The following is a 144,179-nucleotide window of genomic DNA, read 5'->3' on the forward strand; positions in this document are numbered from 1 at the left end:
CACCAGCAACTCACTCCCATCAAAGAGATCTGCACTTCATGACACAAGCTCCCTGATATCACTCAACCAGCCTCTACCTCCCTCACTCTTCAGGGTTACAAAGCTTAACCTGTTCCCCAGGTGATTTGATTCCACCTTCTTCACTTGGTTCCCAAATGAGTGGCAGGATCCCGTGGGGCCTTGTTCCTTGTGCCACCCTGCCAAGCTATACAGCCTATATTTTAGCTACCCATCAAGCTCTGCCAGCTGAATGCTGAAGAGGAATTTTCCACAGACAAGAGGATCACCAAGGAAAACATGAGTTTGGAGTATCTACTGCTCAGCTGTGCACGTTTTCTTAAGAAGGCACCTAAACTTTTCTTCTTAAATGACCCATTTATGCTGAATATCATAAAAGGCACCAGAGGAGTCAAGGTGCAGTGTGATAGACAGATGGGTGAAGTTGCCAAAAACAATCTGTTTTTGTTTTTTTGTTTTTTTTTGTTTTTTTTTTTTTAAGATTAATTTTGACAGAATTACAGAGAGAGGTAGAGACAGAGAAAGGACTTCCATCCACTGGTTCACTCCCCAGATGGCCACAACGGCTAGAGCTATGCTGACCCGAAGCCAGGAGCCAGGAGCTTTTTCTGGGTCTCCCACATGGGTGCAGGGGCCCAAGGACTTGGGTCATCTTCTTCTGCTTTCCCAGGCCATAGCACAGAGCTGGATCGGAAGAGGAGCAGCCGGGACAAGAACTGGTGCCCATATGGGACAGCTGCGCTTCAGGCCAGGGCTTTAACCCGCTGTGCCACAGCACCGGCCCCCTCCCCAAATATCATTCATCAGCCATCTTCTTGGCATTTCTGGGCCCCTGAATGCATCACCATCAGACAAACAAGGGAGGGCAATCCTCATGGTGCTATATCACTGAGGAAGCCAGGATAGGCTCCAAGATGTGCCACTTCATCAGCCAGTCCAGTTACTCAATTCTTTGGACTTTCCTTTGACTCAACTTGTTTAAGAATGATGCTATCTACACCTCATTGCACTAATATAATGTATTACTCAGCATGGCACACAACTCATCACAACCGTGAAGAGAATTACTTTCTTCTGTAATCATTTACAATCAAATGGTGTAAGGGATCCCACACATCAGTTTCCTCACCCTAAAGTAAACTTTATCTCCATTCTCTTTCTGGTTAGTTAGTACTCTCCAGATAGCATGCAGTCACAAAGTAATCCAACACCAAGCATTCAAAATTCCACCTTTTAAAAGGAGACAAGAAAAAAGCAAATGCCATCTCAAATGCAGGAGGCTGCTCATACATACTACCATATCCAACTCTTTCTTTAAAACAGGCAAGAATACATGGTTTAACTCGTGCGCAACCTGGTACACCTAGGACTCACCTGATTTCATTATTTAAAAATCTATTGGGACATAATCCACTACTTAGTTGTCACACAGCTAAGCAATGAAGCATCATGCTCCATACCTTGATATGAATCTATACATCCAGAACATATGGGAACAGAGAGAGATGAGTGCCATTACAATCTTTCTCAAACAAAAATACTTTCGGTGCTTAGCTGAGGCTTTCATAAGGTACATTATTTACTGAGAGCGCATGCTGCTTCTGTGACCAATGGAAACAGCAGCCATTTTCCATGAGACACGTTGCATAATTCAACAAGCTCACTTCAAAAACACTGAGCCTTTCTGACACTCCTGGCGATACTTCTGGTGGTGGCATTCTCTTGCCCAAATGGGGGTTGTGGATGTTTACAAAGTTCAGATTCACAATCTTGCATAGGAGCAACATTTATAGAATATTGCTATATGCTCAAAATTACGACCAAAAACACATTTATAAGCTATATAAATCACAGAATATCCTCACAAGAAAAGTACGAACACCATTCACAGTGGAAATCATTATATTCTTGCCACAATATTTCCCACCTTACTAAAAACTGTTCTTCAGAGAAAGGTCTCTCAAAAGAATATTGACAAGTAGGGAGAGACTGGAAAGCAAAAAGCTGAAACATCCCTCATCGTAACTGTTCAGTCCATGTCTGGTCTAGATATGCATCTGAAGCCAGGAGGAAGTCAGCATGCCGTGGGCATAATGAAGAGATCAATTCAGGAAGCAACCCCCTAGCCACTTCAGCCCAAGCCAGAAGAGATCCAAATTCAATGCCACAGTTTCTCACCATCCTGGAGATCTTCCATATAAGGTAAGTCTAAGGCATGCAGTACATTGATTACTTCCTGCTCTCACTCCAGGTTCAGGGTTACCCTCTGGAATGCTTAGTCTTCATTTCCAGGCCTTCACACATGATGCTCTTCATTGTAAAGATTTATTTGTAATACAGAATAACACACAGAGAAAGACATCTTTCATCACTTTGTTTTTTTCCCAAATGGCCACAACAACCAGGGACAGGGCTGGAGATTAGAACTCCACCTGGGTCTCCCACATGCGAGACAAAGGACCCAGGTATTTGGGTCATTTTCTGCTTCCTTCCCGGGCACATTCTGATAAAGCCAGCGAGCTTCATCCGAACTGGGAGAGCCAGGACTCAAGCCAATGCTCTGATGTGGATTGCAGGATGCAGCTTAACCCACTGTACCATGATGCCAGGCCACAAGAAACTTCTCTCTACAGACACATAAGTTTGTGCATGCATTATTTTATGGAGCAAATGCTCAGGGTATCCAGAGGAGACAAAAGTTCTAATGTAGAAGAACCACCACAATCCTCCTGGAAGTGAGATGGGTTCTGACTTTGAACAGTTTCTCTAAGCCTGGTTCTTGGTGAGTACTGGGTCCCTGTACTTATGCACACCTCCTCCCTCATGGAGAACAGCTCTCTGTCATGAATTTTTTTCTCAGGAATGCATGGATGAGCAGAGAGCAGAACCCTGCTGGAAATTAGACTTACCGCACCGGCGCTGCCTTTTAGCCGTGTGCCTGGGCTTCAACACGAACTGGATCCCTCCATCAGACAAGATCTCCAGAACGGGATCCTCCATGCTCAGGGCGGAGGTGGACTTCCCCGGTTCCTGATTATGAAAGGCAGCTCGATGGTAGCTTGCTTGGATAGCATATGGACACTCATGCCCTAGGCAGAGAAAAATCTCAATACACATCAGGCTGATGGTGACAGGTATGATCAAACATGCCTTGTTGTCAGTGTGGGTACAGCACCGGGGACAGCTCAAGTTCTCCTGGGGCTTCTGCAAGGAAGAGAGCTGTGTCTTGGGAGTGAGCATCAGGTGTGCTCTCTCTGGGGAGGCACTGCATAAAGCAGGCACCCAGGCAGAGGACCTTTCCAATGCAAACAGAAGTAGTAGCCCATTGCCTAGCTTAGAAGACCAAGATCCCTCAGTGCACTGCACACTGATGACTTGTTATTTCCGTTGTAAAGTAGAAGGCCTGCTAAAATCTGCCTTGACTCCAACTAGATTTTTAACGTCCTCATATGAGTAAACATGAGTAAACATCAGTGGTCTGCATTTTTTAAATGATTGGGCCATATATGTCATGAGTTGCTGTAATCTAGAATCTCTCTCCCACGATGTTAGATCATGAAAAGAGACTTCATTTCTCTGTCAGTTTTATAGCCTGTGATTCTCAAGAGCACTGGGGCCATGGTCTGCTGTTACACTTCCCTCCTACTTTGGCCCTCTCGGGAGCCCCTCACAGCTCACTAGCTGAGGGAGTGCTGCAGAGTGTTAAAGACAGTCACAGTGCATGCCATTGTTTGGGTCCAAATCATCCTCCAGAAAAAACATTTTACATAAACAAATGCCATCTACTCAATAAATTCATTTACAGTATTTGATTTGCACACTAACTCTACTGCTATCTTTATTTTAATTTTTTTTTATTTTTTGACAGACGGAGTGGACAGTGAGAGAGAGAGAGAGAGACAGAGAGGAAGGTCTTCCTTTTTGCCATTGGTTCACCCTCCAATGGCCGCCGTGGCCAGCGCGCTGCGGCTGGCGCACCACACTGATCCGATGGCAGGAGCCAGGTACTTATCCTGGTCTCCCATGGGGTGCGGGGCCCAAGAACTTGGGCCATCCTCCACTGCACTCCCTGGCCACAGCAGAGAGCTGGCCTGGAAGAGGGGCAACCGGGACAGAATCCGGCGCCCTGACCAGGACTAGAACCCGCTGTGCCGGCGCCGCAAGGCGGAGGATTAGCCTAGTGAGCCATGGCGCCGGCCTCTATTGCTATCTTGTTACAAAGATGTCAAAATTAAGGAGAAACATCATAAAATAGGTGGTTGGCTTTTGTCCTCAGATGTATTTAGCAATTCCTGAATTTTGAGACTGACAAAGTACATTCAGAAAGAACAGAAACTTTATTTTCAAATTTTGTAAGTGACTTGAAAACATTATAAATTACACATTAGTTCCTTTACATGACTGTTGAAAGAAGAATAGGAAGATTGCCCAGGTAAGTAATACTGTTTGATTTTCATAGAAATCACCAGCATTATATTACAAAGTCTATGACAAATAGTATGCCTCCCTTCCTTTCCAGGGCTTGTTTCTGTGAGAGACACTGAAACACATGATGATTCATGAATGGTCTCTTCTTTATATAGGTTAATTCAACAACTATTTTAGGAGAAGTATAATGTTTTTATCAACAACCTCAAGATCAAGTGCTAGAAAATTCAACAAAAAGAATGGCTGAACTGTACATGTTTGTTAATCAAAAAACCTTTTAGGAGTTTGAATGTGATTATCTTAATTTTTAATCATGCTCAAATAACTTCTTGACATAATTTCACAATAAATATATATGTGTTTGCAGATGACATGCATGCATGTATACACACACACACACACACACACATACATTCATAAACACAGGGGAACCAGAAACTCCACTAAAAGACTACTGGAACTCATAAGAGAGCTTGGTAAAGTTGCAGGATATAAAATCAATGCAAAAAAGTAATAGACTTTGTGTACCCAGACAATGCCAAGCCTGACAAAGAACTGGTAAGATCAGTCCCATTCACAATAGCTACAAAAATGTCAACACCTTGAAATAAACTGAACCAAGAAGGTGAAAGATCTCTACAATGAAAATTATTGAGCATTAAAGAAATAGAAAACAGAGAAAAATGGAAAAATCTTCCATGTTCATGGATCAGAAGACTTATCATCATAATGTCCATATGACAGAAAGAAATTTACAGATTCAATGTGATCCAATGAAAATACCAAAGGCATTCTCCTCAGATCTAGAGACTATGATGCTAAAATTCATACAGAAAAACAAGAGAGCCCAACAAGCTCAAACAATACTAAACAACAAAAGCAAAACTGGGAGCATTACAATACTAGATTTAAAAGCATACTACAGGGGCCAGCACTGTGGTGCAGTGGGTTAACACCCTGGCCTAAAGTGCCGGAATCCCATATGGATGCCGGTTCAAGACCCCGCTGCTGCACTTCCAATCCAGCTCTCTGCTATGGCCTGGAGAAGCAGCAGAAGATGGCCCAAGTCCTTGGGCTCCTGCACCCACGTAGGAGACCTGGAAGAAGCTACTGGCTCCTGGCTTTGGATCAGCACAGCGCCGGCCGTTGTGGCCAACTGGGGAGTGAACCATCGGATGGAAGATCTCTCTCTTTCTCTGCCCCTCCTCTCTCTGTGAAACTCTGACTTTCAAATAAGTAAATAAATAAATCTTTTTTTAAAAAAGCATACTACAAGGCATTGATAATCAAAACAGCTTGGATCTGACACTAAAATAAATACATAGATCAATGAAACAGAATAGAATCTTCATAAACCAATCCAACATGTACAACCAACTAATCTTTGGACAAATGAGCTAAAATCAATACCTACAGAATGGTCAGTATCTTCAACAAATGGTGCTGGAAAGTTGTATATACATGTGCAGAAGTATGAGGTAAGAACCCTACCTATATACCTATATACCCTATACAAAAGTCCACTCAAAATGGATCAAGAATCTCAATCTATGACATGATACCATCAAACTGCTAGAGAACATTGGAGAACCTCTGCAAGACACTGGCATAGGCAAACACCTCTTGAAAAAGACCCTGGAAGCAAGGAGATCAAAGCAAAAATACACAAATGGGATTACATCAAAGTAAGAAGCTTCTACAAAGGAAACACTCAACAAAGTGAAGAAGCAACCGACAGAATGGAATAAAACACTGGCAAACTATACAACAGATAAAGGATTAAGATCCAGAATCTATAAAGAGCTCAAGAAACTCAACAACAACAAAACAAGCAACCCAGCTACAAAATGCTCAAAGGACTTGAACAGGCATTTTTCAAAAGAGGACATTCACGTGGCCAAGAGACACAAGAAAAATCCTCAGGATCACTAGCTACCAGAGACATGCAAACAAAACCACCATGAGGTTTCACCTTACCTTAATTAAATTGGCTTTCATGCAGAAATCAACAAACAATAAATGTTGGTGAGGACGTAGGAAAAAGGTACCCTAATACACATCTGTGGAAATGTAGATTAATACAGCCATTATGGAACACAGTATGAAGATTCCTCAAAAACAGGAAAATACACCTATCATGTGACCCAGCCATCCCACACCTGGGAATTTACCAAGGGAAAGGAAATCAGTGCACGAAAGAGTTATCTGTACCCCCATGTTTATTGTCGCTCAATTGCACAATAGCTAGGATATAAAATCAACCCAACTGTCCATCAACCAATGACTGGATAAAGAAAATGTGCTATATACATACTATTCAACCACAAAAAAGAACAACATTCTGTCTTTTGCAAGAAAATGGATGCATCGGAAAACCATTATATTTAGTTAAATAAGCCAGTCCCAAAAAGACAAATATCATATGCTTTCCTTGATCTGTGGTACCAAATAGAGTACAAAAATTTAATGTATATGAGTAAAATTCACATTTTGAGATGTGATTATTGTTTAAAGCCCTTGTCTGTAAATAATAACCTGTTCCTCTACTATTTAGAACAGTGTTGTTGTTCTTTCTTACTACTGGTAAATTTTTTACTTAGTGGAGGGTTAAGCATATGATTTTAAAGTAAACTGAAAGTATGTTATTATAAAACTTAAAAGAAAGAATAAGAAAGGAAGGAGGAGGGAGAGTGGTATACTTGGACATAGACCTGACAGATTTTGCAAGACTTAAAAATAGAGATTACCTATGAGACTAGAAATGGAAAGGGGAATACAAACCAGTATATGGGCATCAATCAAATGTTTGGAGAGATGAAATTCGACCCCATTTTCATTTCATTACAAAAAAAGAAAAAAAAAAGGACTATTCCAAGACAGTTGTGCTATCCACATGGAAAAGCAGAGAATAAAACTTCAGTTTCTTTTCCAACTACAACTTAAATTGCTGTATGAAGATATGTTGTCAGGCACCCAGGGTAGAGTATACACTTGGCAATTCCTTTTATAAATGAGTACTGACTACATGAGGTTGTTTTCTCCCTTGTAAAGATATTTAAGCTTAAGAACAAATAATGCATAGTCTGGAAATTAATAGTTACCATTTTGAAGCAATACATTTCATTTTTTATTTTGCTGGACACTTACCGATGAGCGGGTAAGAGGTCTTTCTCTGGTTTGAATAGACCCACAATTGGTAGTCCATTTCTGAGCCCTTAGAGACAAAAAGAACTAAGTATCACAAGTCTTTGTCAGGGCATACTTCAAGGATGTATTTCTTTTGTTTTTTAGAAAACTTTAATAAATATAAATTTTGAAAGCATTTTCCCCCCATAACCACCCTCCCACTCGCAAACCATCCCATCTCCTACTCCCTCTCCCAACCAACTCTTCAGTAAGATTCATTTTTAATTCTCTTTATATACAGAAGATCAACTTAGTATATACTAAGTAAAGATTTCAACACTTTGTACCCACACAGACATACAAAGCATAAAGTACTGTTTGAAGATAAGTCTTACCATTCATTCACATAGTACAACACATTAAAAACACAGATCCTACATGGGCAGCAAGTGCACAGTGACTCCTATTATTGATTTAACAGTTGACACTCTTATTTATGACGTCAGTAATCACCCGAGGCTCTTGTCATGAGCTGCCAAGGCTATGGAAACCTCTTGGGTTCACAAACTCCGGCCTTATTAGACAAGGCCAGAGTCAAAGTGAAAGTTCTCTCCTCCCTTCAGAGAAAGGTGCCTCCTTCTTTGATGGCCTGTTCTTTCCACTGGGATCTCACTCACAGAGATCTTCCATTTAGGTCATTTTTTTTGCCACAGTGTCTTGGCTTTCCATGCCTGAGAAACTCTCATGGGCTTTTTAGCCAGATCAAGGATGTATTTCTTTAGCATTTCTACATTTCCAAACAAGAAAATAATTGGGACCAGTGCCAATGCTATTCGAGTTAACAGGACTGACTGAAATAACTTCGGTCCCTTTCTGAGCCTCCAAGACTACACCCCAGATTCATGCCATATGACTTTTGACAAGGATCACAATGCTATTATCCCAAGTGACCTAAGGAATAAAGAATCATATTTATGCCACTTCACTAGTAAAGGTAAGTCTAATCCTGATCATTCCACTCTCAGCTATCTCCAGTCTCTTTGAAGAATGCTGTGTTTTACTGGATTTAGCTGGCTTTCTATCATCTACACAAGAGACCTGGATTAAGTTCTCAGCTCCAGGCATCAGCTCTACTGCTGCTGTAGGCACTTGTCGAGTGAAACCATAGACATAAACTCTTCTGTCTGTCTATGTCTCTCAAATAAAACAAGTTTTTAAAAAAGACATGTATGTGGTGTGCACACACATTCCCCGAAGAGCAAGCTTTCATTCAACTCTTATCTTGCTCTTTAATAATTTATTAGAGGCACCAGATATATCATTCCCTGATTCAGCATCTAAGGCATACAGCTTTTATGCAGGTGTTCTTCATGTCCAAATTTATAAGGAGTGAGATTTTAGCATGGTGGTTTGAAGATGCCTGAGACTCACGCCACAATAGCTGGGTTCCAATCCAAGTTCTAGGTCCTGATTCCAGCTCCCTGCTAATGTGCATTCTGGGAAGCAGCTATGAATTCTCAAGTAACTGGGTTCCTGCCACCCACGTGGGGTACCTGAATCGTACTCCTGCATCCAGACCTTAGTTTCAGACCACCCTTAGGTGCTGTGGGCATCCAGAGATTGAACCAACAGAGGCGAGCACCCTCTCTATGTATTTCTGTGTCTTCCTCTCTCTGTGTCTGTCTTCATCCCTCTTGCTATCTCTGTCCTCTCCGACCCTCAAAAATTAAAAAAAAAATTCAACTAGACATGTCTATTAGGTTTGTGTACACTGAGATGATAGGTGTGGGATTGGAGAAACCAGAATATACAGAAATAGCAATCCAACAGACAAGGTTATTAGGAAGCATGTAAGATATTTTTGTGTGTATATATATATATACATTTATATATATACACACAAAAAAAATAAAATACATGACAATAGCAATCTGAAATTATACTCCAATTTCATTAAATTATGGCTTTCAGTTCACATGAAATTTAAAATCGGAACAGAAGAGCAATACCCATACATAGACAAATACATCTCCGACGTTTTCCATTCCCACATGTGCACATGGTTCTGGGGACAAAATATATTGCTGCCTACAATTGGTCTCTTTGCCCGGAACTGTATTTTACAAATATACACTGTAAGCATGTGTGCATGTATCTGGATCAAAGGGAAAATACATTCATCTCAAAAACCAAAGTTGTTATTTAACTCAAAGTATCTTTCAGATTACTTACACTTAATCCTAGCACTGGTAGTGCCATATGGATAACGTCACTCACTGTGTCTAAATTGGTAACTGTTATAATTCCAGACTGTAAAAGGGAAAAGAAGAAAAAACTGCTGATACAGGAGAATGTTAAAGTATATGGTTACATAATTATGAAACTCTTGGTTTCAGGGTAAAGTTTGAGTAATGACAAAGCAAAATACATATGAAGCACCAAACCTTAATGATAACTGATTTTTATTACTTTACGTAACACAAAGCCAGAAGAAAGAATTTCAATTAATTAACATGTTTCTAATAGAGGAGTTATGATACTAAAAATATAACTGCTTAGGCCCAAACAGAAAGAACCTCAATTCAGAAAGAGCCCAACACCCAAAGACTATTTCCATCATGCAGGGAATAGTTCAACAAGGAGTCAGTCTCTCTCCTTCTCTTGATGAGTTGTGTTTTTATGTTTAGATTGATTTCTTTGCATACCATATATTCAGTCCTCGTCAAATGAGAGTAAGAACTGGCTCTCACAGGCATTCTTGCTCCATAAACCACTATGTAGGGAATACCTTCTCCTAGTCAGATCACCCTTTTTAGATTTTCATTGTCAAAATGTATTGAGACCATGAACCCAGAATTCAAGGCTGAAAATTCTAGACATCTGAGTTCTTTTTTGAGATACCCATAGAATTTTAAAACTGTACATGAACACTTTCACAGAATTTTTTAAGGAAAAAAACTCTTTTGAAGGATTACTCATCTTTTTCCAATTTATGTGGTTTGTAACATAATGGATTTTCATGGTATATGGAAATCATTAAATTCAAAATAAGCAGTACAAGGGTATGGGCCTTCTTTTCTGGTCCTGTTCTCTCTATGAACACATAGATGGAGCTGCTTATAAGCATGTAACTTAAACTATTCAATAATTAGAAAATATGGAAATGAGTTTCATTTCTTTTCCATATGAGATGTTACTCCATATATAACGGCCAGGGAAATGTGACCAGATCTCTAAGAGTTTCATATGAAAATTATGCAACAAAAGCAGCTATGTGCTCCAAGACATTAAAACAAATGTGCTGAAAATGAAAAAAAAAAATTAAAAAAAGTAGAGGCTGTCCCAGCACAAAAACAGAAGATATTTCAAAATGGGAACTTTAGCTGTGAAAAATATCTGAAAGAACAATGCAGTGGGTGGACTAAAAAGCACAAGTGAGATGGCAAATTGAAGACAATGAATTTGAAAATACATCAATTGGAAACAGTCAGTCTGAAAAAGGAAGAAAGGTATGATTGAAAAAATTAGAGCTTACTGCCCTAGTCCAGGAGAAGATAGTTTTTAAAAAGTGGAAAGAGTGTAGTCTCAGGGAAGAGTTGGGGAGAAAATGCCAGAGGAAACTCTACCAAAATTAGAGGGACATGGTGGACCTCCTGTGGATGGCACGGATGCCCACAACTTGGGACTCCAATAGCCGAGAGCCTGCCCAGCAGCCAAGAGCCTACGCACTGGCATTGGAAAGTGAGGTGAGACCAGACAGTACTAGCAGTAGTCCAAGGCACTGGCGATTAAGCTGCAAAGAGAGCCTAGAGAAAATTTGGCTTGCAGCCCCAACGAGGAAAGTGTACTTTCCAAACTAGAAGAGAAAAAAAAGTATGGACACAATTTCTCTTTCCCCAATCACTTTACAATGCCATTCTGTAACAAGCCAATAGAGCAGGTGCCATTTTGGACATATGTAACAGCTGTGCCAGCTCGTGTCCATGCCCAGCAACTAGTTGAGTGGAGACCCCTGACTAGTGGGAAGAACTAACAGGGGGATAGGAGCCTGTGACTTTGTGAGGCTTCTCTACTGGGACTGTGAAAAAAACTGAGGGTGTGAGGCAGGATCCACGGTGAGGCTGGGACTTTGGGCACTCACACTGGGAGACTCAGGGCTTCCTGGTTACCTGGTGAGAGACATCGCTGGAGAATCTAAACTTACACTGAGGACTGCACAGATCCTTTGTGTGCTCCCTGCGACAGAGTGGATGAATATTATAGCCACTGGGGCTAGCGCTAAGGCACTGGTCTCCATTAAGGAGAGGAGCTCAGCTGAGCAGAAAAAATTTCCCTTCTGATAAAAAACAGAGAGAGAGATTTACTGTGCCAAACCTGGGTGTATCACCTCAGACATGCCCTTAACCCTGGAGAACTGAACAGAGCTCCCTGATCACACCCACTACAAGCTAGATATTCACTTAAAGTAGACATTCCACTTATCTACAGAGCCACAGTACACAGATAAAATCCACTAGACAAAAAAAAAAAAAAAAAAAAAAAAAAAAAAAAAAGAAGAAGAAGAAGAAGAAGAAGAAGAAAAGGAAGAAACCAACAAGTATCTCCACACATGCCAAACAACAAACCCACCAATTCAAGAAACAAGAATAAGGAACACGACATGACACCCTGAAAAGAGTAAAACCCTTCAACAGTAGATTGTGAATACATTGAGGCAGAAGAAATGTAGGAAATGGAAGTTTAAAAATTGATCGTAAGATTACACAGAAGTTATCGGACACAAATGCACAAACTACTGAAATCTGTACAGGACATGAAATAAAATTTCCTCCATGAAATTGAGACCTTAAAGGGAAATCAAAATGAAATGAAGAATATAATAAAATGAATTAAAAATGCAGTGGGGAGCCTTAACAACATAATCAGTGAAGAAGAAAGAATATGGGCCGGCACCACGGCTCAATAGGATAATCCTCCACCTAGCGGCGCCAGCACACCAGGTTCTAGTCCTGGTCGGGGCACCGGATTCTGTCCCGGTTGCCCCTCTTCCAGGCCAGCTCTCTGCTGTGGCCTGGGAGTGCAGTAGAGGATGGCCCAAGTTCTTGGGCCCTGCACCCCAAGGGAGACCAGGAGAAGCACCTGGCTCCAGCCTTCGGATCGGCGCGGTGCGCTGGCTGCAGCGTGCCGGCCGCAACGGCCATTGGAGGGTGAACCAATGGCAAAGGAAGACCTTTCTCTCTGTCTGTCTCACTGCCCACTCTGCCTGTAGAAAAAAAAAAAAAAAGAAGAAAGAATATAAGACTTAGGAGACAAAGCACAGGAAAGAATACAGTCAAACCAAACACAAGAAGAGGAAATTAGAAACCTAAAAAACACTGTTGGAAATCTACAAGATACTATAAAGTGACCCAACATACAGGTTCTAGAAGTTCCTGAAGGCATGGAAAGAGAGAAAAGATTAGAAGGCCTTTTGAATGAAATAGTAACGGAAAACTTTCCTAATTTGGAGAAAGAAAGGGACATCCAAGTAAGGAAGCACATGAAACTCCTAATAGACATAACCAGAAAATATCCTCATCATGCCACATTGTAATCAAACTCACCACAGTAAAACAGAAGGAGAAGATTCTAAAATGTGCATGTGAGAAATGTCATGGTACTTTTAGAGGATCTCCAGTTAGACTCACAGCAGACATCTCATCAGAAACCCTACAAGCTAGGAGAGAATGGCCAGATATACTCCAAGGCTTAAAAGAAAAAAAAATGTCATCCAACAATATCATACCTGCAAAGATCTCATTTATGAACGAAGGTGAAATAAAGACCTTCCATAACAAACAGAAATTCAAAGAATTTATCACCACCCGTCCAGCCCCACAAAAGATGCTTAAGGATTTGTTGCACACAGAAACATGGTCATCACTACAAAAGAAGGTAAAGGAAGAAAATCCCTCAGTAAAAGTTCAAAGGAAATTCAACGTAAAAAACAGGAATATTTTTGGGAAAATGGCAGGGAAAAGTAGTTACTTATTAATAGTCATCTTCAATCTAAATGCCTTCAAATCCCCCGTTAAAAGACACAGACTGGCTGAATGGATTAACAAACAAAACCCATCTATTTGCTGCCTACAGGAAGGAAAAAATGTTTGCAGTCACTGTGAAATTTCCCCAAATTTGACAAAAATAAAAAGTTACAAATTAGCGGCTGGTGCTGTGGCATAGCGGGTAAGGTCGCTGCCTGTATGCCGGCATCCCATATGGGTGCCAGTTCAAGTCCTGGCTGCTCCACTTCCCATCCAGCTCTCTGCTGTGGCCTGGGAAAGCAGTAGAAGATGGCCCAAGTCCTTGGGCCCCTGTACCCACGTGGGAGACCCGGAGGAAGCTCCTGGCTCCTGGCTTCGGATTGCAGTGCCTCCAGGCGTTGCGGCCATCTGGGGAGTGAACCAGTGGATGGAAGACCTCTCTCTCTCTCCGCGCCTCTCCTTCTCCCTCTGTGTAATTTGACTTTCAAGTAAATAAATAAATCTTTTTTAAAAAGTTACAAATTAAAGGAACTCAGAAAATATCAAACAAAATAGATTCAAAGAAAGCCATGTTTTGGCACATTGTGGTCATATTACTGTAAGTCAGAGAAGGAGCACAGATCCTGAAAGCAGGGACACAAAAATAGGCAAATAAGACAGTCACCATGGATCACTCAAGCTATCAGAAAGCATCGTGACCAGAACACAGTGGAATATCTGCAAGGCGTAGAGAGAGAAATATTAGCTAGGATATTCTTTCCAGGTTCAGCAAAAGTGCCTTTCAAGAGTGAAGCTGAGGGGCTGGCGCTGTGGTGCAGTGGGTGAATGCCCTGGCCTGAAGTACTGGCATCCCATATGGGCGCTGGTTCAAGACTTGGCTGCTCCGCTTCCAGTCCAGCTCTCCTCTGTGGCCTGGGAAAGCAGTGGGATGGCCCAAGTCCCTAGGCCCCTGCACCTGTGTGGGAGACCTGGAAAAAGTTCCTGGCTCCTGGCTTCGGATCCGTGCAGCTCTGGCCATTGCAGCCAATTGGGGGGTGAACCATCGGATGTAAGACCCCTCTCTCTCTCTCTCTCTCTCTCTCTCTCTCTCTGCATTTCCTCTCTCTGTGTAAGTCTGATTTTCAAATAAATAAAATAAATAAATCTTTTTTTTTTAAAGTGAAGCTGAAATCTACACATTTTTGGATGAAAGCAAATTAGAAAATTGGTTGGCACCAGAACTTTACTACAGGAAATGGCAAGTTTCCGTAAGATAAAATCAAGAGAAAATTAGAGAAAACTCAGATTTTCAAGTGTGAATGAATAGCATTAGGTATGATTATTTTATGAAAACCATACATAAATGAAATTGATTTTGAAAAATTCCAGGATGAGCAACCATTTGCCATAACTAAAACCAAAGCAGCTTGAGACAAGGGTGCTCCTCCCTACAGGAGAACTCCACTTCAACTTCTTCAAGCAATTCCTCTGGTTATGGAAAACAGCTCATAAAAGATGCCTGGCTCTGATTAGCTGCTGGGAAATGGCTGTGCTGGACTAGGCTTTTTCCACTGCGAATACCATGTTTTGTGATCTGAAGCTGCTGTAAAGAAAAAAGTCAAATAGCGTATCAGTGTTATCATGGTCACCGTTATGAAGATCTGCGCTAGTGTGTCATGATTTTAGAAATCAAATGTGATCCAACTGAAGATATTCTTCCCTACAACATACAAAAATGAGGAAGACACACACCGATCTCTCCAAAGGTTCACCCCTCCAAGTTTAATTCAATCCTGACAGACTTTGGTGTGGGACGTAACCAGCTCAATGCAACACCTAACTCAGAGAGTGGATTCTGTTCCACAAAGGGAGCATTACTAGAGCAAACAATCAATTGGAACATGAAATGAACAACAGGTGGCAATAGTATTTATACCAATGTTCCATTTCCAGGTGAGGACTGTATGGTGTTTATCTAAACTATATCTTGATCTTGGGAATACACAGGTATTCGAAGATAAAGGCATGCAGCATATGTAACTGCCTTCAGAAAGAAGCATATCCAGACACACATCAAGAGACAGACAGAGAAAATAAATTATGGAACAAAAATAGGACAAGATGTCATCAAATCAGCACATTTGGATGTGATAGTCCTATCACTCTTTCACACATTTCAGGGTTTTAAAATTCCTTCCAAATAAATAAAAATATTTTAACATGAAATAAATATTGAAAAACTGGGAACAAACAAAAACACTGTTTGAAAGTAGTGACAAATGAACAGAAATATTTAATTCCCAGAATGCTGGCTTGGGAAAAACACTTTATGAAAATGTGAAACTCTGTGGATATTTAACACGAAATAGTCTTTCTAAGCATAAGCACTGAGTTATCGTGGATTCCCAATGCTTCATATAACCTAACATTTACTTTTTTATGTACACAAAAAAATTGCATGTGTAGGTGAAGATATATTTCTCCATGTTCCCTTCGGAATACTCTCACTCTCCCATCTCTCTCTGTCACTCCAATCTCACTCTCTCCTCCCTCTTCTTCTCATCCCCTCCTCTCTCCTCTCCTCTGTTCCATTATATTGTTCCTCTTCCCATACTTCTTGATCTCTATCTGTTTCTCTACCTAAAACCTCTATCCCCATTGTCTCTACCTCTCTTTCAGTCAAAGTCAGGAAATTGGAATTTAAAATGTTGAGTCCAAAACACACTTACATAAGGAACGTTGCTAACGGTATCTGACTCTATCTGTAGAACTGTCGTCTGCTTTTGATCTTTCTCTTTCGACTCAGTTATACACCTAATCAAAATCATTAAGAAACAAAAATTAATGAATTAGCTAATGTTTCTCTTCAAATCAATTCATGTGGCAAAATGTTCTATATATTTCTCATCATTGATATGTACCTATATATACACATATACACACACACACACACGAAACTCTTGTTTGAGGTAGCTAATACAAATACTGATACAGAGACATACATATGCATTTCTGTGCACAGATATCTATAGCATACTTACAGGATATAAATATTTATATTCATCTATAAATAACTTTTATATTATTTAGATTTAGATTTGTAGAACTTCTCAGCAAGGTCAAAAGATGAGGAGTGGCATCGCTGTGGCATACGAGGTAACATCACCGCCTGTGGCACCGGCAGCCCATATGGGCACCGGTTCCAGGCCCGGCTGCTCCTCTTCCAATCCAGCTCCTGGCTATGGCCTGCGAAAGCAGTAGAAGATGGCCCAAGGCCTGGGCCCCTGTAGCTCCACAGTAGACCAGGAAAAAGCTCCTGGCTCCTAGCTTCAGATCAGCCCAGCTCTAGCCATTGCGGCCACTTGGGGAGTGAACCAGTGGATGGAAGAGCTTACCCTCCACCTTTCCTTCTTTCTGTAACTCTACCTCTCAAACAGATAAATAAATAAATCTTTAAAAAGCCAAAACAAGAACAACAACAAAACCAGATGAGTAGGAAAATAATTCTGGGAAAGACGGCATGGCCTGGAAAATAACAGGGAGTGTCTTGATGTGTGGTTTGGGCAGCAGATCCACCCCTCAACGTTTTCCTATCTGGACCGCCTTCATGGCTTCAAGTGTAGGAAGCAACAGGTGCTTTCAGACTCACTCAGTAGAGCACTGAGTAGATCCACTCAGCTACTGAGTAGCTCAGTACTAGCTACATTTATAGACATTTAATACATATTGGGAATATTGTTAGCTCTGATCCATAGGCTGTATGGAGGGAAAGATGAAAGATACATCTTGAACTTCTTCAACAGTGAACAGAACATTCATGTGAATGAGGGAACATGACTTACAGCACATGTAGAGAAACCAAGGATTGCAAGATCATCTAAGAGTATTTTCAAGTGGGAAGAGCATTTTTAAGTGGGAATCATGTAGGGGCACTGCTTGCAGAGATTTATGCCTCCTATCACAAACGAAAGATTCAAAATCTGTATGCTAGAGAAATACCTGTCCAGCAGACGTTCCCATTTTTCCATAAATGTCTTCGAACTGCAAGCAGAGAAGTCAGAGAAAATAGTAAGCTACATAAAAGACTAATTCCATCTGATTAAGACTACCATTGCAGACAAACACACCAGCAGGCAAGTGTGGGTGACGGGGACTCAGGCGTAAGTAGTGCCCTCTCACACAAGGGCTCTGGGTGGAGTCTGCTCTTGTACAGCAACATTACAGCGATGGGAAAGAGTTCTTCAAGGGAAGGAGAAGCTGACTTGAAATGAAACCCTGGATTGCAACTATGGGATGCTAGCTCAGTGATCACAGGAGTCACTGAACTGACAGGAGTCTCAGTATCCACCATCGAAAGTGGAGGTCATTAAACCTCAGAGTGCTCCTGTAGCTTGAAGTGCTATTCAAATGGAAAAAGCATTATGATCAGATTATGTCACACTGAAGAGACTGGGCATGTGAATGGAATGCTCTGGGCTCACTTTAGGGGGGAAATCCATACCACTGTACTTCACAGAGGCTGCAGAATTGTCAGATGTCAAATAAATACCTAGAAAATTATTTTAGTGCTATGATGTGCTGAAGGATGTCAAAGCACCTAGTGTTTGGTGACTAATGTTTTATATCCTTTCTGCTACATCATTAATGTATTTGAAATCCAAAGTGAAAAAGATCTGCAGTCGCAAACATACATGGGCTTATAATTTACTAGCATTCAAAACAGCTGGGGAGTGATTGACTACATGGAAAATAAAACTGACCATTTATATGACTGGGTCCTGTGCCGGCAGCACCTGTAATACCTTGCTCATGAATATTTTCATTATCCCGAGAGTAAACCCTAATCTCTAGTAAGCAGCCACACGCTATTCTCCACCACCCCCAGATCCTACACCATGTCATAACTATCCATTCATCAGGTCATGAACATGTAATTTGTTGCTAACTTCTGGCTCTAATGAACAACACTGCTAGGAACATTTGTGCCCAAAAGTCAGAGTTAGGAACAAACAGAGTGTATGTATGTTTACACTTTTCTTGGACCTATATTCCACAGTGGAATTGCTCAGTCCTGCTCAGTCGTCCTACATTGAACTCACGGAAGCAACAGGTTTTTCTGCAGGGGCTGCCACATTTCCTATTTCTACCAGCGAGAGCTCACCCACGCGGCATTTCTATGCCTTCTCAGGACATGCTTCCACAGCAAAGTGGACATTTCCTTGGCTTTCCACCTTCATATGGACTTGAACACCACGGGTTACTTATGCCAATTTGCATAAGAGTGATAACAGCCAACAGCAAATGTACTCGGTGCTGGGCATTGTTGTAAATGTGTTGTATGTGTTTACATAGCTTCACAGCCAATATAGCCTATGTCCACCTCGTGCCCACGCTTCTCCCTCATTCAAAAAACTGTCTAGTGGAACTCCTCATCAAAGGCACCACAAATAGGCAGCTTCCTATCACCTGCAAGATTAAGAAGACATTAAGCAATAGAATCTGAGAACCTAGGGAGAAAATTTGTCATGGCAAAGAAGACATGCAGACAGTGGTACAAGCATGGCTTTGTTCTCAGTCATATTTGCAAGCAGTTCCATCACAGAACTGAGTTGATTAACAGTTTGGATATATCTCCATTGTATCAACTTCAATATGACCTGACAGACCTGGAGGGAGTGAGGAGAGGAGGAGAGCAAAAAAGAGCACCAAGCACCTGAGATGAACTGTCTATGTGGAAAACACACAGGACATTGGGTTTGTGCCTGTTCAGAGCAGCAGGCAGAGGTTGCAAGGTACCTGCGTACACAAAAACAGACACACAAGATGTCTAGGAAATGGAGCCCCGTTTCCTTTCCTCATACCAGCCTCAAAGTGGGCCTTGGAAAACTCACCCACATCGCATGAATCAAATCTTTGTTTCAGGTGGCCGTATCACTGAAGACACCAAATAGCAATTCTAGCAACCCAGGATATAATTTAATTTGTATATCAAGTATTATTTCTTTAGGTCATTACTTTGGGAGAATAAAAGGACTTTTTCAAGCTGAATTGATCTACTCTACTAGTTGAAACACACAAAAGCCTAGACCTAGAGGCTGGAGGATATTGGAGAGGGGCCCCAGAGCCTTGCTCTCTCAAATCTATTTTTATTAATCCAAAATACCCACTCCCCAAGTAGCTCATGGAGCCCTTGGAAAACCATTGCTTCAGACCAAAGCAAATCATTCCAACAGTTCCCATTTCATTCTCTCCACACATATTGGCACATAAAAACCTCTTGGGGAAAATATGTGTCATACAAGTGCCATGGCTGGAAGTCAAAGCATGAGGCAGCAGATTATTATAGGGTCAAATTAAAATGCTTACCAATCCCCCCCCCCCAAAAAAAAACAAGTTTGGAAGAAAATTTAGGTGCATTTCTCTATCTTTGCTAGAAAAGGCAATAAGGGTTATATCCTTCTATATCAAAGTAAAATTACAAGACTCAGCAGTGATACTTACAAGAACTTGGCCCTATAATTCGCCATGGGCCAGCCAATATTCAGGCACCTGGAGGCACTGGTATCACCTTCCTCAACAATGCATTTGGAAATCCATATTTCATTGACAGGGATGACATATTTGTAGTAAATATTTTTGCTGTACCTAAAAAGATCATCAAGCAAGATGTTTTTTTCTTAAATGTACTGAGAGCACATCCTCTCCTGAGCAAACCCCAATCCTCCATGTTCCATAACCAAGAAAAGCTCACATCCATCTATTCCCTCTCAGTGCACAGCACAGGCAAGAGTCAGGTGGACCTGGACAAAATCATGTGCTCAGTGAAGGCTGGCCCACAAGGGGCCCACACACACAAGATTAACGGCAGCCAGTGGCAACAGGTGGACTGGTCTGTTTCTGAATGCTGACTATGGACTTGAGGCCATACTCTGTATTTTAAAGGTGTTACATCTTAAGAGAATCACTCACTCTCTGGTCATGCACATCTGATTGACTTCAACAGAGTGGCTGAGGGGTTGAACAAAGATTAAATCATGGATGAATTATTTATAAAATTTTCTTCTTCACAGAGATAGACTATACATACATAATCTCGGAATAACCTTAGTTTCAGATATTACAAATACCTTTGAATCTTAATTCTTATACAAATTTTGCATCTTGAAAGCTGGGATGGTGAATGTCTGGTCCCTGGGCTGTACAAAGCCTGTGAAGTCACTGAGGCTGGCACTGCCAAGGCAACTAACTGCAAGCTGGATTCAAAATTCAATAAATCCGTAACAGGCTAAATTTTTAAGTTGATGATTTTCTCCAGCCCGTGAAAGGTGCTATAAATATTCAAAATGATCCTGGCGGGGTGGGGGGACCCTCTCCACTCCTTCTCTAAAGACAGCTTCTTTCAAATTTCCTTTTTTTTTTTTTTTTTTTTTTAAAGGCAGAGTTAGACAGTGAGAGAGAGAAAAAGGTCTTCCTTCCGTTGGTTCATCCCCAAAATGGCTGCTATGGCCGGTGCTCTGCCAATCCGAAGCCAGGAGCAGGTGCTTCTTCCTGGTCTCCCATGCGGGTGCAGGGCCCAAGCACCCGGGCCGTCCTCCACTGCCTTCCCGGGCCACAGCAGAGAGCTGGACTGGAAGAGGAGCAACCAGGACAGAATTGGGTGCCCCAACCGGGACTAGAACCCGGGGTGCCGGCGCCGCCAGCGGAGGATTAGCCAGATGAGCCATGACACCAGCTCAAATTTCCTTCTTAAGATTTGGTTCAGATCATCTGCCCCACAGATTCTGGCTTAAAAAAATACTGTGTCCTACAGACTGCAGCCAAAATAAAAGCACAAAACAAAATGTACCTTAGTCCAAGTGCTCAACGTCTTATCCATAAGGGAAGAAAACACCTCCCATTTTTTTCTGCAGAGAGCACAAGGTGACAATATCGCAGCTTCAGCAGTGATATTGCTCAGTACTGGTTTGGTCCACCCCACTTTCGCCCTCTGGCATGCTGCCTTGTTCATTTACAAATCTAACTCTCAGGTGAGTGGTAGACGTGAAGAGCTCTAAGCCTTAAGGAGGATGTTCAGGGATTTGGCCACAGGGCTCCCTATGATTTAAAGCGATTGAAATGAAACTGTCATAAAATCTGCCATGGGATCCAAAAGAATACAAAGTGTTGAGGCAGCTGGGTGAGAGCCGGTACTATAATAAAGAGATCTAGTTTTAAACATGGGCTCACAGGACCAGCGCTGTGGCACAGTGGGTAAAGCCCTGGCCTGCTGAAGCACCGGAATCCCATATGGACGCCAGTTCTACTTCCGGCTGCTACTCTTCCAATCCAGCTCTCTGCTATGGCCTGAGATAGCAGTAGAAGATGGCCCAAGTCCTTGGGCCCCTGCACCCATGTGGGAGACCCGGAAGAAGCTCCTGGCTCCTGGCTTCAGATCGGCACAACTCTGGTTGTTGCGGCCATCTACGGAGTGAACCAATGGAGGGAAGACCTCTCTCTCTGTCTCTACATCTCTCTCTAACTGACTTTCAAATAAATAAAATAAATCTTAAAAAAAAAAAAATCATGGACCCACGACTACTGTGGTGACCTTGAGGCAGCCACTGGGGCTCTCTTAGCATCAGAGCCTGTTGGAAAACAAGAATACAGACCCATCTCAGATAGTGAAAGCAAGGATTAGGCAAGAGGAGGTACAAGATATCCTGAACACACAGATTGCGCTTAACACACCCCTGATCCAACATACCTCATATGATTGTCACTAAGATGAGACTGCATTTTATAAAACTGGGCCTGAGTCTTGCTTCTCTGCTCTAGGACAGGGCAGAACTGGAAGCCAAGGGGAGGGCAGCACTGGCAACTTTTATTTTTCTTTACTCACTTCCTGGTGAGATTTTGTTTGTGGAACTAGTCTTTGTCTTATATAATATTTCATAAATTATGAAAACACAGGTGGAGCAGATAAGCAGATGTCCAGATCAATCTATTCCTGCCTACTCCTTCCCTGCACACGTGTATTAAGCAGTTGCCTTATTCCAGGCTGTGTACTGGTTGCATTTGTGTTCAAGGCTGACAGTGGGAGTGACCACTTGTGTCTATCTCCAACCGGCACACCAAATCTGCCTCCTGTACCTTTTGCTTTCACTGTCCCTCCCAAGTTGGGGCCCTTGGTATCAGTGATCTGGGTTATCATCTCCAGGACATAGTCTCCCTCCTATATTGCTGCCAGCTCTCCAATCCATTATCTCCCAGCAGCCACAATGATATACTACAATATTTACCTGATATGGCCATTTCCATAAGGAAACCCCTTCAAAGGCATTTCTCAACCCCTTACTGGGATCTGTCAAGATCCTCTGTGACCAGAACCCTGAGCACTTATTCAGTCTCACCTCTGACCTGGTCAATTACAATGAGCTCCAGAAACATCAGCCTTGCTGAAGCCCTGCTCCCAAAGGGTCAAGCTGCATACACGATGGCCTGCAGTCCCCTCAGCCAGGCAAATCGGGACACCCAGTCTATAGAACAGGTGGCTGCTTCTCACACCAGAGGAATGGTTTCAATGTTGCATCTCACAGAGGCACCCTAGTGGGACTCTTCTCTGACACTCTCCACATGGCACTGTTTATTTCCTACTATCAGATGCACATTATTACAATCTTCAATTGTCTCTTTCTTAGTTTGATCATCTCTAGGCAAGACTCAAGAAAGAAGAATCCTGGGACCAGCACTGTGGCGTAGCAGGTAGAGCTACTGCCTGCAGTGCCAGCATGCCATGTGGGTGCCAGTTCAAGTCCCGGCTGCTCAACATCCAATACAGCTCTCTGCTATGGCCTGGGAAAGCATTAGAAGATGGCCCAAGTCCTTGGGCGCCTGTACCCATGTGGAAGATCTGGAAGAAGCTCCTGGATCCTGCATCCTGGATCCTGGATCCTGGCTTCAAACTGGTGCAGCTTCGGCATTTGCTGCCATCTGGAGAGTGAACCAGCGGATGGAAGACTGTCTCTGTCTCTCTCTGTGTCTCTTTCTCCCCCGCCCTTCTCTTTCTCTCACTGCCTCTACCTCTCTCTAACTCTTCCTTTAAAATAAATAAATAAATGTTCAAAGAGAGAGAGAGAGAGAGAGAGAGAGGAACCCTGTCTCTCCCATTCTTGATTCCACTGTCTACAGGGGCACAATACAGAATAAAACTTCCATGACTACTTGTTTAATAAGTGAAGAATGAAATCACTGGCAAAAACAAAGTAAAAACATGCTACTTGCTGAGAAAGAGTGCATGAAAATGAATTTTGTTAGAGACAATATATTTCACGATGATCAGGACAGCATGCAGCATATGCACCTACCGAATGTTCGAGATTTTCAGTACGTCCTTGTACAAAAAAGCCTGATGCTTTGTTTTCTTATTACCCGTTCTTAACTTTATCGGACCGTGCACCAGTAGTCTTCGTTCACGTCCCTTTGAAGCACTTGCATCCTCTGAAGTCCCAGCCTCTTGAAAATCATCATCCCTGCTCAACAGCAAACACCAAAGAGTAGCTAGTCAATGGTCACAGACTAGTTTGATGCCGGTCATTAGGAGTGACACATGATAAAACTGTCATCTCAATTCCTCAGACAAGGCTCTCCAACTACAGATGCCAATGGGGTTTCAGGTTTTACAGGTCTCAAAGAGCAGGTGGCACTGAGAGAGTTGGACAGGGAACACATCCAAGGGAGAATCTAGGGCAAGTATCGTCTTACAGGCGTGCCAAAGAAGACAGCCGCTCAGACCAAGAGGTGTCAGGTAAGTGGAGAACTGAGAGGATAACAAGAAGGGAGCCATCGCTCCCATCAAACGCTATGGAAGGTAAGGCAGGTGGTTACTGAGGACTCATCATTGGACTTACTAACACGGAGGTCTTGGTAACCATGGACAACTGCTGGTGGAATGATGGAAGGGATGTTTTCCACAAAGTCTGTGGTACACAGAGGGTTCTAAAACAACCCATCCAAAAGCCGCACACCCTAATGATTGCAGCCTATGACTGTGCTATCTGCAAAAAGAGACTGTGAAGACAGAATGAATGTGATGAACCTTCAAATAGGGAGAGTACATTCCCTAGTTTAGGAGGCCTAAACTAACCCCCAAGAGGTCCCCAAATCAGAGATTATCATCTACACTGACTCAGGACATGGCACAGAAGGGGAAGCCAGAAAGAGTTGAAGGGCAAGGGAGAATGAATCTGTCATATGGGCAGGAGCTACACAGAAACATGAGACTAGATGTAGTCAGCCCCCAGGTGACAGCTGGAGGAGGAAGGTACCTCAACTACAAGTAAGGGGATTCAAACAATGTTCTGAATTAGCTCAGAAGCAGATCCTAGCCCAGAGCAATCTCCCAACATGTGGACCAAGCTTAGAGGACCCTATGAAGTGGACCCAGAGAATCCCAAATAAACCTGTGCCCTACAGGTCCGTAACAAGGAATTCCTGTGGTTTTCAATCTCTCCGTTTCTGGTCATTGTTGTACCTCTATTATTTTAACAAAAAGAATGTTGCTTCCTGAGACTAGGTGCCATTGCCATAAGCATCTAAAAATTGGAATGCGGATTTGCAATCAGCAATAAGCGAAGGCTGCAACACATCTGAGGAGCATGAGAAAGAAAAAGCTGAAATTCTGTGGAATACACAGTTAGCAGAAATGTGCATACGAAAGATTCTGCTGGTGTGCACTTGGCAGTATTGAGGATCAAAAGTCTGTGAGAGCATTTCAGGCATGGAAAGCCAAGACACTGTGGCAAAAACATAGTCTACACGAACGATCTCTGTAGACCCCAGTGGAAAAAAGTGGCAATCAAAGAAGAGTGCACTTATCTCTAAAGGGAAGAGAGAACTTCCACTTTGCTTATGGCCTTGTCCATAGGGGAAAAAAACGCTATAATCCAAAAGTTATCCTTTTGAAATCTGTATTTATGAAATAAACGTTTTCTATTAAAAAAGGCTTCCATAGCCTAGACAGCTCATTTCAAGAGCCTCGGGTGGTCACTGACGTCATCCATGAGAGTGTTCATTGTTAAATTAACAGCAGAATTGGAATCCCCTGGTACGAGTACTCAAACAATATATTTCACTTTGTGTTTTTATGGGGGTGCAAACTGTTGAAATCTTTATTAATGTATACTAAACTGATCCTCTGTAAAAAAAAAAAAAAAAAATTATCAACTCCCAACTTGACTCTCACTGGGATTAAACATGACAATAGGTCTGATCTGATTTCATCATCATTTAAAAAATATCATCTATTATTTTTCACTTTATGTTTCTGTGTGAGAGCAAACTGTTGAAATCCTTACTTAATGTATACTAAGCTGATCTTCTGTATATTAAGATAATCGAAAATGAATCTTGATGTGAATGGAAGGGGAGAGGGAGTGGGAAAGGGGAGGGTAGTGGGTGGGAGGGACGGTATGTGGGGGAAGCCATTGTAATCCATAAATCGTACTTTGGAAATTTATATTCATTAAATAAAAGTTAAAAAAAAATTAACAGCAGAAGTCACTGTGCACTGACTCCCCATGCAGGACCTCTGTCCTCAATGAGTTGTATTGAGAGTTAACTGTAAAACCAGTTTTCAAACAGTTTGTGTATGTGCATATGTGTGCGTGTGTGTATGTGTGAAAATTGTTGACATCTTTCCTTAATATAGAGTTGGTCTTCTATGTACAAAGTTAATTGAAAATGAATCTTAATGGAGAATAGAACTGGGAAGGGGAGAATGAGGGGGATGAGGCATGGGAGTGTGGGTGGGAGGACTGATATAGTGAGAAGAATAACTATACTCCTAAAGTTGCACTTATGAAAATTTGTATCCCTTAATAGATAGATTTTAAGAATAAAAAAAGAAAGTACTGAAGATTATTGAAAATTTCAAAGTCTGACTGTTTCTAACTGGCTGTGTATGAAAGGGAGCATGTATCATAAAAGAGAACATGTAATCTGGAACAATAGTATCAATCTGCCTGGTTTTAGTGCAACTTAAAGTAAAATATCGAAAGCAATCTTCAACTGTGAAGTTCTCCATACATATCTGCTGCTAATTCATTCTAAGTAAAAGCAACAGGCATGTCTTCTGCCTTTTCAAAGGAAAATTAAATCACATACCCCTGATATTCTAAAGCAGTTTACATCTCTAAAGAGTATTTCCATTCAACTACCACACTGCCCTCTGTAAAGAACACTAAGATGGACACCACAGCTGTCACTCACCAAGCTCTTACAACATGGTTTCAGAAGAGGGAACACAAGGCAATTTTCAGCCTATCACATGTAAAACAAAATGACACAGCGATTGGTAAAGAAGTCATTGTAACGTGGTCCCCTGTTAGCATGACAATTTACATAATAGGGATACATTGATTCCCACTTAGTAAAATGATTCCTCTCTTATCTAAATTAGTGTTCAAATTGGGAGGCGAGGGGAGAGAAGTGCTAGACAACATGAAATAATGCTGGACACATCCACAAACATTTCTTAACATCACCCAGGCTTAGATATAACTGGTTGAGTTGGGACCATGTACCAATGGGGCTCTGTGGCCATAATAGGTAAAACCAGTTAGACTGAGCAGAACACAAAACTCTTTCATAAACAGGACAGCCTCTTTCGAGATCTTTTCAGAGAAAACTCTTTGCCATGAAGCCAAGGAAGTGTCTCCCCTGACAGTACAAAGCCTGCTCTTTTGAGCTCAGTAGCACTAAACCAAAGAACAAAAGTAGCTTCTCATGAAACCAGCACCAAAGTCAGGAATTACTTCCTCTGTTTTAAGGAAAACAGGACAGAACTCCTCCTGGGGTGACCAGTCTGCTTAAATGATCACAAGTAGTACAGGAAAAGGCTACCTTGCGCTGGGGACTGGCGGATGACTTCCAGAAGCTCTGACAACATTACTTTCCATGTGTTACAACTCTAGACTCTGTCGACACTATTCAACAGAGACCATGAACAAGTCCCTGAAGACTGTGGGTTCCGCAGTAGTCAAGATCACCCATCATTGTGATGTCAAGGTTCTAAGGCTCATGCCATAACTGACAAACTCTCAAACTGATATAGTGGTTTTCTAGATTTTGGCACCATCATTCAATTCTTCAAAATTAAACTGAGATGATGGTTCATTTGCATGCAGTTGTAAGAAACACAGAGAGATTTCAGCAACCTTCCCTCCAGTTTGCCCAAGCGGCAATATATTTCAAAGCTATAGTGCAATATTATTTCTTTGCATATTTTAGTATAATTATATAATATTTTATACAAAAATAATATGTACAACATTAAAATGAATACATGATTCACCCATTTTCTGTTCTTGTAGCAAAACCCCTTAGGCTAGGTAATGTGTCAAAGAAAGAAGTTTACTTGTCTGACGGTTTTGGAGGTTGAAAAGTCCAAGAGCATGGGGCCCCACTGACTCAGCCTCTTTTCCTGGCTTATAGACAACCATCTTCACACTGTGTCCTTGCATGGCACACAAAGAGAAGGAGGTAAGGGCTTCAACAGGAGAACTGGGTGGGTAGGGGAAGAACTCTGACCATAGCAGTCTATTTTCACTTCTGTCATTGAACACTGACCTTTCGGCCCTACATACCAAATGGAGAGATAGTATCAATGTGATGCTGTGTCAATTATAAGGTTATTTTAACATATCACAAACACAAAATTCTTTTATTCAATTTCCCCCCTTAAGTGTTTAAATGGGTGATCTCTCACATCACACATAAGGGTGTTAATTGTGAAATTAACAACAGGAGTCACTGTGCATTAACTTCCCATGCAGGACCTCTGTCCTCAAATTGTTGGATTATGAGAGTTAATAGTAAAACTTGTTTGCAAAGATTTACTTCATTTTAATGTATTAAGTGGAGGATGTTATCTATGTCTCATAAGCTATAGTAATGTCTAAGTGCTCACAAAGGATGCACTATGCTTGGGTTCTTCAAAGTTGATTTTCTCAAATATATATACATACATACATACATATATAAATTAAACCTCTAAAAAAGTAAATGGTGATGAACTATCTACACAGGAAAGAAGGTTTTGTAGCAACACTGGCAGGAGGGCTGCAACCAAACTAAGTAGTTTTTGAACCCCCCCTCCTTCAGCATTCGCCATGTAGAGGGTGCTGGTAAAAGGAGTTATTCTAGAAGAGTCTCAGTGTCTCCACCTGCACAACAGAGATGATAGTGCACCTCAAAGGATTGCTGCAACTATAAAATGGGATAACAGTATAGAAAATTTAGCAAGCTAACTCACAGAATAATTCTTGCTTAATACCAAGGCTGCTTAGAAAAGACAGGGAGACATTATTTTCCAAAATAGTGAACACTATCATGGATGTTTGTCCATGGCCAAAGAGAAAGGAGGGAGAATATGTCACGCAATCAAATCCACTGAGCAACGACAAAACGTCAAGCTTCTTGCAAGGTAGTTTATATATAGCCTCCCCTTGCCTCAACATCAGCTTCTGGGGTAAAAATTAGTAATTCCATTTGACAGGTGGAGAAACTGAAGCTCAGTGAAGTTGTGTGACTGGGGGCCAGATACCTAACAGTTGGTAAAGTGAGAACTCTCTAAGTCCTAAATCACACAGTGTTTCCATAGCTAAGCAGTACCCCCCACCCCCAAGACAAGGGGAAAATATCCTTGGTATTATATACATATGCATGTATATATATTTTGCAGAATCATCTTCCTGGCATGTACCCGGGGCCTCAGTATCTTCTGCAGCTGGATTTGGTGAGCCCTCACACCCATTCATCCTTCACCCTCACAGGGCTGCTTCTGGACCCCTCGGCCTCTGTGGGCAGCTTGTTGATAACTCACAGGCAGCCAGTCTGTATTAGTGCCCAGATATGCTTTTAGTTGCCTGTTACCTTAGGCAGCCAGCCACACCTTGGCATCAGACAGGCTGGGAATAGCAGTCAATACCAAGAAAAGGTTATAATCAATGACTCTCCAGATGTCTACTTGTGCTGGCAGTTATGAGCCCTTGGGAGAACCCTTACACTCCCCATATGTTCTGGTCTCCCTCCTGAATCCCTGTAATTATCCTTTCTCATGTTGGTCCTCTGAACACCCTCATCTTTGCCTCCACCAAGGGAAACATCCTCAGTAGCTGATATCAAGCACCTGCTCCAGTGTTCCTTGCTGCCCTCTGCTGGCAAGAATAGGAAGTCATATTTTACCTCTCAGGACCATGGCACAGGGCAGGTACTTCATTGAGATGAGTCAATTCTGGAACACCAAATTGGAAGTGCTGTCACAAAACTAAGTCCATAAAATGAATACTATTTGAGAACATTTTTGAACAAATCAAAACCATTGTAAAATATCTAAGTGCACCCTGAAATGCTGCTTCTAGCTGCATCTGTCCTCTATCTTTTCATTCAAGGCAGAGTTCCAACATCACAGTGGAAAATCAGGCTCCCAATATTAATCATCATTCCCATAGTTTATAGAAATGAGCAAAAGAAATCACAAAATGGAGGATAAAGCGATAAAGCATATCCTACTCAGCCTTCCTAAAGAAATGAATAATGGTGATGATAACATACACATTAAATCAGATCTCCTAGTTCCCATGTCTGTTTCTCAAGTTGATTGAAACAGAGTAGAGGGGGATAGGATAATACGGTAAACACAAATTAAACACACTATTTGGCTACAAAAATGCATAAAGGAATGAGAGAAGAAAATCATGATGGAAGAAATGTAGTGATGCTATGACTATAATACCCTGGGCTCATAAACTACTCAAGGCAACGTCTCACGAAAAAGATTTTCTCACAATACTGCCTATTTTTTTTTTTTTTGACAGGCAGAGTGGACAGTGAGAGAGAGAGAGACAGAGAGAAAGGTCTTCCTTTGCCGTTGGTTCACCCTCCAATGGCCGCCGCGGCCAGCGCGCTGCGGCCGGCGCACCGCGCTGATCCGATGGCAGGAGCCAGGAGCCAGGTGCTTTTCCTGGTCTCCCATGCGGGTGCAGGGCCCAAGCACCTGGGCCATCCTCCACTGCACTCCCTGGCCACAGCAGAGGGCTGGCCTGGAAGAGGGGCAACCGGGACAGAATCCGGCGCCCCGACCGGGACTAGAACCCGGTGTGCCGGCGCCGCTAGGCGGAGGATTAGCCTATTGAGCCGCGGCGCCGGCCACAATACTGCCTATTGAAACAGTGCTGAGGGAGCAGGGTGTTAGTTACTCCATTCCTTATGTCTTCATAGAGTAGATTGGCAATTGGATACACAAATATTGTAACTGCCTGGTCTTCACTTCTCCAACTTGGAATGAGATGTACATAGCATTCTATTCTTCTTGCAGCTAAGCTTGTGTGCTGATGCAGGGGACCCTCTCCTGTCACCTCACCTCTGGGAGGCAAGGGCAGATGGTAAAATAGTAGGGTCTTTGGAATTGGGACTGGAGATAGATTATGGATGTTTGAGTTTTGGCAAACTACTTCATATTTCCGCATCTCAGTTCTTATATCTGTAAAAAGAAGATAATGACTTTCAAAGTGTTGTGATGAAGTGTGAGATAAAGCATGGAATAAGATAATTCAATCCCTGATGCCTGCCTGACCCACAAACAGCACTCCAGAAACCCTGGAAGTATTCTCTCAGTGTCTAGATAGGGTTTCTCTGCCGCTCTGCTGGATGGTTCCCCCTCTGGGGCTCGCTGGGTATCAGAAGAGCTGCTTTATCACAAAGAAATACACACCTACCTCTTGGCTTCCAGCAAGTATATCCATATGCAGACAGTTTTCAAGGGTGTTTGAGATAGTATTCTTGCATGGACTTAGATTAGGGGTTGTCCAGTTTATACTTGCAGGGTTTTGGGTACACAGATAATATTCTAAGACAACATAGATTCAGAACGGGTGTTTGGCTCAGCAGTTAAGATGCCAGCATCTTCTACCACAGTGCCAGTATCAAGTCCCAGATCAACTGCCCATTCCACCTTACTACATATACTCCTTCTAGGAGGCAGGACTGCTGGCTCAAGTGCCTGGATCCCTGCCACCAATGTGGGACACCTGAGCTGAGTTCTTTAAACCTGGCATCAGCCTGATCTACCCCCTCACTACTCCAGGAACTTGAGCAAAGAACCAGCAAATGGAAGAACTCTACTTGTTACCCTCTCTGTCTTTCAAACACAGAACATGAATGACAACTGAAAAAAAAGATTTTGATCTGGTTAAGTCCCTTTGTGGAGACAAGTTGCATAGCAAAGGGCACAAATAAACATAGATGAAAATGTATTTCATACAAATAACTGAAAATACACCATGTTTCTCTTATTTAAAAATAGATCCAATGATAGAGGACAAAAATAGGTAACATGGTAACAAAAGTTGACTTGGGTTATCAGAAGGTCAACTCATTTTCCTACCTAGATGGTTTATTATGATCTTATTGCTGGGTCACAAGGTTTTGGCCAGACTGGAACACAATTGTCAACACTCATAGACACAAGGTAGCTTTTCTATGTACACTTTAAAAACAGGCACCAGCAAATACTGCTGGCTTTCAATGATGCAGAATGGAAGGATCCCTACTGTTCCAATTTTACAAAATATAAATAAAAAATCTGAAAGAGAGAGGAGAGTATCCATTCTACAGTTATTCCAACATAAATGCTTATTATGGTGATAGTGAACAAAATTACTTGAAATACAATTTCAGATATTTCACAGATTATTTACAAGTAATCAAAACAGAATTCCTCAAATTCCTCAAGGACTCTCTGGATCTGATGCTCATTTGAATACTTTTCTGAGTAGATAGAAAATTCAGTTTCACACCAGTCACAGATCTTACCTGATGGATTCTTTAAGCAAAGAAAGATTAAGATAAAGGCTTCTGTCTTCTGTTTCCTTCCAATCTTTAGTCAATCATCTAATAGTGGAACACCTGAGGAAAGTGTAAATAGAAATCACACAATCAGACATGGGTAAATTTTGAAAGCATGTGAAGGGAATCTCCTGTGTCCTGGACACTCAATTGCTCAAAGGATGCAAAAGGTGAAAAGAAAATGGTTCAGAAACACTTTATTGGATGTGCTGTTGGGAAGCCACAGGATGAACTTCCTTGGCTGGGGAATGAAGGGAGGGACCATGGAAATGCCAAACTACAGCACAACTGGGACACCCATCGAGCCCACAGTTCAGCTTCCTCAGTAATGCATGACATTAAATGAAATTACTCAAATAAAGAACCTAGAAACAACAAAGCAGTGTGTTACTCAGTGTGTTAATATTCTTGAATTGAGAAATCCCCCATGTGAACTTCCTACTCGAAAAGCTGAATATCACAGTCTTAGTGAGCTTGAAGAAATTCATCTTAATTTAAACCTGGCAGCATTAGTCACACCTGGTTGGGAATTTAGGCGTTACAGCGTAGCATTCTACCACCATTCTGTTCTTTCACATACAAGACATGGGGAAAATATTAAACACTACAATTGAAATGAAATTGCAAATGGAAGCAGAAGGGAAAAATGTCTCTGTGGGAATATGTACCCTATGATGCTAATGGTCTCTGAGCCTATATTTTAAAACAGGGTCGTGATAATGATCAGAAGAAGCTTCACTGCATTCTAATTATAAAGGCAGCTTCCGTTCAGCACGTATGTTTATATAGTGAGAAAATGATTAACAAGACAGGTGTGGAACCCTTGTTCTACTATGAGCCTTTTTATACACTCTAAGCAAAACTACATTTTTAAAAACCTTCCTGCCCAAGTTTTCAGATCAAAATTCTCCCAGATAATACCTCAAAGAAATGGCAAGCTGTGGTTTAGAAAAATATGGAATTGACATAAATTTGGAGAAATCTCCAACGTGAGATGGTATGGATGAAAACAAATCATGATATTTTTCAAGAGAGCTTAAACTTGAAAGAAATCAACAACTCTCTGAGCTGGGGGAGTCTTCAATAGTGGTGCCCAAGAGTAAATTGTGATCTGTTACAAGGCTGGCAAATGACAACTACTGGGTCAAAAACAGGTCAAATACTTAACGTTACCCATGGTCATTCACTCACACAATATTGTCTCTGACAGTTTCAGGCTACAAGGTAAAGTTTCGGCCTACCCAAGTAAAGTGAAAGATAACAACATGTAAAGATTCTTTTTCTTGTCAGTCCTCCCCCCAAAATAGTTAACGATTTACACTGTACTAGATATTATAATGTCATCCAGAGTTGGTCTAGAGTATGCAGGAATATATGACCAGATGAAATGGAAGTAATATACCATTATACATAAGGAATGTGAGTATCTTTGGAATTTATTATCCACAGGTGAGTGCAACCGATCCTCAAGGACCAGAGAGACAACTGTACTCTCTGGCTTGGCCATGAGACATGGCAAATATGGAAACGTTGGCGAAAGGTAGTGTGAATGATTCTGAGTTAATCTTAAGAGTCCAGGGTAGCCACTAGCCCTCCAATGGCAGAATGAGAACTGTGAAAGAGACCCACTCTAGCTATCTACAAATTTGCATGAGAAACAAAACACTCATTGAGTCAGCCTGGTGTCACAGTGGGTTAAGCCACCATTTGTGATGCCCAAGTCAAAATGGTGGTACAAGTCCCAGCTGCTCTGCTTCCAATCCAGCTCCCTGCAAACGTACCTGTGAGACTGATGGATCATGCCCCAAGCTCTTGGGCTCATTGCTACCCATGTGGGAGACCTGGGGGTAGATCCATGATCCTTTTTTTCAGCCTGGCCCAGACCTAGCTGTTGCAGGCATTTGGAGGAGGGAACAGATTTTTGATATCTCTATCTATCTACCTATCTACCTACCTCTCTTTCTCTATCCCCTCCGTGTGTGCATATATGTGTATATGTATGCATATGTGCATCACTCGGACTTTCAAAAAGTAAACAGACAGAACAAAAAATACTTACTGTTGATATTCTCTGTTTGAATGTAGCAAAATCCAAATTTCATGGGTGAGTATACTCTGCTTAAGCTTTCCCATAGAGGCTGGCTTCTCAGATTGACAACACTAGGAAAAGCATCTCACTCAAAGTTCAGGTGTGGTTTAAGTCTCAACTTCTGATGTTGATGGGCTCAACTGCAACAGGTGTTCATTCCTCTACCTATGATAAGAAAAACTGAGTGATAGCTAATCCAGACCAGCGGCCCACCACACTCTTAGAATGCTGCATTTTCTGTGTAGAGCAATGTGTGGATGTCAGCCGTGACTCCTCAGCGTTTGGTTTAAATGTCTTCTACATAAGGGAAGCCTCCCAGCACAGGAGGTTGAGACAAGTTTGCTTGATGTTGCAGTGGATTAGTCCACCACCACTTGTGATGCCACACTCCATATTGGAATGCTGATTTGAGATCCAGCTGCCCTTCTATCTAGCCCCTTACTAGAGAACCTAGAAAAGCAATGGACTATGGTCCAAGGACTTGGGCCCCTAGCTACTTACGTGGGAAGCCCTGCCGTAGTTCTAGGATCTTGATCTGACTTGGTCCAGTGCTGTCTATTGTAGATATTTGGGTAGTGAACCACTGGTTTTGAGGTATACATATCTCTCTCTCTCTCTCTCTCTCTCTCTCTCTCTCTCTCTCCATCCCTCTCTCTCCCTCTGTCCTTAGTCATTCTAAATTTCAACTAAATAAATAAAATAGGACATTGAAAACCCCACAAGAGTGTACAGCAACACATAGATGATATAAAGCTCTAAGAATTTGTGCTAAAGATGCTAGCTGACAGGGAATGAACAAAATGCATGTCAACCTTTAAAAATGTCATTTCACAGAATGCCTAGTGAAACACCTCATGATGTGAAAAGGCATACAGAGCTTTCATTGCCACTTTTCCTGAAATGATCAAGCTCACTAACGTCAATAGCTCCCTTACTTCATAACGATTTTCAGGGTCCACACATTTGCAATGAGAACCCAGAAGCTGCCCTTGCTCTCAGGTTTTCAGCCTTTCCTGTCATTCCTTTTGCTACCTTTCTGAACCCAGTTTGGGCTGTTTTAAAGGTGAATGGCTCAGCTAAAGCAAAACCGGTGCTACAGAAGGAGCTGGAAACAACAGACTGGTTGCCATCTCCTACTACTGAGACCAACATTTCATTCTAGGGCATTACTTTCTGGACTTCACTTCTAGATGCACTACTATAATTAATCAGATATGTAGTAATAATAAGATCATTGCTTTGCCAAATATAGACAGGAAAGACTGACATTTAAAGTGTCATGGAGTGTTTTGGGGAAGATCTCATTATTGCCATTGTTTACCAAATTGACATATAATGTTTCAGGCAGTCTCTGCTTTCTAGAAGAATTTTTTAACATATTTCATAAAAAGACTACCAGAATTTTTATCTCCATGTTTTACTAAAACACCATGCCTGCTTTCCTTCTGAATCCACGTTTCAAGTGTTAGAGGTACTGAACAGCCCTAGAGTTCAACTGAATGTTTCAGTCTTAACAGAGCTCACTGAGGCTATTTGGAAACCTAGATGTCTGACTGCTCCTAATCAACGCTACTTCCATTTGTGTATGAGTAATTCCCTTATCAGCAAACTCCATTTGTTGGGTGATCTGTTCTAGCCCCCTGAAATCCCACTAGGTAATTCCAACAACTCTCAGGTTATGGTGTTTCATAAAAGCATTCCTGTAACCATCATTACATATTGATATCTATTTGTTTAGCACTATGAGATGAAGGAATGCAAGAGATTCCCCTCTATTCTTGAAAAGCACACAATTGGATTAGAACCGTAATCTTGGTTAATACCATAATTATTTGGCTATAATTACGGTTAAACCACAATCTTGCATAATTACAAACAGAAAAAGATGCATAATTAAATGAACCAGTTTGCTTACTGCATGATCCTCAGTCACGTATTTTCCTCTTTTCAGATCTCAAGTTCCAGAGAGGCCAGGACCTTGCTGAATTCGTCCTGGCACTTGGCACACAGTATTCTGCACACTCACAGATGCTCAATAAGTCATTTTTGATGAATGGATGTGCATTTGCTTAATAAAGGTGAAGATTAAATGAGTTACATACATGAAGACCTTAGGACAACATCTATTATTAAGACATTAATATAGTAAAATATTGGCCGGCGCTGTGGCTCAAAAGGCTAATCCTCCGCCTGCGGCGCCGGCACACCAGGTTCTAGTCCCAGTCTGGGCGCTGGATTCTGTCCCGGTTGCTCCTCTTCCAGGCCAGCTCTCTGCTGTGGCCCAGGAAGGCAGTGGAGGATGGCCCGGGTGCTTGGGCCCTGCACCCGCATGGGAGACCAGGAGAAGCACCTGGCTCCTGGCTTCGGATCAGCGCAGTGCAGCGGCCGCAGCAGCCACTGGAGGGTGAACCAACAGTAAAGGAAAACCCTTCTCTCTCTCTCTCTCTCTCCCTCTCACTGTCCACTCTGCCTGTTAAAAAAAAATTGAAAAAATAAAATATAAAAAAAATTATAGTAAAATATTATCAAATGGATAAGATTTAGAATAGAGATTAGAATAGACATTCTAAAATTTATTTTAAAGTGACCTTGGAAAAAATAGGTGATAACAGAAAGAATACACCTTATGACACTATTGATGAAGGCAATGTATTAAGCATGGTGTTTAAATACATAAAGACTAAAGGTGTATAATAGCACTGCAATCCAACATTTGTTAAGCAAAACCCAAATAACATTTTTTATTTCAAAATAATGCATACTTTAAAACTGTTGTTAGGAGAGGAAGGGGGATGTAAATTAACACTTATCTAATCAACTGAAAGTATCTTCGGAGTTATTCAAAGACTCCCGAAGTAACTAAGAGGAATGCTCTGATTTCATAGCAAAGTATGTCTAGAATGATGCTCAACAGTATAATGTTCATAGAAGCATGAGCATTCTCCACCCAGGGTGACTGAGACCTTCAGAAGTTTACACAATATATTGGGAATTTCATACATTTAAATGAAGTATGAGTATCATAACGATACATGTCAATCTAGGAAAGCATCTGCAATCATCCTTTATAGGTAAAAATGTGTCTGAACAATTGATTAAATGGGCCATCTAGTATACCACGCGTATATGAATAGTTAAGTTCAAAATCCAATGCTATAGACTAAAAGCAATTATGTTAAAAGTATCCTACCTAGATAAATAAATGACAGACTCACTAGCCTTTCTAGCCATGATGACTCTCCAGGTGAACTCACCTCAAGCAAAGGAGCTCCTCCATCTCTCTACAGAAATGAACAGGAAATGCAAGAAGCAGCACCTGCTGCAGAGACCCAATTCCCACTTCACGGATGTCAAGTGCCCAGGATGCTGTAAGATAACCACGGACTTTAGCCATGTGCAAATTGTAGTTTTGTGTGTTGGCTGCTGCACTGTCCTCTGCCAGTCTAAAGGAGACAAAGCAATGTTTACAGAAGAAAATTCATATCTCATAAAACATACCTGAGAAACAAATGGTACTTCATATGAATCTAATTCCAAATAATTAGGACTCATGTGGTAATAAAAGGAAATTTAGGAGGAAATTACCAAAGTAGGATACTCTTATTCCTGCCAAACCGTTCATCATCACAGTCTGATCACACTCAATATCAAAGTGCCATCTTTCAAGGACCCCAACCACTTTTTTTTTGGACAGGCAGAGTTAAACAGTCAAAGAGACACAGAGAAAGGTCTTCCTTTACTGTTGGTTCACCCCCCAAATGGCTGCTACGGCTGGTGCGCCGCGTCGATCCGAAGCCAGGATCAGGTGCTTCCTCCTGGTCTCCCACGTGGGTGCAGGGCCCAAGCACTTGGGCCATCCTCCACTGCCTTCCCGGGCCACAGCAGAGAGCTGGACTGGACTGGCGCCCCAACCAGGACTAGAACCCGGGTGCTGGTGCTGCAGGCAGAGGATTAGATAGTGAGCCATGGCACCAGCCTGACCCCAACCACTTTTAATATATGAGGTGACTCCCACCAGTTCCTGAGCCGAATACTTTGATAACCAATCCATAACACACAGCAACATATTCCTTTACATTGTTCAATTATCTCTAATTTTTGAAATCTATAGGGAAAGAAAGTGGTTTTCCATCTGCAGGATCACTCTCCAAATGCCCACAGCAGCTGTGGCTACACTTGGCCAAGTTCAGAAGCCTGGATCTCCAGCCAAGTCTCCTGGGAGGGTGGCAGAGTCCAAGTATTTGAATCAACAATGGATGCCTCTCAGAATGCGCATTAGCAGCAAACTGCATTAGAAGCAGAGGCAGAGGCAGGACTGAACACAGGTACTCTGTGTTCACTCTTCTCATGCCCCACATTCCACCATCAGCACATTTCCACCACTGTTATTTTGTATCTCCTTTCAAAAGCAAGAAAACTTGCCCCATACATGGTCAAGCTCTGGTTTTCACATTCACAGTACTTGGTCTTGGGTTCCAAGATGGCAGAGTAGGGAGGGAGCCTACTGCTCTAGCCCAGGAGAAGATAGCTTTAAAAAAAGTGGACAGAGTATAGTCTCAGAGAAGAGTTAGGGAGAAAACAGCAAAGGAAACACTACCAAAATTAAAGGGACATGGTGGACATACATAGATGGTGTGGGTGCCCAGGCTCAGGTCTCCAGCAGCAGAGCCTACACACCAGCATTGGAAAGGGGGGGGGGGTGAGACAAGACTACAGCAGCCCAAGCCAGTGGCAAAAATAGCTGCAAGAAGAACCTAGAGGGAACCCAGCTTGGAACCCCATGGGGGATAGTGTACCAGCTAAACTAGAGGAGGGAAATGAAAAAGGACAATCACTTTACAATGGCATCCTGTAACAAGCCGATAGAGCAGGTGTCATTTTGGACATATGTAACAGCTGTGCCAGCTCGTGTCCATGCCCAGCAACTAGTTGAGTGCAGACCCTGACTGGTGGGGAGAACTAACAGGGGGATAGGAGCCTGTGACTATGTGAGGCTTCTGTACTGGGACTGTGAAAAAAACTGAGGGAGTGTGGGAGGGAGCATGGCTGGGACTCTGGGCACTCACACTGGGAGACTCCACACGCTCAGGGCTTCCTGGTTACCTGGAGAGAGACATCGCTGGAGAATCTGAACTTACACTGAGGACTGCACAGATCCTTTGTGTGCTCCTTGGGACAGAGTGGATGAATATTATAGCCACTGGGGCTAGCGCTGAGGTACTGGACTCCATTAAGGAGAGGAGCTCAGCTGAGCAGAAAAACTTTCCCTTCTGATAAAAAAGAGAGAGCGAGATTTATCATGCCCAACCTGGGTGTGTCAACATAGGCATGCCCTTAACCCTGGAGAACTGAACAGAGCTCTCAGGCCACATCCACTACAAGCCTCTATAGAGATTCAAAAGCAGACATTCCACTTATCTACACAGTCACAGTACAAATATAAAACACACCAGAGCAAAAAAGGAAAAAAAAAAAAAAGAACAATGAGTATCTCCACAAATGCCAAACAACAAATGCAGCAATTCAAGAAACAAGAAGGAGGAAGACAACATGAAGTCCCCAAAAAAACACAATGCTTCCATGCTAGATTGTGAAGATGATGAGATGGAAGAAATGCAAGAAACGGAGCTCAAAAAATTGATCATAAGATTACACAGAAATAATCAGAAGCAAACGCACAAACTACTGAAATCCATACAGCATATGAAAGGAAATTTCTCCCATGAAATTGAGATCAGAAGGAGAAATCCAAACGAAACGAAGAATTCAACAGAACAAATACAAAAATGCAACTGAGAGCCTTAACAATAGAATTGGTGAAGCAGAAGAAAGACTATAAGACTTAGAAGACAAAGCACAGGAAAGAATACAGTCAAACCAAAGACAAGAAGAGGAAATTAGAAACCTAAAAAACACGGTTGGGAATATACAGGATACTATAAACACACACACACACACACACACACACACACACATTTGGGTTCTAGGAGTTCCTGAAGGCATGGAGAGAGAGAAAGGATTAGAAAGCCTTTTTAGGGAAATATTAACAGAAACCTCCCCAGTCTGGAGAGATAAAAAGACATCCAAGTACAGGGAACATACAGGAAATCTAATAGACATGGCCAAAAAATACCCTCACCACAACACACTGTAATCAAACTCACCACAGTAAAACCTAAAGAGAAGATTCTAAAACATGCATGAGAGAAACGCCAGATTACTTTCAGAGAATCTCCAGTTAGACTCACAGCAGACATCTCATCAGAAACCCTACAAGCTAGGAGAGAATGGTGAAACTTAGTCCAAGTCTTAAGAGAAAAAAACTGTCATCCCAGAATATTATACCCTGCAAAAAGATCTCATTTATGAATGAAAATGAAATAAAGACCTTCCCTAACAAAGAGAAATTAAAACAATCTGTTGCCACCTGTCCAGCCCAACAAAAAATGCTTAAGGATGAGTCGCACACAGAAACACTGTCATCACTATGGAAGAAGGTGAAGGAAGAAAATCAATCAGTGAAAGCTCAAAGAAAATTCAAACTAAAAAATGGGAATATTTTTGGAAAAACGGCAGGAAAAAGTGATTACATATCAATAGTCACCTTGAATATAAATGGCCTCAACTCCCCCATTAAAAGGCACAGACTGGCTGAATGGATTTAAAAAAACATCTATTTGCTGCCTACAAGATTCACATCTCATCAAGAAAGATGCATGCAGACTGAAAGTGTAAGGGTGGAAAAAGATATGCCATGCCAACAGAATCCAAAAGGAGGTAGTGTAGCCATCCTAATATTAGACAAAATAGACTTTAACACAAAAACTGTTGAAAGAGACAAAGGATAGCCTTGGTGCTGTGGCACAGTGGGTTAACGCCCTGGTCTGAAGCGCCAGCATCCCATATGGACACCGGTTTGAAACCTCGCTGCTCCACTTCCAATCCAGCTCTCTGCTATGGCCTGGGAAAGCAGGAGAAAGGTGGCCCAAGTCCATCAGCACAGCTCCAGTCATTGTAGCCAATTGGGGAGTGAACCAGCAGATGGAAGACTGACTGACCACTCTCTCCCGATCTCTCTCTCTCTCCCGATCTCTCTCTCTCTGCCTCTGCCATCTCTATGTAACTCTTTCAAATAAATCAATCTTCTTTTTTCTTTTTTAAAAACTTTTATTTTTAAATATAAATATAAATTCTGAAAGCACAACTTTTGGATTATAGCGGCTTTCCCCCCCATAACCTTCCTCCCATCTCCCACTCCCTCTCCTATCCCATTCTTCATCAAGATTCATTTTCAATTATTTTTATGTACAGAAGGTCAACTTGGTATATACTAAGATTTCAACAGTTTGCACCTACACAGATACACAATGTATATAGTACTGTTTGAAGATTAGTTTTACCATTAATTTGCATAGTACAACATATTAGGGACAGAGATCCTACATGGGGAGCAAGTGTACAGTGACTCCTGTTGTTGATATAACAATTGACACTCTTATTTATGACACTAGTCTTGTTTATGTGGTCCCTTTGACATTTAATCCTATCTTTTTGATCAATTATGAACTGAAACTGATCACTTTGGCTAGTAAGATGGCATTGGTACATGCCACCTTGATGGGACTGATTTGGAATCCCATGGAACATTTCTAGCTCTACCATTGGGGTAAGTCCGAGAGAACATGTGCCAAACTATACATCTCTTCCCTCTCTTATTCCCACTCTTATATTTAACAGGGATCACTTTTCAGTTAAATTTAAACACCTAAGAATATTTGTGTGTAAATGAAAGAGTTCAACCAATAGTATTAAGTAGAAAAAAAAATACTAAAGGGAATAAAACAGTAAGTTTTTCCTTGACAGTCAGGACAAGCACTGATCGAGTCATTGTTTCTCATAGTGTCCATTTCACTTCTACAGATTTCCTTTTAGATGCTAAGTTAGTTGTCACTGATCAGGGAGAACATATGATATTTGTCCCTTTGGGACTGGCTTATTTCACTATGTATGGTGTTTTCTAGATTCCTCCATTCTGTTTCAAATGACCAAATTTCATTTTTTACTGCTGTATAGTATTCTATAGAGTACATATTCCATATTTCTTTAGCCAGTCTACTGTTGATGGGCATTTAGGATGATTCCATGTTTTAGCTATTGTGAATTGAGCTGCAATAAACACTGAAGTGCAGACAGATCTTTTATCAAATAAATAAATCTTTAAGAGGGGGGGCACTATGTAATGATTAGGGGATCAATTCAACAGGAACATGTAACTACTATAAATATATATGCACCTAATCACAGGGCAACTGGCTATTTAAAAGAAATGTTAAAGGATTTAAAGGGAGACTTAGACTCCAGTGCAATAGTAATGGGGAACTTCACTACTCCACTTTAAGCAATGGACAGATCAACCAGAAAGAACATCAACAGGAGAAGAGCAGATTTAATCGACGCTATACACCAAATGGACCTAACAGAGATCTAGAAAACTTTTCGCCCTACAGTCGCAGAATACACATTCTTATCAGCAGTGCATGAAACTTTCTCTAGGACTGACCACATATGAGGCCATAAAGGAAGTTTTAGCAAATTCCAAAAAAATCAAAATCATACCATGCGTCTTCTAAGACCACAATGGAATGAAGCTGGAAATCAGCAACTCAGGAATCTCTAGAGCATATACAAACATGGAGACTGAACAACATGCTCCCGAATGAACAGTGGGTCAAACAACAAGTCAACAGAGAAATCAAAAAATTTCTGGAAACAAAGGAAGACAACAACATACCATATCAAAACTTATGGGATATAGCAAAGCAGTGTTAAAAACAAAGTTTATAGCAATAGCTGCCGAAATCACAAAACTGGAAAAGCACCAAATAAATGAGCTACGTGCATCTCAAGGATCTGGAAAAAACAACAGTAAACCAAACCCAAAACTAGTAGGAAACAAGAAAAAAATTAGAGGAGAAATCAACAAAATTGAATTAAAAAATTTAAAAGATCAGCAAAACGAAGAGCTAATTTTTTTAAAAAAATAAACAAAACTGACACACCATTGCCCAACTAACCAAAAAAAAAAGACCCAATTCAATAAAATTAGAGATGAAAAAGGAAATGGACAACACACACCACAGAAATAAAACAAAATCATCAGAAATGACTACAAAGAGCTGTATACCAACAAACTGGGAAATGTAGAAGAAATTCCTAGACACATATAAGCTACCTAAATTGAGGCATGAAGACATAGGAAACTTAAACAGACTCGTAACCAAGACAGAAGTTGAATCATTAATAAAGGCCCTCCCCACAAAGAAAAGCCCAGGACTGGATGGCTGCACTGCTGAATTCTACCACACATTTAAAGAAGAATTAACTGCAATTCTTCTGAAGCTATTCAAAACAGTTGAGAGGGAATCCTCCCAAATTCATTCTACAAAACCAGCACCACCTTAATTCCTAAACCTGAAAAAGATGCAACAGAGAAAGAGAATTACAGGCCAATTTCCCTGAAAAACATACATGCAAAAATCCTCAACAACTTCTAGCCAATTGAATCCAACATCAGAAAGATCACTCACCCAGACCAACTGGGATTCATCCCTGGTATGCAGGGATGGCTTAACATTCACAAATCAATCCATGTGATACATCACATTAGAAAAATGCTGACAAAAACCATATGACTATCTCAATAGATGCAGAGAAAGCATCTGATAAAATACAACAGCCATTCATGACGAAAACTCTAAGCAAATTGGGCAAAACTTGGAAGCATTCCCACTGAGATACAGTACCAGACAGGGATGGCCACTCTCACCACTGCTACTCAATATAGTCCTGGAAGTTTCAGCCAGAGCCTTAAGGCAAGAAAAAGAAATCAAACGGATACCAATTAGAAAAGAGGAAATCAAAATTTCCTAGCTACAGATGACATCATTCTATACGTAGGGGATTCAAAAAAATGCCACCAAGACTCTACCGGAACTTATAGGAGAGTTTGGTAAAGTAGCAGGATATAAATTCAACACACAAAAATCAACAGCATTTGTATACACAAACAATTCCAGCTGAGAAAGAACTTCTAAGATCGAACCCATTCATAATAGCTACAAAAAGTCAAATACTTTGGAATAAATATAAGCAAGGATGTCACAGATCTCTCCAATGAGAATAACAAAACATTACAGAAAGAAATAGAAGAAGATACCAAAAAATGGAAAAACCTTCCATGTTCATGGTTTGGTAGAGGCAATATCATCAAAATGTCCATTCTTCTGAAATCAATTTAAAAATTCAATGCAATACTGATCAAAACACCAAAGACAATCTTCTCAGATCTAGAAAAATGATGCTGAAATGCATATGAAGACACAGGAGACCTCAAATAGCTCAAGTCAGCTTATACAACAAAAATAAAGCCAGAGGCATCACAATACCAGTTTTCCAGACATACTCCAAGGCAGTTATAATCAAAATAGTCTGGTACTGGTACAAAAACAGATGGATAGAACAATGAAACACACAGACTAGACACACCAGAAATCAATCTACACATCTACACCCAATTTATATTTGATTAAGGAGCCAAAAAACCGATCCCAGGAGCAAGGACAGTCTCTTCCTGAAATGGTGCTGGAAAAACTCGACTTCCATACACAGAAGTATGAAGCAAGGCCCCTACCTTATCCCCTTACTCAAAAATCCACTCAACATGGATTGGAGATGTAAATCTATGACGCAACACCATCAAATTATTAGAGAACAGTGGAAAAACCCTGCAAGACATTGGCACAAGCAAAGAGTACTTGGAAAATACCCCAGAGGTGCATGCAGTCAAAGCCAAAATTAAACATGAGATTACTTCAAATTGAGAACTTTCTGTATGGCGAAAGAAACAGTCAGGAAAGTGTAGAGGCAACCAAAGGAATGGGAGAAATTATTTGCAAACTATATGACTTAAGAAGGATTAATAACCAGAATCTACAAAGAGATCAAGAAACTCCATAACAACAAAAAACAACCCAGTTAAGAGATGGGCCAAGGACTTAAACAAACATTTTGCAAAAGAGGAAATCCAAATGGCTAACAGACACATGAAAAAATGTTTAGGATCACTAACCATCAGGGAACTGCAAATCAAAACCACAATGAGGTTTTGCCTCACCCCGGTTAGAATGGCTCACATACAGAAATCAGCAAACAAGAAATGCTGGTGAGGATGTAGGGGAAAAGGTACCCTAATCCACTGTTGGTGGGAATGCAAACTGGTGAAAACCACTATAGAAGACACTTTGGAGAAACCTCAGAAGTCTGAATATATTCCTACCATATGACCCAGCCATCCCACTCCTTGTAAGTTACCAAAGAGAAATGAAATCATCACACAAAAGAGCTATCTGTATCTCCATGTTTATTGCAGCTCAATTCACAATAGCTAAGACATGGAATTAACCTAAATGCCAATCAATGGAAAACTGCATAGAGAAATTAACGGATATGTACTCTATGGAATACTACATTGCAGTAAAAAAAAAAATCCCATCATTTGAAACAAAATGGAGGAATCTTGAAAACACCATACTTAGTGAAATAAGCCAGTCCCAAAGGGACAAATATCACTTTCTCCCTGATCTGTGACAACTAACAGGACACCTAAAAGGAAACCTCTAGAAGTGAAATTGACACTAAGAGAAGCAATGACTTGAACAGCCCTTGTCTTGACTGTCGAGAAATAGTTTATGCTTTTATTGTTTTCACTATGCTCTTTTTTCTACTTAATGCCACTGGTTGAGCTCTTTACTTAACATAGAATTAATCATAGATGTTTAAATCCATTTGAAAATAGATCCCAGTTAAAAAAAATAAGAAATGGAATAAGAAAGAGAAGAGATGTACAGTTCAGCAAAAAGTTCCCATGGACTTACCCCTAAGGGTAAAGCTAAAAACTTGCCATGGGACTCCAAATCACATGAAGCTGGGTGGTACTAATGCCACCTTACTAATCAAAGTGATCATATTAGGTGTGTAACTGATCATATAGATAGGATGAAGTGTCAAAGGAATCACATAAACAAGACCAAGTGTCTGCTAATGACAATAGAGAGAATTAAAAAGGAGAGAATGATCCAACATGGAAAGTAGTCCACACAGCAGACTCACATAATGACAAATGCCCTAAACAGCACTCTGACCTCAGAATCAGCCCTTAAGGCATTTGGATCTGACTGAAAGGCCCATGAGAGCATTTCAGGCATGGAAAACCAAGATACTGTGGCAAAAAAAAAAAAAAATGATCACCATGAAGGATGTCTGTGAATGAGGTTCCAGGGTAAAGAAGAGGCCATCAAAGAAGGATGAGCTTTTCTTTGAAGGGAGGAGAGAACTTCCACTTTGCTTATGGCCTTGTCTAAATACTGACAGAGTTTATGGACTCAAAATGCCTCCATAGCCTTGGCAGCTCATGTCAAGAGCCTCGGGTGATTACTGATGTCATCAATACGAGTGTCAACTGTTAAATCAACATTACAGGAGTCACTGTGCACTTACTCCCCATGTAGGACCTCTGTCCTTAATGAGTTGTACTATGAGAATTAACTGTAAAACTTGTCTTCAAACAGTACTTTATACTTCGTGTGTGTGCATTAGGGTAAACTGTTGAAATCTTTACTTAATATAGAGTTGGGCTTCTGTATATAAAGATAAGTAAAAGTTAGTATTAATGAAGAATGGCATGGGCGAAGGAGCAGGAGGTGGGATGAGACTGGGGGGTGGGAGGGTGGGTATGGGGGCAAGAACTGCTATATTCCTAAAGATGTACCTATGAAATTTGTATTCATTAAACAAAATCTTTCTTAAAAAACTCACAGTGTTCATACCACACAAAATACTGGATGACGGGTGCATTATGAACACCCTGATGCTAGAGAAGAGCACCGGAGATGGTTATTCATGCAATCACCCCACTAAAAATGTAAAACTGTAACTGTGACAGCTGCTATGAAAGGGGAACTGGGCCTGGCTTTGTGGTGTAGGGAGTTAAGCTGCCACTTGCAGCACTGGCACCCCATATGAGTGCTGGTTCGAGTAGCAGTTGTTCCACTTCTGATCCAGCTCCTTCCTAATGTGCCTTGGAAAGCAGAAAAGAATGGCCCAGATTTTTTGGCCCCTATGCCCACCATGTGGGAGACCAGGAAGAAACATTACTATGCTCCTAAGTCTGCATATATATTAAATACATGACATTTGTTCACTTAACATTTTCATTAGATTTCATTTAAGGTAAACAAAATTCATGTATTTCACACATACAAATTTAGGAACATAGTGATACCTCCCACCCTACCCTTCTTCCCATCCACTCTCCCACCCATTCTCCTCCTTCCTCTATTATTCCCAAGAACTGTATCTATGAACTATATTGAATCTGTTAAGACTAACTGAAAATAAAATAAAACCCTTAAAATAAAAAAAGGAAAGGTCAGCTGAATCACAAGAAGGATTTCAAAAACAAAAAGGGGACCCAGCTTATAAACAAAAAAACTACAATGGCTGTTCTGTTGTTCAGTGATGATTTGTTTTCCTTCTTTGACGTTCAGTTTCCTAGTTAAACCTAATTTTATTTTCCTGAGGTAAACATACTTTTTTTAATTTCTGGAGCACCTAGTGTGTACATCATGGCATTATACTTTAAATTACTTCCACCTTAAAAAAAAAAAAACTTAAAAATAATTCTACAGATGAGACATCTGAAATTCAGGGAGATAGAGAATCTCCCCTGAGTCCTATGCTATTTATCATCTCAATGATCTGGGGAGTGTAAATAGAAAGAGAAGTCAGAGAAGAGAAGGACGGGTGCCCGCCCGAAGGATTCCAGAATCCAGGTGCAGAGGGGCAGTCTCCAGCATCCAAGGAAGTCCATTGACAGGCTGAAATTTATATGAGACTGTATTCATTTGACTTAAATTCCCAATTTATGAATTTTTAATGGTTCAGTTTGAAATATATGAAGAAACATTTATTGAATGAATACAAAACTAGACCATGCAACTTATTCTTATCCATACAGAAGGAATTTCACATTGTTCTATCTATACAGAAAGGTTTACTGTCATTGGAAGCAATTTTTTTTTGGGGGGGGGGGGAGATTTATTTAGTTAATTGAGAGAGTTATAGACAAAGAGTGGGAAAGACAGAGAGAAAGGTTTTAAATCCACTGCTTCCCTCCCCAAATGGCCACAACTGCCAAAGGTGGGCCGAATTGAATCCAGGATCCAGGAGCTTCCTCCAGGTCTCCCACATGGGTGCAGGGGCTCAAGCACTTGGGCCATCTTCTACTGCTTTCCCAGGCCATAGCAGAGAGCTCGATTGGAATAGGAGTAGGAAGGACATGCACTGGTACCCATATGGGATGTCAATGCTGCACGTGGAGGTTTAGCCTACTACACCACGGTGCCAGTCCCTGGAATTAGGTTTTGAATATTTTCTTTAGTATAGTCTGTCACTCTGTGGCCTAGGGAAAATGTTTTGGATTTTCTGGGATTGAAAAAGCATGGGTAGTGATTTCAAGCTTTCTTATTTCAACCACTTTCTAGGCTGTGAGTCTTTGCAAACGTGATGAATGCAACAATGCATCAAAAAGATACCATATATATATATACACACACACACACACACACGTATGATATATATATATACACATATGTATGATATATACATATATACACATATGTATGATATATGCATATATACAAACACACACACAACATGTAATATGAAGAAGTATGTTTTATCACAGGAATGCAAGTGTGGTTTAGCATCTATAAAAAAAAAATCAATGAAATCACATCAGCAGAACGAACAACAAAAAATAAATGAACATCTCAACAGATTCAGGGAATGCTCCCGTCACAAGATTCAAAATCCCTTAATGATAAAAAAAAATTCTACTAACAAGGTACAGGAGAAATATAGCTCAAAATTATCAAAGCTAAATGATAAACAATAGCCAATATCATACTGAATGGGAAAAAGCTGAAAATATTTCATCAGAGTTTTGGAGCAAGATAAGAACTCCACATAGACCATTCTTAGTCAATACAGTATCTCAAGTACTCACCAGAGTACTCAGGTAAAGTAAAGAAATAAAGGATGAAAATTGGGAAGGAGGAAATCAAAATACCTGTTTTTTCAGAAGACCTGATTTTAGACGGAAAAACTTAAAACACCGCAGTCAAAATATGTTGGAAGTGATAAACCAATAAGTCACAGGATACCAAATCAATGTTAAAAAAAAAAAAAAGTTGCATTCTTACACACCAATAATGATCCTCTGAAAAGGTTAGTTTAAGATCTTTGTAAAAAGTAAGCATGGGAAGAGGAGAGGGAAAAGGAAGGAGGGTGGAGGTGGGATGGAGAGTTGAATGGAAAGTATCACCATCTTCCTGAACCTCTATATATGAAGTATATGAAATTTGTATATTTTAAATAAAAAATAGGAAACAGGAAAAAAGAAACCTAAATTTATAACAGCTACAAAAATTAAATATTTAGTAATAAATACAACCAAATAAGTGAAAGATCACAATAAAATTATAAAGCACTGCTGAAATAAATCGTCAGACACATGAAAATGTAAAGACATCCCCTGTTCATGAATTAGAAGAATTAACATTTAAATCTTCATATTCCCTAGGAAATCTACAGATTCAATGCAAGTCCTATCCAAATACCAATGACATTCTTTAAACCGTCAGAAAAAAAGCTTCTAACATTCATATGGAACCAGAGAAGGCCCAGAGAAGTCAAAGTGATCCTATACACACCTGGGGGCATAACAATACCTGATTTCACAAAGTTATAGTAACTAAAATAGGATGAAACTGGCATGAAAATAGATACAAAGATCAATGAAAAGAGAAAAAAATATATAAATACAAACATACATAAATAACAGCTACCTGATTTTTTGATGAAAATCCCGAAGTCTTTTCAATAAGTGGTGCTGACAATACTAGATAGACATATATAGAAGAATGAAATTAAATGCCTGTCTTTCACAACATATAAAAATCAACTCAGATGGATCAAAGACCCGAAAATACGAAATTGCTGGAATACAACATAGGGAGACACCTCTTAAAAGAGGCAGAGGCAATGACTTTTTGTTTAAAACCCCAGAAGTTCAGGTAGCAAAAGTAAAACTAGATCAAACTCTGAAGCTTCTGTACAGCAAAGAAAACAGTAACAGAGTGAATAAACCACCAATGGGAAGGGATAAAATACTTGCAAACTACTTACTTATCCAACAAAGGATTAATAGCCAGAATATCAGGAACTCGACAAATTCAAAATCAAGCATCCAATACAGTTAAGAAATGGGCACAAGGGGCCTAAAAAGACAATTCTCAAAAGAAAAAAAAAAAAAAGGAAATGACCAACAAATATATGAAAAAAACTATTACGAGCCATCAGAGAAATGAAAATAGGGGCCCACACTGCAGCATTCTAGGCTAAGCCTACGCCCACAGGGCTGGCGTTCCATGTGGGCACTGGTTCATGTCCTGGCTGTTCTTCTGATCCAGCTCTCTGCATATGGCCTGGGAAAGCAGTGGAAGATGGCCAAAGTGCTTGGGTCCCTGCAACCACCTGGGAAGAAGCTCCTGGCTCCTGGTTTTGGATGGGCTCAGCTCTCACCAATGTGGCCATCTGGGGACTGAACCAGTGTATGGAAGACCTTTGTGTGCCTACCTCTCTGTCTGTAACTCTGCCTCTCAAGTAAATCTTTTTTTTTTTTAAAAGAAGAAATGCAAATCAAAACCCCAAAAAGATATCACCTCATAACGCTAGAATGCCTATCAAAAAGAAAAAGTAAAAAATTCTAGCAAGGATATGGAGAAAGGAGAACTCTCCTATACTGAGTGTGGGAATCCAAATGAGTACAAGCACTGAGGAAAACACCGTGGAGATCTCTTAAAAACTAAGAATAGCACTGCCATATGACTCGACAATCTCAATACTCTGTATACATCCAAAAGACATGAAATCACTGGATCTAAGAGACACCTGCTCCACCATGATTACTGCAGCACTGTTAACAACGGCCAAATTATGGAATCAACCAACGAATCCATCATCTGATAAAGAGATCAAGAATTTGTTGTGTATCTACCAAATGGAATACTATTCAGCCATTTAAAAATGAAATCCTGTCCTTTGCAGCAAAATGTATGCAACTGGAGGATATCATGTTAAGTGAAAAAGGCCAGACACAGAAAGACAAGTAACACGTGCACGGCTTCACATACGCAAGCTAAGAACCTGACTGCATAATGATGAATAAAGGATGGCAGGCACTGCGGCGGATGAAGGGAGTTTCGATGAGGGGCACAATATCAGAGTCGGATCAATGGAATAAGTTCCTATCGTTACACAGCACAGTGAGGAGACTAGCTCACAATAACCTAGTATATGTTACATGAACACACAAAAGAAATTCCAGGCCTTCTGTCATAAAATAGTGACAAAGAAAGGGAAATGCTGATTATCCCATTTTTCAACAGGACACAGTGCAGACATGCACCGAGACATCATCCTGTAGACCCTAGGTATGTGAAATTATTGCTAATGTCAAAATTTTCAGAAAACAGAACCATACCGTGCACCAGCAACACCACCACTGGGTACATGTCCCACAGAAAGGAACTAAGTGTAAGTAGTTCTGTGTATCTATAGCTCCGTGTCTGAAGCACCAGGGAGCAGTTCATACATCTACAGTCCCATGTCTGAAGCACATTTTCAGCCATGAAGGAAAAAGCAAGGAGCATCTGGTGTGCCCATCAACAACGATAATCACTTGCCTCTTGAAACAGCAGACCAATAAAACCCACCTGCCAAACGGCATGTGAGAGTAACCACTTCTCCAAATGCCACCGTGGGAGAAAAAGGAATGATTTAAGTTTTGTCTGCAAAGCAGACATTCCTGGGGGACTTTTCCAACTGGGTTGGATGGAATAGGAAAACCACAATCAGAAATCCAAATTGACAGGCAGAAGATGTCCCCAAATCAGATATGCTCGGGAGCAGAAACTCATTCTCATACCACAGTCCCCACTAGGAGGGCAAGCATGCAGATAAAGTAGACTGCATTTCTGTCTCACTAAAAGGGAATAGTATCTTGGCAAACAAAATGAGCGGAGAGTTCATCAGACTAAGTGGTCAGGAGTTTGTTGTATATATGCAAAATGGAATACTATCCAGCCATTTGAAAAGAATGAAGTCCTGTCACTTGAAGCAAGAAGTATGGAACTGGAAGTAAGTGAAAACAATCCAGACACAGAAAGACAAATACTGTACCCACTCCCTCACAAACACAAGCTAAAAACAATCGGGGGCCAGTGCTGTGGCATGGTAGGTTAAGGCTCTGCCTGTGGTGCCAGAATCCCATGTGGGCACTGGTTCTTACCCCTGCTGCTCCTCTTCTGAACCAGCTCTCTGGTTATGGGTTGAGAAAGCAATGGAAGGTGGCCCTAGTGCTTGGGCCCCTACATCCACTTTGGGAGACCCACAAAAAGCTCCTGGCTCCTGGCTTTGAATTTGCTCTGCTGCAGCTGTTGCAGCCATTTGGGTAGTGAAGGAGCAGAAGGAAAACATCTCTCTGTCTCTCCCTCTCTCTGCAGCTCTGCCTTTCAAATAAAAATAAATAAATCTTTAAAATACACCAATCTGAATATATAATAATTAATAAAGGATGTAAGAGGTTGGAGGGAAAATGCAAGGAGTTTGGATGATGGGTACCAAGTCAGAGTAAGATCAAAGAAATAACTTCCTAATGTTACACAGAATAATGGAGAGGATAGCTCACGATAACGGAGTATGTGTTGTATGAACATACAGAAGAAATCCCAAGACTTCAATCATAAGTACTGACAAACAAAGGGAAATACTGATCACCCCATTTTTAATCAGGACACATTACAGACATGTACCAAAACATCATACAGCAGCCCTTAAGTAGGTACAATTATTGTTAACTTCAAAATTAAAAAAAAAAAAAAACATAACCTTCACATGAACTAGAAACTCCATCGCTGTGTATACACCAAATGGACAGGAACTAAGTATTTCAGATACTTTTGGTCCCATGTGTAATGCACCAGGGATGACGTACTTAGACTCTGATGACATTTTCAGCCATGAAGAAAGAAGCAAGGAGAAGTCTGGTGTTGGCTTACATAACAGGAAGCACGTGCCATTTGCTACAGCAGGTCAATAAAATCCACTGGCCAGGTAGCATGTGAATAATCACCACTCCAAGTGCAACCGTGCAACAAAGAGGAATGACAGTTTTGTCTACACAGCAGGCATTCCTTGGGGACTTCCACAACTGACTTGGATACAATAGGAAAGCTACAAGCTGAAATCCAAGTCGACAGGCCTATGATGTCCCAAATAATATAAGCCAGGGAGACTCCACTATGAAAGCAAGGATGCAGATAATACATAGTGCGGTTTTGCTACATTAAAAGGCAGTAGAATTTTGGCAATCAAAATAGCTGAGAGTTGGTCAGTGAGGTTAGGCCCGTAGCACAGATATCAACAGTGTCCCACCAAAGGGGGTACTCCAATGTAAGGGTATGGACTATCCAGTTTGAGGCCACACAAAGGCCACTAGCAATTGGTGATGTCCCAAGAATTGGTGGACATGTGAATTTCAAGATGGCCTTGAGTAAGGGTGGGCTGCTCAAGGACCAGTAGGATGATCACACGTTCTGCCCACTTCCATCTAACTTGAGATTCCCAGTGGCTGGAGGCCAGGACACAGCTCATAATGCTGAATGAGGTAGTCCAAACTCTCTGTGAGTCAAACAGTAGTGTCACTAAAAGCTCACAGCTAAGTTCAAGTCCTTTACCCATGTGAGCCTCAGAACCACAAACTATCCGCCAAGATGCAGCCTTGTGGGTGACTGGTGAGATAGGTGGGTCTTAGGGTTCACCAGAGGTGAGGATGTTGGTGTTATCACAAAGTGAAAATGTGCTGGGCTTCCTTGGTTGAAACGGAGTCACTGAGGAGAAGGAGTTATATGGGGATTTGCTGAGGAATTTTTCTGAATTCCTTTTTCAAAACGTACACCAAAAATTTGAGGTTGCAAGCTCTCACCTCCTATGGGACTAAGGTCCACACCGACTGGCACAAGTCGTCAGATGCTGATGTTTGAGGCCCATTTTTCCTCCTCCTCTTGATTATCAGTTGAAACAATGTCCTCAACATGGATGCTAGATGACAACTGAAGGCCAGCCAGAGCCTGTTAACACAGACCACGAGCCCTGGGGGACCAGAGGCAGCCCACAGAAGTCTCAGAAAGGTGCAGTGTTGGCCTTCAAGTTAAAAAGTAAATGGCCCCAAATCTCCACCGGACACAATAAAATGCTTGCCACACCAATAATGGCAAAATTCTCAGGGGCAGCCTGGTAATGTCAAGTAAGGCGAATTCAAAGCGAGGCATGACCTTCTTGAGGTCGTGGTAATCTGCAGGATGCCTCCAATCCTATCCTCCAGCTTTGAGAAGGTGCTTGATGAGTGGGTTAATAGATGACTCAGCGTATTTCAGACAATACTTCTACTACATCAGGGACAGCTATGCTAATTCCCCACTTGTCTTGCCTGAGTGGCTATTTTAGGGTGCTGACAATATAGGGAGGTGTGTGGTAAATGTCCAGGCTCTAGGCAAGCATGCCACATCAGTACAAAAGACTTGGGCTTGATCTAGGTGAAGAACAGAAGTGTTAGGCTGTCCATACCAAGGAACAGAAATGACAGCCGAGCAGTGGGCAGAAGCAACACAAGGACTCATGGGAAGAGGTTGGGTCCTGTCTTAATGATGGCCATGGCAGTCGACCCAAGGGCATGTCCTCTCCATAGTCTGTCAATGAATATTGCTGGGCAGATGCACTCTACTGGGAAAGATCACAATGCCGTAGGAGTTAGTGCCCAATGATCCACAAGGCTCTATAATGTGACCCTACTACACGGTGGTTGCCATCCATAAAGTTGCCTGGTGATGACAGCTTACCTTCGTGTGCAGAAGAAGCCTACCATTGTTGAATCTCTGGTGGTCTTCTGTCTAGAAGGCATCCGTGGTGTCCAGAGGGTCTGGAGAAACTCATGAGACTTGCCTGAAGTGAGCCAGTAGGCAGCAGTGCAGCCTGCAAAGCCATTGGCTTTGTTGTTGATGCTCAGAATAGGTCCCATCATGTACACAATGGATCAGAGCAAGTCAGAGAGCACCACATTCGATTACATAGCACTGGACTGCAGGGAGATGTTGAACGAAACTCTGGCTGTGAACACTCTACGTGTCCACCTTGCTATTTCCCAGGGTGCGTAGCGTTTGCATAGCTTGATTAACTTCTGAAGTGGACGCCAACAGGGCCAGAAATTTTGCTTGGTCCTGTGGTGGGACCGCTCTTACAAATACCGACGGGAATGCTGACGTTGTGGAACTGCAGGTAAGGCGTCAGCTAACAAAGCTTCCATTTCATATTGTAGTGCTGGGTCATGCCCCAGCTGCTATGCTTCCACTCCAGCTTCCTCCTAAGGTGCAAGGAAAGACAGTGGATCCTGTCTGAAGATCTCAGGCCTCTGCAACCCATGTAGGAGAAGAAGATGGAGTTCCTGCTCCTGGCTTCACCTTGGCTAATCTGTAGCTGACGCAGCCATTTGGAGAGCGAGGTAGTGGATTGGACAATATCCCGATATCTCTCCCTCCGTAATGTTTTTTTTTTTTTCCAAATAAAAAATCATTACAATATAACAATAGCCAAGGAACTGAGACAGAGTTGTTAAGATGCCATTTGGGTTATCAACGCCCCATATCAGAGTGCCTGGATTTCCGTACAATCTTCTTGCAGTCCAGTTTCCTGCTAATATACACTCTGATGGGTAGCAGGCATTGGGTCAGATACTTAGGTCTCTTCCACCCCCGTGAGAGAAGTGGATGGAGTTCTTGGCTTCCGACTTTGGCCTAGCCCTTCCATAATGTTTGCAGGCTCCGGGGTTGAGGCCAACAGATGGAAACATTTTTCTCTATCTCACACTGCCATTCTAATAAATTAGAATATAAACGCATCAATACATTGTATTTGGCATGGCAATTAAAGACATCATCTTTGGTGCCAGCATCCCATTACAGAGTAATTACAGAGGATCAACACCTGGTCGTGCATTCAAATCCAGGTTCCTGCTTATGCATACCCTGGGAAACAACAGAGGATGGCTCAGATATTTGGGCCCTTGCCACTCAAGTGGAGTGATCCAGCCAATGGGAAATTTGTCTTCTTGTCTTTCAATGAAACAATGAATAACGCTTAAGCAAGTGAATGAATAATTCCACTGGGTCCAAGGTACCTTGTATGGGACTGTCCTACGGGCAGCTTTGCCATTCAGGAGTGGGGGCTGCACATAGTCGCTGAAGAATGCCTAACAGCCTCAGTAGCTCTCTTTTTTTCTTAATTATACGCCATACACGGAAATATAGAGGCTCCTTCTGTAGTGTGGTGTTTAACATGCTCTGGACACCCACTGCAGTAGAAAAAGGGACAGTTTATGGTCACCCTCTGTGCAAACATGACGCCATCTGTTTGTGCTTTCCAGACAAGTCGGACAGGATCTTGATGTAGTTCCGTGAGAGCTGCCAGCTGCCAACTCTGTTGCCCGGTGATTTATAGACTACTTCCTGTCAGGAACACGGCAAGGTTGCCCTTCTCAATGCGTCCCTGTCCAGTCTTTGAGCAGGCTTTGTGTCTCCATCCACAGCAAGGTGTGTACCTCTATGTGGACTTCCTTGGTGTCTGAGATACGGCACTTCACCATCTGAGACAGTTGCAGAGGAGGCAACTACTTTCTTACATGTCCTGGGTGGTGCCTGGCAGCATGTGAGGGGCAGCCGGCAGTCATCTGGTGCATCCAGACTCACCATCTCACAGCACACAAGACTCTGCATCACCCAGGTGCAGGTACAAATGTCTGAAATGATCCCATGAGATCATGTTACTTATATGCTGCGGACAGCAACACTCAGCACACAACCTTGTAAGAAGCCTCACTGTCTCACTGGGAGTCGGGGGGGGGGGGCACAGAAAGCAGTGATAAACCAATGGGTGAACCCATGCACTTCATCAGCAATGTCAGTCCACAAGTCTGCCAGGTACTACTCTAATTCCCCCATGGCAAACAACAGAGAAATTTTCCACAGGTAAACTTTTAAGCCTCTATGACATGCTCTTATATTCATAACATGAAATATTCCTCAACACAACTATTAACAATAACTGAATTCAACAACATTGTAGAATACATGATGTTGTGCATGGAAAAATCTAAACACTCCACCAAAAAATGCTTCAAGATGAAAAACCAATTCAGTAAAGTCACAGGTTACATAATCAACATACAAAATACAGTAGCTTCTTTATATTCTAATAACCAACTTGCCAAAAATGAAATTTAAACATTAATCCCATACATAATAGGGACAAAAATAAAACATTTAGGAATAAATGTACCCAAATAAGTAAAAAGATATCTACAATGAAAATTCTAAAACATTGAAGAAATAAATCATCAAGGACTCCCAAAATGGAAAAAAATAGAACTTGCTCATGGATTGCAAGAATTAGTATAATTAAAATACCTATAAAGCAACCTACAAGTTAAATGAAATTCCTATCAAACACCAATGACATTTTTTTTACAGAATGAGAAAATAATCCTAAATTCCATAAGAAATCACAAAATATCAATAACAGCCAAAATGATCCTTAGCAAAATAAAAAAATCAACTTGGACACGTCAGAATACCAGACTTCAAAGCTTACTACAAAGCTATAGCAATCAAAGCAGCATGATCATGGAAAATTAATTAATTAATTAATCCACACAGGGAGAGCCAACTGATTTTTCATGAAAGTGCCCAGACTATACATTGGAAAAAAGTACAATCTATTCAGTAAATGGTGCTGGCAAAACTGGATGCATATATGTAGAACTGAATATTGCAGAACCATAAAAAAATTAAAACGCTGTTATTTCTATCAAAATCATTGCAACTGAAGGACTTCACGCTCAGTGAAATTATCCAGACACAGAAAGACAAATATTAGATGTTCTCCTTTATATATGGGAGCTAAAATTTTCTTTTAAAAAATGAGAAAACAACAAAAAATACAAAAAAGAAAATAATGCCTGTGTGTATCAGTATTGCTGCAAATACAGTTTTGTCACACTTTCTTTCATATCTTTGTCAAACAAATTCTTAAGAATGATATGCTGGCCGGTGCCGTGGCTCAATAGGCTAATCCTCCACCTGAGGCGCCAGCACACCATGGGTTCTAGTCCCGGTCCAGGCGCCGGATTCTGTCCCGGTTGCCCCTCTTCCAGGCCAGCTCTCTGCTATGGCCCAGGAGTGCAGTGGAGGATGGCCCGGGTGCTTGGGCCCTGCACCTGCATGGGAGACCAGGAGAAGCACCTGGCTCCTGGCTTTGGATCAGCGTGATGCACCGGCCACAGCGCGCCGGCAGTGGCGGCCATTGGAGGGTGAACCAACAGCAAAAAGGAAGACCTTTCTCTCTCCTCTCTCTCTATCCACTCTGCCTGTCAAAAAAAAAAAAAAAGAGAGAGAGAGAGAGACAGAAAAGAATGATATGCTACTATAATTTTAATAATTCATGATCATTTTAAAATTTACTGTGTATGAGTGTAGTTGACATTTTTATACAAACCTCTGATTTAATAAATATAAATCTCGTAAGGACACCTTTTGGATTATAGTCATTCTTCCCCCCATACCCTCCCTCCCACCCACAAACCATCCCAACTCCTACTCCCTCTTCCATCCCATTCTTCATTGAGATTCATTTTTAATTATCTTTACATACAGAAGATCAACTCTATACAAAGTAAAGATTTCAACAGACTGCACCCACACAGACACACAAAGTTGAAAGTACTGTTTGAGGACTAGTTTTACCGTTAATTCTCATAGTACAACACTTTAAGGACACAGGTCCTACATGGGGAGCACGTACACAGCGACACCTGTTGTTGATGTAACAACTGACACTCTTATATTTGACATCAGTGAGCACCCTAGGCTCTTGGTCATGAGCTGCCAAGGCTATGGAAGCCTCTTGAGTCCACAAACTCCAACATGATTTAGACAAGGCCATAATCAAAGTGCAAGTTCTCTCCTTCCTTCAGAGATAGGTACTGACCTCTCTGACAGCCCTTCCTTTCCCCTGGGATCTTACTCCCAGAGATCTTTCATGTGGGTGACTTTTTGCCACAGTGTCTCAGCTTTCCATGCCTGGAATGCTCTCATGGGCTTTTTAGCCAGATCTGAATGCCTTAACGGCTGACTCTGAGCTAGAGTGCTGTTCAGGGTATTTGTCATTCTATGAGTCTGCTGTGTGGCCTGCTTCCCATGTTGGATCATTCTCTCCTTTTTAATTCTATTACTAGTAGCAGACACTTGGTCTTATTTATGTGATCCCTTTGACACTTAATGCCATCTTACTAGTTAAAGTGATCAATTCGAGTATACAACTGATCCTAAAGATGGGACTTCGTCTGTTTGATAATTTTTATGGCCCTTGCCTATATTCTTCCTTACTAGCTGAACTCTTTATGAGTGAAATATAAAGCTCTTAGGAGGCAAGTTAAAAAAAATACACTATTTCAAAAATAATAAAAGATTTAAAGAGAATGACAAGCCCTTACTTTCTAAATTTTTGGTTTGTTAAGAATAGTATACAAACTGAAATGTCTCTGTAGTGATTCTCAAAATCCAATAAAATCTCAATTATGAAAAAAAGCTTATCTCGTATTCATTGTATTGCTCTGATGCTATCCAATTTCACATACACGTGAAAACATACTACCATTTTCTTAATTAAAGGAAACAATCTAAAATAAATATGCATCACCAACTTAAAATGCAGCATAATAGCCTTTTGACTGAGCACGTCAAGAAAGAACCATTCAGTCATTTACAGGCTATGTTTTTGTATTAATTAACCATTTTCAAATACCATAATATTAGTTGTGACATTAATCATTTAAAACCCCTTAACCTTATACACCAAGTAACATGTTGGTATTTTTACTTACATTTAATCCACAAGAGTTGTACATATGTATGGGCTAGTGTGACATTTCAATACTTATATAAAATTTGTACTGATCAAATCTACATTTCTTTTTGGACATTATTTTACGCTTAGAGCCTTGAGCTCGTGTACTTGGTTTGCTAATAAAAGATCTAACAGAGATTACTGTGAGCTACACACAGCCCACTGTGTGACTTTAGGAAATGACTCAATGATCTACTGCCACTAGGATACAGCATCATCCATAAACCATTTTTTCCACCTCGTTTTAATATCGCAACTGGTTTCAAAAGCAAAACACAGAGAAACAATAAAGGGGAGAGGGGGAGAGACAAAGAGAGAAAGATACCCACCCGTCTAGCAGTTCATTACCCAAATGCCCACAAGGGCTGATGTGACCCAGGCTGAGCTGGGAGATGGTCTCCAATGTGGTAGCAAGAATCCCACTACTTAAACGATCACTGCTGCCACTGGTATCCTGAGCATTGTCTTTCCCACTAGGCCAAACATCCATCCTTCAAAAAACTCTGACATAGCCTCATATAGCCCTGGCTTCCAGAGGAGGAGGCCACAGTCCCCTGTCTTGACCCCATCACTGCATGGTCTCCTACTCCCCAATCACCACACATGCCCCCATGTGTGCCTCCCACAACCTCCCTAACTTCAACCAGCCCACTGTCTTCTCTGGCATAAGGGCCACATCATAATACAGCTTCAGATATCTGTATGTGGATATTCAGTTTGGTTCTGCCTGAGATATGGGTACCTGGGTCTGCTGAGTGTACACTTAACAACCCCAGTGTGCAATGAGGCCCAGTGTCACCTGGGGACCTAGTACCACAGATAGAACAGAACATCAGAGCACTGAAGCTAGGATGGAGGCATGGGACTCGGACCACGAGCCAGCAGTAAGGGCCAACCTGGCTTCTGCCAGCTTCTGCCAAGCTCCTGCTCAACTCCAGCCACAGCATCTGGTTAAACGGATCCAACGGAAGACACTGGGAACCCTGGCCCACCAGGGCTGCCAAACATGCAGTCACTGGACGTAAGGGCCCACATCTGAGGCAGAAGCAACCTAGCTATCCACATGTACAAAACTGAAACTGTGGCACGGCACTGTCACACCACATATTAAAATCAACTCAAAATGAACTGAGAGTCCACACAGAAGATCTGAACCCTTACAACTTATAAAATAGAAAAATCCTTGACATTAGCCTCAAGAGTGGTTGCTCATGTGTTAACAATTAAGCACATGAGCAAATATAAGGAAATGAAACTACAACAAACTAGTAAAGCAAGGATCAATGAAATGAAAAGGCAAACCAATGAATAGGAGAGAATGTTAGCAAACCAGATGTGCGATCAAGGGAGTAATACAAGGAATGTGCACCACTAAGAAGCAAAGAATACAATTAAAAAGGGACAAAGGACTGAATCAATGTTTTCCAGCAAAGACATACAATGTACCCAGTGGGTATGTGAAAAAGTTCTGAACATTGCTAACATCAGCAAAATGCAAACCAAGATGACAATGGTTATTATCTCCTATCTGTTAAATGGCTACTGTTAAAAAGCTAAAAGATAACAAGTATTGGGCACAACATAGAGAAAACGAACACACATTATTGGAGGGAATGTACACTGTACCGTCCATTATGAAAAACAATATGGAAGTTCCTCAAATACAATTTAAAAAGGAACAACCTTTATTGACCATGAATCCAAAAGAAAATCACCATCTCAATGAACTGTCCGCATCCCCACATCACTTCAGCATCATTCACAATTCCACGATATGGAAATAATCCAAATGTTTGTTGATGGACCCATAAGGAAAAATGGGATACACACACAGTGGCATCCTCGCCAAACCTTAAAAAGAAAGGAAATATTACTACTTGTCACAGATGGATCTAAAAGTATGGAACTATAGGACATGACCATGAGGGAAACAAGACACACAGAAATAAGCACTACGACACGATCACACTTCCATGTGGAATATACAAAGTCCAACTAACACAGTCAGAGAGCAGGATGGTGTCTGTGATGAACTGGGAGCATGAAACTGAAGAGAGGGCAGTCAAACGATACAAACATATGGTGATGGGGCTGGAGCTGGGGTGTAAAAAAAAGCCTGAGCCTCCACCGGCACTGCCAGCATCGCGTGTAAGCACCAGACCAGGTCCCAAGTGCTCCACTTACCATTCCCCTCCCCGCTAACGTGCCTGGGAAAGCACTAGAAGATGACCCAAGGACGTGGGCCCCAGTGCCAAAGTGGGAGACCTGGGGCAGAGCCCTGCCACTGAGGACATCTGAGGAGGGAAATAATGCATGAGATGAGATATCCCTCATCCTCTCGCTCACCCTGTCTGTCTCTGCCTTACTCTCTTTATCCCTCTCTCCTCTTTTCTCTGTTTCCTGCCTTTCAAAAGAAATGTACAGGGGTCGGCACCGTGGCTCACTAGGTTAATCCTCCACCTGCGACGCCCGGCATCCCATATGGGCACCGGTTCTAGTCCCGGTTGCCCCTCTTCCAGTCCAGCTCTCTGCTGTGGCCAGGGAGTGCAGTGGAGGATGGCCCAAGTGCTTGGGCCCTGCACCCCACGGGAGACCAGGAGAAGTACCTGGCTCCTGCCATTGGATCAGCGCAGCACGCCAGCCGCGGCGGCCATTGGAGGGTGAACCAACGGCAAAAGGAAGACCTTTCTCTCTCTCTCTCTCTCTCTGTCACTGTCCACTCTGCCTGTCAAAAAAAAAAAAAGCATAGGAGTGTCAATGAGAGGGCAGGTACGGTAGAAGAATTACTGCTACCAATAAATACAGCTGCTAAAGCTGCAATTATTGAATGCATAAAGTATGTATACCTTAAATAAAAGTTGTCTGGGAAAATACATAAAGAAATAAAATTTGAAAAAGTTACAAAACACGGTAAAAGTGATAAATTTGTTAAGTGGCCTCATTGTACTAATCCTTTCATAGTGTACTGTAAGTACCAGGAGAGTCGAACGGTTTGTGTGAAAATGCAATATGCAGATCAGACTCACATCGAAACACAGAGAACGTGCCTTGAATAGATAGAATTTTTGTTTCTCAGTTACACTGTGAAAAGGCTGGAAAAAATAAAGCATTCAAAAATAGGTTCCTATACTTAAAATGCATCATAAAAGTTAAGGAACTTAGGTTAATATTGTGGGGTTTTCGTAGGCTTCATGGGACAGAAATGATGCTAAAACATTCATGATTGGGGCTGGCACTGTGGCATAGCGGGTGAGGCCACCAAATGCAGTGCTGGCATCCTACACGGGCACCAGTTCAAGTCCCGGCTGCTCCACTTCCAATCCAGCTCTCTGCTATGGCCTGGGAAAGCAGTGAAAGACGGCCCAAGTCCTTGGGCCCCTGAACCCACGTGGGAGACCCAGAAGAGGTTCCTGGCTCCTGGCTTCACACTGGCACAGTTCCGGCCCTTGCAGCCAACTGGGGAGTGAACCAGCAGGTGGAAGACCTCTCTCTCTCTCTGCCTCTCCTTCTATCTCTGTGGAAGTCTGACTTTCAAATACATAAATCCTTAAAAAGAACATTCACAACTTGACTAAACTAAATTTCAGGAGATTTATATCTTGAAAATAAAGATTCGGGAATTCCATCAAGAGAATATTTAAGACAATATCCAAGTAACATAATGCATTGTCGCCCCACCCCACCTCCCTCAAACTGAAAACTCAGAAATACAACATGAAAGGAAATGTATCTGAAGGAAACCAGGAAAGTGAAAAGTGAAACGAGAATCCTAAATTACTATGTGCTATTCTCCCACCAATGTGTGCACATTCCTATGTGCATTTAACATAGCTACTATTATAGGCAGGTTGTGAATTAGCCCAATTAAACTATGGAATGGAAAATGCAGGGCCTGCTTCATCAGTAGGAGACCAGTGACACTGCAAGAAAATGTTAACATAATTTAAATGTCTTTAAAGTAGCACTCTGAAAACCACAGATATACCAATTCATTGAAGGATTTCCTGGACTCCATGCCTGTTCTCTCACTACAGAACTCCCAAATATTTGCAACATTGAACTGCAAGTCAGTTTTAGTTTTCCCATTCATAATTACTGAGGTGTACATAACTCACAAACAAAACAAAGGCATTGTGTGAGGTGAACACTCCATCTAGTTTCCCCCCCCCCATAGATACGATTCTAGTCAAACACAGGGAAAGCATCTTAAGACGTTTGGCGTAAACCACTTTAATTTTGGAACTTCCCCAGAAAGTTTCTAAATTTTAACTTCCTGTTAGTAGTACACTAGTAGTTGCTAGCCTAGGGAGAGGCTAGGCTTATGGGAGATGATAAAGTTTTATGGTGGTCACAGGAGCAGAGGTGTGGAAAAGGTGACGGAATTGAGACACAAAAGCGAAAAGCCAAAGAATCACATATTCATGTGGCTTCCAGAAGGGTGTGGGGACCAGCCAGCCTTTGAGATGCCTGGTGAATGTTATCAGAGAACATGTGTGGACTGGGAGCATGAGAAAACAAGAGAACAGATTTTTCCTGGTTTGTTGTGTGTGAGGGAAAAGAATTATGGAATCAAGGAATCAAGTTTGAAAATAACCAAAATGAGAAAACCGTGGGCAACATAAACAGGTCTAGCTAATGATGGGAGAAAAAGCCAAGACCCTCCTGAAACACGGTACAGAGATGAGGCTGTCTAGGATGAGAAGACCAGTGAGAACAAACACTTAGACTGAACATGGGGTCATTTCAACATCTGGATTTGAATAATCAGGACTAAGAGGAACACCAAGAGTGGATAATGAGGAAACTGGAACATCCATGATGACTCGCCTCAAGGGGTTGTTACCGATTAGTCCCTGCTCAGCATCTCCTAAAATGAAAATCAAGGAATGATCCTTGGATGTCAACACTAGTGAATGCTAACCAGCAGGAAGGAAGACTCGATTCTCCACATACTATAAGAACCAAACCACAAAACACAATACCTAGGGATTCTGAAATTCTGTGTTGTTTAAACACACGGACTAACAGGGATTTCATTTCGTCAACCAAAGTTTCACAACCAATGGCATGGCAACCATTGTGGATACTGTGCAGAAACAATACCCCTCTCCTCTCCGACCGAAAAATATCATAATCCAAGTGATTTCAATATTTCAAAATCTAACTTAGAAATAAAAAGAACCAGTATTGAGTTATTCAGAACCTTATAGTTTTATACCTGCAACAAATATACTTAGGGAATAATGCTTCCTTCTCAAACTTTCGGTGCCATCCTCTGATCTACTTGCCTCTGATGATAAACAGAGTCCCCACAGTCCTAGCTAATGTAATAATATGACTGGGATATGTGAAGTTTACATCGTATGTCTCCCCATATAGCCGCATTCGTTAAGACAATCTAACAATATCTTGCTAAAGAACTTTTTCATAAAATTAGGGCAACACTGGATATCACAGAGGCAGAATTAGAATTCAGTGGGGCAATGACATCGATATACAACCATTTTGGGGGGTTTCCCAGTCAATGCTATCACTGCTGTGTTGCAGAACCTTCCATGTAAACTGAGATAAACTAGCTTAGCAAATTAGGAAAAACAGGAGTCAAAGCCTGTGAGCAGGAACTTCCTTTCTGGATGACTAGATCCGTTTTCTCAGCTCCTATCCACCAAGCAGAACTATAAATCCAGAAAATAACACAAGAAACCTGGAAATTAACGCAGTCGCTGGGCATCGTAAGTGCCCACCCGACAGAAGATGACTCACCTGCTGGTTCACCCATCCTGGCATGACAATTCAGCCAGGTAGGCCCATTCCTTCTGGAACCGTATGTGATACCTCCGAGCACATACACATTTTACGATATACAATGTAAAGCCTATTTAGAACATGTGACATGAAATTTATAATATATAATACAAATTGAATATACAGCATTCAATTTATAACATACAATATAATACACAATTTATCCTTCCTTTCCCCTGGCTCCTGAAGGCCCGAGTGTCCCCTGCCTGTGGCCAGGGCCGGCATATGATACGCACAAACATTTCAAGAAGACTCACCAGGCGAGGAGGGACAAACCTGAGGGTCCTGTTGAACCTACTGCCACTCCTCCGACACCAGCAGCCCGGCCCTTCCTGCAGGTGTTGCTCTTGGCTGCTCACCTCCTTGTTCGAAGGCTTGGCGCCAGTGCTCAGCACATGTTCCAACAAAGAACTCCACGACGCTGGATGCTAAGAAGAGAAAAGGGAAACAGCAACACTGAGCACCCTTTTTATAAACTCGGTATTCGACAGCATGCGTCAATTCTGATTGGATTCCCTTCAGGCACCAACCAATCAGAAAACAAAGACCAAGCCCACACAGGCTTGCACACGGGATGTGGCTCCAGGCTTCTCCGGAGCTCCTGCTGTCTGTACCAAGTAGACAGCGAGGCCAGGCTCCAGTGCGGTGGGGCCGCGGGTCAGCTGTTTGCTTCACTTTTGCCATGGAATTTATTCCACCATTCGATTTAAAATTTGACAGTTTTTCTCTTTAGGTACAGTACATACTCCTCTGATTTTCTCCCTAGAGTGTTCAAATAAAGTGAAACTGCTTTTATAGGACTCATGCATTGGGAGTGGTTTTGTTTTTCAACGACTGGATTACAGAAAGAAAACAAGTATGGGATGCTGGCATTACGGGTGGTGGCTTGACCCACTGCACAACACTAGCCCCTACCCACAGGAATTTAGAAGCCCAATGATTTAGAAAAAGACTGTCTCACATGTGGAAGGAATGCAAATGTATAGTTTCGGTAAGTCTGAATGACTTTTATTGCAGAAAACAAGAAAACACAAAGATATTTCAACTAGGTGATGAGGAGTCTGATATACAACAAATAATTCATTTAGCAGTACCATTACCACTGCGGGATCTTTTCCTCTAACTACTGGTTTAAACACTTGATTTGAATTTGTGGCCAGCCTTGGAAAGCTGGAAATCTTGATGCCAAGCAGAAGCGAGATGAAATTTGAAACAGAGGCATACCAGCTAGAACCACAGCCTAGACCTAATTCTAGTGTTTACCCTTGGCAAGAGTTGGAAATCACAAACTCTGAAGTAAGAAAACACCATCTCCACCTCCAGATTCCACGTTAAGCACCATGTGCGCTGACCAACAATGCTTTCCTCCCTCCTACTTAATAAAAATATAATAAAAATAAGTCTATGATTGCTGCACTAATTGTAAGATACCTCTGCTTAAAGATACACCATGAAATAAAATATTTCAAGGATTTATAATAACTCTAAGAGGTTTCTAACTCAGAGAAAGTTCCAGGAGGCAAGGGTAGGTCTGTTCTAGTCTCCAGAACAGTGGGCAATCAATCCCCCAGGGCCCCAACTGTTCCCCTCCGAGGTGACTCAAAAACGCGTGCTTGAGCAATTTTGAAAAGTCACAAGTTGAGGGGCTGTGTACTAACAGAACCCTACCAGCCATCCAAATGAAGGGAGAACCATCATGCAGACATTGTGCAGACACCACACCACCTGTGGGTAAGGCCTCCCCAGTGTGCACAGCACTAGCCCTGGAAATGCCAATCACAGGGCGTAACGATGCCCACGGGGGCTGTGCAGTGTGACGACTCTGCCAGTAATAACATCTCTACCCAACAGCTCTCGAGTAGCTCAGGAGCGTAGCAGTTACATCTTGTAAAACTAGCAGACGTGACTTTTACACAGGCCAAGAATATCTACTAGCTCACTTCACACAAGTCAGTATGTGTCATTTCTGATGATCATCAGAAATTATAATCATCAGAAATTATAAATATCAGCAAACTTCAACAAGAATTTCAGGCAAGATTTTAGGTCAGTGAGTACTGTGGGTCTGCAAGATTCTTCTTCTTTCTACTTGAGGCTTTCTTTGAATGGTTAAAGGTTCTTTTTAAAAAAAAAAAAAAAAACATTTTATTTATTTTAAAGGCACAGTTACAGAAAGAGAGGGAGAGAAAGAGAAAGAGAAAAGAGAAAGAGAGAGGTCTTCCATACACTAGTTCACTCCCCAGATGGCCACAATGGCCAGGAGCCTCTTCTGGCTTTCCCACGTGGGTGCAGGAGCCCAAGCACTGGGGCTATCTTGTGCTGCCCTCCCAAGTGCATTAGCAGAGAGCTGGATTGGAAGTGGATCTGGGAATCTGAATCAGCGTCCATATGGGACGCTGGTATCATGGGGGGCGGCTTTACCAGCTAAGCCAAAACACTGGCAGCAAAAGTTCTTATCTTCTACTTTAAGATTTACAAAACCCCTCAGAAATCTAGAAATTTTATGACACAGCTAACAACTCGGAAAGGACAAGAGTTATTAATGGGTGGAGTAGGGCATCTGGTACAGTGCTTAAGGAGAAACAACCTGGGCCTGGTGAGTGGACAGTGCTGTCTGTGACTGTCCACCAACCTACTTTATTTTCAGCTGTGAGTCCTAGAGGTTTGAGAGCACATTTAATAATGTACAAAGCAAAGAGGCAGAAAGAAGGGCAGTCAGGCACAAGAGGGCACTGCTCTAGTCTTTTCCACACTGCAGGTGCGGAGATCTGTTCAACACCTGTGTAAATTTCAACGCGGTCAGCCTTGTGCTAGGGAGAGAGCTGGCCTGCAATGCCATTGCCTACTGCAGAATGCTAGCAAAGACCTAGTGATTCTGAACTAACACAAGTCATCAAAACAGTTCCAGGAATGCTCTGGTATGGATAATCCACGTTGCTCCCTGCAGCATTGCTTTAATGGTGAAATATCAGAATTATCATACAAAATAGCAACCGCTTATGTTGGAATACAATGTAATCTTATACAGTCACAGCCAATGGGTTATACTCAGCAGCCAAGGCCAACCTCACGGGCGCAGCCTACATGGTCACAAAGGAGCCATCACACAGCGCTGGTACTCAGAAGGGCCTTCACTGGGTGTAAACCTCTGCTGGTGGTGACTCAAAATCCTCAAAATTTTATCTTTGAATTTGCGGTTTGTAAGCGAGTCCAAAGAACATGAGGCTGAGCCAAGGAGGTATGCGGGAGAAAGGAAAGAGCTTTATGACTTAGTACCTTTAGTGGCACTTTATCCCTGCCTTAGGAACAAGGCGCTCACAAAATTATGCAGCAGGTCCTGTTAGCAGTGGTGATGCAAACCCCTCCCAAGCAGCCAGCCACCCTGTGAAGGAGGGAACGGAAGACTAATCAAGGAATGGCTTCTGGTATAGTGGCTAAGCCACTGCTGGAATCCCCACAGCCCATGTTAGAGTGCCCAGGATCAAGTCCTGGCTGAAGTCCTGATTCCAGCTTCCTGCTAATCCACCCTGGGAGGCAGCAGGTGAAGGCTCAAGTACTTACATCCCTGCCACTCACATAGGAGACTTGGATTGAGTTCCCAGGCCCTGGCTTCAGATACAGTTCCAGCTGTTGTGGGCACTAGGGAAGGAAACTAAGGGATGAAATATTTCTCTCTTCCTTTGAAATAAAGAAATAAGAAACAAAGACTAATCGCCAGGGACCTTGTGGACCCCTCAAACCCTCTGGTCTTAACCCTACCAGCAAATCTCCTTTCATACCTAAGGGTCCCTCTCAAAAGTCAGTTCCAGTCCCCGGGTGGCAAGATGCCCACCTCAGACTCCTCCGATAGCTCAAAGAAAGATGACCACTGGTGGGAACCAGGACACAGGACCTATATTAACAAATCACAGCATGAGGCCACAGAGTTATTAAGAAGGGTCCTTAGTAACATAGGACAAGTCCCTGTGGTTCTGCTCCATACAAAGACAAGCCCAAAAGAAAAGTACCACTGGTTTTTATGAGCTACACCTCTCTGATACGCCACCTCTAGAACTACTGGAACCTGGGGTTCCAACACCAGGAGGGACACAGCAGAGCAGGTTTTAAACTGGGGCTTTACTGTTTTTGATATATGGCCTAGGGCAGGTCCCCACCTCCTTTAGCCTCCTATTTCAAAGGGGATCAGCAGTGCCTTCCTCACAGAGCTTTGAAGAGGATTAAACAGTACAATGTGGTATAATTAAATAAAACTCTTGCTTTCCCTCCTTGTGCTGTTATTTAGAAATGAGACGATGGTACACTAAGAACCCTGACAAGTGAAAGTGCTTCAAGAATGCTGATTCTGTTGCTGTCCCCTTCCTTGGCCCTCGTGCCCTTGTTCTTGAGACCAGACCCTTCATAAACCATCAGTTCCTGTCCCAACACCCACCAGTGAGTGTATTGTTAGTCCTGCATAGGCTGAATACCAACTGTGTACCAGGGACTACAGGAATGAAAGCAGAGAGAAAAGGCCTGCCCTGGACAAGCTCACAGTCTTCTATGAGATACAGGTATTTAGCAAATACATGCTGATAAAATGGGTTAAGCGCTTTACGAAGATAAGCAGTGTGTTATGCAAGTTCTGGAAACGTATCCCTGCCTGGGAGGATGAGAGAAAAGTATCACAGAGAAGGAAGACCCTTGAGTTGGATATTTTGAAACATGGCTACGACTTTCTCAAGCTGAAAATACTGAGGAACATCAAGTAGTGGCTGCCTATCTGCAGAGCAGTGGCAAGTCTGGCATGACAGAAGCAGGGGCTGTGCAGCTTGGAAAAGGAAGCTGTGAACAGACCTGAGAACAAGGCCTTGGAATGCCCCCCTAAGGGATTAGGGCTTTTGAAAGTATGCAAGAGGAGATGAGAAAAGATCAGACAGTCCCCTGTGCTTTCTAGGGAAATGCAGGTGGTATGCAGGCCTGAAGCAGAAAAGCCTGGAAGAAAGAATCCGGAGAGCAATGAGACTTGGCAGCAGGCAGCCTCGGCCTGAGGGCTTGTGTAGGACCTGAGCCACCACTGACATAGATTCGGTGACTACTAGGAGACAGATGCTGGTAAAGAGGGTGCTGCCAAGCTTGCCAACTTGGAAGGCAAGTCAGATGGAGCCGCCAATACAGAGATCAGTGCAATGTGTGGAGCAGGTTTGAATGGAACAGGAAGTCTGCGGTACCTGCAGGACACTCAAGTGTGTGTCTAAGAGGCAATGCAAACGGAGATGTAGATCCCACGGTAGAGGCTGAGGATGGAGACACTGCTTTGGCAGGTAGTCTCATAGAGACGTCGGTTCAAGCCACAGCAGTATGATCACCTCGAGTTGATTCGAGTGCCCCAGGCCAGTGTTCCCGCACACACATTACGGTTCAGAACCACCCAGAGAAGAGAGGCCGGGAGTCAAGGCCGCTTCTCACGGACGCGGCCAAGACTGATTCCGGCCAGGGCCAGGAAACCCCCAAAACGGAACCCGGGCCGTGGGAAAAGTTCTTCCTCTCCCAACCCCCGCCTCCACCCGCCCACCAGCACTCCTGTCACACTCGCCCTCCCTCAACGCTGCCCCACACGCCTTCCTTCCCCTTCCTTCCACGCCACCCCACCTTCACGCCACCTTTTCCTTCTCCCCCCTTCCTCTCTCCTCCCGAATCTCCCTTGGCCGCCTCTCTCCTCCTCCTCTCCCCTCCACCCCTCACATGCACACCCCTTGCCTGCTATCTGCACCCCAGGCCCCACCTACCCCGTGACGACAGCAAGGCCATCGCGCCCAACTCACCAAAGAGCGTTTCTGCTCCTCTGGAACAGGAGCCGAGGCCCGAGGGGTAGACTTCCGGAAGCTGCCGAAGAAGAGGACCGCGCCTACACATTTCCAGAAGGGCAAGGTAACTGATGCGGCTGTCCCGGGCTGCAGTGTCTCTGATTCAGGCCTGACCCCGGAGGCACTGGGTCTCACTCAGGCTCCGCAAGCAGCATCGAGGACGGCTCCTCAAGACTTGAACAGGCTTTTGGGCAGGAACAGATGAGGAGCAGACTTCCATCTGAGGATGGCTGAGCAGGAGATGTACCTACGGGTACAATTCCTGGTCACAGCGCAGGGCGCAAATTCACTCCCCACAGGCAGCTGCCATGGCGCCATGGGACACATCTGCATGCTGCTACGTCCAGTGTGGGGTGCCCAAGAGCCGATTCCAATCCCGCTACTCCAGGTTGGGAACCAGGGAGGCAGCCGCTGATGGCCCAGGTACTTGGATCCTGCCTCCTTCCCTCCTGGGAGTCCTGAATGGAGTCCTTGCCTCCTGGCTTCTGCCTGGCCCGGCGCTGGCCTTTGAAGCCGCCTGGGGAGAGAAGCAGTGCATGGGGCATCGCAAGCACTCTTGCTCTCTCTCAGTGATTGCCCATCTGGTGGTTCGCCCCCCTCCCAGGTGGCTACAAAGGCCAGGGCTGGGCCAGGCTGAAACAGAAGCCAGGGACTTTATCTGGTGCCCCATTCTGAGAACCTGCCACCAGGCCCCTGGCTCCTGAATACTGGCTCCGGATCTGCTCAGCCCCAATCATTGAGCCAATTTGCAGAGGACCAGCAGATGGAAGACTTACTTTCTCTTTCTCTCTCTCTCACTCTGCATATAACTCTGAATTTCAAATAAACAAATAAGAACTTTATATAAAAAAAAGGGGGGGAAGACATAGCTATAAATAAAATACTACATCACGGCCAACTACTAGAGTTTATATCGAACTTGATACTATATGCATCACCTGGCCTATTAACACAGAACTCCTGTGGGAAGGATAGTTAAAACCCGTGATTTGCAAACCCTTCCAAAAAGGAGACGAAGGGGAAAAATCTTCCATCTCATCCCTTCGGACCAACATTTTCCCAACATCCAAAACAAATGCATCATAAAGAACACGGCACATACGTATCTGTCATGACTGCGCTGTCACATTCCTTAACAAAATATTACCAAACGCGCTCCTGAAGCACAACCAAAGCTTAGCACGCTGGGTGCAACTCCAGGAATGCAAGGATGGCTACCATACACAATCAATATATCACAGAACAGAATAAACATGGGGAAAGCCCACAAAGTATCCCTATAGACACAGAAAACCTATTTCACAAAAACTCCCACCGCTTTGGCGATATTAAAAAAAAAAAAAAAAAAAAAAGGAATCATCAAATCAGGAACAGAAGGTAAACCTCGGCTTGACAATGGCCTCTCACTGAAAACCCACAGAGCGCTAACATCACACCAAATGCCAGTTAACCGGAAACTGTCCTCCTAGACCAGGAAACAGACGAGCATTTTCGCTCTTATTCCTCCCCGTCAGCAGTCTCGGGGGTCTCGAGCAGGGCGGCTGGGCCATCAAAACGCAAACAGACGGGAACGCGGGGCCGCTCCAGGAGGAGACGGAGCCCCTCTGCTCTGGCACAGCTGCTCGCACACTGGGGAAAGTTGCAGACCGACCGTCCGCACAGCAAGACCACGACTCCACCCGCGCCTTCGGGACCCGAGAGCAACAGGCACGCCGGCAGCGAAGACTCGCAGCGGGAAACCCCAACAGCCCCCGCATCACTCACCGCCAAGGGGGCCCGGTCTGCTGGCGGCACAGGGGCCCGCGAAGGCCGCTGCTTCCACGAAGGGCCGAAGAAGAGAACCGCGCCCGGGAAACGGCGCGGCAGCCTCGGGCCGCAGCCTCTCTGAGCCCGGCCTGACCCCGGGGGGCGCTGGGTCTCCCGCAGGCTCCGCCGGCAGCGTCCAGGACGGCTCCCGGCTCCCGACGGCTCGCGCGGGCTCTCCGGCAGCAGCGGACGGGACCCGCGAGGACTCCTACCTGAGCGCCGCGGGCCACGAGGGGCCACTTCCGGGGCACAAGGGGCCACTTCCGGGTCACAGCGCCGGGCGCAGGCGCACTCCCCATGGGCGGCCGCCATGGCACCGCGGGACGCACCTCCGCGCTGCCTGCCGCGTCCAGCGTCCGAAGCCCCAGGGCTGCAGGCGGGGCGGCCTCTCCAGGCTGTGACCCAGGGACCACGCCTCCCGGCCTCCTGGGCGCCCTGAATGGAGGTCAAGCCTCCTGGCTTCTGCCTGGCCCGGCGCTGGCCGTTGGAGCCGCTTGGGGAGAGAAGCAGAGCACCGGGCATCGCGAGCCCTCTTGCCTCTTGCTCTCTCTCACGGATCGTCCCTCTGGGGGTTCAACCCCCAGGTGGCTACTAAGGCCGGGACCGGGCCAGGCCGAAGCAGAAGCCCGGGACTGTATCCGGTGCTCCACTCTGGGTTCAGGGGCCTGATTCCTTGGGCCGTCTCCCTCTGCTTTCCCAGGCATGGCAGCAGACAGCTGGATCCCACGGGGAAAGGCTCCCAGGAGGGGCCGGCGCTGTGGGGGAGCGGGTAAAGCCACCGCCCGCAGCGCCTGCATCCACATGGGCGCCGGTTCGAGTCCCGGCTGCTCCACTTCCGGTGCAGCTCTCTGCAGAAGAGGGCCCAAATCCTTGGGCCCCTGCACCCATGCAGTACACCCCGGGGAGGCTCCTGGCTCCTGGCTTCAGATCCGCTCAGGCCTGCCCATTGCAGCCAATTGGGTAGCAGACCAGCAGATGGAAGACCTCTCGATAGCGATTTTCTCTCTCTCTCTCTCTCTCTCCCCCTCTCTCTCCCTCCCTCCAGCCCTCCCTGAATTTCATATAAATAAGATCTTCAAAAAAAATAAAAAAATTAAGAAAAGGAAGACATAGCTTTAAATAAAATACTACATCAAGGCCAACTATTACAGTTCATTACAATTTGATATTATATACATTACCTACCCTATTAACATAGAATTTGAAAAGGAATTTAACTCACTCTTAGAAAAGGTGTTGGTGGCAGGCAACGCAGCTCACTAGGCTAATCCTCCACCTAGTGGCGCCAGCACACCAGGTTCTAGTCCCGGTCGGGGTGCCGGATTCTGTCCCGGTTGCTCCCTCTTCCAGGCCAGCTCTCTGCTATGGCCCAGGAGTGCAGTAGAGGATGGCCCGAGTCCTTGGGCCCTGTACCCGCATGGGAGACCAGGATAAGTACCTGGCTCCTGCCTTTGGATCAGCGGCGGCCACTGGAGGGTGAACCAATGGCAAAGGAAGACCTTTCTCTCTGTCTCTCTCTCTCACTGTCCACTCTGCCTGTCAAAAAAAAAAAAAAAAAAGGTGTTGGTACCCATTCTTTCTCTTCTACCTTAGAAACGTTCCGTGTGGTATTATCTATGACTTACGCATGAGGAAATCAATGTAGTTTATTTATTCAGACACTTGGGTACCCACTCGCACAGGGACTTGAGACACCTGTGATCTACAGAGTTCTCCACTGAACACAGGTCTGCTCCCCAACCTCCGCCCTCCACAGTCTAGGCCTGCATTTAATGGATGGAGCATGCTTGAACTAGGACAAACCGTGTCTTCCACAAAGCACCATAGAATACGTAAATGTAGCGTCTGAGGTCCCTCTTGGCATTTTCTACGTGCACGTTATCACGTTGGTACTTTTTCTCTCCTTTCTCAACGTTAGATACAAATTGGGAGGGAGGAAGTCAAACTATCACTATTGGCAGAGGACATGATTCCATACAGAGGAGATCCACACGACTCCACTGAGAGACTATCGAAACTCAGAGTAGAGTTTGGTAAAGTGGCAGGATAGAAAATCAACAGCCTTTGTATACGCAGACAGTGCCGTGGCTCAGAAAGAACGTCTAGGACCAATCCCGTCCACATAGCTACAAAGAAAATACAGGCTCTGGGGACCATTTCAACCAAGGATGTCCACTATCTGAGAATCACAACAGATTAAAGAAAGGAATAGAAGAGGACAAAAAGCAAAAAACCAAATTGAGAAGCTTCTGCACTGCAAGCAAAACACTCGGCAAAGCGCAGAGGCAACTAACAGAATGGGAGAAATTATCTGCAAAGTATGCAGCTGGTAAAGGATTCACTACCAGAGGTTTTCAAGAAACTCAACAGCAGCAAAACAAACCACCCACTCAAGAAACGGGCCAAGGACTTCCGCAGGCATGGTTCAAGAAAGGAAATCCAAATGGCCAACAAACACATGCAAAAATGCTCAGGGTCACTAGCCATCATGGAAATGCACAGCAATACTACAACAGCCTTGAGGATGTCAGGGGGGGAAAGGCGGCCTGCTCCGCTGTTGGTGGGAATGTAAACTGGTATAGCCACTGTGGGAGACAGTATGAGAAACCTCAGAAACCTGAATATAGACAAACCAGCCGTTCCACCCCGGGGAATATACGCAAGGGAAAGGAAATCAGCATATGGAAGAGTCATATTTACTGCAGCTCATTTCACAACAGCAAAGATAGGCAATCAACCAAAATGCCGCTCTCCTGAAGACTGAAGAAAGAAATTACGGGCCATGTACACCACACATACATATACAGACCGCAGGGGAGAGGAAAGGCCATCATTTTGAAATAGCCCTGCCTATATGTTCTCCACTTGAGAACAAGGAGACCACTCTACCTTAGAGCCTAATCGACCTTGGGGAAGGGCAATTAACCAACTCCTGCCCCTGGAAGACTTGCTGTCTTACACAGGGGATAAAAGAGCAAAGAAAAAGGCTAGAAAAGTATTGTGAAAGCTACAGGCTAGGGGTGTAGGCCAATGAAACCAAATATTCAATCCTAAGATTATACATGCTTTCTTCCTTCAATACTTTAGCACATCACCCGGGCTCCAGATCTATACCAGACACAGGTTCTATTTAAGAAGGAATTTCTAGGGAAACCCCAAAAAAGAGTGTGAGACACCAAAATAAAGGCCCCAAAGGAAAATGAAACCTCTGATACCTACAGCAAAGCAAACATTAAATAGCCTAACTCCCACCCAGAGGAACATAAACCTCACACTAAGTGACCTGCTTACTTTGCTTTCTATTACCTGATACACTGTGTCCAGCTTTCAGAAAAAAAAAAAAAGTTAAAGCAAGAAAAATGCAGTCTGAAGAGACAAAGCAAGCATCAAAACCAGGCCCTACCATGGCAAAGATTCTGGAGCTGTCTGACTGGGTTATTAAAACAACTGTAATAGAAAAATTGGACGATATACAAGACCACATGAATAATGCAAACAGATAGATGGAAACTCTCAAAGAATCAAAAGGGGCCGCCAGATCAAAACAACCACTGAGACAGAAACGAAGAATGTCTTGGAGGGGCTCATTATCAGACTAGACACTAGAGAGAAGACAATCTGTGAGCGGGTGTGTATCAATAAAAACTTCCTCAACTAAAAGCCAAAGAAAGAAATGGGGAAAACGCTAATGGAATGCCTAAGATTATGGGACAATTACAAAGGTATGACACACACAAAGCAGGAATACTAGAAGAAAGGAAGGAACAGGGGCAATATTGGAAGTAATGACGGCCGAAAACGTTCCAAAAGCTGAAGGTAAAAACGATAGAGGTTGAGGGGCTGGAGCTGTGGCGTAGCAGATACAGCTGCCACCTGCAGCATCGGCATCCCATATGGGTGCCGGTTCGAATCCCATATGCCCCACTTCCGATCCAGCTCTCTACTGTGGCCTGGGAAAGCAGCAAAAGATGGCTCAAGTCCTTGGTCCCCTGCACCCACATGGGAGACCCAGAAGGTCCTGGCTCCCGCCTTTGAATCGGCATAGCTCTGACCATTGTGGCCATCTGGGGAGTGAACCAGCAGATGGAAGACCTCTCTGTCTGCCTCTGCCTCTCTGTAATTCTGCCTTTCACATGAATAAATAAATACATCTTAAAAAAAAAAAAAAGGTTGAATATCACTGGTAGAAAATGTTTGGTGATAGAAATATCTCAGATGAGAAACAATGACTTGATCAGCCCTTGTCCTGACTGTCCAGGAACACCTTACTACTTTATTCCTTTTAGTAGTAGTTTGTTCTACTTATTACCATTGGCTGAACTCTTTAATTTACACACAATTATTCTTAGGTGTTTAAATTCAACTGAAAAGTGATCCCTGTTAAATATAAGAGTGGGAATAAGAGAGGGAGGAGATGTACAGTTCGGCACATGCTCACTCAGACTTACCCTTAATGGTAGAGCTAGAAACGTGCCAGGGGATTCCAATTCAATCCCATCAATGTGGCATGTACCAATGCCATCTTACTAGTCTAAAGTGATCAGTTTCAGTTCATAATTGATCATAATGAGAGGATTAAATGTCATAGGGATCACATAAACAAGTCTAGTGTCTGCTTCTACTAACTGATAGAATTAAAAAGGAGAAAACAATCCAACATGGGAAGCAGGATACACAGCAGACTCATAGAATGGCCAAAGCCCTAAACAGCACTCTGGCCTCCGAATCAGCCCCTAAGGCATTCGGATCTGGCTAAAAAGCCCATGAGAGTATTTCAGGCATGGGAAGTCAAGACACTCTGGCAAAAGAAAAAAATGACCTAAATTTAAGAACGCTGTGAGTGAGATCCCAGAGGAAAGAACAGGCCAGCAAAGAAGGAGGTACTTTTCTCTGAAGGGAGGAGAGAACTTCCACTTTGACTCTGGCCTTGTCTAAATAAGATCAGAGTTGGTGAACTCCAGAGGAACTTCCATAGCCTTGGCAGCTCATGACAAGAACCTCTGGTGATTACTGACGTCATCAATAAGAGTGTCCATTGTTAAATCAACAACAGGAGTCACTGTGCACTTACTCCCCATGTAACATCTCTGTCCTTAATGTGTTGTACTCTGTGAATGAATGCTAAAACTACTACTCAAACAGTACTCTATACTTTGTGTGTCTGTGTGGGTGCAGTCTGTTGGAATCTTTACTTAGTATATACTAATTTGATCTTCTATACATGAAGAGAATTGCAAATGAATTTTGATGAAGAATGGGATGGGAGAAGGAGTGGGGGATGGGATGGTTGCGGGTGGGATGGATGTTACTGGGGGAAAAGCCGCTATAATCCAAACATTGTGCTTTGGAAATTTATAGTTATTAAATAGAAGTTGAAAAACTAAAGTATGTGTGTATGTTGGTACAGTAGAGCATATGTGTAGTTTCTCAAATGGTAGCATCAACAGGAATAGAACAAAATTTTTCAAGTTAAAAGAGAGGTCAAAAAATCTATTAAAAAAGAAAAAGGAAAATAAATGTATTTAAAACTATTTTGGAAAATAAGAAAACAAGTATTCAAAATAAATCCCACGAAAACCCCTTTTGATGCCAGCTTGCCAACAGAAGACGTATATGCTCATATAATCACAGGCTCAACTAAGAGGTGATCCTTAACACTTTATAAGCATTTACCCACCTACTTAAAAACTTTTCATAACAAAAGAAATAGCTTTCGGGGCTGCCGTTGTGGGTGGGTGGGTTAATCCTCTGCCTGCAGCGCCTGCATCCCATGTGGGCGCCGGTTCTAGTCCCAGCTGCTCCTCTTCCAATCCAGCTCTCTGCTATGGCCTGGGAAAGCAGGGGAAGATGGCTCAAGTCCTTGGGCCCCTGCAGTCATGCCGGAGACAGGAAGAAGCTCCTGGCTCCTGGCTTCGGATCGGCACAGCTCCAGCCGTTGTGGCCATTTGGGGAGTGAACCACCAGACGGAAGGCCTTTCTCCCTGTCTCTCCCTCTCACTGTCTGTAACTCTGCCTCTCAAATACATACATACCTACTTACATCCATACAATCTTAAAAAACTAAATAGCTTTCTAACATTTTACTCTATGGATGCAGCAGAATTTGCTACTTACTTATATATTATTCTTTTCCATGTATATATTATTCCTAACTTCATTTTTCCTCCCTCATCAGAAAGGAAGACATGCTCAGTTTTGAAAAACTGTAAATCACAATCATTCAAAAAGGAGAGGATAAAAGCCACCACAACCCCTTCACTAGAATGACCATGCTAACATGGAGGATTACCTTCTGTGCATTTATCCCATTCTTCATTACAACTAAGGTGACTTTAAACATCTTTGCACGTGAATGTTTGTTTGCATTTTTATTTCTTTAGAGTAGAAGATTGCAGAACAAGTGGATCATAAAGCACTAACTGTTTTGTGATCCTAGAATGCAATATCTAATTTCCTTTGGGAGCATTTCTTTCAATGCTGTTTTTCTCAATGCAACCCCAGATTACTAAGTCTGAAGCTAAAGCAGCAACTCTTAAGGTTCCAAAGCAATCATACACACATCTGAAATCCTAGGAGCAGTGAGTCTCCCTTTCCATGCTCACAGCCCAGGCAGGCTGCCAGGTGTCTTCCCTGCGAGAGCCCACAGGCGGAAAACTCCACACCTCCTGGGCTGAGCTCACTCACTCCCTTCTTCCTTCTCCTGACAGGCCGGCACCACTAATCACCAAGCATTAGAACTAAGAGTTATCCTGAACCACCAATGTTACCTAAGTTCAATTGGTTAAGTTGTACCAGTAGCTACAACTGAACTGTCACTAAGGCCAACTGGTCCTATTTCACACAGACCTTGCACATCCTCCCCCTGCACAGCCACTGTCCCAGTTCAGAGTCTCATCGTGTCACCTACATAACTGCAATAGCTGCTCCCAGAAATTCACTCTGGATTTAAATCTATCCCAATCGTCTAAAATAAAAAGTCATACCATTCCATCAACATCTGTCCTTACACAACCACAACCACACACACAGGAAACTCAATGTATCAAAACCAAACTGCTGATTTCCCCATGAAACCTCTTGCTCTGGCCCCCTATCTTCCCCTGCAATAACTGACCCACCATTTCACCAGCAGCTCAAGTCAAACCCTAGCATCATTCTCACGCCTTCATTTCCATCAAGCCATCAGTGCCACCTGTAAACTTTCTCCACTTCTCTCCATTTTCAGCCTGAGCAGATTTGAAGCAGGAGCCTGCAGCTTCCTCCAGGATTCCCAAACAGTTGCAGGAGACCAAGGACTTGGGTACTCTTCTACTGCTGGGCCGGGCCACAGCAGAGCTGGAATGGAAGCGGAGGTGCTGGGACGGAAGTGGAGGTGCTGGGACTTGAACCACCACCCATATGGGATGCTGCTACTTCAGGCAGCAGCTTCATCCACTCTGCCACGGCTCGGCCCGCCCCCACCCCCAAATGCCCAGGTTGTTGCACTCGTGATCCAGCTGGCTGCTAACAAGCCCAGGAAAGCAGAGCAAGAGGCCCAAGGACTTGGGCACCCGAACCCACACTGGAGTCCTGGATAAAGTACCTGGCTTCTGCTTCAGCCTGGCGCAGCCCCAGGACATGGTAGCCACCTGGGGTGTGAACCCATACACTGACTCTCTCTCCACCACTGCCTCATCAGTAACTCTGCCTTTCACACCAGTCTTTAAAAAGAAAAAACAATCCAGTACTTACCATGAGGTGTCAGAACCTTGGACAGGCTGGAACAGAGCACAAAGGGATTCCTGGGGTTTCTCTAAGCTTCTGCTGTCTAGTCCTTGTGTGCGGTCTGTGAAAATTCACCGGATTACGTGCAAGTTAATTCGAGTGCCCCAGGCCAGTTTTCCCGCACACACATTACAGTTCAGAACCACCCAGAGAAGAGAGGCCGGGAGTCAAGGCCGCTTCTCACGGACGTGGCCAAGACTGATTCCAGCCAGGGCCAGGAAACCTCCAAAATGGAACCCGGGCCGTGGGAAAAGTTCTTCCTCTCCCAACCCCCGCCTCCACCCGCCCACCAGCACTCCTGTCACACTCGCCCTCCCTCGACGCTGCCCCACACGCCTTCCTTCCCCTTCCTTCCACGCCACCCCACCTTCACGCCACCTTTTCCTTCTCCCCCCTTCCTCTCTCCTCCCGAATCTCCCTTGGCCGCCTCTCTCCTCCTCCTCTCCCCTCCACCCCTCACATGCACACCCCTTGCCTGCTATCTGCACCCCAGGCCCCACCTACCCCGTGACGACAGCAAGGCCATCGCGCCCAACTCACCAAAGAGCGTTTCTGCTCCTCTGGAACAGGAGCCGAGGCCCGAGGGGTAGACTTCCGGAAGCTGCCCAAGAAGAGGACCGCGCCTACACATTTCCAGAAGGGCAAGGTAACTGATGCGGCTGTCCCGGGCTGCAGTGTCTCTGATTCAGGCCTGACCCCGGAGGCACTGGGTCTCACTCAGGCTCCGCCAGCAGCATCGAGGACGGCTCCTCAAGACTTGAACAGGCTTTTGGGCAGGAACAGATGAGGAGCAGACTTCCATCTGAGGATGGCTGAGCAGGAGATGTACCTACGGGTACAATTCCTGGTCACAGCGCAGGGCGCAAATTCACTCCCCACAGGCAGCTGCCATGGCGCCATGGGACACATCTGCATGCTGCTACGTCCAGTGTGGGGCGCCCAAGAGCCGATTCCAGTCCCGCTACTCCAGGTTGGGAACCAGGGAGGCAGCCGCTGATGGCCCAGGTACTTGGATCCTGCCTCCTTCCCTCCTGGGAGTCCTGAATGGAGTCCTTGCCTCCTGGCTTCTGCCTGGCCCGGCGCTGGCCTTTGAAGCCGCCTGGGGAGAGAAGCAGTGCATGGGGCATCACGAGCACTCTTGCTCTCTCTCAGTGATTGCCCATCTGGTGGTTCGCCCCCCTCCCAGGTGGCTACAAAGGCCAGGGCTGGGCCAGGCTGAAACAGAAGCCAGGGACTTTATCTGGTGCCCCATTCTGAGAACCTGCCACCAGGCCCCTGGCTCCTGAATACTGGCTCCGGATCTGCTCAGCCCCAATCATTGAGCCAATTTGCAGAGGACCAGCAGATGGAAGACTTACTTTCTCTTTCTCTCTCTCTCACTCTGCATATAACTCTGAATTTCAAATAAACAAATAAGAACTTTATATAAAAAAAAGGGGGGGAAGACATAGCTATAAATAAAATACTACATCACGGCCAACTACTAGAGTTTATATCGAACTTGATACTATATGCATCACCTGGCCTATTAACACAGAACTCCTGTGGGAAGGATAGTTAAAACCCGTGATTTGCAAACCCTTCCAAAAAGGAGACGAAGGGGAAAAATCTTCCATCTCATCCCTTCGGACCAACATTTTCCCAACATCCAAAACAAATGCATCATAAAGAACACGGCACATACGTATCTGTCATGACTGCGCTGTCACATTCCTTAACAAAATATTACCAAACGCGCTCCTGAAGCACAACCAAAGCTTAGCACGCTGGGTGCAACTCCAGGAATGCAAGGATGGCTACCATACACAATCAATATATCACAGAACAGAATAAACATGGGGAAAGCCCACAAAGTATCCCTATAGACACAGAAAACCTATTTCACAAAAACTCCCACCGCTTTGGCGATATTAAAAAAAAAAAAAAAAAAAAAGGAATCATCAAATCAGGAACAGAAGGTAAACCTCGGCTTGACAATGGCCTCTCACTGAAAACCCACAGAGCGCTAACATCACACCAAATGCCAGTTAACCGGAAACTGTCCTCCTAGACCAGGAAACAGACGAGCATTTTCGCTCTTATTCCTCCCCGTCAGCAGTCTCGGGGGTCTCGAGCAGGGCGGCTGGGCCATCAAAACGCAAACAGACGGGAACGCGGGGCCGCTCCAGGAGGAGACGGAGCCCCTCTGCTCTGGCACAGCTGCTCGCACACTGGGGAAAGTTGCAGACCGACCGTCCGCACAGCAAGACCACGACTCCACCCGCGCCTTCGGGACCCGAGAGCAACAGGCACGCCGGCAGCGAAGACTCGCAGCGGGAAACCCCAACAGCCCCCGCATCACTCACCGCCAAGGGGGCCCGGTCTGCTGGCGGCACAGGGGCCCGCGAAGGCCGCTGCTTCCACGAAGGGCCGAAGAAGAGAACCGCGCCCGGGAAACGGCGCGGCAGCCTCGGGCCGCAGCCTCTCTGAGCCCGGCCTGACCCCGGGGGGCGCTGGGTCTCCCGCAGGCTCCGCCGGCAGCGTCCAGGACGGCTCCCGGCTCCCGACGGCTCGCGCGGGCTCTCCGGCAGCAGCGGACGGGACCCGCGAGGACTCCTACCTGAGCGCCGCGGGCCACGAGGGGCCACTTCCGGGGCACAAGGGGCCACTTCCGGGTCACAGCGCCGGGCGCAGGCGCACTCCCCATGGGCGGCCGCCATGGCACCGCGGGACGCACCTCCGCGCTGCCTGCCGCGTCCAGCGTCCGAAGCCCCAGGGCTGCAGGCGGGGCGGCCTCTCCAGGCTGTGACCCAGGGACCACGCCTCCCGGCCTCCTGGGCGCCCTGAATGGAGGTCAAGCCTCCTGGCTTCTGCCTGGCCCGGCGCTGGCCGTTGGAGCCGCTTGGGGAGAGAAGCAGAGCACCGGGCATCGCGAGCCCTCTTGCCTCTTGCTCTCTCTCACGGATCGTCCCTCTGGGGGTTCAACCCCCAGGTGGCTACTAAGGCCGGGGCCAGGCCGGGCCCAAGCAGAAGCCGGGGACTGTATCCGGTGCTGCACTCTGGGTTCAGGGGCCTGAGTCCAACAAACACACAAATATGCTCAGGATCACTAGCCATCAGGGAAACGCAAATCAAAACCACAATGAGGTTTCACCTCACCCCAGCTGGAATGACTATCATACAAAATCAAAAAATAACAAATACTGGTGAGGATATATGAAAAAGGTACCCTAATACACTGTTGGAGGGAATCAAAGGAGATGAAATCAGCATATGAAAGAGCTGTCTATACCCCTATGTTTATAGCAGCAGCTGATTACTGAATAACAAAAATGTGGTATATATACATGATGGAATTCTACTCAGTCATAAAAAAGAATGAAATCCTGCCTTTTGTAACAAAATGGTTGCAACTGGAAGCCTGTCCCCAAAAGACAAATATATATTTTCCCTGACTTATGGTTACTAATACACAGAATACAAAAGAAGTGATGTATATAGCAAAAGTGACATTTTGAGATTTGATTATTGTTTATAGTGCCTGTCTATACTATTTGAATAACAGTGGTTTCTCTATTTACTCTTTGTTGAATTTTTTATTTAATGTAGTAGTAAACTTCTAATTATGAAGTAAATTGAAAGTAAGTCATTGTCAGTATGGAGATACCTTAGAAATCTGAATACAGACCTACCATATGACCCAGACATCCCTCTCCTGGGAATATGCCCAAAGGAAATGAAACCAGCATATGAAGGAGATCTCTGTACATCCATGTTTACTGCAGCTCAATTCACAATAGCTAAGGTACAGAATCAACCCAGATACCTGTCAACTTAAGACTGGATAAAGAAATTATGGTATATGTAAGCCATGGAATTATACACAGTGCTTAAAAAAATGAAATCCTGTCATTTACAATAACATGGATCCAACTGAAAACATTATACTTAGTGAAATAAGCCAGTCCCCAAAATGCAATGTTCTCCCTGATTTGTGGTAATTAATAAATATATGTTTATTATGTTCTCCCTGATTTGTGGTAATTAATAAACAACCTAAAAGGCAATTTAGAGAAGTGAAATTGACACGTTGAGATGCAATGACTTTGAACAGCCCTAGTCTCAACTGTTGAGGAACAGTTTTTTTTTTTTTCATACTATTCATTGAACTCTTTACTTAGTATAGGGTTTATCTTAGTGGATAAAGTTAATCGAAAGTGAATTGTAGCAGATAGTAAGAATGGGAATAGGAGAGGGAGGAGGAAGAAGGGTGGCAGTGGGGTGGGAGAGAGGGTAGGGTGGGAAGAATCACTATGTTCCTAAATTTGTATATCTGAAATGCATGAAGTTTATATACTTTAAATAAAAGGTTTCTAGGTAAAAAAAAAAAAAAAAAAAAAAAAAAAGCTATATAGATTCCAAAAGTTTTTCTGCACCAAAATAAGATTCATTATTTTATTCAAAAAAAAGGAAAGAAAGTAGGTCATTGTAAAACTTAAATGAAAAACAAGAAAGGAAAGAGTGAGAGAGGGAGTTTAGGGTGGGAATAGTCATTACACTCTTAAAAATGAAAATTAAAACTGAAAATTTTAAAATTTTATGAAAAACATGAAATTTGTTCCCTATAGAAATAAAGATAAAAATGTTTTTGAAAAAATGAATTCAATGTTAAAGCAGCAAATTGGGGGCCATTTACTGCAGCTCAATTCACAATAGCTAAGGTACAGAATCAACCCAGATACCTGTCAACTTAAGACTGGATAAAGAAATTATGGTATATGTAAGCCATGGAATTATACACAGTGCTTAAAAAAATGAAATCCTGTCATTTACAACAACATGGATCCAACTGAAAACATTATACTTAGTGAAATAAGCCAGTCCCCAAAATGCAATGTTCTCCCTGATTTGTGGTAATTAATAAACATATGTTTGACTCTCACAGCGAGTTAAGACATTAACCTGCAGTATCAAAATCTCATCTAGGTGCCAGTTCAATTGTTGGTTGCTCTATTTTCAATATAGCTCTCTGCCAATGGTCTGGAAAAAGCAACAGAAGATGGCCCAGCTGTTTGGACCCTTGCATCCACCTGGGAAAGCGGGGTGAAGCTCCTGGCTCCTAACTCCTGGCTTCAGCTTGGCCCAGCCTTGCCTGTTGTGACCATTTAGGGAGTGAATCAGTACGTGGAAGATCTCTCTCTCTCTCTCTCTCTCTGTAATTCTGCCTTTCAAATAAACAAATCTTTAAAAAAAAGAAATAAAATATTTCTCTTTTTAATAATAGCTTCCACATTAGAACTGTTTTTGAAATGTAAGTAAACATCAAATGCATTTCTATATATATATGCTTATGAATTACATAACCTAATTGTGGTTGAGATTTTTAATGTTATTCAAGCATAATTTCCTAAATATTTTCTTTTCTAGAATATATTAACACTTTCTGCAACCAAGACAAAAAATGTGTGACTCATAGTTTTTCATTCAGTCCTATAAGGAATCTGGGAGACAACAGAAACAATTTTTTCTATCTGATTTTAAAATAAGGGAGCAAAGAAAGGTAAATAAATAAAGAATGGGCTTCCTACATTTGGGCATGGCTTTCTGAAAAGGTGTTGCCTGGAGCTACAGTAGCCATTTGTAACCATGAAGACAAAATTATAAGTGACAATCTTGCTGAGGATGTCAAGTGGAGATCAAGGAAAACTGTATATCCTTGATAAAATTCCTGAGTCAAAGTAGCCAATCTTGGGGGTTGACATAGTGGTGCAGTGGGTTAAGCCACCACTTTCAATTCCATCATCCCACACTGGAGAGCCAGTTTGCTCCACTTCCCACCCAACTTCTTACTACGCCTCGGAAGGCAGCAGATGGTGGCCCAAGTGCTTGAGACCCTCCACCCACATGGGGGACCTGGTTGAAGTTCTGGCTGCTGGCTTTGGCCTTGACAAACCCTGGCTGTTGTGACTATTTGGGGAGTGAACCAACAGATAGAAGATAGAGAAGATGGATCTCTCCCTACCGCCTGCCTCTCTCTTCTCTCTCCCTCTTTCTCCTACCATCTTCCTTTCTGTCATTTTGCCTATCAAATAAACAAATAAATATTTTTAATAACTGATCATGTCATAGCTCTCCTTGTTTCAGCTAAAAAAAGGTTCTTACAGTATACACCACTTTCAATTACATCACTTGGTGTTTTCAGTATAAAAAATTCTAAATTGGGGCTGGCACTGTGGCATAGCGGGTAAAGCCGCCATCTGCACTGTGGGCATCCCACATGGTTTGGAGTTCCAGCTGCTCTGCTTCCTACTTCCCATCCAGCTACCTGCAAATGCACCTGGGAAAGCAGCCACAGATGGTTCAAGTGCTTTGGCACCTGAACCTATAGGGGAGACCTGGACAGAGTTTTTGCTCCTGGCCTCAGCCTGGCCCAGCTCCAGCTGTTGTAGCCATCTGGAGAGCAAACCACTGGATGGAGGATCTCTGTATCTCCTTTTCTCCTTTCTCTCTCTGTAACTCTGACTTTCAAATAAATAAATCTTTTTTTTTTTCAAAGAAACTATTCTAAATGATGCACTAACATTTTAGGCAAACATCTTTGTCTAAGACTTCTAAACTACATTCTGACATTCCTATAGCAGAAACTACTTGTTTTCAACTAATATCCATTTTTCATTTGTGTTAGCAACAGAACTTCTGATTTTAGCTGTAGAGACACATACATCTCCCTGCCCCTCTGAGTGAATGCATGCCAAGAAATCCTTGCCAAACAGGTACCAGTGAGATTGGTGTGTAGGATTTCCCCAATGGAACCAGGCCTAGAGAGAAATCCTGCCCTCCACTGTCCCTCCCTCCCCTTCCCAGGAGCTGGAATCCAGATGTGCTGGCAGAGTTACAACAACCATCTGGAGCCACGAAGTAGAACAGAGCAAGAAAGAAAGGCATGACTCCTGCGTTCTGTGCTGCAACTGTCCTTGGTTGACTATGCTTGAACTGTTATATGATAGAGAATTCATCTTTGAAAAATTTTGTCACTGTTATTTTTGAGAGTTTTTTTATTTTAATATTAGCTTAGCCTTTACCCTAATGAAAAAATTTACCCATGATCTCTCTATCTCTTTCTGTGTCTCTTTTTCTCCCTCTCTGTGAATCTGCTATTCAAATAAACAAATCTTGAAAGAAAAATGTTCCCCAATAGGGAAAATGATTTATTTCAGTTTAGATGAGTTTAAATGCTGTAGAAGAACTTCTTGATTTTTCAATTTGTTCAAGGTAATTACCCATCAAAAATTTACATTAATTACATATGATTCTAGAAAGCTTTTTATGAAATTTATATTTTTGATTGACACCCTGTAATTGTACATACCATGAAGTAGAAGGTGATGTTTTGATTCATGTATGTATATCTGGATTAGACTAAGCCAGAGTAATTAGCACACTTATTATGGAAAGACTTTTTAGAAGTATGTTTACATGTGTCACATATGCAGATTGAATGTATAAATCATTAATAGATAAAAGTATCTGCAAACAATTTAATGTATTATTTTTATCACAATACATAATAACATAAAATAATAAATTACTATGTTGTTTAAAGCGTTCATCAATGAGAAGGAGATGTAGCTATTCTTCAACAAATAGACATGCATGGAGTGCTGGCAGTGACACAATGGATGAGTGTTGCATTGAGTCCTAGCTGCTCTACTTACAATCCACCTCCCTGCTATGCACCTGGGAAGCAACAGAAGGTGGCCTCCAAGTACTAGGGCCCTTGCCACCTGTGTGGGACACCAGGATGGAGTTATGGCTTTCTACCTTCAGCCAGGCCCTGGCTGCTGTGGCCATTTGGGGAATAAGCCAGAGGATAGATCTCTATCTCATATTCATTCATATTCTGTCTCTCCTTCTCTCACTCTCTTTCTCTTCCTTTCAAGTAAATAAGCATATACATACATAAAATATTATATAAACTGAACATAGTAAGAAGCTTAAAATTCAAACATTTTTATGAACAAATACCAACTTTCTCTTTTGAGTCACAATTTCTTTTGTTTTGTCCTTGTGTTTGATTTCTTGGTGGGTTTTTTAGTCTAACAAGCAAGCTGTATGACTAAAAATTATCAAATTTAAATAACTGGGAGGCCAGCTGTCATTGTGCAAATATTTCATGGATTTCGTGTTCAAGCTGTTTTATTTGTCTGATATAAAACTACACAAGAATGCATGGGTAATAAGGCTCAGCAGATTTGTTGATTTACTATTTATACTTGTATAGTAATTTATTTACAACTTCAAACAATCAACTTCTACTCTCTCAAAAGAAGTTAAGAACTGTAAACATTTAAATACTGATATCATCAAATTCATAGCATTGTGAAAGGGTTGTAGAAATGTATGTTAACAGAACACTGACCTTCTAATAAAGACTATAAAATTAATGTAGGAAATACCTTTAAAATAATATTTTCTAACTACTATACCATATAGTATGTAAAATCACGCAGCTATACATAATTTTTAAATGTCAAAGTTAAGTATTTTAATCAATGATGAGCATAATGTAAAACCTTATTGAGTACTCTATTATTCTATACAAACCCACTGGAGTGCTGTCTAAAATATTTATTTTAACATGTTATTTTAAATGTTGTGAAGCATACTACACATGTTCTGAGTAATGGTTAACATAAAAGTAAATGTATTCCTACAGTTAATTGTAAATTTTAGATTATTCATATTTTAATTATCCAACAAAAATTAAATTCCAAATTGCCTCTAGCAAAATTGGGTCATGCTGCTTTCATTCTGTGTGTGCCCAAGAATTGAAAACCCATTCAGGAAGGAAGCCTGATTTGTGAATGGCCTCCCAAGCTTTCCTACTTCCAAGCTCTTATTCAGGGCTCCCTAGGACTCAACACTTCTCTACTCCCCAGTTGCTAAGCTTTGGCAAATACTTATTCCTCAATACTCGCTTCAAGGAATCCTCTTCTATGAGAAATTTCCTGACCCAGGGTAAAAAAAAAAAGGTAGGATTCTTGAGGTATTTGTCTTTGAATAACCACTGCCTGGCACAGTGAGGGAGAACAATGAAGGGGCAGTTTCAAAGAGATCGGTTGATTCATAAGTGGAATGAAAATGTCCAACCAACCAAAACTAAGGAAACATTTTTTTTTTCAATTCTTGCAGTTTGTTATTTATAGTTCTTTGTCTCTATGAGGTACAACAAGAAATGTAGGTGTTGTCTTTTAGAGCTATCATTTCACTCCAAATGGTACTAGACTCTGGTCATTTACTTTTAGGATCTGTAGACTTGAAAATCCATCCTGATTTGAGTTATCAGTGAAGAACATGAGTAAGAAGTTGGGCTTCAGAGTGAAACAGGACATCTCTCAGAACTACTGGTTAAGTCATCTTGGGCAAATAAATTCTCATACTTACTGGTATTTATATATTTTTTCTTTTTTTTAAATCTTATACATTTTTTAATCAAGTACATTTTTGGCAATGCAAGCATGTATTTACACGTAGCAGTAGCAACTGAGTGAGATTCAATATTTTCTTAGTTTTTTAAAATTTATTTTCATTTTATTTGAAAGGCAAAGAAACAGATGGAGAAAGATCGTCCATCCACTGTTTCATTCTCCAAATGCACACAACAGCCAGAGCTTGGCCAGGCCGGAACAAGGAGCCTGGAACTCAGTTAAGGTCTCCCATGCAGATGGCAAGGATCCAATTACTTGAATCATCACCCACTGCCTCCTAGCATGTGCATTGGCAGGAAGCTGGGTTGGAAGCAGAGCAGCCAGGACTGTAGCCAGGCACCCCAATAAGGGATGTGGACAGCAAAATCGGCAACTTAACAACGGCTGTGCCAAATGCCTGCCTGCCTCCAATTTAACATTCTGTTTATACAAGTAGGTCTTTCTGAAAATACAAGAAAAATTTCTTCTAAATTTAACACACTTCTATCTATTAAAATTAAGTGATTATTTTTTATTTATATATTGACAGAAAATTCTCCTTTCCCAGAGAGGCTATAACTAAAAAGATTCAAAGTATTCTAGCAAGGAAAACATCACAATCTTATTGTCAAACTCAATAGTCTGCACATTATATTAGTTTGCAATAATTCCTTTCAAAAATTAAATATGCTAGTTAACTATTTATTTGTATTCTGCATATAGACTACTAGAAGTTAACTTTCTCCTTTAACATTTTAATATACAGATGAAACTGGATGAGTGAAAGCGCTATACAGGTGTCCTAATCACTGTCTCACTTCCCATAAAACAGCACAGTCACAGCTGAAGCCAGAAGAAGGTCAGCACTTTAGTTTCAATAACCGAAGAGGAAGGTGAAGCAGCTAGTGTTGACAGCATGCCTCTCAGACTGGGGAACACACATCAGATGACAAGCCATGGAAAGTTCATGTCCCCGGAAAAGTAGCAGTATCTTCTAAACTTCCAACTCATCAGTTCTCCATGTACTGTTTGAAAATATAACTTTTACATAGAAGCAGACAGTTTTATTATGCTTAATCTGGGTCTGATGGATGAGTAGACTTTGCATTTGTACAAAAGGCTTATGAATTTTAAAGAAAAATGATATTTCCAAGATACTGCACAGTGCACACACTGAAAAGTTTTGCAATCTTAAGTATAGAAATTAATCTTGTTATCTCTTTTTGGATGCTAGCAGGAACACTCTCACGTCTTTACAAGTCCTTATGTTCAAAATACCCCAGTGTTCTTGCAGATTTCCTGTTAATGCTATCTGGATTAAGACATCATTCCAGTCCTCATTCTCTCCCTTAAGTAGACAGAGTACAAAATGTGAATGTGTTCCCAAGTCATTACTTGGGAAACCAATCATTTAGAAACAAATGGCCTGAGATGGCACATTAACTGAGAAGTCTAGCAAACTAAAAACCCCCAAACAGTTTTTAAAAAAGAAAACAGGGAGGTGGTGTTGTGGCACACTGGATAAAGTCACCACCTATGATGCCAATATCCCACAGAGGCACCAGTTCATGTCCCAGCTGTTCCTCTTCTGATCCAGCTGCCTGCTAATGGCCTGGGAGAGCAGTGGAAGATGGCCCAAGTGCTTGGGCCCCTGCCGCCCATGTGGGAGACTTGGATGAAGCTGCTGACTTTGGTCTGATCTGCCAACTAGGAAGTGAAGCAGTGGATGGAAGATAGCTTTCTCTGCTTCTCCCTTTGTAAGTGGATCTTTTTTTAAAAGAAGAAAACAAAAATTATAGAGATTTTTAGACTTTCTATACTTTGGAAGAATCAAAGCAAAGCAGACATCATGGTGGAGGGAGACAGAACTTTGCTGAAATCCCTCATAGGAGTTTCACACTCTTATTTTTATTTCATATTGCATATGGAGCAGTGGAGCAGGAATCACAAGCTGTTCTGAACGGGAGAGCCTCCTCTGATTTCATGGACATCCATCAAAATTATTCGGGCAGCTGTCATGAGCGGTAATCCTAAGAACCTTTCACTGTTTACAAAGGACAATCTGCTTAGCAGGTTGTAGCCTTCAAATGAGAGCATCAGGATGCCCTCCCATTCCAGACCTTATACTTTACAGTCCCATCTCCCATGAGTCCCTATCATCTAATCTTCATTTATGCCACACTTAATTTCTGTACAGCTATTCAACACGCCGTGTCCTTGCACACTTCTCTTACCTTCACACATGGAAATCCCTCTCAGGTTTGCTTTCTTCCAGTTGTCCAAACAGCACACTCTACTCATCCATCAAAACTCAGATTAAGTGTCATGGACTCTGCCAGGCCTTCCCTGAATCACCTCCCCCTGCAGATGTAATTTGCATGTACTTATCTGCTTCCCTTGTCACATTGCAGTCTCATCATTCGTCATCATGTCAACCTTTACAACTATTCCAAGGATTCTTCAGAGAGAAGATGGTATGTCTTGGGCAAAGGTAATAAATAGTGCATGTGATTAAGATAAAACATCATTTATCCTTCATTTTGATATGTATTTTAGTGAAAATGATTACTATAGATTTTATAAATAGAAATGTTTGTATTTAGCAAAGAGATCAGATTTATAAACAAATGAACATCTGTTTTTGAAAAGATACAATATTTTAACAATTTATCTTCCAGTTTTCAGGTACATCTAATCATCTGAAGTTTATAATAATTCTCTCATTTTTATTTTATTTTATTTTTGACAAGCAGAGTTAGACAGTGAGAGAGAGTCAGAGAGAAAGGTCTTCCTTCCATTGGTTCACCCCCCAAATGGCCTCTCATTTTTAGAAAGAACAAGTATTGTTCTCTTTTAATGGCTAAATAACTGAGTATTATAGTTATGTAATTATCTCCCAAGCAAATAGGTTAGTAAAGAATGCTTCTTTTAGTCGGCGGCGCGGCTCACTAGGCTAATCCTCCGCCTAGCGGCGCCAGCACACCGGGTTCCAGGCACCTCCATGGGAGACCAGGAGGAAGCCCCTGGCTCCTGGCTTCGGATCAGTGCAGGGCACTGGCTGCAGCGCGCCGGCCATGCCGGCCATTGGAGGGTGAACCAACAGCAAAGGAAGACCTTTCTCTCTGTCTCTCTCTCTCACTGTCCACTCTGCCTGTCAAAAAAAAATAAAAATAAAAAAGAATGTTTTTTTTAGATATATTTACTTTAACTTAACATCTGATCATACTTCTCAGTCATTGAATATATACTTCTAATGTATTAAAAAAAATTCCAGATCTTCAAATTTCAGACAACATGCTTAATCTAAGTTTGGTTTAGTTGTCAAAAAAACAATTATTTTTGTAAAAGGTCAACAGATTATAAATCAAAATAATAAGTTATGGGTAATGATCTGAACAAAATATTATTAACATATATTATACACTTAATATATGACAACATGAACTAGGAACGTCATATGTACTAAGACATCACACTCCTGCATACTAGGACGGGGGTGTTAACATCATCTCCCTTTTACAAAGTCAGACAATTAGGACAGACTATAACTCACCCAGGTTCATTCAGCAGTATCTCTTCAGTGTTCAAACTCAGGAGGTCTTACACCAAGATAATATAACACCATAAAAGCCATTCTTTATAGCATCCAGATCTAAGCTCCCAATATTCAACAGAAGATTACAGTGTATTGAACCAAATAAATGACATCTCACTATGTTTATGAACTGTAATAGGGTTCCTTGCTGTTACTGTGTGTTGAAGCGTTTTCTGGTTTTACTTGGGCTGACGGAATCCAGCGCAGCAGTCAATCAGATCAATAACTTCAGGCTTTGACTTTCTTAAGATGCTAATGATGCAGAACTTAAAAAAGAACTTTCAAAACCAGGCACCTATCTCTTCAGGAATAACGGATTCTAAGAATCTCCAAAAAAAACCAGATTCATTCATGTTTGATCAGTATCTCAGAAAATAGTACAAACTGTAAAACTGCTGCTTCTTAGAAATTATTATGTTTCTCTTTCTAAAACTATATGAAAAGAAGGTTTTTCTTACGTAAGCATTATTTGTAGCTCAGGAGCTAAAGAGCCATGCCAGGCCTCACATATAACCCCTCCAATAATGAAGACACCATACTTTGATGCTTAGCATCTCTTCGTCTGATGTGGATAATGATCTTAGGAAATGAGACCAATTCTATCTTTAATTTTTAATTAAATTAATTTTAAATCATGTTTCTCTAAATAAATGTAAATATTTGTTCATCTAATCTAATGAGCCAACCACTAATATTGTCTTAGATTTTTGTCAAAGACCAAGTATACGCTCTGCATTTTGAGACTGCTTTGAATGGATTTTTAATGGACCACTAATGAATAGAGGTTTAACACTAAGTCTTAACAAGCAACTTAGTACAGTCAATCAAATCAGCTTTTCATACAGTTAAGATAGATTAAATGCTCTGTCTTCTGTAAAGCGTATTAGGATTGTTCTTATCTTTATAATTATTTATTGACAGTTTGCAGAAAACAAAACAAACAAAAAACCATATTGTCTATCTAACATTTAAAAAACATATTTCATTTTAAAAATGACCTTTATAAAATTATGAAATACGCACATTAAAATGTAATAAATATAATCCTTTTCATTTTGACAACAGGCAATAGCATACTTGGACTCAGTGGTTTAATTAAACAACTTTCTCATGCTAGGCTATGCAGATCATTCTGTAACACAGAGACTTCAACATATAGTTTCATTACTATTTACAGGTTCTTAAAGCTGCCACACAATAGCCAATATAAACACACTTACTCTAGTATCAGACTAATCTACAACCACCATTTTCTGTTACTCTGCCTTCTTTGTTAAGCAATGACAATGATACTACATTACAGCATTTTTAAAAACTGGTGATGCACAACAAAAGCAAGTTCAAAGTGTTTTCTGCTCCTTTTCTAGGCACTATAATCTGAGTAATCCTTATTTCCAGTTTTTACTAAAGCTGTTATTTTGTTTATCTAACTTAAAATAAAGCTAGACAGTCTACTACCTCTTAACTATGGATATATAACTGTATTAAAGCAGCTTTAACCATCTCAACTTAAACTAATCATTCTTCTCTCCCAATTGCTTCCACAAAGAGCAACCATTGCCTAGAAAACTATTTGATGTAAATCAGTCAACAACCAAAGGACTCCTTTCTTCACGCAACAGATCACAGTATAAAATAGCAAACTCTCTCAAGTCAAAATCCATCTAGAGTCATTTCAAAACTGATAAAACACCTTTTTCCCATTTGTTTACATAAACTCATTAGAAATCTTTAGAGTAATAGAAATCTTGAGAAACTCAAGATATTTAATGACACGAGTAACTTATTTTTAAGACATGTGACAACATGCAACACAAATTAAAACACAGAGCATTAGCCCAGATAAATCCAAGAACCATCTTAAAATGCTTGGTTTGGCTATCACCACTGCCTACAAGCAATGATGCCGCAGCCTAATCTATACCTGAGCATTTTCAGCTGTTCTAGAACAACCACTTCAGTGCTCTCAGCGGCACGCACTTCAGTCACTCAGGTGTTTGCATAGATGGCCTGGCGTCAGTCTGTGCTCACTGATGGCAAAGTAAGTAGTGATGCTGCTCCCACAGGTCTCAGCTCCTTGCTCGGGAAATAGTGCTGTCCTCCTATAGTGGTTTAAAATATACTCAGCCACTAAAACATGACAATACTTTAGTTTACCCTTGACATAAAATTCACTGTTTGGGGGCAAATGTTGTGGCATAGTAGTAGGTAAAGATGCCACCTGGGACTCTGGCATCCCATGGGGACACTGGTTCACGTCCAGATGCTCCACTTCCGATCTAGCTCCCTGCTAATGTGCCTGAAAAAGCAGCAGAAGATGGGCCAGTGTTTGGGTCTTCCGCCCACATGGAATACCTGGAAGAAACCCGAGGCCCCTGGCTTTTCCCTGGCTCAACCCTGGCCATTGTGGGCATCTGGGGAGTGAACCAGTGGATGGATGGTTTCTCTGTCTGTCTCTCCATTTCTCTCTATAATTCTGACTTTCAAATAAATAATAAATCTTTTTTAAAAAAATCAGTTTACAACTTAGATTTATTACTGCATTTGTGAAATTAATTAAATGCAGTTCTGTGTTATACGGAGTCATTGTCATAAAGACCTACCATAATTTATTCAAGCATTGTAATTATGTTAATAAAATTTTCTGTCATTTATATGAGGATATTAAATATTTATTCTGTTTCATTCATGTTCATTAAAGGTAGGCTGTGAAAAAAAATTCTAAGTTACACTATTAAATAACTCTCTCAAAAACATAGAAACATTAAATATTAAGCAGAACATCTCTATTTTATTGTGACTTTTTTATAGTATCAGTTGATACTAAGTGTTGAACAAAAAAACGGAGCTGTAGTTTGAAATGCAAACACTATTGCCAGAAATATTTATTTAAGCATAATGAAAGAACAGAAATCTCGTTTTCCTCATGATCAATTTCAGTAACAATCAAAACATAACTGCTTTCATATAACTAAATTCAGCTACCTTACATTATTAAGGTCAGATTCGTAAATCATAAGAAATGATGCATTTAATTCTTGAATCTTTGAAGTACTACAAAAGAGCAGTAAGTATAAAATGTCATATGACAATGTTCATAAGCAGTCACTGTAAAAATTGGTAAACTTCAAGGTAGCATTCCATGGTAGATTTGGTCATCTTCTGCATTGTAACAAGATGGTATGATTTAAATATCTTAATTTTTCACTATGATGAAAATTGAAACACTCTAATCTTACACTTGTAAAATGCTATGGTAAAATTCAAGCAATTGGAGTATATGATTTGATCTCAAATTATGTTCTCAAAGGCCTCATTTCTGCTTTTGATTTTATGAGTATAGATGTACCGTCCATTAAATTGGCTAAGGCTCCCTTCCAAGAAGTAACTTTAGAAAATGTCTTAAGAAATAGAAAGTATAACAGGATGAAATCATCCAATATATAGCAGATTTCTGGTATTGTATTTGTTGTTCCTACTGCATTATACAGTTGAATAAAATGTCAACAAATAGTAGTTGTCATTACCCTTTAAAAATAAGTTCAGTCCATATCATGGATTATAAGTCCATCTGTCTGACTCTAGTACTCCAAGTTCTCCAAACTGAGTGTATAACAATATAAGATTACAAGGAAAAAAGAAGAAAAAGGTTTTGTGGCGAATTATGAATTCAATGGCATTTGTAGTAATCAAAACCTGTATTTTGCTTAATTCATATGGTAAAACTTCAAGCTATGTAATATATCTCGGATAAACTGTGTCTTTATTGAAAGATTTTATTTATTTTATTTGAGAGGTAGAGTTACAGTGAGAGGGAAGGACAGAGAGAAAGGTCTTCCTTCCTTTGGTTCACTCCCCAAATGGCTGCAATGGCTGGAGCTGTGCCAACCGAAAGCCAGGAGCCAGGTGCTTCTTTCCAGTCTCCCACATGGGCGCAGGGACCCAAGGACTTGGACCATATTCTGCTGCTTTCCCAGGCCACAACAGGGAGCTGGATTTGAAGTGGAGCAGCTGGGATTAGAACCGGCACCCATATGGGATGCCTGCACTCCAGACGGAGGATTAACCTACTGCGCCACTACGCTGGCCCCAAACTGTGTCTTTTTAATAGGTGTTTCCCAAATGATTATTCTTGACATTAAATATGTTTTATTATGAAATCAAGTTAAAGAGTTACCTTTCAGCAGATCATCTTTCAGAAAGTCTATAAATTTCATTTTTCTCTAATATTATCAGAGAATAAATAAATCATTTTTGAGTTTTAACAGTAGGTCATCAATGGTGCTTCTTACTTAAGACTCTCATTTTTAGAAAGTTTGAAGGTAGAAGAAGACAGGCAGTGACAACCCTTTCTCTGCCTGTGAAAGATTGCCTGGGGGTGGCTAATGTCTGTGATGACTTGTGGCAGAAATCCAGCAGCCTACCGTTGACATTTTTATAGTAATTATAGATCAGGAGTTGGCTGCTTGGAAGAGCAAAAATGTGTCACATATGACATGGCAAATTTTTGTTAATATTTTTTCTTTTATATTAACCCCACAGTACAGTTCAAACTTGGTGGCAAAAGAAACAATGTTCTTGTATATTAGCTGAGCATTTAATTGCAAAATCAGGTATCTCAGAAAGATGGTCTGAAATTGGAAATGAACATATGTTCCTTAACTGACAGGCTCAATGAAAACCCTAAGGGAAAATAAGATTAAATGTTGTGCAATCAGCTAATAGTGTTAACCAGAGTTTTGATATCTCTGTCAACACCAGGGATAGACATTTGGCTTGGTGGTTTAGATGCTGCTTGCGTAGCCTTCATCCCACACTGGAGGGCCTCTGTTTCCCAATTCCAGTTCCCTGCTCATGTGCACTTTGGGAGACAACAGGTGATGGCTCAAGTACTGGGATCCCTGTACCCACCTGAAAAACTCAGACTGAGTTCTAGGCTCCTGCCTTCCACCTGACACAACCCTAGCTGATGTGGGCATTTGGGGAGTCAAGCAGTGTGTGTGTGTGTGTGTGTGTGTGAGTCTGTCTCTTCCTCCCTCCTCCAGCATTCAAATAAAATGAAAATAAGCAACAGGAAAATTATGCCACATGTAATCAGAAAAGAACCAGTCACATCCCTGTTCACTCATCTGTACATGAACTTGCTTGGTAGGTGTTCCTGCTGCACTCAGACGCTAGAAACAACTCAGTAACCCCAGAACATATGCAAACACATGGAGACTGAACTACATGCTCCTGAATGAACAGTGCATTATAGAAGAAATCAAAAGAGAAAACAAAAAATTACTGGAAACAAATGAAGATGACAATATAACATATCAAAACTTACAGGATACAGCAAAAGCAGTAATAAGAGGGAAGTTTATAGAAACTGGTGCCTACATCAAGAAATCGGAAAGGTACCCAAATAAATAAGCTATCAATGCATCTCAAGGACCTAGAAAAACAACAGAAAACCAAACCTATAACTAGTAGGAGAAAATAAATAATTAAATTAGAGAAGAAATAAACAAAATTGAAACAAAAAAATACAAAACATCAGCCAAATGAATAGCTATTTTTTTGAAAAAATAAACAAATTGACACACCATTGTCCCAACTAACCAAAAAAAGAGGGTAAAGACCCAAATCAATAAAATTAAAGATGAAAAAGGAAATGTAACAACAGACACCACAGAAATAAAAAGAATCATTAGAAATTACTACAAAGAGCTGCATGCTACAAATCAGGAAACCTAGAAGAAATAGATAGATTCCCAGACACATACAACGCACCTAAATTGAGTCATGAAGACAAAGAAAACCAAAACAGATCAATAACAAAGACAGAAATTGAATCAGTAATAAAGACCCTCCTAGCAAAGAAAAGTCCAGGACCAGATGGCCTCACCATCCCAATTCTTCTCAAGTTATTCAAAACAATTGAAAGGGAGGGAATACTTAGATGCAATACATAGATGCAAAAGCCCTTAACAAAATACTAGCCAATCGAATCCAGCAACATATCAGAAAGATCATTTACCTGGACCAAGTTGGATTTATCTCTGGTATGCAAGAGATGGTTCAGCATTCAAAACTCAATCAATATGATACATCACATGAACTAACTAAGGAACAAAAAAATGTATTATCATCCCAATAGATGCAGAGAAAGCATTTGACAAAATACAATACCCTTTCATGATGAAAACTCTAAGCAAATTGGGTATAGAAGGAACAATCCTAAATAGAATCAAGGCAATTTATGATAAACCCACAGCCAGAGTCCTATTGAATGGGGAAAAGTTGGAGCATCCCCACTGACTTCTGGAATCAGACAAAGATGCCCACTCTTACCACTGCTACTCAATATAGTCCTGGAAATTTTAGCCAGAGCCGTTAGGCAAGAAAAGAAATCAAAGGGATACAAATTGGAAAGGAGGAAGCCAAACTATCCCTATTTGCTGGTAACATGATTCTATATATAGGGGATCCAAAAGACACCACAAATACCATATGCTCCCCCTCATCTGTGATAACTAATAATGCACCTTAAAGATAATCTATAGAAGTGAAATTAACACTTCAAGATGCAAATGTCTTGACAATTGAGGAATAGCTTTTTTTCCATAAAATTTGTTGAACTCTTTACTTAGTATAGAGTTAATCATATGTGTATAAAGTTAATTGAAAATAGGTTTTATTAAAAAATAAGAATGGGAATAGCAGAGGGAAGAGGAAGAGGGCTGGGAGTATGGGTGGAAGGGCAGGTATGGTGGTAACATCCATTCAATTCCTAATGTTACATTATGAAAAGCATGAAGTGTATTCTGTAGATAAAAGATTTCTTGGGGAAAAGAAAGAAGATGAAGAAAAAAAGGAGCATAATCCTCTGAGCAAACACAAATGTTTCAAAAAAGCTTCAGGGGTTCAAGGAAAAGAAATGTTGCATTTGACCATGGAAATCATGGCAGGAGTCTTGGGAAAAAAAGAATATGAAATGGGCCATCAAAAATGAGAAATATTAGGGAAGTTATAAATAGTAGGGCCTTGGTCTCTTCCCTTCTGGATGAAGGGCTCATAGTGAGTAAGCCACACACAGAAAGCAGAAAATGTAGCAAAAATACAGGTAAGAATTCAATTTGATTGGCAAAGAATGCAGGACAGAGGGAAGTAAATATGGTTTGGAGGAGGTAGATAAGGGGTTTTGGATTTGAGGACAGGAAAACCGAATGCTATTTGGTGCTGACATTTGAACAGAAATCTCCTGGAGATCTCTGTCTGCACCAGAAAGATCCTGGCTACCAACCAAGGAGCTCACACCGTGGCGTTACCTTGATAAATTTACCACCACCTAGGACCTGGCCTCCGGCCCCGAAGCCTGAGGAAGAAACCTGGTTCTGACAGCAGAAACAGCATGTCAGAAAGCCCGGTGCATGATCTCCCCGAGTCTGAGCTACATGGAAATCAGATGTTTGCTGCATGAACACAGACTCGGAGACAGGGATTTTTTTTCTTCTACATGTTACAGAGCACTAGACCAAACTTGGAAGGAATTATTCTCCTTCCGGGGCACCATCAGAGTTTTCTGAGAACTATTTTCTCTGACTCATTTCAGACTCCTCTGACAGCCCTCCTCCCAGTAGGTGTTACAATATCCTTGGGGCTTACACTAACTCTAACATATTTAGGAGAATATAATCTCCCTCCAGTATGCCTATACAAAATATAAGAACAGTCCCACTATGTGCAGGTTACAATTTATCCCACTCAAGGCAATTCTACTCTGGAATTTTTGGATGGCAGCTTACAGTAGCAATGGGATCAGTACTACTCCGTAATAAATTAAATGCTGAATGGGAAGCCTTGAACAGAGGAGCAACACAGGAGAGCTACACTGTAGGAGAACGTACTTGATCAATAAGCACTATAGATCTCACTGGCAGGTAAAAGTCTGAAAGCACGACGCTCACAGAAAAACGGGAAGATCGTCTAGAAACATGAAGGTCACCAGGAGCATGAGGGTAACTTCTCACAGTCTAAGTGAGCGGCTCGGAAGAGCAAAGGGTCTTGCTTTGAAACATACTGCAGAGAAGATCCTGACAAGACTGGCAAGGGCCTGGACTGGGAACAATGGAGGCATGCACGGCTCTAAGACAACTTCCATTAGAAATTTCCTAAAATCCCAAGAGCATCAAAAAATCCCCACAGCTCCAAGCTACAGCCTCTGTTCCACAGTGATCGCTGCCTTGCAGAGGCACCTATATCCATGTTTCAGATTATCACAGCGAAGCAATGAGTCATCTGAATGTGTTTTTTTTTTTTTAAGATTTATTTATTTTATTTGAAAGGCAGAGTTACAGAGGCAGAGAGAGAGAGAGAGGTCTTCCTTCCACTAGTTCACTCCCCCAAATGGCTGCCAGTAGCCTAGAGTGTCCTCCAGGTCTCCCACAGGGGAGCAGGGACCCAAGAAGCTGGACCATCTTCCACTGCTTTCCCACGCCATAGCAGAAAGCTGGATGGGAAGTGAAGATGCAGGCATTGCAGGTGACGGCTTTTCCCGCTTTGCCACAGCGCCGGCCTTGAGTCACCTGAATTTTAAAACATGTTTTGTGTATCTAAACATTTTCTGGATAAAGTGATCGTAGCTGTCCTTGAGTTCTGAGTTTCTGTACCCCACAATGTTAAAGACTTTTGGCTCAGAAGATTAGCTTTGGAAAAGAGTCAGTTTTATAAATATAGAAACTTTTTTATTAATTATATTGCAGAAGTTAATACTCCTGATTGAATGACAACATTAGGGGTAACTTAAAAGTAAATTTAAATAGGATCAGAGAGTAGAAATAAACATTTTGTCAAACTAAACATACACATACAAATTGCCTTACTCCAGTGTCGGTATTTTTAAAACTTGACTAAACAATGTAAGATGAAATTAATGTTGGTTTTTATTTGCACTGTATTAATGCATTTGAATTCCAAAAAGAAAATAAAATTTTTTAAAGAGACTATTTGAGGCCGGCGCCGCGGCTCACTAGGCTAATCCTCCACCTGCGGCGCTGGCACACCGGGTCCTAGTCCCAGTCGGGCACCGGATTCTGTCCCAGTTGCCCCTATTCCAGGCCAGCTCTCTGCTATGGCCTGGGAGTGCAGTGGAGGATGGCCCAAGTGCTTGGGCTCTGCACCCCATGGAAGACCAGGAAAAGCACCTGGCTCCTGGCTTTGGATCAGCACGATGCGCCAGCCGTGGCAGCCATTGGAGGGTGAACCAACGGTAAAGGAAGACCTTTCTCTCTGTCTCTTTCTCTCTCTGTCCACTCTGCCTGTCAAAAAAAAAAAAAAAAAAAAAAAAAAAGAGAGAGACTATTTGAAACTTCTAAACTAGCCATTCCTTTAATTTACAAAGCTATTTCAGAAAAATTGTAATATATTAAAATATTACAAAATTTGGAAAACATGCTATTTCAAATTTGCATAATACACATTCTATTAGCATATGTTCTTTACACAGTTTATTTTGACTTCTAAGTGCTTAGCCAATGTTTATTTAAGAAAGGATGTGGGAATGAAGATAATTTAAGCCCAGTTCAGAAGCCTGTCCTAAATAGGTATTTTCACATACTCCAGACCTATAATGTGATACAAATATTGCTGTATTTCTGGAAAAGTGAGATGCTGAGATTTTTATTGCACTATCTAGGAGAAAGGTATTTATACAACTTTGTTTAAGTAAAATAAAAAGTGCAGCACAGAAGTTAAAATGAAATGATTTCATCCAAGACCAATAATTAAAAGCAATTTTAAGTACATTTAGAAATCATAAACTACTTACCACGTATTAAGAGCACTGTACACAAAAAACCTATTGTGAGAATTCAAGACTAGAGTTCAAAGGACACTCGAAAGTCATTCAGGAGCCCAGAGCAGAGGAAGCTGAGATCAAGGGACCGCTGTTAGCTCAAAAATGATCCTGTGTTCAAGGCCAAATACACGCAACCTTCAGTGCAGTTCTGACACTTTATGCTACTTTCCTTGCAGGACCAGAGCAGTAGCCACACAAGACACCTGGGCCATGGGTGCTTTTGTCACCACTGAGGCTGATGCAAATCTTTTTCCTGAGCCAAACATCAGTGCACACAGTGCATGTAAATAAACGGGCCTCCTTCCAAGAACAAATGCAAGACTTCCGGCAGCAAAAGCCAGGCGGCTTCCAGATACTCAGAGCAAACAAAACAGTTCTCAATTAGATTTCCAGATCTCATTCATTGCCCTATAAACTACTTGTGGTTGTCAGTCACTTTAAAGATTTGAAGCACTGTATGCATCCAATAACTTCTTTTTCTCAAATACATTTTAATCTCCAAAGACTAGGTGGGATGTCTTCTCCTACAATATTGATATGCTGTGTAAGTTAAATATGTCATTCTCTATTGGCATTTTTCACATGTTTTCAAAACTTTTACATAGGAAATGCGTAGATTAAAAAGAGAACTCTTTTGATTCTGATTATAAATAACAATAACACTAACAAGTAGGATTAGCATTTTTGCTTATTCATTTTCATCTTATTTGAAATGCAGAGGGCCTGGCACTGTGGCATAGAAGGTAAAGACACCACCTGTAGTGCCTGCATCCCATATCGGCACCAGTTCAAGACCCAGCTGCTCCACTTCCGACCCAGCTCTCTACTGTGGCCTGGAAAGGCAGTGGAAAATGGCCCAAGTCCTTGGGCCCCTGCACCTGTGTGGGAGACCTGGAGGAAGCTCCTGGCTCCTGGCCTCGGATCGGTGCAGCTCAGGCCATTGTGGCCAATTGTGAAGTGAACAGTGGATGGAAGACCTCTCTTTATCTGCCTTTCCTCTCTCTGTGTAACTCTGACTTTCAAATAAATCAATCTTTAAAAAAAATGCAAAGAAACAGATTTCCCTGGTTCAGTCCCCAAATGTCTGGGCTCAGCCAGGGCTGAGCCAGGAACCAGGACCTACATCTGGGGCTAACATATGGATGACAGAGATCCAAATACTTTGAGACATCATCTGCTGCCTCCCAGGGCACACATTAGCTGGAAACTGGATGGGAAGCAGAGTAGCTGGGACACAAACCCGACACTCCACAATGGGATGTAGGCGTCCCAAGAGGTGACTTCACTGCTACACCAAACTCCAGTCCTGGGTTAGCATTTTCATCAACATGGAGTTCTGGGGACAAAATGCCCAATGTATTGATCTACAAACAAATGTGTACCTTTGCCTAGGACTGCTTTCAAATTTTACATCTTCCAAATGAACCTTCCCAAGTTATCAGCATGGAGTGGGCTTTTAATTCACTCAATTTCAGTAAATACAATAGTTCTTCAAAAACAATAAAGAGTATAAGATCTCAGCCCTATATTTTTATGTCCAAGAAAGGTTTCTCAGGTAACACTAGGTGAATGCTGTTGAAACAATGTTCTAGAAAGCTTTGCCTCAGGGAATGTTCACTTTAGATGACTCTGGCTGCCTGAGGGACATTTGAGGAGAATATCAGATGTTGCCAAGGGCACCTCAGACAGCCTTGCTAAAGACTAGAAGGTTTCCTATAATTCCCTACTCTATGCCATGAAAGGACTATAAATATTCTCCTGATATTCCAAAACGGATCCTTCAGCAGATGCTAATACCATGTGCCAAGGCAATTAGCGAGCTCATATTTCAGAATACCCTGCCTAGAGCACCCTGTGTAAATATTTTGAAAGTCACAAAGTAGCTTGGTGATCGGAAAATAAAAGTGAGCTATGATTAAGGCGCCATCAAATTACTATTTTTAGGAGTTCTCTATAGTAAGTATATCACCATATTCAGGAAGACATGCCCAGTAACGTTTTATGTATTTGCAGAAAATGAGATTAAGTTGTTACATTTTTGCTCCCTCTTCTTTCAGTCCAGCTAAATAAGTTTGTCCTTATGCTGAGAATCAACTCACAAAATTCATCTGGAACGCTCAATATAAATGCTGGTTTTCATTTTTGTCAGAGAATATTTCATATACCCACTTATTTCATATCGCACTTAGTTTAAAATTTAGCATTAAAAAGTTCAAAATGATTTAGCTTCACTAAGAATAAAATATAGAAATCATTGAATTTTAATTTATTCTGTGTTTTCCTTAGTCTGGCAGCTAATTAGTTTTGCTCTTTTGCTACAAAACTCCAAAGCAGTGAATCCATGTTCAATGATTATGCTATTTAATCTCTTAAATGAAATTCTGAATAGAAAGGCCTTCCAAATATAAAACATTAGCTATATTCCAACCTACTTTATATATGACAGGGCTTCATTTTTCTAAGTCAATAGCATTATATCATGCTTTGATATTCAACATGAAAGAGTAAGTGATCTGCTAGATACAGACTGGAAGACTCTCAGAACCCATTCCACATGGATTTCACTTACATTACAGGTGCATGTGATTCTATACAATAATAATTTATGAATTCCTAATGTTTATTTGAAGCAAATAATTTCTTTTCCATTTCCAGGTTTTACATGCTTTGAAAATATGTGTGCACATGTGAGTTGGGGCGGGGGTGGAAGGGGCTTAATCTATCAAGAAAAAAAAAAAAGAAAAGAAATCAACCACAACTGTAGATGGGCACACTGACACCTGACCAAACAATAGCTAGTGTAAGGATATTTTAACATTCCTTCTAACAGCCATTCCTGCCCAACTAAGATATTTAGCACTGTGCTGAGATGTCACAGAAAGCTCACTAGTATAAATAGCAGTAACATGCTATTACCAGTAGTGGTGTCCCTACAACAACAAACATTACCCTTTGAGCAGAGTGTGCCTCGTGACTACTGGCCAGTAAGGCAGTCAACCAGGACAGTCAACTGGAGGCCTTTTATTCTGACTTCAAGATAAACTCATCAAATTACTGGGATTCTGTATTAAAGACAATAAATCCTAATAAACATCCCAAAGCATTATCCACCTCTTGGTCTCAAAAATAACAAAGACAGTCAAAGTGATGATTTTGAAAGACCAAATGTCACATTTCAAAAGATAGAAAACCGTTCTGAGTGGCCAGTAATGACTAACCTAACAGCTGTTAATGACTAACCTAACAGCTGTTAATGAGTAAGAAAACACAAATGGGCCGGCACCTCGGCTCATTAGTAAAGTTTTGACACGTATGAAGGAGGAAGGAATCAAGGATCTCTCCAAAACAACAAGAGTCAACCAGTGTCATCCCCCAGCGCTGCCTGGGATCCAGGCCAGAGACTCGGCATTCAAGCTGCCATCCGTCTCTGATGTCAAGAAACAAACAGAAAGCACAAGGGCCACTCAGCAAGTCTAACTGCCCCAGAGATGGGACTGCTAAACAGACTGTTTGCTTTGCTTCCATACCAGGAGCTGCATGAACCTGGCAATGGCATGATCTCTAGCAATATTTCAGTGAATGGGAATTGGCACATTTGTCCCTTTTCCTTTTCTCAGAGGAAGTACAACCTGGGCTGCAAGACAGCATCCTGTCCCTTCACCTCAGGGAAGTAAAAAGTAAATTCTACTTCCCCCCGACGCATCACTACTGACACACAAGGGCATTCGGAAACTCTGACCCCCACATTGAAAGCTGAAAAAACTTTCACAGAAGATACGCTAAATGCTTTCCCTGGAGGAAAACAGGGCTGGTCAGCAGAGGCAGGCTCTCTCCTGTGATAACCTGTTGGATACCTCTGGGTTCTGACCAACACTTCCTCTTAGAAACCAGCACACCACCACTTGCACCCATACTGAACCCCTAGACTCACCCCCTTAGGTACCAGGCACTCCAATTTTATGCAGGCTGCCTGCCTGTTCAGCCTCTCTCATGGGCTGAGGACAGAGGGCTCACATGAAATTAAGAGGAAAAAACTGAAGGCAAGGCAATTTGCTGACTACAAAAAATTTTATCAGTAGGCACAGGATGGAGGTTGAGAACATCTTCAAGAGATATTTAGATGACTGATGGAGCACGATCAAATATGACAGAACTTTAAAATGTGTGTAGAAAACTGAATTAAAGGATAAATTCATTTTGATACAAAATTTTGAAATCTATATGCACAAGGCGGTCTTCAGAAAGTCTTTGGGAAATATGTATTATCAAAAAAAATTTTCATGGATGTCAAAAACAATTTGCACAAAAATTTTCTTTTAATTCCATTTTTCTGCAAATGTTTTAAAGTTCCCCTGTAAAGTAGTAGTTGTCTACTACATTATAGTTCTCTATATTCTCTCTCTCTATATATAATATACAATATAATATATTCTTTATATTTCTTTCCCAGTACCAGGTATTGACTTCTTTCTTTAGAAATTAATCCTTCTCCACCAGGGATTAAATTTTGTTATTTCCCCTTGTGGTTAAGTGTAGACATGGAACTAAATTGAGGACTGGGGGATACAAGTAGAAGTCCTGTGTGACCAGTTCAAGGGCACTTGTAGGGTGAGCTGCCTGCTCCGGACTTTCTCTTAAATGTTTCTTGTTCATAGAAAGGCCATATAGGCACAACCCTGCTGAGGGAGTCATTCAAAGCCCAGGCCTGGACAGCCATCTCTTGTCGGTTGCATGGTTGGGAAATGACCTCTATCTTAACGAAGGCACTCTGGTTCAAGGCCTCCCTTTTGCAGGATCTTCCTCTATCTCTAATATATTGACAACAGGAGAGGCAGCACTGAATATCACGTTCCTTCATTTAATACATATATTTTCATTTTTTAAAATGATTTATTTTATTTATTTGAAAGAGTTACAGAGAGAGATAGAGACAGAGAGGTCTTCCATCCACTGGATCACTCCCCAAATGGCCACAACAGCCGGAGTTGCATCGATCCGAAGCCAGGAGCCAGAAGCTTCTTCCAGGTCTCCCATGCGGGTGCAGGGGCCCAAGGACTTCTACTGCTTTCCCATGCCATAGCAGAGAGCTGGGTCAGAAGAGGAGCAGCCAGGTCTCGAACCGGCACTCATATGGGATGGATGACAGCACTTCAGGTCAGTGCTTTAATCTGCTGCGCCACAGCACCGGCCCCTATTTTCTAATACAAGTTCCCAGCTAGTTATTGTGCTAATGCTAGCTAAACTGTCGTATGGAGCAAAGGGAGACCACAACCTATAGCCAACCTATAGCCAACCTATAGCTGTAGCGAGCTCACAGTTGCATGGGGGTCTCCAACTCTAAAAACCGGCAGACAGAAAGATGAAAGGAATTTCATAAACAGGAAAAGACATGTAAATACTATAGGAACTCAGAAGGGTCAGATGGTATGTGTTGAAGATTCAATGATGAGCCTATAAAAATAAGTACACACAATACAGTTCTGACCCAGAGTATGCAATCATGAAAAAATAAGAGGTAAAATGTCACTCCGAGTCAGAACCATGAGATCTAAAAGCTTCCAACCCAGTAGTCTTACCCAGCAGTCAGAGTAGGAACATAAATGCTTTACCACAGTACACAGTGTTCCTTTTGAACATCCAACTGCAAAGTTTAAGGATATAATCCAATCCCAGACAAGCTGATTTCCTGTAAGAAGCAGGAAAGCACACAGGCCACACTCACAGAAAGTAGGATGCAGAAAACCCAACGAGGGATGCGGGAGGGAACCCTAACACATCATAACGTTCTAGGTGATGGTGCGGCACTTGCTTTCTACTTAGTATATTAAGTCTAATAACTATAATACACATAGGAGCATATTACAAGGGCGGTACTTTCGAAAGTTGATGCAAAATCTTTATCATTTTTGGTCAGATTTTTCACACCCCTTTTGAAGCCCCTGGTATATAGTATCTTTAGTATAACATATGCATGTCTTGATATTCAGATTATTTCACCTGTTAGCTATTGGAAGACACACACATGTATACAAGCATACTTCAGAATGTTCATGGAAAATGAATTGAAAAGTTTATTTTGGTGCAAAAACTTCTAAAACACAGGCATCTATGGGATCTTCAAGAAGTTCATGGAAATTGCCTACTATGAAAAACCTATATGTTGATCTCAATTTCTTTCTACCAAAATAAACTTATCTTTCCTGAATTTCAAAATATCCCCATGCAAATACATTTATGCATACACCTACAAATACAGAAATGTACATATATATGACATAAACATGCAGAGAATAATTTATTTCTCAATATACTTTGTTAGGAAACTGGCGCAGTTGTAGCCAGGTGCCGCATGGCCCAGCTACCTGAGCCAGGCTCCACCCCCATCCTAATGGGATTTGCTGCTCCTGCTTCCCTGCCCGCCCTCAGGCAAAGTTTAAAAGGGTCTGTTCCTGCACACGGGATCTCTTGACTCTTCTCTCTGGGTTCCTCTCTCTAGCCTCCTCCTCTGGTCTCTAGGCTCTTGGTTCTTCTCTCTTGGCTCTGCTCTCCTCTCTCCTCTTCTCTGCTCTATCTTCTCTCCTTGCTAGCTCCTCTCCTCTCTGTTTCTCTCTTATATTCTCTTTCTTTTTCCTTTGCTGCCCCTTCACTCTGGTCTGTAGGGTATTCCCCAATAAACCCTTTCCCTTACTCCGGTGTCTGGTGTGTTTTGCGACGGCTAACATTAATATATAACATACTTCACTGCACTTTTCTACTAATTCACTAGAAGTTATGAGAGCTGGGGAGTTAAAAAGATTGTCTACTTCCCTATCATTTCAGTGATACTGAGCCCACAGCAAATTTCCTACACTTTGTATTCAGTTCAAACACCCTAGTGGAGTCTCATAATGTGATACCACCACTTTCAAGGTTCCCTCTCCAGAAACGATCAAATAAGGGTACATCCTCTGACCTGGCTTCCTTTGTGATGTGATACCTGACGTGACAAAGCCAATCTTCACTCTGACAAGTGAGCATGGCAGTGGTGACAATGGCAGCGTAAAGAAATAGGAATGCAGAAGTTATATGGCAATCAGAGCTAAAGTAGGACCCAGACAACAAGGTATGCTTCAGGTTGCTGCAAATGGCTAGCCCTTGGCACTGTGGGTACTCACTGGTCCCACAACTGTCAGACTATTACTTGAGTTCAGAAGTCAACTGTCTCTCACTTGATTAAATGTCCTGATTTAAACAATATGAATAGCAGTCCCATATAAATGCTATTTCATTCTATATTCTCACTTGCTGTGACCTGCAAATACAAACAGTATCAAGGACTTTCAATTATTCAGGTAAAATGAATATTAAGAAAATGGTATGCATGGATTTCAATTTTTGCACAAAAATCAATGTATCTTCTAATTCTTTTTTCCATGAATTTTTTGAAGCACCTTGGGATAGTCAACAGCTTGTTAAGTACTAGGCACATGGTATATTATCATCAACGAAGCAAAAGAGGAATAGGCATTTGCCCTAGCACCTAGACACAGGCAGCCCACATCAGAGTGTCTGGGTTTAATTCCAGGCTCTGGCTCCCAACTCCAGCTTCCTGTCATTTCGGATCCTGGCAGGCAGATGACAGCTCAAATAACTGGCTTCCTATCAACCACAGAGGAGACCTGGATTCAGTTGGTGGCTACTACCTTCAACCTCAGCTCAGCCCCAGCCCTTGTGGGTATCTGAAAACTGAACCAGCAGATGGGAGCTCCCTGTTTCACAAATAAATAAAGCAACAGAAAGAAAGAAAAACACTGATGTTAAGGCAGTGAATTAAATATTAAGAATTTACAAGAAAAGCCTATGATCTCAACTATGATAAAACATAATTACGACGGTTAGCAAAGTTCCATGACAAGAAACGCTGATAGTGTGCATTTTCTTAAGAATCGAGTATCCATTATTAGGATTAGAAAATAGAAACTGCTATAGAAAATAGCAGTTACTTTGTTAAACTTATCCAAATTATTAATAATCCTCTAATTTTATATTTGGCACATATTCTTTGCAAAGTAGAAGAGTGAACTGTGCTGCCACCTGTTGAGGTAGCGTAAGGGAGAATTCTACAGTGCTCAGGGTATGCCTACTACTCAAGAAACATGATCAGGCTGCATCATCAACCTTAAACAATACTGAGGACATTCTTTGAAGATTCTCCTGGTTTGAATTTTAATGTCTTAGGAAGCAGTAGAGTGCTGTCCTTGCAGTAGGCATGGAAACCAATTGTTTTATTTACTTTCCAACAACAGTAAAAGTTAATAGACTCTCAGCAGCCTTCAGCCCTCTGTGGAGTGACGGGTAATGTCCCTCTCTATCAGCCATTATTATCCCTTAAATGACCTGTACCCTCAGGAACCTGAATTCAGATGAAAACAGCACAGAGAACGAAAAAAGGAAGTTAAGAAAGGTTTACTTCTATTCAATTCAGTTTAAAAAAGGTTTACTCACTACTGCTCAAATCAAGGATTTTTGAAAAGGCCTCTAGTAACTTGACTTTCTCTGAGACACGCCAACCAGTATTTTTTCAGTTTTACAATGTTATACACATTCTTTAGCTTACATTAAGGTTAAATTTTGCAAGTTAAATTGTAGGGCTTTATTAGTGCTTTCAATATATCTAAAGAGCACTAAAAATCACTTAGGGAATAAATGTAAATTGAAGCTGATTGCGGGTTTTGCAACAATAATGGCAACCATTTTTTAAAACCAAGTTCAAATGAGCGCCAGGTACTTTAATTGAAAAAAAAAAATCTAATGCAGAACTACTTGAATTTCAACTTACTGCCACAATCCTGATTTTATTACATGATTTATTAAAAATAAGCCTGACCATCATCGCTCCTTTTGCTAGCATTTTATGTGACAGTATTGCTTCCAACACACAGTGTTTAAGGGTGTCTCCTGTTCTACTTATTCTGCTACTCTTAATTACTACTTGTACCTCAGGAAAGTAAAAAATATATAAGAATAAGACTGATGACAGCATTACATCAGACAGTGCCAATTAATTCACTGACTTCCAAATTTTCTACTCATTTATTACATGATAAAGGACATGGTTTAATAGATTTTATAAAATATAAATGTTGGAAATATGTAATATATGAGCCGTCTGAGGTAATGATCAGGTTCCTCAAAATGATGATGGTTTCCAATTCTAAGACGTATGCAGGAATGTGACGAGACAGTCCTTCACTCCTATCCTTGGAGAAGGCGGTAGTACTCTCATACTTCTCCCACTGAGGAATCACAAATTCTTGGTTTTAAGACAACTTAACAAGAGCTAGAATCATTGAAAGTAGCACACAACGAGTGTTATCTGCTCAACAGATCCCAATTGTTGACAAGGCTTTTTTGGATTTATCTTAAAAATCATATCTTTATAGCTTGAAAATACCATGCTGGTTCTACCTCCTGCACTTCTTTTTCAATGTGCTGATTTCTCTATATTTTTAGATTAAGTCAAATTCTATTAAAACATGGAGATTAAAATCTCAACTAGAATTTGGGAGATGAAAAGCTTTACTACAATCTTTACACAAATAACCAAGAATGTTAGTAATTTTCCTAAGGATAAAAACTATGTCTATGTAATATATATAGTTATACACTGTGCATTTTGAAGAAAAACTAAAGTTAACTTTTTATTCAAGGAACGGTTCTAGTATGGAGTGGTGAAAATTGTTTGAAGTTTCTTCTATGTCAACACTTATTGTAGACTTGTGTTTGATTTTACTATTTCTCTGTGATTTGTTCTGAGGAAACTGAAGAAATAAGACATTAGCAGCAGTAATTTCTAAATCCACCATGTCTCACCTAACACTTTCTATCTTTGTTCCTAAAGATTTCTTATAAATAAACAGATTTATATATCTATATCACATATAAATTATACCATATTTTTAAAAATCATTCTATCAAAATAAGAATGAGTTGCATTAACAAGTAACATTCAAGAGACTTTTCAAATAGAATTCAGAAGAAGGGACAACTCAAACTTGCATGTAATCAAAAAACAAAAGGTAAGTACTAATTTCAGAATTAATTATGCTGAAGCATCTTCCGAAGCTTTTATTGCTAAATGAAAGTAGCTATTCTTTTTTAATGGAACAAGACCAAGCAAAAGTACTTCAGCTAAACTGTTTCTCAGAGAGGTTCAGATTTCCTTGTTTCTTTGCCTTTATACAGACGGAGTACATAAATCCATTATTTTAGGTAAATGCTCAGGTTTAACATTTCAAGGTAGTTTCACAGGCAATGCAGTCTATTTTCAATCATTTGGTTTGATCTAAAAAGGAACTAAAAGATAAACAACATCCTGGAAGGTACACAAAAAATTATGAAGCTAATGACTCTGGGATAGATTCTGTATCAATTACTCGGTGTTGGTATTTGAGAAGCCAGGCTCTCAGCATGCCTTCTATCATATTAATAATAAGCAACAGGTGGCTCAAGGGGGAAAATGATAGCACTTCATTTCTCCACCACCTCCAAAGTCATCTTCATAAAAATGAAATTGTCTTACTGAAACGGCAACGCTGAGAACCGAGATAAGCGTTTCAGATAAATCATTTTTATAGTCACATATATTGCAGATATTTCAAAACGTATTTGCTTCAAGTATCTCCTAAGTCCTTTATTTACATTTGCATACCATTTTCCCCAGAGATCACTTAAGAAGATCTGAAAATATGAGTGCTGTAACAACCCACTAGTCTGTCTCTATACAGTTTGGCTGCACAAACTGTAGAGTACTAAGTTCTGCAGTAAACAACTCAACTTTTCTCAATACTTTAAACCAAACAAATTCACAAACTGCCCAAGTGTGGACCGGTCACTCTTAATAATTCAACAAAGTAACTGAAGCAACGTAAGAGAACACTAACACATTAAAATCTTAAAGTATGTTTTCAAGATGAAAGCCCAAAGTTCCCTTTTAAAAAACATTTCAACAGCCAAGAAATAAAAAAAAAACTTGAAATTTGAAATATTGTTCTAATACTGACAAAATTTTCAATGTTCCCCCCACTGAGAGCATGCTGAACACATTCTCTCCAGGTTTATACATATCTCACTCTCTAGCTTTTTTGTAAATATATACATATATCTAATATATATATTAATATACATTCAAAACAAACGCCTAAGAGTTTTTTTCTTTATAAGAGCATCCAGTTAGCAATAAAACTAGGCTCTGCTTTGTTTCTAAGACAGAGCCCTCATTCAGTATTTCATCATTGTTCCTCCTGGGTGCCCACGCACCAACCAGCTGCACCTACACTTAAAGTCAAAATGACCATTTTCTGCGGATTCCCTCTCCCAGGCTGGGCTCGTCGGCTACTTCCTGGCCCAGTGCAGGGCTGGGGGGCCGGGGGACCCCAAGTCGCGGGGGAGCCGGGGCGGAGGAGAGAAGTTAAGGCGCGCGGGGCTCCGCAGCGGGACCCCGCGGGAGACCCCCGCCAGTGCCCAGTGCCGCGGCGCGGGCCGACTCCGGGTCGGGCCTGCGGGTGTCCCTCGGAGGGGCTGGGACCTCGGAGCCGGGCGCGTCCAGGGGACCCGCGCCGCCCGCCCCGGCCGCCAGGCTCCAAGCTGAGGGGCAGACCGAGGGGCTGCGACGTCGCGGTCTCGGGTTCGCACCGCGGGCCTCCCGGAGGGGTCCGCACAACCTCGGACGGACGGAGCGCCCCGGTGCTGGGGCTGGGGGGGGGGAGCCCACCGTTTAACCCTTTCCTGGCCGACCCCCGCCCCACCTGCCAGCTTCCCCTTCGGAATGAGCCCGGGTTCCAGAGCCTGGCGAACGGGTTCTGGATGACACTCGGACCGGATCGGCGATTTTTACGGCGTGAGGGGGCAGTTCAACTTCTGCCGACCGACCGGTGCGGACTGACCACCTTCCCACCCCCGGGGAGCCGGGCGTCCGTCAACCCCTACATCTGTCCCTCTCCCAGCGGATTCCTCACTGAACCACTCAGTGCACGGCGGGGATGGACCCCGGTGACTTTCGGCGCATCCGCTGCATTTGCCGGGCCCCGGAATCGCACTCAAAAGTTGGGAAGGTGCAGCCCGCACTTTGCAAGCCTCGGGGGGCTGCGGGGGCGCTGGGCGCCCACCCACCCTCCCAGCCGGCCCGGCCCGGCCCGGCGCCGCCAAGTTCTCCCCGGCGGGGCGGCGGAGAGCGGCCCCGCTCCGCCCGAGCCCACTCCCCCACCCCAGCCGTGCCCGGGGACGGGGGTCGTGGCGGTGGGGTGAGGGGGGCGCGCAGCACTCACGTCTCGGAATTTGTTCCACTGTCCGACTTCCTTGTCATACTGAGAGATGGTGGTGAGCCATTGTTTATCATCCAGAAAATTACCGCCGTCCGAACGCCCCCCGGCCGCAGCCTGACTGCACCAAGCCGCTGCACACACGCACAGCACGGCGGACACCTTGAGCATCTGGGAGAGGAGACACAACCGGGGGCGGGGGCCGGGGTCAGCGGAGGGGTGCGGGCGCCGCGGCGGAGGAGACGAGCGGGGTCTGGGGGTGAGCGGGGGGCATGGGGGGCTCCCTCCCCGCAGACCGCACACCCACGCGCGAGCACGCAGGGGTCGGGGGGCAGCAGCCCCGCGCCGGCAGGCGGCCGCCTCCCCGCACCTCACCTTGCGGAGAGCCGGGACTGCGCTCGCAGCCTCCCGCTGGAAATGCAGGCGGGCGCTGCTGCCGGAGCCGCCTCACGCGCCGCCGTCTCCTGCCGGCCACTCCGCGCCCTGCGCCCCGCGCGCTCCGCAGCCGCCTCCCCCCGCGCGCCGCGCTCGCGCGCGCCGACTCCCCGCGCTTCCCCCCGCGCCCTCCCCCGCCTCCCCGCCCGCCCGCAGCAGCCCCGGCCTCCGGGCGGGCGGGCGGCGCCGGGCGCGCGCGGGTGCGGGAGCTCCCGCTCCGGAGTCCTCGGCGGCGCCCCGAGCGCGCCCCGTCGCCCCATGGTTGCCCCTACCGTGCAGGTGCGAGCGAGGAAAGGCAGGGAGTGGGAAAGCGGAGGCGAACTTGGCATCGCCGAGCCAGGATCCCCGCGACTCGCTCTCCTGCCAGCCTGGGCAGACTCTGCCCCTGAAAGCTAGGCCACATGTAGGCGCTTGGGAGCCCTGCTTCATTTCAGGAAATACAAAGTTGGCCGTGAACTTCTAGCTGGCTGAGCACGAGCCTAGACGGTTGGAGGGATTTTAGGGTTTGGCTGTTTTTTCTTGTTCCTTGGCGAGTGCGTTGGACGTTCTAGAACCTGACTCAAGGCTGAACAAGCCTCCCGTGTCCCCCCTGGGAGAGGTAAGCAGACCATTTGCAGCCCTTGAACGCGCATTTGACACGACACGACCCCCCACCACCACCACCATCTTTGACAACATATTAGTTTTCCCTGCCTTCTCTACATCTCCCAGTAAGCCAGAAGGAAACCAGTCATCAGTTCCCTGCAAGGGGAGCGCGACCAAGACTCTCCCGGTACTTAGAGTTTTAGGGCAAAGTGAATAGCCCATGTAAATCCAGAGGTTTCTGGAAGCTGAAACACTGCAATAATGTTATGAATCTCGAGTGGACTTAATAGGTTTTTCAGGCAAAACTACATCTCCCAAAGCTAAGAACCGCACAGGTTTCCTGTAGCTTCCCAACTTCAGGAGCTACTTGGATGGCACCAATACCATCTACTCCCGTGTTCTGTGAGGTGACATTTGTCAAAATATGTTAAAATAGCAAACACAATGAGTAATAGTAATTTCAAGTTTCGCATCCAGGATGTTTAAAAATGTAGCATACATGATAGGAAAGAAATGGCTATTCAACTCAGAAAAGAAGTGTTTTCCTCAACTTTCCTATTTCTCTTCTGATGAATTAGAGAAAGAAAAACACACACACACACACACACACACACACAATCTATAGCAGAAACCCACAGAATCCCTGGTTGATAGAAATACACACAAGATAACTGTCAGGACACTAATGTGTAAATTCTCCAAGGACATTTATATTAGCTTGGTCACAGAGCTGTGCTGTGTATGTTAGCATCTTTGAGATCTTGCTTTGTGCCTCATTAAGATAATAATAGGTTCATCCTCCACCATCACTGCTACTGCTGCCCTGGCCCTACCTGTTTAGCCCACTCTTGCTTCTCCACCCCAATATTTGACAAAGTCCTTTGTTCTCAATTCAATAAGAATAGTTCGTTGTATTTTAAAATCTTATTATTTTATCATTTGAAGCCAACATGGAAAACGTAGACATTGTTCCTTAGGTGAAGCCCTACTGCATGGAGGAAGTCAGTACTTCTTCAATTAAAAATAAGCCTCTACCTTGTATAACCTACCTTTCGAGAAGAGGTATGCTATTTGCCATGAAATATTTGATGAGGAACGATGCTTTCACACACACCCTCTTCAGCATCCATTATGTATTTTAGCATAAATATATGATGCCATCTAAGACTAACATTCACTTTGAGAATTATGGAAGCACATATATTTATGTTTATATTCTCCTCCACCAAATCGTTGATGTGCTTACTTCCAAAATTTATGGAAAATGCAAATTATTTGGAGGCAGAATTTTTTGGAAGGATGCATAGTTTTTCCATTATGCACTTTCCATAAGCTTTTAGAAGACCCTTCTTATTTCATTGCTTTCTCTGAATCTTTTCACATCTGACTTTCGCTAACAACTTCCAACAAGGCAGCTCCATGAGGACTGCTGATAAGTGTAAAAACTTGTTTTTGAAGAACAAATAACAATTATTTTCTGAATCTTGTGGGGGTGGGGAAGCATCTCATAGAGCATTAAACTCCAGATCTGGTAGTAGATAAGATGTACAAGCAAATCACAAATATGAAATTCTGAAGCAATAAGAGGTAGGCTGGGCCTATTTCCTTCGAGTTTTTGTGGCTCTGGGATGGTCCAGGTCATCCTCCACTGATCCTCAGGCCTCTCCTACCAAAGCCATTGCCGCTGTCTAGGCAAAGTGACTGGGAATGTGGGTAGAGAGTGAAAGTCTGAAGTGTAGTGTTGGGATGCTACTGATCATGGGGAAATCTTCTCTGCATGTTTCTCTGTGTGACCTAATGGGTCTTCAAAGACCCCGTCTTGAACATTTAAATGGTGCTCAGATAATGGACACTTGGGATAGTTAACACCTTGGTTATGAGTTAACACTTCTGTGGGAATCGATTGAAAGCTTACTAGCAGCAAAACACAGCAAGGCACAATAGGAGGAGAGGAATAACATGAGAGGTAGAACTTGGCAGGGTTAGAAATGTTATCTCTGTAGGTGCTTCCCAGTTGTACTTGCAGCCTATAGGAAACTGGAGATGTAAAAAATGTAAAAAGAAAAGAAATAGTAAGAAAAAAAGTCCCAGAAAGTAGAATGTGGTATGTCAGGGGAAGGGGGTAGATTAAGATCCTGACACCATAAAAGTAAGTGGCGGGTCTAGACCTTGATCTTGTGTACCTGTCATGCTTAGCAAAATTAGAACTCACCGCAGGACACAAGTCTTCAGGTTCCCAGCCCCGTCTCTGTCACTTCTATCATCTTATGCAGAAATCATGGTTTGTATACATTTTAACTAGTGGATACTGGGGCCACTGTGAGCTTGAACTCTACCTCTGTATTTATTTCTTTATCCTTTTAACTCTTAATCTGGTAAACATTTAGGCAGTCCATAACTATCTATTCTTGAATATGTGCAAGTCACTTTTGGTAGGAACTTTTTAATTAAGTCCATTTCTTCTCTAGATTTTTTGCTCTTCATCTCTTCATTTTCAGATTTGCCACAATTCTTTTTTTTTTTTTTCTTTTGACAGGTAGAATTATAGACAGTAAGAGAGACAAAGAGAAAGGTCTTACTTCCGTTGGTTCACTCGTCAAATGGCCGCCATGGCCGGTGTTGCACTGATCCGAAGTCAGGAGCCAGGAGACTCTTCCTGGTCTCTCATATGGGTGCAGAGGCCCAAGGACTTGGGCCATCCTCCACTGCCTTCCCGGGCCACAGCAGAGAGCTGGACTGGAAGAGGAGCAACTGGGACTAGAACCTGCGCACAAATGGGATGCCGGTGCCGCAGGCCGAGGATCAACCAAGCGAGCCTTGGCGCCGGGCCCAGACTTGCCACAATTCTAAAAAGAGAAATACTAAGCATATAATGGCATGGGGTCCATTTATAATTCCCTTGAGATTGGATTTATGAAGATTTTAATAGAATTTCATTTCTTTAAATTCATATGTGCACATGCACACACACATACACACACTTAGCTGTTTTTCCCAGATTACCTTCTCCACCAGTGTAAAAGCATACTAGTCTTGTGTTTCCCGGCTCCCAGGAGGATATGTAGGAAAAACCCAGGTGGTTCTGCAGCTCCTATGGACCAGCGCAGAGCTGGGATCTTTGCACACAGGGCCTATTTTAGTCTCCACCATGATCCCATGGCTGGTAAGAGTACAGGGGTGGCTTTGAGTCTCTGTAGGGTTCTTGAGAATGACCATACCACACTGCTTCTTGATTTTCCCTCTCTCTCACCCTGTAAGCTGTGGATCAATCCCTGCTTACATTCTTCAGTTCTGCTGTTCTTGTATCTTTCTTTCCTCACCTGTTGCATGTTTATTTGTCTTTATTTCAGTAAAGGCTAGAACCATTCTATGATTAAAATCAGGAAAAGAGCAAGTGGGCAATTCAGGGAGCTTCCTAAGCTACAACAGAAGTCACTCCACTTCCACGCTGAGCAGTTTAGTCCCTGTCTCAACTGATGATCCTGTCCCCTAGGCCCTTCCAGGTCAGCAGAAGCAAGCCAGGAGCCCTGTGAGAAGGGAATTGACTAAAGCTGCCTCATTCTCATGCAAAAATGTTTGCTAGTTAAGCAAATGTCCATCTTCCCATTTCATCCAGCTCCTGGAAGGTAAAGGGAGGTGGACAGTAAGGGGCTTCCAGAGAGTCTGACATCACCACAAGCTGTGGTTTAATACTAAATAAGGGGTCCTAACATCACTACTTGATAAATAAGCTTTATTAATAACACTACTTGAAACATTTTGTTATAAGGCTAGACTTACATTATCTGATCTGTAAAAGTCAATTATCCAGAGTGTTGTCTTACACAGACTCCATCTATGAGCTTAAATTAAGCATATGAAACAAAGGGAAAAATAAAGCAAAATACCAAGTATTAAAAATCCAGGATCAAATTAAAGATTTGCTAGTCCCATCATAAAAACCTATCAAGAAGGAACATTCTGTGTCCTCATTTGGAAATTTAATTTGCTGAAATCATTTAAGTTTTTTTTTTTTTTTTTTAAAGATTTATTTATTTAAGGGCCGGTGCTGTGGTGTAGCGGGTAAAGCTGCCGCCTGCAGTGCCAGCATCTCATATGGGCACCCGCTTGAGTCCTGGCTGCTCTACTTTAATCCACCTCTCTGCTATGGCCTGGGAAAGCAGTAGAAAATGACCCAAGTTCTTGGGCTCCTACACCCACAGCTATGCAGCTCTGGCCTTTGCAGCCAACTGGGGAGTGAACCAGCAGATGAAAGCCCTCTCTCTCGCTCTCCCTCTTTCTCTCTCTCTCTGCCTCTCCTCTCTCTCTGTGTAACCCTGCCTTTCAAATAAAATATTTATTTATTTACTTATTTGAAAGGCAAGGTTACACAGAGAGAGCATAATGGATGCTGGCACTGCAGGTGGCGGCTTTAACGCTATGTAACAATGCTGTCCCCCATTTAAGTTTTACAGGTCATCTGTTCTTAACTTAGTAGAAAGCAGCAGTAATCACTAAGACTTATGTTGGGAGAATTTAAAAACATACAAACGAAAAACCGTACAGGAATCACTGGAATAGGATGTTAACATGCTTTTGTTTGTGGTGTTAATGTATCTTTGATTTTTACAAATGACCCCACTTAAACTCAAAAGATGTTAAATACCTAATTTGATTTAGCCTTCCTGTGATTTAGCTTCATCAAAAGCATCCAGTTGGTAAACAGACTCTAAAAGCTGTAGGAAATATGAGAATTTCATCAATGAGTTCAATTACTGTAATTCTTAACATTTAAACCAGAGGGCTAATTAATTGTTACTAAGAAATAGTGGACAGTGGCCAATAAGCAAATTAATTTTTTTAAATTGAGATATTTTTAAGGAAAATCTTTTTAATATAATGAGCATCAATTATAACTATGCAGATTTTCTTGAGGAGTGAAAAGTACTGATTAGAAAAAGGCAAAAAAATTGAAGAATATTTTAAAAATAATTTTATTCAGAGATATACAAACTTTTACTAAGGTTATTTAATGTAAAAGTGTTAAAAGAGACAAAGAAGGGCACTATGTAATTATTAAGGGAACAATTAAACAGGAAAATGTGATTATAGTAAATATATATGCACCTACTGTGAGGGTGCCTGGCTATTTAAAAGAAATGTTAATGGACCTAAAATAAGACATAGATTCCAATATAGTAATGGGGGACTTCATCAACCACTTTTATCAATGGACAGATCAACCAGAAAGAAAATCAACAAAGAAACAACAGAGCTAGTCAACGCTATGGGCCAAATGGACCCAACTGATATCTACAGAACTTTTCACCTCACAGTTGCAGAATACACACTATTTCCATCAGTGCATGGAACTTTCTCTAAGATAGACCATATGCTAGGCCATAAAGCAAATCTCATCAAATTAAAAAAAAATCAAAATCACACTACACGTCTTTTATGATATAATCAACAAGTCAAGAATCTCTAGAACACGTGCAAACACATAGAGACTGAACAACAAGCTCCTGAATGAACAGTGGGTCATTGAAGAAACCAAAAGAGAAATAAAAAAATTTCTGGAAGTGAATGAGGATGACAATACAAAAAAAAATTATGGGACACAGCAAAGGCAGTATTAAGAAGGAAGTTTATAGCAACTGTTGCCTACGCAGTTAGGGTCAGGGTTAGGGTTAAGGTTAGGGTTAGGGTTAGTTCTCAAGCTATTGAAGACAATTAAAATGGCAGGAATCCTCACAAACTCTTTCTATGAGGACAGTATTACCTTAATTCCTAAACCAGAAAAAGATACAACAGAGAAAGACAACTATAGATCAATGTCCTTGATGAACATAGATGCAAAAACCCTCAATGAAATACTAGCTAATCCAATCAGACAACACATCAGAAAGATAATTTACCTGCAACAAAGTAGAGATTATCCCTGGTATATATGTATGTTTCAACATTCGCCAGTCAGTCCATGTGATACATCACATTAACAAACTAAAGAATAAAAATCATATGATTATCTCAATAGATGCACAGAAAGCATTTGATAAAATGTATCCTTCCATGATGAAAACTTTAAGCAAATTGAATATAGAAGGAACATTCCTCAACACAATCAAAGCAATTTATGACAAATCTACAACCAACATTTTATTGAGTGGGGAAAAGTTGGAAGCATTCTCACTAGTATCTGGAACTAGACAAGGATGCCCTTTTTCACCATTGCTATTTAATATAGACCTGGAAGTTTTACCAGAACATTAGGCAAGAAAAAGAAATCAAAGGGGTACAGATTAGAAAGGAAAAAAATCAAAATATTCCTATATGCATGTGACAAGATTCTATAAATTGGGAAACCAAAACACTCCACTAAGAGACTACTGAAACTCATAAAAGAGTTTGATAAAGTGGCAGGATATAAAATTAACACACAAAAATCACTAGACTTTGTGTAGACAGACAATACCATGGTGGAGAAATAACTTCTAAGATCAATACCATTCACAATAACTACAAAATTGAAATTCCCTGGAATAAATTTAATGAAGGAGGTGAATGATCTCTACAATGAAATTTATAAAACATTAAAGAAAGAGAAGACACAAAAAATGAAAACACCTTCCATGTTCATGGATTGGAAGAGTTGATATCAAAAAACTATTGAAAAAATCTGCATATTAAAATGGCTTTTTAAATACCAGAGGGGTTTTCCATAATCTCATAAAGTTTACTCCTCACTCCTCCTTCTGTTAAGAATGTGTGTGGAATGAGTTTATTCTTCTACTCAGAATGCTGGTTGGCATGGTTATGTTCTAAAATGGCAATAGAGTTTCCAAATCAAGATCTACAGAGAAATTTTTGTTTATCTCTGAAAATTGTTATTTGCTTATTTTTGTCTGAGTCCCCAGACTTCATGTGAGGTTCTCTATGAAATTATGAAATGTTGTTTTTCAGTGGGCAAAAGCTATCCCAAGTGACACTGAAATTTTTTCTCTGACTTCTATACTCCTGGGTAATGTGGAGCTTCTTACACATGAGGCAGTTGCAGTCAGAAAGAAGCATTCTTGCATTTCTTATTATTTTAAACATTTAAACTATTTTACTTATCTGTCCTTTAATTGATTATATTATGGGGCACTGTGTGACATTTCAATACAAATGTATATAACGTGCACTGATCAAATCAGAGTAACTGACATTTGTTTCTGTCAATTCTATAAATTAATAATTAAAATACAATGAATGAAGGTGAAATCATATGGAGCAAGCTTCTTCATGAACCAATGCAAGAACATTAAAATGTAAGTTGACATATGTAAACTAAAAGTTGACCTCAGACAAAAACCTCAAACAAAGCTGAGGGATGTCTCCATCATGAGCCCATTTAGTCAGTTTTTTATTTCATTAAAATAAATGTATTTTTAATCCATTTTTACCACAATTTTAAAAACATTTAAGATACAAAGAGAGAACCCTTGTGCCAACCTACTCCCCAAACACCCATGAATCCTGTCCTAAGGCAGGAGCCAGGAACTGAATTCTGGTCTCCCATGTTGGGGTGGCAACCCAACTAGTTGAATCATCAGTATTGCCTTCCAGGGTCTGCTCCAAGGGGAAGCTGGAATCGGGAACAAGAGGTGGGCTTTGAACCCAGGAGCTCTTATATGGGACACAGCTGTCTCCATCTGTGTCCTAACCACTGGGCCAAACACTTGGCCAACTCAAAGAGTTTTACAACATGAAGCTCCACCCCAGGAAGTCCATGAGCTGTTGTGCCTGAAACAATGCCCCGGCACTCACAGATCTCACATCCAGGAACAGACAGGGATTCTTTTCTTATCACACACCCCCCAAGAAAAAGGGGATTTCCTCTGCCCTAGAAGCTCCAGCTGTTCTGTTGCTGAAGCGCACTGGTTTTAATGTGGTTGTAGCCCCAGTCTTTCATAAATAAGCAGACAGTGATAACCCAACACTGCAGCTCTGATGGCAGCAGCCCCGATCAAATCTTTGGATTTGATATGGGGGAGGAACTTGCTTCCCGAAGGACAGAAGCTCAGAGCCTTGTTTTACCCTTGGCAAATGAAAGAGATTCCCACCAAACACAGGCAGCAGAATCTGTATGAACAAAGGAATAGGTCATTAAAGAGACATGGCCTGTGGCCCTTGAAGAATTATTAACCAGGGAAGTATAAAGAATGTGGTAGGGGTAGCATGTCTTGTAGAGGGAAGAGCATAGATGTGATGTGAAAGCTGTGAAATAAAGTGTTGTTCAAATATTTTTAAATGGCTTTATTATATTAATTTGTTAAAGGCAGAGCAACAGATAGACCTTTCATCTGTTGTTTTGCTCCCCAGATGCTTGCAGTAGCAAGGGTTGGGTCAGACTGAAGCCAGGAGCCCAGCATTCTATCTGGGGCTCCCACACGGTTGGCAGGGATCCAAGTTGTTGAGCTATCACCTGCTGTCTCCCAGAGTATGCATTAGCAGGCAGCAGGAACTGGGAGCTGATCTGGGATGCAGAGATCCCAAAAGATATTTTCACCACTACACCACATTGCCCTTCCTACACATAATGTAGCTATTTTCTGTCATCCAGACTTCACCAATATGGAGACATAAATAAAGTGAACAATGGTATCAGGGGGAAAAATAAGACACATTTCTCTTAAAACATACTCTTCTTTTTAAAAAGATTTATTTTAATTATTTGAAAGGTAGAGTTACAGAGAGAAAGGGGAGAAAGAGAGACAGAGAGATCTTCCATCCACTGGTTCACTCCCCAGATGGTCATAATGGCAGGAGTTGGGCCCATCCAAAGGGAGGAGCCAGGAGCTTCTTCAGGGTCTCTCACATTAGGCCAACTTCTACTGCTTTCCCAGGTGTTTGAGCAAGGAGCTGGATTGGAAGTGGAGCAGTTGGGATTCCAACCGGCACCCATATGTGTTGCCAACATCATAGGCACGGGCTTAACCTGTTATGCCAAGACACTGGCCCCTTAAAATCTATTTTTAGCATAGTTCAACCTAACATGCCTCACTCTTCTCTGTAAAATGTTTTCCAGGGCTCGCTTTCCCCTGTAAATCAAGCAGACTCTTTCTCAACTTTTAGAACGTAAAGACATAAAGGGTAACACAGATTAATAATGAAAACTTTTTTTTTTTTTGGTATAGAGACTACTTTTGCTCTTTTTAAATGAGCCACAGTAATTTAAAAGATTTACTGTACTAATCAAGTGCTAGTTGCAATCAACATTGAAAGCTCACTTTAACTCAGATTCTACTCTGAATTCAGATTCTTTTTAAACATTTTTTTGAGAGGGTTGAGGTTTGTAAGAACAAATTTAATTTCTTTACTTGATATAGGACTACTCAGGAAGTATATTTCATCTTGGTTGAGTATTGGCAGTTGGTGGTTTTCAAGGAATTGATTCATGTATTCTAAGTTTTTACTCCTGAGTGTGGAGTTAATTGTTATACTCCCTTATTATCCTCTGAGTGGCTGCAGGATCCACAGTAACAGCTCCTGTTTTATTCCTGATGCTGCTGATTTGTATCTTCTCTGCATGTTTGTCAGTCCAAATGTTTGGACATTTTCCTACATTTTTCTGTTACTAATTTTGATCTTATTCCATATGGCCAGGGCATATACTCTTGATGATTTCAGATCCTTTTAGTTTTTTGAGCTTTATCTTATGACCAAAGATATGATCTATTTTTCTTGCTTTAGATACCAAAATAAACACACTTAGTCTATTAATGCTGAAGCTCTCTCTTTGAGCAACATGTGGTTATGTTACTTCCACTTAGGTTCATTATAAAAATAATGTCTTAAATATTTCCTCTGTCTAATGTGGCACCAAGTTAAATGATGTTATAATTTTTGTTTCAATTGTTGAATGTGATTTAAGAAATTCATGAGAATATTTTATTTTTTATATCCTTCTCCTTTCACATTCTGATGTTCTTATTTCATTTCTGAAGTTCCAAGATTTCTTTTTCTATCATTTGCTTTATCTTTAGAAAACCTTCCCTTAGTCAGATTTCAAAGGCAAGTTGGCCAGTGATCTTTGCTTTTTTAGCTTCCCTTAGAATGCCTTTATTTCTTTTTCATTCTAAAGGGCCATTTAGCAGATGTATAATTTGTTGTTGACAGCCAATTTAGTAGCTGAAAACTGATGTACTCTTTCTTTGTGTCCTGCATGGCTTCAGATATGAAATCCATTGCCATGGATGTGGCTTCTACCTGGTTAAGTTGAAGATTTTTTTGTTGTTGTTGTTCTTTGTACTTTTCTGAAGTTTAGAATGTGTATAGGGTGGATTTCTTTGGATACAGTCTGTCTGATGTCAGTTCAGTCTCTGACTTCTGGGGGAGTGTTTTCTTTTCACCTTATTTGGGAAGTTTTCATCCCTTATTCTCTTCAGCTGTCAGCATGTTCTTTTTAGTTCTTCTTTTGATTCCAATAATATGAACATAAACTCTTCAATTTATCTTCTCTCTGTAATTCTTAGTTTCACTGAACCTACCCTCTGCCATCTTCACTTTACTCCTGGACCCATCCAGTGAATTTTAAATAATTATTATTTAAGTTCTTATGTTTTTGGGATTTATAATATTCACATTTTCATCTAATTCTTTTGACAACCCCTATTTCTTTGCTAAGATGTTATATTTTTCCTTTTATTTCAAGAGAATTTGTAACTGCTTGTTGAAATATTTTAATGCTTTTAATTATTTCTGTCAGCTCATTAAAACAACCACTTTATTTTGGTATTGATGTGGGTTGCATTTCTCATTCTGTATTTGACTGGTTCCTATTTAGTCTTCTTTTTCTTCTTTTCTTAAGTAGGCCCCTCATTGAATTATCTATAATGCCAAGTGTATGAGTTCAACTTCCCAAGTTGGTATTGCCAACCCCTTGCTGGCAAAAGTGGAGCATTTATTTATGCATATACTTATGCTCCTTCGTTTATGATGGTATTACTTCTAGGTATATCATAATAAACTGAGAATATTGTAATTCAAAAATTCACCTAATAATACACTTAACCAACCAAACATTTATTAGTTATTTATCTGTGTGCTTACCTGGCTGACTGGAGCCATAGTTCACTGCTGCTGCCCAGTACTAAAGGAGAGTATTATATGGCAAATCACTAGCCTGAGAAAAGAGTAAAATTTAAAGTATGGCTTTTACTGGATGCCTCTGACTTTTATGTCATCCTAAACCTGTCACAGTAAATCAAGCCATCATAATTTGAAAATTATCTGCACTACCTTAACGAAGACTGTAGAGATCTAAGTTCAGCTACTGCTAACAACTATCTTGCAAACACAGCAGCTAAGCTCTTCTGTGGCATCTAGGGGAAGGGAGAAATGGAAGGCTGATTACAATCCTTTGTTGCTGAATCCTATGGAGAAAGTTTAGATACCCTAAAGATCTCTGAAACAAGGGAGGAGGTGGAGACAGCAGTGGTACCTAGCTTCTCCCCGCAGTATCCCAGTCATCTTTGTTAATGCCCGGTCACTGGACTCCACTTTTACCAGGGATGGAGAGAAACTGGAGTGCTGATTCATCCAGACTCACACCCCTTGTTCAATCTCCTGATGTCTGGTGGAGCGGAGGTTCAGATTTACATTGGAAGAGACAATTGGTTGCACATTATCCACTGCTGGACTGGAGTATGGTGTTTTTGGCTAAAACATGTTCCGTTGTTAAGGCATTTTTTTTTTTTTTTTTTCCTAGACCGTTTTTCTAGATCTTCTGGATGGAAAGAACAAGATGCAGTTTAGGGACTTTTACCTGTTCCTGATAACACTGCTGGTTGGACTCTTCTGCAATGCCCTTTCTGAGATATATAAGCAATGCTTGGGAGCCCAGGAAACTCACCTTCATGTTGATTTTCAAGGGTTAAGGGTCCAAGAGGGTTTAGCTCCTTCTCTCTGTGTTTCTGAGTCTTCATATGCTTATTTTTAAAATTAGATTTAGAGTTTTTTCAGTCTTAAGAGGGAGAAATAAGAAGGAATGGGCCTACTCCAAGTTTACCAAAACCGAAAGAACCTTGACTGATTTTAAGAATTAACTAATTATGTCTTGGAAGAGGATGCTGAGTGCCTAACCTAAAATCCTCTTTTGCCATCCCCATCTGAAATAGAACTACCAAGTTTAAGCTGGGTATATTTTCACAAGTAATACAAGACATTATTTCTCAGCCTCCTGTGTAGCTAAGGGGACAACATGGGTCTAACCAGTGAAGTTTAAATAGAAGCATTCACTGAGACTTCCTTGAAATTTGTCTAAAAGCCAAGGGGCATACAATTCCACCAAGTATCTTCCTCTCTGCTGTGGGGATAAAGGCCTCCAAGGCTCGAGCTCCAGCAGCCCCTGTGATCTGCACAGCAAGACAGCAACCTGAGTCCCTGATGACATTGTACACTTGTTTCCCTTAGAAAGAAATAAACTTATATAAGAGGGATGGTTTTAAAATATACCTGCAAATGCTTTGGATTGAGTGACTCATGTCTTATAAATAGAATATGGCGGGAATAAAGCTACGTGACTTCCGAGGCTGGAGAATAAAAAGCAGTGCTCCCACCTGGCGCTCTGGCTCCTGTCGACTTTCCCTTTCCTTCTTGTCAGATGTCTTGCTCCAGACCGCTTGTCATGGTGTCATAAGAACACTTGGGAAACATACATAGAAAAGAACAGCAGTCCCGCTTTTGTCCTTTACAGAGGCTCTTTTCCCAGTATTTTTTTTTTTTTTTTGACAGGCAGAGTGGACAGTGAGAGAGAGAGACAGGGAGAAAGGTCTTCCTTTACCGTTGGTTCACCCTCCAATGGCCGCTGTGGCTGGTGCACTGTGCTGATCCGAAGCCAGGAGCCAGGTGCTTCTCCTGGTCTCCCATGCGGGTAGCAAACAACAGGTTCCGACAAAAGTGAGATTGAAAAGGACAGAACTTTATTTAAACATTTTAGAGAATGAGCAAGTATCCAGAAGAGCCAGAAAATCTACCTTAAATGCTCAGCTTCCCAAAACATAGATCCACCCAGGACTGCCCTGTGAGGTTTGATCACTCTTGTCACATTTATTTTCCTTATCCGAAAAACACACTCGGAGTCTTTCATGGTGCGTGACATTGTGGAAGTAGACCTGTCTGACAGGGAAAGTCAAGTTCAAGGAGGCTAGAAAGTGTGCCTCTGGCTTCTGTTTTGGATAGACAGGGCTCCCAAGAAAGTCCCTCCAACAGAAGTTTGTTCAAAAGATGCCACAGGGGGCCAGTGCTGTGGCTCGGCAGGTAAAGCTGCCGCCTGCAATGCCAGTATCCCATGTGGGTGCCAGTTCAAGTCCCTGCTGCTCCAGTTCTAATCCAGCTCCCTGCTAATGCACCTGTTTTTCATTTTGTCTCTTTCTGCCTTTTTAAAATTTTGCTTCTCACTTCCATGTCTCTACATTATATGTCTGTCACTACTTTTTATCTCCCAGCAGTGGGTATTTCTTATAGATTCCCTTTGCTTTCTGCTCTTTTTTTGTGTGTGTCCTGCCTCCACTCTCCGTCTTCTCTTACCACACTCCCATTATGCCAGCTTAAGTATCTTAAGTATGCAGCTTAAGTTGCAAACCTCATGGCTTCCTTTTTCTTACCGTGTTTGGTGGAATACACCATCCTGTAGCTTTCCTGATGAGTGTGCAGAGGAAGTAAACAATCTTCAGTATTTCCTGAGCGACTTCTCGCTCTTCCTTCATTCTTTCTAGAACTGCTCATTTGTGTCTGTAACATCCTGAGCCTTTTTAAAGTCTTTGGACAGTTTGTATTGGTCTCTGCATCTTTACGCTATTCCCAGAGGAAGCAATTCCTTTTCTTTCTGAGAAGTCGATGTTCAAGCATTATGTTGACATTTTCCTTTTGGCTATACTCACATAGTTTTCAAGAACTCTCTGTTTCTTCTTACAGTCCCAAACTGTATTATACCCTGTTCTGGACTGATGCTTTTGCAATATTTTCCCCTATATATCCAAGGATGCTAGTTATAGTTTTGGAATTTTTTGTGTATTTGCACAGACTTTGTTAGCCCCTGTTAGCTTTCTTCTGTCTATTTTTCTTACTCTTGACCTTTCACATTGGATGCTTTGTCATGTGTCAGGTGACACTTTTTGTTCACATGCTAGCTGAGCATTCTGAGTGTGTATCCTGGGCTTACCTATCCCCTCCTCTGTCCAGAGGGATCACATTTGACTTGGACATTTACTGTGTGATCGTCTTTGGGACTTCCTCTGCAAATGCTCAGACTCTGATGAGGGTGTTTGCCCAGGAAGCACGGAAAGTGAAAGCCTTATTTGCCGCACTGGGAGAGGGACTGTGGTGGCAGGCAAGGTGTTAGCTCTGTAGGCACACATTTCTGTGGGACCGTGGATGTGCAAGGCAACCTTGTCCTCATCTATGATGGGTGATGTCTCCTCCAGAGAGCACCTGTTTTATCCTCTCCAGAAAACAGAACACTGCCTCTTGCAGGAGTGAGAGGTGAGTAATTGTAATAGAGGAAAGACTGTATCCAGTTTGCTGATTCTTAGTAGATTTTCAGCCAGTTCTGTTTTAATTTTCTTCTCTTGACCTACACATGAAGTCATAACTGGTACCAATCATTTCAGAGTCTTCTGGAGACTTTTAAAAATGTGATTATGGTTAATTTCTCTTTCCTATTTACCTTCTTTGGTTTCTATATTCTTGAGAGTCATATTCCTTTCCCTAACAGTCTTTCATCATTAGTATTTGTAGCTGAGGTCATCCATCCTGGTCTTCCTGTGCTGGTTGATGTATCATTAAAAATCCCTTTATCTTTATCGTGGTTTCAAGATAAGGTGAAAATTCCTTTGTGTATCCCATGTATAATCTTTTCTGAAATTTTCTCTTAATATAAAATTTTCTCTTTATCTAATAAGATAAATCAGTAGGAGAGTTTTGGGTTTGGACCTCATCTCTATTTTTAGGTTAGTTTCCAAACATGCATTTGCTTATGAGAAGAAGATGTATCAATTCTTTACAAATACTTCTCATATGATTGGTATTTCAAATTGTCAACACTGAAAATGTAATCTCAAGTTTGCGTTTAAAAATTAGAGTCTGGCAGTGCTGCAGCTCAGTAGGCTTAATCCTCTGCCTGTGGCACCGGCACACGGGGTTCTAGTCCTGGTTGGGGTGCCAGATTCTGTCCCGGTTGCCCCTCTTCCAGGCCAGCTCTCTGCTGTGGCCCGAGAGTGCAGTGGAGGATGGCCCAGGTCCTTGGACCCTGCACCCACATGGGAGACCAGGAGGAAGCACCTGGCTCCTGCCTTCGGATCAGCATGGTGCACCGGCCACAGCGGCCATGGGAGCGGCCAATGGTAAAGGAAGACCTTTCTCCCTGTCTCTCTCTCTCTCTCACTGTCCACTCTGCCTGTCAAAAAAAAAAAAAATTAGGGTCAATGCACTTCCACCACAATGTGGGAGGAAGGCAAGACCACCATAGTCCATCAGGGCCAATTGAGCAAGACAAACTCTTTTTATTACTATTTCAGTGGTAAAACAAGTCTTCCCAAAACATGTAATGGAAAAATCTGTTCCTATTAAGGAGAATCATCTCCTTTGAAATTCGTTGTACAACTCCTTATACCTTACTATGACATGTTGAAAAGATGAATGATCAATTAACATTGAATAGCATTATAACTATAAGGTAAGGAAATAGAAAAGTTCCCTTTGTGAGACCTCAGGGCAGATATTGTTTCCTACTGATACTGTCTGGTGAGCTCTGTAATATTTTTGTCATTCTCACAAATAACTCTTCTGCTCTTTGTCATTGTGGCATTGTGATTCTTTCCTACAATGGTCTAGAAAGCAATTAAATCCAGGGAGTCCTTTGAGTTCACACATGTTGGTCAAGAAAACAAAATAGTTCATTAAATTAAAACAAGGAGTGGGCATTTGGGGCAGTGATTAAAATACCTCTTGAATGCTCACATCTCACATCCAAGTGCTAGGGTTTGGGTCCTGTCTCAAACAGGGTACACCAACTTCCTGTTAACAAGCACCCTGGGAGGCAGCAACTTATGGGTCAGTTAGTTGAATCACTGTCACCAACATGGGAGACCTGAATCGACTTCTTGGCTTCTGGCTTCTGGCCTGCCCAGCCCTGGATGTTATGGTCTTTTGAAGAGTGAACCAGAAAATGGAAGATCCATTTTTGTCTGTCTCTGTCTCTCTCACTCTGTGTCTCTCTTCCCTAAACATCAAAACAAAACAAAAGAAAGTCTCAGTATCCACAGGGGTTGGTTCTAGGACCTCCCATGGACACCAGACTTATTCCTGAGGTTGCTTACATAAAATAGTATTTTCATATAACTCATGCATATACTCCTGTATTTTTTGACTCATCTCCAGATTGCTTACAAAATCTAATACAATATGAATTCTATGTGAACAGTTGTTGTATGGTATTGTTCAAGGATAATGTGAAGAAAAAAAAAACAAACTCTGTACCTTCTGTACCTGCTCAGTACAGACCAAGCCATCCTCAGTATAACCAGAATACACAAATGAGATGCAAAGCAGACAGTGCTGAAGTGGCAAGTGCTGGAGACAGAATAAGGGCCTGCACAGGGGCACGATTGCACTCTGGTGTGCCTACCCAGCACTTCATTGATGTAGATTCTGTGTACCACTCAGCGGGAGACACATTCAATTGCTGCTTTTCAGAAATTTCTGGAATTTGGAGAAGAATATTTTTTATGTGCAGTTGGCTGCATCAGCATATGCTGGACTCATGGAAGAAGAGGGCAAATTACATTTGTTGCTTGGAATAAAAGGAGTAGAAGAACAATCAGCAATGACTTTGGCAGCTGTATATACACAATTATATTTCCAAAGCCAGAACAACACATACAAGTTACATAAGAATTTATAATAAGTGAAGAAAATGTAAAATATTTTACATATTCAAATGGTGAAGTGAATATTACTTAACCAATTAGTAGATTCAGATGGAAGGCCTCTATGATGGTAGGGGTTTGGGATTTTGTGCTTCTGATACAGAGAGACCATGTGACTTTCATGGTCATTTTATTAGTGATCACAGTTACAGTGAATATGCTGACATAATCTCAATATTTATGAGTGGAGGAAGCTTTGGAACATATTCAACATCTCTCCAAATATTTCATCATAATTGTATTTTTCTGTGGTGGTTTTTAAAATTTAGACTTGACCCTAATTGTGGGGTCAGAGGCAGATGAACCCACATATCACATATGTAAACATTTCAGAATTTTATTTATTTAATTTCTTTCAAAAGCAGCAAGTGAATGCTCAAGTACTTGGCCCCTGCCACCCATGTGGAAGACCTGAATTGAATTCCAGGCTCCTGGATTTGGGTTGGCACAGCTCTGGCTTTTGTGGGCATGTAGGGGAGCAAACCAGTATTTGGGAGACCTCTCTCTCTCTTTCTCTCTCTCTCCCCTTCCCTTACTCCCTTACTCCCGGTCATTCCCTGCATAACATCAAGACTGAGAGAGTCACGCATAGTTTTAAGCCCCTATCCCTCATTCCTACCTCAGTAGTGACGTCAGTTGCATCAGGGTGTGTCTGGATCCTGACACACCTGTCCTGACTGTGACTGTCTCATCTGAACTGTAGGAGGACAACTGAACCTGCTGACTGCAAAATTCAAAATGGGATTTTCTTTATATCATTACTTAGAAACGGAATGAAGAATCCAGTAAGTTTTGAAAATAAAACAATATATTACTGAAATTATATAACATGTCAAGTAAATTGGATACAAAATAAAATACTTGTAAATTGAATCAACTCATCTTTGAACATATCTTCAGATTTGAGCAATAAATTAGACCAAATTATCAACTCTTTCAAAAAGAAAGAGATTCAAAAAGGTTGAAATTAAAATGTGAACTAAGACTGGGTAAACCCAAAGAGAAGAAAGCATGAAATACGAATATCAAATAAGATTAAATTCAATGGGGTGTTTGCTTTTAACATTTACATAAAGCTAAAAGTGTTCACATATCAAGATGATGGCAATATTTAATATTATCAAAATTATTTCCATAAATATATGCATGATCTTATCAAATCATATAATATTGAAATAGCTTGTAAACTAAATAGTAAAGTCGGTATATAGGAGATTAGTACTATTTTAATAATATTCAAGTATTAGCTCATATTTCTTGGCTGATGGTGAATCAAGGAGGTCAAATAAAGAATCTGAAACAGTTCAAAAACAAAAGTTAAAACAATTGACTAAGCATACATCAATGTTAGCATATATCAATATACATCAATGTAACAGCATCTTTTTCTAACTGGTTTAATAGTACATAATAGATACCAGATATACTCATGTCTGTTAAGGAGGTCCTTATAAATCAGAAACTTGAATTTCCTTCTGCTCTCTCAGTCATTCCAAGGAAGTGGTTCTTGTGATATCTAAGATGACTGTTGGAGTTGCAGACACCATAGACAAACAATAGAAATGAGGGAAGAACAAAGACAGGCGTTCCCTCTCACTCTGAAACAACAAACACAAAACCCCGCCTTCCTAGGAGTTGCACTTCAAATTTCTTGTTAGCTGTCACTGGGCAACATTTAGACATGTGCTCACATTCAGCTGTATGGAGAACTCAGGATTGTGTTCCTTTAATTTTAACCATGTCCTTAATAATTTTTGACGAAGGAAGATAGTGAGAATGGATATTGACCAGTATGTATGATTGATGACCCATTATTTCCTGGGTACCCGCTTGGTTGTGTGTTTCTCCATGCTTAGAAAATACACAACCCTTCAAAAATGAGCCCACCTTTTGCTCCATCAACTTTAAGTTGCATTTTATGGGTGATGCACTATCATTTCCATCAAGCTTATTTATAGTTGCTCATAGCCTATCAATTAGCAAATGTTGTGCCCGCCTTCAATACATCCAGTCTACAGTCATGAATGAGGAACAGAATATATACAAATTCCCAGTTGCAAAAGGGAAACACAGTGGTTACTGCTTAACAGCATGCATCCATCAGGAATTCCAGCACTCCAGTTCTTCCCCAGAGGACTGAAGGGTTGCATTAGTCAGGATGACTAGTACTGTCTTCTCCCTTGGAGAAAATGGCTTGTTTATTATCCTCCAAGTTGCTTTCCTCTGCCAAGCAGTTTATTGTCCATCCCCCTCCTCTGAAACCTAAAAATTCTGATTACTTATTGCTTTTTTTTGTATCCTATTACCTATTATTTCAAGTATTGGTCAGCACCTTGAGACCATCTGCCACAACAACTTCCAAGAACAGCTTGATCCTACAATTGACAGAGAGGGCCGGCGCCGTGGCTCACTTGGTTAATCCTCCGCCTGTGGCATGGCATCCCATATGGGCGCTGGGTTCTAGTCCTGGTTGCTCCTCTTCCAGTCCAGCTCTCTGCTGTGACCCAGGATGGCAGTGGAGGATGGGCCAAGTCCTTGGGCCCCTGCACCCACATGGGAGACCAGAAAGAAGCTCCTGGCTCCTGGCTTCGGATCGGTGCAGCGCCAGCCATAGTGGCTATTTGGGGAGTGAACTAATGGAAGGAAGATCTTTCTCTCTGTCTCTCTCTCTCTCACTGTCCGTAACTCTACCTGTCAAATAAATAAATAAATCTTAAAAAAATAGACAGAGAACTGTTACCAGAAAGTTTATAAACATATGGAGTTATGGTTCATAGTTTTGCTAAGGCTGAAGCTGCATTGCAGTTTGTAATTACTTCATTTTGTGGACTAGAGGTTCCCAGCTTTTTAAATCTGTGAGGTTCCCCTATTACTAGAATCTCAGTAAAATTAGATTGTCAAACAAAGTCCACAAAGCTGTTAAACTATCTGCAAAATGTTTAGAGCTAAGTAAAAATGTATGTCAAAGGAAGAGATCTATCACAGTGCTAAAGCTTTTTAGTTTGAGGTAGTCCCACATGTCAATTTTCGCTTTTATCACCTGTGCTTTTAATGTCATATCCAAGAAATCATTTCCAAGACCAATGTCAAGAAGTTTTCCCCAATGTTTTCCTTTAAGAGTTTTATAGTTTCAGGCTTTTAAATTCTTAGTTAAGTCCTTGATCCATCTTGAGTTGATTTCTGTGCCTGGTGTGATGCTGGGGCCCCAATTTACTTTTTTAAAAACATGTTTAACAGTTTTCCTAAACCATTATTGAAGAAACTATCCTTTCTCTGTTGCATATTCTTGGAACTCTTGTCAAAGATCAGTTGGTTGTACATGCATAGGCTTATTTCTGGGCTATCTATGTTTTCCCATATTCAAAATTGTACAACAAACAAAACAATCAACAAAATGAAAAGGTAACTTGGAATGTTCGCAAATCATTTATCTGATAAAGAGTTAATTTCTAAAATATTGTTTCTCCCACAACTCAATAGCCAAACAACTAACCCTTTTAACAATGGACGAAAGATTGGAACACATAAATGGCCAACAGTTATATGAAAAAGTGCGCAACACTATTAATTACCAGAGAAATTCAAATTAAAAAAAAAGTGGGATAGTACCTCACATCTATTAACATCTATGAATTAATAGTTCACTATCTATTATGGCTACTATAAAAGAAAAATAATAGTAAGTATTAACAAGGATGTGGAGAAATTGGAATCCTTACCATTATACATTGTTGGTGTGGATGTACAATGGGTGGGGGGTGGAGGGGCAGCCAGTCTTGTGGCTTGGTGGATTAAGCTGCAGCTTGCAGTGCCGGCATCCCATATCAGTGCACTGATTCATTTCTTGGCTACTCTCTTTCCAATGCAGTTTCCTGCTAAGTTACCTGTGACTAAAGTACTTGAGGCCCTTCCACTGATAGGGAAGGTCCGGATGGTGTCCCTGGGTCTTGGCTTTGGCCAAACCCAGCTGCGGATATTGTTGCTCTTTGGGGTAAGAACCAGTGGATGGAAAATTTCTGTCTCTCCCTTTCTCTCTGTAACTCTGCCTTTTAAATACATAAATACATAGATAGAGAGATAGATAAAAAATAAATCTTGAAAGAGATGCAAAATGATTCATCAGGTATGGAACATACCTCAAGAAAATTCAAAGTTGAAATATATTTTCACTGGACACACATCCAAAAGAATTGAAATCAGGATCTCACAGAGAGATCTGGACTCCTCTGCTCCTGATAGCATTATTCATGAGAGCCAAGATATGGAAAAAAGCAAATGTCCATTGACAGATAAGTGAATTTTGAAAAATGCATATAGTGTATATACAGTAGAATGGTATTCAGCTTTTAAACAGAAAAGTTATCTGACCATTCATGACATGGTGCATGAACCTGGAGGATATTAGGAAAAACAAAATAAGCCAATAACAGAATAAATTACTTTGACTCCACTATATGTGAGTTATCTATCATGTCACATTCATGGAGGTGGAGACTTTCTTAATGGTTTCTAGAGGGCTGGGGAGGAGAGAATGGGCAGTTGTTCAATACATATTTAAAAAGAAGAAAGAGAGAGAGGCACTTGATCTTAATAGATATCTTTGTGAAACATGGTTTATAATCATTGAAGATTTATCTTGAAAAAATTATTTAAAAATAAAATGAAACAAAAACCCACCGAAACAATTCAGAAAAATCCAAAAATATTAATTTTGAAAGAAAGGAACTGATAAGTAGCTTTAACATATGCTTAGATAAAATGAAGAACTACAAGGTAAACTAATTAAGAAAAACAAACAAAAAAAGAAGAATGTCCCGAATTTGACCATGATCAGACAAATAACTGCATATTTTGAAAGAACCATTTTTTTAACTTTTATTTAATGAATATAGATTTCCAAAGTACAGCTTATGGACTACATTGGCTTCCCCCCACCCCTGATGACTTCCCTCCCACCCACAACCCTCCCCTTTCCCACTCTCTCTCCCCTTCCATTCTTATCAAGATTCATTTTCAATTCTTTTTATATACAGAAGATCAGTTTAGTATACATTAAGTAAAGATTTCAACAGTTTGCACCCACATAGAAACACAAAGTGAAAAATACTGTTTGAGTACTCATTATAGCAGTAAATCTCAATGTACAGGACATTAAGGACAGAGATCCTACATGAGGAGTAAGTGCACAGTGACTCCTGTTGTTGACTTTACAAATTGACACTCCTGTTTATGGCATCAGTAATCTCCCTATGCTCCAGTCATGAGTTTCCAAGGCTATGGAAGCCTTTTGAGTTCACTGACTCTTATCTTATTTAGATGAGGTCATAGTCAAAGTGGAAGTTCTTTCCTCCCTTCAGAGAAAGATACCTCCTTCTTTGAAGACCTGTTGAAAGAATCATGTTAATAATACAAATATGTTTATCTCAACTATAGGGAATGAAAATAAGTATTTGACCAAAAAGGATAAAATGTTTACATGATCTGAATTGAAAAATTACTGTATGATTTCACTTACACATAGAATCTAGAAAAGCTAAATACCTAGAAGCGGAGAGTGGAAAGGAGGCTGATGGTTTCCTGGTGCTGGGAATGGGAGTGAGAAAAGGGAAGATACTGACCAAAGGGTAGCCTAGAGGAGGAAGTTTTAGTGATCTATTGCACTGTCTGGTGACCACAGCTAATAATAACCTGATGCAGGTTCCAAAATTCCTAAAATAGGTTTTTAACCTTCTCACCACAAAATGCAATGAATGGATATGCTAATTAGTCTGAATGACTCTTTTCTTAATTCATACATATATAAAAATCACAATGTGCTCCATAAATATACACATATTTTATTTAGTTATTCTTATTCATTTAAAATATAGGAAGTGGGAGAGATAAAGTAAAAGAGATAGAGCGAAGAGTGAGAGACATAGAGATTGCCCGTATGCTGGTTCACTCCACAGATACCCGCAACAGCTGAAGCTAGGCTGGGCCAAAGCCCAGCAAAGAACTCACACAGCTCTCTCATGTAGCAGGGACCCACGTACTGGAGCCCTGTCCCCCTGCTTCCCTGAGTGTGCATTCAGGAAGCTGGAACTGGAGGTGAAGCTGGAACTTAAACCCAGGCCCTCAGATACGGGGTGCTGGTGTCCCACAGAGCGTCTTCACCACTGCCCCAATTACCTGTCCCTCAGTCATGTTAAGTTCTGTATTAGTTCTCTATTAACTTAATGAGTTATTTGAATATTTTCTTTTTAACATGCAAATGGAGAATTTATTTTTATATTTAGTTTCCCTTTTTAAAAAGCTTTGGTTCATATTACATAGATTATGACTGGGGGTGATTTTTTATGGCCTACTATAAGATCAAATTTTGTGGGTGTTCAATATGTATTTGAATATAATACATATTTCCTTAATATTAATTACTAGATATATGTAAATGTATGTAGTTGTATTCTATATGTCCATGTTTGAATATTTGTTAACCCAAACATTGTGTGCTTTCTTGTATTGATAAAGTCTCCAACTGTGACTGAAAAACCAAGGCTTAGACAAGGGGAAGATTTTTTGAGACTATAGTACAATGTGGTGAATAGAACTAATAACAGTATTATAAATTCAAAATTGCTTCAAGAGTAAATTTCAAATGTTCTCACCGCAGGAAAATCTCAGTATATGAGGGGATGGGTACATTGTAAGCAGGTCATCTTACCTCTTAAAGAGTATATCCTTTGTCGCTGTTTGCTTTCTGATAAATCTCCACGGCAAGGGGAGTATTACATTGGCCATCTCAACATTCCCCAGAATACCATCAGCTAGATATATGGTATGTCAACAAAAGCAACAAAAACAGCAAAGCTCATCTCAAAATCTGAATCCCCTCTTTTAGGTCCTGCAAAGCAAAAGTTGCCTTGCAATTTTCAGAATGAGTCAACAGAACAGTGATTGGCCTTCCTCTGTCTCTTAATCATAATTTCCAATTATGATCCCGCACTTGCAATTTTATTTCTCAAACCCTTTGCTTTATTCAACTAATTAAAAATTGGCTTACATCCTTTCTGCTTTCCTAAAAATAGCCTGTGTTTCACATTGTTTCCCAATAGTCACAAACTAATTTATATTTATGCAGCATTTGAACAGAACAGAATTGAAAGTTGCTTTATAAAGCAACCTGTTCTGTTTCTTCTTGACTTCCACTAAACTTCATCCCCACCCCTTGCTTCTTTGCTGGCTCCTCCACCTGTTCCTAACTGCTGATGCTTCTTAGACTCCTGACAAAGACTGCTATTTTTCTTCTTCTACAGGTACATCCATTTCTTGTGTTTCTTAGACATATCTACCAATCCTATATTTCCTCCAAGTAAAACACATGTACCTACACAACTTATGTCACACTAAGATCATTATGTTATACTTGAAAATTTTTCTCTGAAATTAATGACTTTATTTTTTAGGAGTTTTACATTTACAGAAAAGTTGAGCAGAAAGTTATATATTCCCTCTCAACTCTCCCTGATTTCCCCTACAACTAACATCTTGCCTTCATGTACTACATTTGTTAAAATTGATGAGACAATATTGATATACTACTGACTGGGGTCTGTGGTTTACATTAGAATTCTTTATGTTGTGCCTTTTATGGACTGGACAAGTATACAGCAGCACACACACACCATTAGAGAATTATGAAAGAATTTCACACCCCCAAAATGCTCTGTGCTCTTTCTATTAATCCCTAGCAATCACTGATCTTTTTGCCGTCTTCATAGTTTTGCCTTTTCAGAATGTCATATAGTTGGAATCATACAGTCTGTAGACTTTTTACATCATTTCTTTCATTTGGAGGGAGAGAGAATCTTACTATATATATATATGTATACACACACACACATATATAAATATCTCATCCATGTCTTTTGTAGATGGTTCATTTCTCTTTACTACACAGTAAGACTCTGTCATTTGCATGTTCCATAGTTTGTTTTTCTATTCACCTATTCAATGCCTTTTTTGGCTGGTTTCAGGTTTTTGTAATTATGTATAACACGTCTACAAACATGTGTGTGCAGGTTTTTGGGTGCCCACTTTGGTAATACCATGGCAGTGATTGCTGGATAGTATACTATATTTATTTTGTAAGAAATCATCATACTGTAACCATTTGACATTCCCACCAACAATGAATGAGAGTCACTATTGCTCCACATCCTTAATAGCACTGGGTGATGTCTTTGTTTTCTAGTTTTGTAATTCTAATAGGTGTGTGGTGGTATTTTGTTTTTTAATTTGTAATTCCCTAATGAAATAGCACATTAAACATCTTTTCACATGCTTATGTGCTATATATATATATATATATATATATATATATATATATATCGGGAGTTGTCTGTTCATATCTTCATATTTTTAAAATTATATTTTTTGCTTTTTTATTATTAGGTGTTAAGAACTCTTTGTGTATTTTGTATAGTAGTTTTTTTTATCAGATATATATTTTGCAATTATTTTCTTCCAGTAGCTAGTTTGTCTTTTCTTTCTCTCAACTGTGTCTTTATGCAGAGCAAAACTAATGAATTTCAACTTACGGATTCTTTTCTCATGGGCCATGCATTTGGTATTGTATCTATATAGTCATTGCCAAACCCAAGATTGCATAAATTTTTCCCATATTATCCTGAAGAAATTAATGGGTTTTGCATTTCATGTTTTAATCTATGATCCATTTTTGTGGAAGCTATAAGGTCTGTATCTAGACTAACTTTTTCACATGTAGATTTCCAGTTGTTGCAGCAAATTTATCGAAAATATTATGCTTCCTGCACTCTATTCCTTTGCTCTTTGGCCGAAAATGAGTTGATTGTTTTCATGTGTGTATTTCTGAGTTGTCCATTCTTTTCCACTCATTTATTTCTTATTTGTTCATTCACACCGTGCTATAATTACAACTGTATCCTTACAGTAAACCTTAAAGTCAGTCCTCTGACTTTGTTCTTCTCCTTCAATATCATTGGCTGTTTTTGGACTTCTCTCTTTCAATGTGATTTTTATTAATGACATCAAAATACTGCCATCATTCCCT

The 144,179-nt window shown here is 41.7% G+C and overlaps 1 protein-coding gene across 8 annotated transcripts; it reads right to left on the reverse strand.

The window, feature by feature from the left end:
- Nucleotides 1-34,552: 34,552 nt before the first annotated feature.
- SPOCK3 (SPARC (osteonectin), cwcv and kazal like domains proteoglycan 3) lies at nucleotides 34,553-118,000 on the reverse strand. Of its 8 annotated transcripts, none has more exons than XM_070048253.1 (6): nucleotides 117,845-118,000; nucleotides 117,144-117,308; nucleotides 66,820-66,971; nucleotides 37,800-37,988; nucleotides 36,461-36,613; nucleotides 34,553-34,710 (listed from the first exon to the last, which is right to left on the reverse strand). In XM_070048253.1, the coding sequence occupies exons 1-5, from the start codon at nucleotides 117,899-117,901 to the stop codon at nucleotides 36,586-36,588; spliced, it is 591 nt and encodes a 196-aa protein (XP_069904354.1). In that variant the 5' UTR covers nucleotides 117,902-118,000; the 3' UTR covers nucleotides 34,553-34,710; nucleotides 36,461-36,585. The 8 variants fall into 8 exon arrangements, with proteins under 8 accessions (XP_069904354.1, XP_069904355.1, XP_069904353.1 ...); XM_070048254.1 differs by lacking the exon at nucleotides 117,845-118,000 and adding an exon at nucleotides 117,513-117,656; XM_070048252.1 differs by lacking the exons at nucleotides 117,144-117,308; nucleotides 117,845-118,000 and adding an exon at nucleotides 74,151-75,178 and having other exon boundaries at nucleotides 66,903-66,971.
- Between the last annotated feature and the right edge of the window lie 26,179 nt (nucleotides 118,001-144,179).

This window comes from Oryctolagus cuniculus, chromosome 8, assembly GCF_964237555.1.
Source record: "Oryctolagus cuniculus chromosome 8, mOryCun1.1, whole genome shotgun sequence".
Lineage (NCBI taxonomy): Eukaryota > Metazoa > Chordata > Mammalia > Lagomorpha > Leporidae > Oryctolagus > Oryctolagus cuniculus.

Excerpts from the sequence above, each read along its gene's own strand:
- SPOCK3 (XM_070048246.1), bottom strand. The coding sequence starts at position 74,714 with ATGCCCGGTGCTCTGCTTCTCTCCCCAAGCGGCTCCAACGGCCAGCGC. Across the intron at positions 66,972-74,150 it reads CAGACCGGGCCCCCTTGGCG|CATCCAGCGTCGTGGAGTTC; the intron begins GTGAGTGATGCG and ends TTCTCTTCTTAG. Across the intron at positions 36,614-37,799 it reads GAGGAGCTCCTTTGCTTGAG|CAAATGCACATCCATTCATC; the intron begins GTGAGTTCACCT and ends ACCTTTATTAAG.